The sequence below is a fragment of the Salvia splendens genome, chromosome 1 (genome assembly GCF_004379255.2).
Source record: "Salvia splendens isolate huo1 chromosome 1, SspV2, whole genome shotgun sequence".
NCBI lineage: Eukaryota > Viridiplantae > Streptophyta > Magnoliopsida > Lamiales > Lamiaceae > Salvia > Salvia splendens.
Window position 1 is genome coordinate 7,675,301 of NC_056032.1, and position 106,684 is coordinate 7,781,984.

At 37.3% G+C, this 106,684-nt stretch overlaps 11 protein-coding genes across 18 annotated transcripts; 2 read left to right on the top strand and 9 right to left on the bottom strand.

Moving 5' to 3' along the window:
- Positions 1 to 11,312: 11,312 nt before the first annotated feature.
- LOC121795106 (F-box protein 7-like) lies at positions 11,313 to 15,288 on the bottom strand. The gene is made up of 11 exons (XM_042193556.1): positions 15,148 to 15,288; positions 14,681 to 14,767; positions 14,413 to 14,522; positions 14,118 to 14,234; positions 13,943 to 14,039; positions 13,416 to 13,489; positions 13,019 to 13,072; positions 12,823 to 12,924; positions 12,583 to 12,641; positions 11,782 to 11,992; positions 11,313 to 11,700 (listed from the first exon to the last, which is right to left on the bottom strand). Exons 1-11 carry the CDS (start codon positions 15,155 to 15,157, stop codon positions 11,641 to 11,643), a joined length of 981 nt encoding a protein of 326 aa, XP_042049490.1. The 5' UTR covers positions 15,158 to 15,288; the 3' UTR covers positions 11,313 to 11,640.
- Positions 15,289 to 15,706: 418 nt separating this feature from the next.
- On the top strand, positions 15,707 to 18,754 carry LOC121795117 (uncharacterized protein At4g08330, chloroplastic-like). Its single transcript, XM_042193567.1, has 2 exons — positions 15,707 to 16,070; positions 18,055 to 18,754. Exons 1-2 carry the CDS (start codon positions 15,991 to 15,993, stop codon positions 18,452 to 18,454), a joined length of 480 nt encoding a protein of 159 aa, XP_042049501.1. The 5' UTR covers positions 15,707 to 15,990; the 3' UTR covers positions 18,455 to 18,754.
- A 2,109-nt stretch (positions 18,755 to 20,863) lies between these two features.
- Positions 20,864 to 22,141, bottom strand: LOC121797267. Its single transcript, XM_042196029.1, has 2 exons — positions 21,867 to 22,141; positions 20,864 to 21,400 (listed from the first exon to the last, which is right to left on the bottom strand). Exons 1-2 carry the CDS (start codon positions 22,039 to 22,041, stop codon positions 21,147 to 21,149), a joined length of 429 nt encoding a protein of 142 aa, XP_042051963.1. The 5' UTR covers positions 22,042 to 22,141; the 3' UTR covers positions 20,864 to 21,146.
- Positions 22,142 to 22,848: 707 nt separating this feature from the next.
- LOC121811175 (long chain acyl-CoA synthetase 9, chloroplastic-like) lies at positions 22,849 to 28,254 on the bottom strand. Of its 3 annotated transcripts, XM_042211993.1 has the most exons (13): positions 28,070 to 28,254; positions 27,809 to 27,846; positions 26,715 to 27,173; positions 26,448 to 26,528; positions 25,979 to 26,257; positions 25,343 to 25,474; positions 25,046 to 25,219; positions 24,710 to 24,939; positions 24,428 to 24,545; positions 24,121 to 24,252; positions 23,898 to 24,032; positions 23,526 to 23,732; positions 22,849 to 23,175 (listed from the first exon to the last, which is right to left on the bottom strand). In XM_042211993.1, the coding sequence occupies exons 3-13, from the start codon at positions 27,156 to 27,158 to the stop codon at positions 23,011 to 23,013; spliced, it is 2,097 nt and encodes a 698-aa protein (XP_042067927.1). In that variant the 5' UTR covers positions 27,159 to 27,173; positions 27,809 to 27,846; positions 28,070 to 28,254; the 3' UTR covers positions 22,849 to 23,010. The 3 variants fall into 3 exon arrangements, with proteins under 3 accessions (XP_042067927.1, XP_042067919.1, XP_042067912.1); XM_042211985.1 differs by lacking the exon at positions 27,809 to 27,846; XM_042211978.1 differs by lacking the exon at positions 27,809 to 27,846 and having other exon boundaries at positions 26,715 to 27,181; positions 28,070 to 28,253.
- A 7,891-nt stretch (positions 28,255 to 36,145) lies between these two features.
- On the bottom strand, positions 36,146 to 40,487 carry LOC121811195 (small glutamine-rich tetratricopeptide repeat-containing protein-like). Of its 2 annotated transcripts, none has more exons than XM_042212004.1 (10): positions 40,354 to 40,487; positions 40,011 to 40,240; positions 39,495 to 39,531; positions 38,855 to 38,985; positions 38,406 to 38,472; positions 37,812 to 37,911; positions 37,504 to 37,667; positions 37,130 to 37,176; positions 36,993 to 37,043; positions 36,146 to 36,798 (listed from the first exon to the last, which is right to left on the bottom strand). In XM_042212004.1, the coding sequence occupies exons 1-10, from the start codon at positions 40,424 to 40,426 to the stop codon at positions 36,439 to 36,441; spliced, it is 1,260 nt and encodes a 419-aa protein (XP_042067938.1). In that variant the 5' UTR covers positions 40,427 to 40,487; the 3' UTR covers positions 36,146 to 36,438. The 2 variants fall into 2 exon arrangements, with proteins under 2 accessions (XP_042067938.1, XP_042067946.1); XM_042212012.1 differs by having other exon boundaries at positions 40,023 to 40,240; positions 40,354 to 40,464.
- Positions 40,488 to 44,325: 3,838 nt separating this feature from the next.
- LOC121811210 (sister chromatid cohesion protein pds5-like) lies at positions 44,326 to 60,132 on the bottom strand. The gene is made up of 30 exons (XM_042212024.1): positions 59,943 to 60,132; positions 59,253 to 59,414; positions 58,974 to 59,155; positions 57,637 to 57,790; positions 57,213 to 57,434; positions 56,763 to 56,982; positions 56,529 to 56,674; positions 56,289 to 56,446; positions 56,063 to 56,209; positions 55,940 to 55,988; positions 54,719 to 54,904; positions 53,760 to 53,939; positions 53,511 to 53,653; positions 52,959 to 53,085; positions 52,637 to 52,786; positions 52,476 to 52,532; positions 51,792 to 51,931; positions 50,990 to 51,107; positions 48,092 to 48,226; positions 47,806 to 47,996; positions 47,588 to 47,705; positions 47,354 to 47,491; positions 47,186 to 47,272; positions 46,647 to 47,093; positions 46,493 to 46,569; positions 46,359 to 46,410; positions 45,458 to 45,486; positions 44,861 to 44,976; positions 44,679 to 44,752; positions 44,326 to 44,537 (listed from the first exon to the last, which is right to left on the bottom strand). The coding sequence occupies exons 1-30, from the start codon at positions 60,057 to 60,059 to the stop codon at positions 44,508 to 44,510; spliced, it is 4,152 nt and encodes a 1,383-aa protein (XP_042067958.1). The 5' UTR covers positions 60,060 to 60,132; the 3' UTR covers positions 44,326 to 44,507.
- Positions 60,133 to 65,925: 5,793 nt separating this feature from the next.
- On the top strand, positions 65,926 to 70,603 carry LOC121811220 (UDP-galactose transporter 1-like). Its single transcript, XM_042212035.1, has 5 exons — positions 65,926 to 67,525; positions 68,356 to 68,605; positions 68,761 to 68,968; positions 69,810 to 70,041; positions 70,232 to 70,603. The coding sequence occupies exons 1-5, from the start codon at positions 67,415 to 67,417 to the stop codon at positions 70,451 to 70,453; spliced, it is 1,023 nt and encodes a 340-aa protein (XP_042067969.1). The 5' UTR covers positions 65,926 to 67,414; the 3' UTR covers positions 70,454 to 70,603.
- Positions 70,604 to 70,614: 11 nt separating this feature from the next.
- LOC121811229 lies at positions 70,615 to 71,995 on the bottom strand. The gene is made up of 3 exons (XM_042212046.1): positions 71,453 to 71,995; positions 71,058 to 71,179; positions 70,615 to 70,963 (listed from the first exon to the last, which is right to left on the bottom strand). Exons 1-3 carry the CDS (start codon positions 71,774 to 71,776, stop codon positions 70,813 to 70,815), a joined length of 597 nt encoding a protein of 198 aa, XP_042067980.1. The 5' UTR covers positions 71,777 to 71,995; the 3' UTR covers positions 70,615 to 70,812.
- A 2,506-nt stretch (positions 71,996 to 74,501) lies between these two features.
- On the bottom strand, positions 74,502 to 81,125 carry LOC121811236. Its single transcript, XM_042212057.1, has 9 exons — positions 81,005 to 81,125; positions 79,106 to 80,876; positions 78,551 to 78,686; positions 78,394 to 78,476; positions 77,574 to 77,812; positions 76,708 to 76,794; positions 75,995 to 76,094; positions 75,404 to 75,614; positions 74,502 to 75,312 (listed from the first exon to the last, which is right to left on the bottom strand). Exons 2-9 carry the CDS (start codon positions 80,861 to 80,863, stop codon positions 74,780 to 74,782), a joined length of 3,147 nt encoding a protein of 1,048 aa, XP_042067991.1. The 5' UTR covers positions 80,864 to 80,876; positions 81,005 to 81,125; the 3' UTR covers positions 74,502 to 74,779.
- An 896-nt stretch (positions 81,126 to 82,021) lies between these two features.
- LOC121796174 (WAT1-related protein At4g08300-like) lies at positions 82,022 to 84,213 on the bottom strand. Of its 5 annotated transcripts, none has more exons than XM_042194962.1 (6): positions 84,053 to 84,213; positions 83,770 to 83,886; positions 83,345 to 83,656; positions 82,983 to 83,132; positions 82,837 to 82,884; positions 82,022 to 82,322 (listed from the first exon to the last, which is right to left on the bottom strand). In XM_042194962.1, the coding sequence occupies exons 2-6, from the start codon at positions 83,850 to 83,852 to the stop codon at positions 82,124 to 82,126; spliced, it is 792 nt and encodes a 263-aa protein (XP_042050896.1). In that variant the 5' UTR covers positions 83,853 to 83,886; positions 84,053 to 84,213; the 3' UTR covers positions 82,022 to 82,123. The 5 variants fall into 5 exon arrangements, 4 of the variants coding, with proteins under 4 accessions (XP_042050896.1, XP_042050888.1, XP_042050880.1 ...); XM_042194954.1 differs by having other exon boundaries at positions 84,025 to 84,213; XM_042194946.1 differs by having other exon boundaries at positions 83,978 to 84,213.
- A 7,488-nt stretch (positions 84,214 to 91,701) lies between these two features.
- On the bottom strand, positions 91,702 to 94,409 carry LOC121795125 (transmembrane emp24 domain-containing protein p24delta4-like). The gene is made up of 4 exons (XM_042193579.1): positions 94,063 to 94,409; positions 92,757 to 92,966; positions 92,544 to 92,620; positions 91,702 to 92,006 (listed from the first exon to the last, which is right to left on the bottom strand). Exons 1-4 carry the CDS (start codon positions 94,279 to 94,281, stop codon positions 91,862 to 91,864), a joined length of 651 nt encoding a protein of 216 aa, XP_042049513.1. The 5' UTR covers positions 94,282 to 94,409; the 3' UTR covers positions 91,702 to 91,861.
- Positions 94,410 to 106,684: the final 12,275 nt, after the last annotated feature.

The window sequence follows — 106,684 nt, forward strand, 5'->3', positions numbered from 1 at the left end:
CTAACAATAGTCTCGTCAATGACATAAATATTCATTTTACCTTTTTAAAAAAAAAATCCTATTAAAGATGCAATTTTTTTAATAAAAATAATATAAAAACTCATACAATAGTTTAATTTTTTTAGAGCATTCATAATGAGAGTCTATCTCTGGAGCCCATCTCAGAGTCTATCTTCATTTTTTTCCTGTCATGTCAGCAGGCTCATCCCAGAGCCTATCTCCATGCAATGAGAGCCAATCCCAAAGCCTATCTCATTTCCACATCATCACTATTTTATTTCACTCTTTTAATTTTTGTTGATGTAAATAAAGACAACGTAAAATATACGACAAAAAACATATTTCATTTTAAAAATTAAATAAAGCATAAATGTCTAAATAATATAAATAAAATTATATAATAAATTCATTCTTCGATGTATTACAATATTGGAAAACAGAATACAACAAGAAACGAATTTAAATAAAACATCAGCCCCTCCGTGACCAAAGTTCTTCAATCATATCACGTTGGAGTACACGATGGGCTTCGGCCTGGTGCATGTGAAATAGGGGGCGAAATTAAAAGACATTTCTAGTGACAAAAAAAATGTGAACTAGAGAAGGATGTAGGTGTGTGAAATGAAGGAGAGGAGATTGAGGTATTTATAATAGGAGAAGAAAATAAAAAATTAATTTAAAAAATAAATAATAATAAAAAAAGAAAATCGGCTCCGCCATCGCCTAAGCCTCCGCAATGGAGGCTCATGCAGGGCCGATGCGGAGCTGATGGGGATCGGCGCGGGGGCGGAGGCGATGGGGAGGGGGAATCGGCCCTCCCTCCGCAATGGTGACCGGTTGGAGGCGATGGGGAGGCCGATCACCTCCATTGTGAATGCTCTTGTGATATAAACTAATAATTAGGGGTGAGAAATTATACCGAAATACCGAAATACCGGACTTACCGTACCGGAAAATACCGAAAATACCGATTTTTCGGTATACCGCAGTTTCCGGTACGGTATGATACCGTACCGCATTGTTTCGGTAAGGTAACGGTATCAATTTTTCTATACCGCGGTATACCGGTATACCGTGGATTCGGTATACCGATACATTTATATATATATATATATATATATATATATAGGGTAGTGATCTATGGCAAACACTCCTTAAACAAATAACTAGAGAACAAATCATAGCCACAAGATCAAAAAAATCAAGGGCTAATATTAATTTTCGAATTTAATGAGATATTAGCTCCCTCAATCACAAATTTACTCCATAATAACAAGTCAGGGGTATTTTGGTCATTGCACAGCGAATTAAATCCAATTTTGAAAATTGAATTCAAACCGTGTCGCGTCTTCTTCTCTTCTTCTCTCTTCTCCTCTTCTCGTCGCAGTTGGCGGTGTCGCAGAAGAGAGTTTTGGTGGTGACAATGGCGGTTGCCGAAACCGTCTTCGCTCTCATCGGTAGCTCAGCCGCGCAGGAAGGTCCCGCACCGGCGCTGGCTTCCGTCGCTCGCCGTCGCCGTCACCGTAGCCGTAGCTTCGTTCGTCGTCGGCGCGGCGCTCAGGACCTGAGTTTTTATTTTCCTTTCTAGGCTATAGCGGAGTGTGTATGTAATATATATTGATTTGCGGTGTTTGGGGTTTGGATCAGTTGAATTGCTGTGTTTGGGGTTTTTGAAATTCTTTTTCGGTTTGTAATATTCATTCGACATTTTTATGTGTGACTTCTAACAGTGTGTATCACACTATTAGATATTCATACTGTGCATTTGATGTTAATTAGGATAAGTAGTATAAAATTGCCATTTTCTCCAAATCATATTGCCCGTAAGTTCTTACCAATTTTGATGTTATTATTATATTGATTTCATTACTTATTTTGTTGTTGTTGTTTATACTATAAGAGTGATGTGTTTTGTAAACAAGAGTGAAGTAAAATCACAATAAGAGTGATGTGTTTTGTAAACAAGAGTGAAGTAAAGTCATGCTACGAGTGATGTGTTTTGTGAACAAGAGTGAAGTAAAATCTGAGTAAGAGTGATGTGTTTTGTAAACAAGAGTGAAGTAAAATCTGAGTAAGAGTGATGTGTTTTGTGAACAAGAGTGAAGTAAATCTGAGTAAGAGTGATGTGTTTTGTGAACAAGAGTGAAGTAAAATCTGAGTAAGAGTGATGTGTTTTGTGAACAAGAGTGAAGTAAAATCTGAGTAAGAGTGATGTGTTTTGTGAACAAGAGTGAAGTAAAATCTGAGTAAGAGTGATGTGTTTTGTGAACAAGAGTGAAGTAAAATCTGAGTAAGAGTGATGTGTTTTGTGAACAAGAGTGAAGTAAAATCTGAGTAAGAGTGATGTGTTTTGTGAACAAGAGTGAAGTAAAATCTGAGTAAGAGTGATGTGTTTTGTGAACAAGAGTGAAGTAAAATCTGAGTAAGAGTGATGTGTTTTGTGAACAAGAGTGAAGTAAAATCTGAGTAAGAGTGATGTGTTTTGTGAACAAGAGTGAAGTAAAATCTGAGTAAGAGTGATGTGTTTTGTAAACAAGAGTGATTTGTTTTGTAAACAAGAGTGAAGTATTCAAAATCCACTTCAATTTGACAATTTCTCCATTGAGAAACACCACGGCTCTTTTAGCATGCACTTCTCTTATCAATGTTATGGATTCATCAACTCACACATACATCTAAGCATCCAATTTCTGATCAAGTTATAATTATTTTTGGAGAATTACACCAGCCATATACCTAATTCAACTAGTACATAGGAAGAAAATCCTAAAACTGATATTAGAATCCTTGAATAATTTTCAATCCCAATCCATTTCGGTAGAAATTACTAATTAATTTTTTTTACTTAAATCATTTTCGAGCTAAAGCCGAGCGAAAGCGGAAAAAAAAATGTTATCTCCACTTAGAAAATATATAATGCATAATTGCTCCAGCATACAGCGCCGGAGCCGAAGAAGTCGACGAGATCACCGACGGCGGCGGTGCAGCCGTCGGAGACGTCTGAGAAGGCGTCGGAGTGGGCGGAGCCTGCGGCAGCTCCGCCACAGAGACAGCTAGCGCGGCGCATGACTTTCGTAAGATTGGATTCACGGTGATTATATGTTATTCATGAATTCACATTGATGTATTGAATTCCCAAAATGCCCCTGGACAAGTTTTTTTTCATAAAAATCTGAAAGTTTGTTTAAGCCATAGGATTAATTTGGAGTATTAAAATGTGTGGCTGAGATTTGTTCTCTAATTATACACTTAAGATTAGTTATATATTGATCATTACCCTATATATATATATATATATATATATATATGAAAATGATCAATACAAAACTTGATCTCAATACAAAATCCAGACCAAATCCTGACCATGAGATTTGACAATCCAATGGTCAATAATTAAACAAAAACACTGAGGGTCATTGTAAAGCAGTTTTAGGTCATATTATAAACTTTGGGTTTGAGGTCATGTTAAGATCATTTCATGTCATTCTTACTATAATGACGTAAAAATAAGCTTACAATGACCTAAAAATGACTTTTGTATGCTTGGTTCTGCATTTTTGTATTAAGAATGGTTTTGCATGGATCAAAACCCTATATATATATATATATATAGTAGCGTTATTCTCTTATTCATCCCTTAGATCTTTTATTCTTCTTAATATGAGCCGTTAGATATCATTCATCAACGGTCCAGATGAAGTGCATTATTACACTATAATGATGCATTATTAGTCGGTGTGCATTATTCAACTGAAATTCTGCATTATTACACTATAATGGTGCATTATTAGTCGGTGTGCATTATTCAACTGAAAATCTGCATTATTAAATGACATGTGGCATCAATCTAACCGTCGAATGACAAAATCGTGGGGCTGAGATCAAGAAGGAAATAGGAGAAAATATGGAAAAAGGAAATGAATACATCCATATATATATATATATATATATATATATATATAAATATTAAATATGTTAATGGAATTAACTCTGTGGGGTTTATGGTGGGTTTTGAATTAGCAAATGAAAAAATGTCGGGACATGAAACATATTGTACAGATGTCTATTTCACATCTACTCTTGAAATATAACAAAAATACATAGGATTCATTTTACATTTATCTGACTAGTGCTTTGTTTCATGCAATATGCGAATTGCTAAATAACAATACGAAAAAATATAAAGATATTTTGAAACTTCTAATCATTATAATTATTTTAAATGTTTTTTCATAAATATAGTTCATTTTTCATAAATATGTTATAATATATATATATATATATATATATATATATATTACATTTATATATATATTATATTTAAAAAAAGTTTAAAAATAGAATTTTCTAATCCACGGTATACCGCGGTATACCGTTACCATACCGCATACCGTTATTACGGTATGGTAACGGTATCAAAAATTATCATACCGAATTTCCGGTATACCGGAAATTCGGTACGGTATCGGTATGGAATTTTGTCATACCGTAATTTCCGGTACGGTATGCGGTATGGCACGGTCGGTACGGTATACCGTACCGACCCAGCCCTACTAATAATCATGATAAACAGTGATACCGTCACCTTTTTCTTATTACCTTTTTTAAACTTTGGAATAATGGACCAAAAAAAGGTAGAGTTAAAAAGAAATAAATAAAGTTGTCCAAACGCTCCCCTATTTTGTTGGGCGGGAATAAGACAACAGTGATTTTAAACAAAAACAAAATTCAAAATAATTTTATTTATATACTACTCCCTTCGTTCTCTTATAGTTGAGGCGAAACTTTTCGGCACGGAGTTTAAGAAAGGAATATTTGAGTGTGTTAAATAAATAGATAAAAAAGTAAGAAAGAAAAAAAAGTAGAAAGAATAAGAGCATCAGCAATGACGCCCGTCCCGGCGGACGTCTGACCGGCGTGCCGGACTTCCGCCATTGTGCAAGGTCGCGACGGATACGGACGTCCGCTACGGACATCGGAGTTCCGCAGTGTTCCGCGGACGTCCGCCATTGCGGAGACACGACGGACGTCCGTGTGGACGTCCTGATTTTTAATTTTTTTTTGTTTAAAAGTCTATATATACGGCTCGTTGAACTTCATTTCATTCGCACCACTTGTTTTAACAAGTTTCTCTCTCTAAATTTATTTTATATATCCGTAATGACTGGTAGTGGTAGTGGTAGTGGTGGGCATTATGAACACATGATGCGGCTGATTCATGCACGTGTGTGAGAGGCCGCGGATAGGGAGGAACAAGCGGCCTTGGAGCCAGCGGTACCTCGACCCATCCATCATCGATCTATAGTACCTCGGGACCTCCTCGCTGCACATCGTCGGTTGTACGAGGATTACTTAGCTCCCGAGCCACGATATGGGGAGAACATGTTCCGGCGACGTTTTAGGATGCATCGTCCGCTCTTTCTGCGTATCGTGGGCGCTTTAGAGCGTCGATACGGGTATTTTATTGTGTGGGAGGATGCGGCTGGTAAACCCGGCTACACGCTGATTCAGAAGTGCACTGCCGCAATCAGGCAGTTGGCATACGGAGGCACAGCCGATATGTTCGACGAGTACCTCCACATCGGCGAGACGACTGCCCGCGAGTGCCTGAAGTATTTTTGTCAGGGCGTTAGGGAGATATTCGGGGATAGGTATCTTCGGAAGCCTACCCTCGAAGATTGTCAGGCTCTGCTGGATATGCACGAGAATCAGCATGGGTTTCCGGGAATGTTAGGCAGCATAGATTGTATGCACTGAATGTGGAAGAACTGCCCCGCTGTCTGGAAAGGGATATACACTACTGGTTTCAAGGGCAAGAATCTCACGATGATCCTTGAACCGGTAGCTGACTACCGGATGTGGATTTGGCATGGCTCAGGTGCATGGCTTGGAATCTGAAGTTATTACTGATTATCTTCTGATCTTTTCCAAGGTTCGTTTTTCCCTAAGATGAATATAAACCCAGAAAAAAGATGATGATTTTTGATGTGTGGAATTCGGGTTCTTTGTGAGCGAAGTTGAGTTTTTTCTTTCTTGTGGAATTGTTGTGTTCTTAATTCTTATTCCAGGTAATGTTCTCTCTCTCTCTGTAGATTACGTCGATTATATTATAATGTTTTATTCTTTCCTTGTATTCTCATGGATAATGTTTGTTTGATTTCATTTTCGCAAATGTTGAGAAGGAGTGAAGTCTTGAATTCATTTATATTGAAGTTTGAAGGGGAAAGTGAGTCAGATTGGAAGCAAAGGCTACAGCAATTTCAATCCGAATTCATTTTTTGAAGATTAAATCAATTAGTGTTGTTTTAGTTCATGGCTTTCAGTTTCACTTTGCATTCTGCTTATAACTTGTGTGGTTTTCTAATGACTGAGGATTTGAACTGGTGTTTCTTTAAAAATGAAGATGGAAGAGAGGAAATGGATGTGGAAGAGAAAACCTTCAGAAAGTGAGAGCTCAGGATCATTTTCTTCTACTTCTGAGAGATACTCGGACGAGCAGGTAGATATACGTTTGTCCTCAGCAGACATAGTTTAGCATACTTGTGTGTGTGTATTTTGAATCAATTGACAAAGTGTTTGGGAAGTACTATTAAAGTTTCTGTTTGCTTCTTGAAAAACTAATACATTGGTATTGAGTCGCAGTGGTGCTGTTGAAACTTGAATCCATCTGCTGTCTATGTGTTTTCGAGCAACATTGCTTGAGCTATGACTAATAGTGCGTGCTACATTCTCTGTTTTGTGGTGAGATGTTGTAGTGAACATGTGATAGAGGTTAAGTTCCCTATCGAGAGGTTTGTAGAGCACGTGAAGATTGAACGGAGCGAAAAAGATAATTCCCTAGTTGAAGTTCTAGGGTTTTCGGAACAAGAATGAGAATAGAAGCTTATTTCATATTTCTCAATAAATAAAATTCTATACCCTAAAATCTATCTTGCTAAGCAAGCAAAATAAATAAATAAAATAAAATCAAATACTATTAAAAGATACGTTGGAGATTGAGAGAGATTTGGACACGATCTTGAGCGTGATTTAGATGCTCGATGGCCCTATCAACTCTCCCCGGTCAAAATCCACCTTGTCCTTAAGGTGGGAAATCCGAATTGCAATAGTATGTCCACAGAAATTACCAAGCCGCTGCCGAAGTCTCCATAAGCTCCAATCAGCACCTGCACTAACTGAAAACAGAAATGCACCGTGATGCATTTTTCTTGGATTCATAGGAGCTTCAATATCGTCACACTCAAAAGCTCCTGGATCAAATATGCGAATTCCGTATAAATCCGAATTTGACCCCAGCTGTAGTTCTAAATATTATATGGGCCCCTCCAGTCTCGGAAATTGCAAGTCAACCCCTGTTTTGTGTGACTATATTTCTGAAAACCCGTTCTCACCGCTTGACAAAATTTCCGCTGCATTTCATGTTGATAATATGATTGATACACATGCGAAAGGGTGGATTTTTTACTGTGGGGCAACTGATACAATGACCCCCGAGAAAAATGATTTTGTTGATCTAAGTTGTGAAGTGAGTAAATCTTATATCAGAACGGCTAATGGGGAATTGGTTACTGTAGTGGGATCTGGAACTATTGAGATTTCCCCTACTCTTCGTCTAAAGAACTGCTTATATGTTCCTACACTGTCTCAGAGGCTGATGTTTATTAGTCATGTTACTAAGGAATTGAATTGCACTCTCCTGATGCACCCCGATTTTTGTATCTTGCAGGATATTTAGACGATGAGGATTCTTGGGCGTGGCACTGAGAAGCAATGACTCTACTATGAGAATGAGATAGCTCAACATGGTAGTGCAATGCTGGCTCACGGGTCCACGAAACAAGAAACTTGGCTTTGGCACCGAAGACTAGGACACCCTTCCCCGGGTTATTTTAAACTACTTTTTCCGAAACTCTCTATTCCTGTTGATTTTTCTTGTACAACTTGTGTTTTGGCTAAGAGCCACAAACAGTCTTTTAAACCTACGAATACTCGAATGAATTCCATGTTTTCCTTAGTGCATTCTGATGTGTGGGGTCCAGCACCAATTATTGGTGGAAATGGTTTTAAGTATTTTGTGATATTTGTCGATGATTGCACTAGAATGACGTGGGTTTATTTTCTGAAACATAAGTCTGAAGTATTCGATAGGTTCACATCTTTTTTTAAACTTATCTAAACACAGTTCCACACTACTATTAAAACTCTTAGATCTGACAATGGGAGGGAATTCGTAAATAGTGCTATGACCCAATTCTGCACAGAAAAAGGCATTATCCACCAAACCTCCTGTCCCTATACACCCGAACAAAATGGAGAAGCCGAAAGAAAAAACAGAACAATTCTTGAAATGACCCGAGCCCTGATGATAGAATCCAAAGTCCTGACCTCTTTCTGGCCCGAAGCAGTCTCCACTTCTGTTTACCTCATGAACCGACTCCCTACAAAAATCCTCCGAATGAAAACACCTTTTGATACCTTGTCCAAAGTTGCCAATATCCCAGAGCACCTAAACCTCACACCCAAAGTCTTCGGTTGTAGCGTTTACGTGCATATTCCAAAATATAAAAGAACTAAATTGTCCCCGTGTGCAACTAAATGTGTCTTCGTGGGATATGGGATAAACCAAAAGGGGTACCGATGTTTTGATCCCCACACCAAAAAGGTCATCACTTCTATGAATTGTAACTTCTTGGAGACCGAATTCTTTTACCAAACCCACCTTAGTAGCCAGGGGGAGAGTGATCCAGGTGGCAGTGACTACCTAAGTTGGGTTGTGCCATTGTCAAGCTCTTCGATTGAGGATCCAACAGAACCAGTTGACACTGCCGTCGAGCAGGTTTCACCGCAAGAGTCATCTCAACCACTAACTCAAGATCCTCCTCCGACGATATCCAAGGTAACACCCGACTCAGATCAGTCTTCTATACCTATTTCCACTGACCAAGTTGACACAGAAACCCAAGTGGAGGAGAATGTAATCGACGGGGACACTGGACGATATATACTTCCCCAACGGAGTACAAGGGGGATACCGCCGAAAAGATATTCCCCCGAGAAGATAGGGAAGAAAAGCCGATACGGAGTGGCGAATTTCGTACAAGAAAATCTGTCTAAAATGGCAAGGGCTTTTTCCGCTGCATTATATGAAGAGGAAGAGATTCCTAGAACGGCCGAAGAAGCAATGGAACATAAACATTGGAGAGAAGCAATGTTAACCGAAATGAAGGCTTTGATGAAGAATAACACGTGGGAAAAAGGTGAATTACCTGCAGGGGTAAGAACCGTTGGGTGCAGATGGGTGTTCACAATCAAGCGAAGGCCGGACGGCACGATAGAAAGGTACAAAGCTCGACTCGTGGCAAAGGGGTATACTCAGACGTATGGTGTAGATTATGCTGAAACGTTCTCTCCCGTAGCCAAAATCAACACCGTGAGAGTCCTGTTTTCCATTGCCGCTAACAAGGACTGGCCACTCCATCAGTTCGATGTAACTAATGCATTCCTCCATGGAGAATTGCCGAAGCATGTATTCATGGAACCTCCTCCAGGATTTGCTCAAGAATTCCAGAATGGTGAAGTTTGTCGGTTGAAGAAAACACTCTACGGATTGAAACAGTCTCCACGGGCTTGGTTTGGAAGATTCACAGAAGTAATGAAGAAATATGGGTACAAGCAGAGTAATTCGGACCACACTTTATTTCTCAAGAAGAAAGAAGGTAAGATCACATGTCTGATTATATATGTAGATGACATGATCATTACAGGAAATGATGAAGAAGTAATTGGTGAGCTGAGGAAGAACTTGTTCAAAGAGTTTGAGATGAAAGATTTGGGATTGCTCAAGTACTTCTTGGGAATAGAGGTGCTACGATCGAAGAAGGGAATCTTCATCAACCAAAGGAAGTACATATTAGACCTATTGGCGGAAATTGGGATGATAGATTGCAAGCCAGCAGATACCCCCATAATTCAGAATCACGGGCTACAGTTAAAGGAAGGAGCGAGACAGACGGACATGGGGAGATATTAGAGGTTAGTCGGAAAACTGATCTATCTTTCACACACAAGGCCAGATATAGCCTATGCAGTAGGAGTGGTAAGTCAATTCATGCATGCACCCCAAGAAGAGCATTGGGAGGCAGTGCTCCGAATAGTTCGATACTTGAAGGGGACAGCGGAGCACGGGATTATGTTCGAGAAACACGGTCACATGGAGGTCCATGGTTTCACTGATGCTGATTGGGCAGGGAATCCAAACGACAGAAAATCGACTGCATGCTATTTTACATTAGTAGGAGGAAATCTTGTGACATGGAGAAGTAAGAAGCAGAAGGTAGTGGCACTGTCCAGTGCAGAGGCAGAGTTCCGAGGAATCAAAAGTGGGTTGACAGAGATATTGTGGCTGAGAAGACTTATGACAGAATTGGACATGCGCCCGATACAGCTGTGTAGGCTATTTTGTGATAACAAGGCGACAATCAGTATATCCGAAAACCCGGTCCAACATGATCGAACCAAACATGTGGAAGTTGATAGACACTTCATCAAGGAGAACATTGAAGCTAAGGTGGTGGAAATGCCCTTTGTCAAATCTGAAGATCAGTTGGCAGACATTCTGACGAAGGCAGTGAACTCAAAGTCGTTCCGAGACGTATTATGCAAGTTGAGTATCGGGAATCCCGTTACTTAACTTGAGGGGGAGTGTTAGCAAGAAATCAGGAAGAAATCAAGAGGATATACGGTATTGATATGCAAGAATATTTACCAAAGATAGAATGCAATCAATGTAATTAGGTTTATCTTATTTGTGTATTTTGTAGCCTATATAAGTTGTACAATCTCTGGACATGAATGATTGAATAGAATGATCCTATTACCCAATTCTCTACATGAACGAGTCGGATCTTTTGTACGGGCTGCCTGGCCCGAAACTCTCGATTTTCCACTGCGCCAGCCTTGCTATCGTCTCCACCTTATTGCCCTCCATTGTTTTGTGAGTGTGTGAGATAAAAAGAAACAAATAGAGGAAGCTTGAGAGAGAAAGAAACAGAGGAAGCTTGATTTCCACTGTGTGTGTGTGAGGGGTACGTAAGGAAAGATTTTATAGTTAGCATTTGAGAAAAGTTTTAGCCAAACCAAATCCAAATGAGAAAATATAGGTTTGTTTTTCAGCTTTATTGCGGTTGATCTATTTTAAGCACGTACATTAGATCTATTTTTCAAAAAGTTTACCGGAATGCTAAATTGAAGTAAAATGACATCGTTTTGATTACGAAATGCATAAAACCCTTGATTGGAAAGGAACATATACGTTGATAGGCAGCCACATATCAAGTTCATTTGACAACTTGGACCTCGAAATAGTATTGTTTAAATGTCCACATTTTGGCATATGATATATCTTAATTGGGACTCTGTAGTAGATGGATGACCAAAGTAGGCTTCTTAACAAAATCTACTACAAATCTACAATTTATACATTATCTATCACATGATCAACCCTAGTTCTTGAATAGTTTTCGACCACCTTTGCATACAATCACACATTTCAGCAGAGTACATGCACGTAGCAATTCAACCAACGCCAACAATCCTTCCTATTTACACAAAAAGCTTCTCCGAAAATGGCACCGACGGCGATCAACCAGGTACAAAATAATCCATCTTATCCACAGACAGGTTCAATACAGAATTTTCAACCTACAACACATGCAAAAGATAGATGTCAATATACGAAGATGAAACGATCAATGGTGGAACGAGGAATAGATCACGATTTACTTCATCAAATGGGACAAAGACAAAGGGTGTGAGACCCCTCTTGTGTGAAACTGCAGGGACGTCAGGGTTGTGGGTTTCATCCTCCTGCCACCCTTCCACTACTCCGAGGATGTCATCGTCGGAACTACTAGCCTCTGCGTCATTCACGCCGCTTGTAACGAGTGATATCAGATCCATTCTATTGTTGGCGCCTTGTACAGTCCCCCTTAACCTATTTTTAAGGGCATGAATCACAAAGGTAGTAAACACAAAAGAAATATTTTTTTTGAGATATATGTGTGAACTAAATAATTGGCCAACACCTGAGGGCTGATCAGATGACACAATTCTCTAAACACAACATAAGATTGTTGCTTATAGAATTACATCGGGGTTATATTAAAATAGGACTTACAATAATCTACCATCTAGATATTAATCTTCTAGAGAAAAATCTAGTTAGAAGGAAAGGAAGGAATATACGAACAATCATCACAACACACAAGACAAACCTTAACTGTACACTCAAGACCTCTCATTTTTGTCGCCATAAATAACTACGAAGTAAGGTGCTAGACTCGTACTGCCTATGGCTCTAGTGGCAGTGATTCATATAACATGCAATGTTCCTTGTATGAGAAGATATATTCACGAAACACACCAGCAGTTATAAAATGACCATCACATAAAATATCAATTATAAAAGAAATAGTTTTCTCAAGAGTTGATAAAAATGGCCTCCATCTTCGTAAACTTAAAAGGGGGTGCGCTAAAGGACCTCATGGAAAAAGAAAACGAAAAACAGTGTAACTATGAAAATACCTCAAGCGGATTCTTAGAACAGTTGGGCGTAAGCCAGGATACAAAATAGCAGCTTCAACCTGTGAGGGGAACTACAAAATCAGTTATCCAGCAACGAAAAGTTTAACTTCACACACAAACAAATTGTAGCTCAGTGGATAGCCATATATCACATAATCGGCTAAAGATGAGAGCATGAACTCTCCTCGGGTTACAGCATTAGAATTTAGAAAAGAAGTGATGGAAAAAGTGGCAACTGACCTTATCTTCAGAAAGTGTGTACTGTCCGCTGAAAACACTATCAGATCTTGCTGAACGAACATTCATGTATTTTGCAACATCTTTTACTTTTTGTGATGAGTTCTATTAACAAAACTACAACGGTAAGCAGACTTGGCAATAATAAAGTAATTCCGAAATTGCTAAGGTTGGAAAACAACTATTCCTAGATTATGACCTTATATAGGAACCTCCCAGAAGGATAAAATCGCATGTACCGGTAATAGCAAACCTGCAGAATGAAACAAGAGTTTCATTACACAATTACAGCAATTACAAAAAATGTGAAAAAGGGGAGATCCAAAGCTCTAAACTTAGATTACTTAAGCTACTTCAGTGAAGAGCAGTATAGGACTGCTATCCACTACATCGTTGGAATGGGATAGAACAGCATGATCTTACATTTGATATTAGCATAAGATATATATTTATCATCCTTCTCCGACATTATCCTTCCTTTCATAATACTATTACAAATAATTTGATCAGAATCTCAAGGTATTGTTGGCCTTCTATTGAGCAGAAAAGAGAATAAAATGAGAAACTAAAGCAACTTAAATTAGAAAAAACCATACAATATGCACAGGATTGGTGGTTCTCCACTCTGCAACCCCAGCACGAATGTAGGTATTCCGACTGATATAAAGCCCTGGAAATTCAAAATCACAAATTTAAAACAAGACTCGATCTAAGACGAACAAGATATAGAAGGTTCATAACATTGGCATTCTTATAACACGTAAAAGAAACTCTAGAACTCGCTAGAGAAATTTTAATTGAACTCTGATTAGCGTCAGCCGAACCCGCACCGATCCAGATTCCAGATACCATTGATGCTAGCACATTAAAGGTTTGATCAGTTCTTATGCTTGAGGTATGATTGTAATCATTTTCTTTCTTCTTGTGGTAGTGATTTCTCGTCCCCCTAAGCCTAGAGTTTCTTACCTGAGGTTTAAGCTTAGGGGCAACCCTTAAATTTGGAAGCATTTCATTGAAAAGAATTAATTTTTTCCCAATCTTATGGTGCAGACTGCAGATTTGTGGGAAATTACAAACATGATGTAAAACGCAGCAACATAAAGTAACAAACAGAATACTTTACCATCAGTCCGAAGTCTTGGTCTTAAGAGCCACATTTTCCGCCATACGCCATGATACGTTGATTGGAGAATCTTATAATTTTCCACAATTCCATTTAGCTGAAGCGCAAAGACAAATATAAGAATAGAAAAAACACACATCAATAATGAAAAGATAGACAGTCATTATACAGTTACCTGCCAAGCCTTTAGGCATGCATGTCGCCAGAACACAGGGTTACGAATAGTATATCTCCACTTTCGACAGACGCAAGCTGCTCTCCCAAGGGTATAAGGACTCATCCTTGAAAATATCTGTAGGGGGGTATATTAATATTACAATGTCCTCATTTATTAATATCAGTCAATCACAATGTCCTCGTTTATTATGAAAAGGGCAAAAAATTTTAGAAACGATGACAAGGTACAAAAGATGATATCCATAATCATCATTACATAACAAAGACGGGTCTACTTCATAGCAGAGTAATACCTCAAAAAGCAACTCATCAGGCAAGCTGCGGTGTAGAAGTGCTGTATCAACAAACGGTTTGCTCAAGCTACGGAAAGGAGTAACAGGTCTGACATTAACCCCATAAAGATCTGCAGAGCAAGAACATATTGTTTCAGCTGAACTACCAAAGAATTGTCAATCGTGCAAAACAACACATAGCACAATTAGCATATGAAATTCATGAATTGTACTAATAAGTGGCATATTACAATTACAGAGAAACAAAACTTGAGAAAAAATTAATTACCAAGCCATGGCCTTTGCGTCACCAGGAATTGAGCAGCTCTCAAACGCGAAGCTGATTCAAGCTCCGCTGCAAGTTTAACCGCATAATCTGGTAACAAGGAAACTAGCTAACTCAGAATATGCATCCGTTGTGTACAGTTTAACAGAAACAAAAACCAGATAAACTAAAAAAATACACCGAATTTACAATTGCCGACATAATTCGTCTCAAATTCAAATATCATGAAATTGCTAAAACAAATTCGCACCGTAAGATTGGAGCTGCATCAATCAATATAAAAAATTGCTAATATAAAATTAACTCTCTCAATTTACACTGAGAAGATCAAACTCTCCATAAACCACAAATTACAGCGATCATATCAGAAACCAAAATAAATGGTATACGCGGTTATGTAAATTGAAAGTTTATTGAATTCAATTGATGCAAAGACATAAATTTTAGGAAATGAGATGGTGAGTTCTTACCTGAAGTCATTGATTGAATCAAAGAGAACCGGGAAAGTCGTGGTCCTCTGTTTCTGGAAGTGAGGAGAGAGAGAAGAGAGATAAATTACTGTAAACGAACCAATGAGCTCCGAATTCGTGGGTGATCCGACCCGATATTCCTGAGTCGGTATAATTATATTATTATTCATATTACTAAGATCGTTTTCTATAAATTTTTAGTATGCTACTCCCTCTCCCCTGTCCGTAAATAGGAGTCTCGTTTTGCCATTTTAGTTCGTCCATAAATAGGAGTCCCGATTCACTTTTACCATAAATGGTAATAGGGTCTCACCTTCCACTAACACGTTTCATTCTCATTTTATTTAAAACTAATATATATAAGTGTGACCTCTATTTCACTAATTTTTTTAACATTTCTTAAAACCCAATGACGAGTGAGTGAGAGATTATAAAAAAGAAAATGCGGTGATGTTTAAAGCTAATTTTTGTTAACTATATGGGTGAATTAATTTAATTATTTTCTATAAAGTGCTTGCTGAAATGATTTTGCAATAATTTTATTTAGGGGGAGTAATTATTACTCCCAAAGTTCCAGGCAAATCAAATAAATCAACCGAGATTGGGGCAGACCCAAACCCCTCTCCGGTTACTTATCCTGCAATAGCTCCAGTGGCCCCAACAATCGCCTTACCTAACCCAATTATCACATAATAATCACAGTAGAGAACCACTGGATTCTTACCGAGGTAACTGTCATCGGATCCTCTTTGATTTGATTGTTGCAGTAGACGCCTTGTTAATTAACTGTCGCTTTCAACCCCACTGCCGCATCGGTTCCTCCGCCGCCGCATATTACTTCTCATGGAGACTTCCGATGGTCATTCTTCGAATTATCAGTTTTCATCCTCGTTTGCAGGTTCGCGGCGAGATGTTACTTACAGGTGAGTCATGGCTGCAGTTAATTGCGTATTGTTGAGAATTGGGGGTACTGTCATTTGAAAAATCAGTAATTCGGTGGGGTTTTCGCTTTCGTAGTTGATTTTGAATGAATTAGACTCCTGATCGTTATCGCTGGATACATTATGACCGTGATTTTTGAGCAGTCGTTAACCTTAGCTTGCTTGTGTATGAATTATGAATGAGCTGGAGTGATGGATTTTAATTTTCTTTTCTGAGGTGTTAATCTGGTCGTTTTGCTAGGTTAATTGAGTGATTAGTTGCAATGAGATCAATTTAGCTGAATTGCATATGAAGAGATGATCATAGTGACGTTAGAATTTGTGCTTTAGTGCGGCAGGGATTTTCGTTCTCCTTAAGGCGTACTGTAGAGAAAATGCAGATGAAAACAGGCCAAATGAGTGTTGTGATTACATAGGAAAGATGCCTTGAGGCCAAATGAGTGTTGTGATTACATAGGAAAGGGCTATTATTATTGTTTCAAAGGATATCTGGTTTAACGGTTTTGGCCAATTTTCGACAGCCTAAGTGTACTACTCCATTTTTTAATGTTCTTGGTTGCTGCATGTAGATGGTGGACCATGGCCTGAACATTCAATTATGAACTTTTTCTCTGAATGGTCCATGTAATAAGCTTGGGGTGAGAAGTTATTTGATGGTTTGATGTGGGGTTCTTAAGCAACATGTAACTGGTGTTTCTCATTTTTACCAAAATGTTTTTATTTCTTAGCAAAATCTTGCAAGTATCTAGATTTATGCCACACTCTTTAAAAAGTGACCCATTCTTCAGATTGCGCTTCATCTTAAGGGTACAATTGGTGGTTTTGGCTTCAGCGTTAGGCAGCATGAGGTGTTGTTGAGTGTGTATGTTGGGAAGGGAGTGTGGAAAGTGGAGACCGTCAAGTTAAACACATTAGGTGTCAACTTTGAGGTTTTGTTGTGTCTTCTGGGAAGAACGTTGGCTTCTAATTTTCTTGGGGCCACTGTCCAAATTCTGGTGTTGGTGTAAATTGAGTAACTTGGATCTGAATAAGAGACAACTTATAATGTACCTTAAATATGGACGTCAGGGTTGTTTTGTGTGTCATATCCTAAAAACATTAAAAAGTGAGTCCATACCTTCAGATCTTTCTTGTGTCTGCATCTACTGTATGTATGTTTAAGCTTTTTTCCCACACTACTTGAAGGCGTGTACTTTGTAACCTTAATCATACTTTCCCAGAAGAACACTCTCATAGTACATCAGTTTCCATGTAGAAGCTTTAGAGGGTACTTATTCTGGTTGCACTTGCTATTTCAAGGTCAAATTTATGTTTTACAAGCTCCAAGTTATCTTAGATAATAACACACTAGTGAATCTAACATATCTTATGGCAAATTACTGATTCATTCATTTGAGAGCAAAGAACTTGTATCAAAATGCACTATCGGGATATTGCATATTAACTTGTGTTAGTAGAATACATCAATTTTTACAAATGTGGGAAACTCTGCAGTGGTCACAAAGGTCCACCACTGTAAGCTATGATGAACTATAAGGGGGGAGAGATTTCAAATGCCTTTTAATTGATATCTATATGGATGCAGAATATATGTCATGAAGTTTGGCCACTGGGCTCATATTAAGAATGATTTATGGCCCAACAAAGACAAGAATTGATCTTCTGGGCATCAGAAGTTGCAGTCTGCTGAGATTATAATGTTCCAGAAAACAGGAATGACCATTTTTCCAAAAAATATTATTTTCCTTTTTCCTATATTGATAATCTGGAACTTTTAGGATCATCTTTTGGATTGCACAAAATGCATAATTGTTGGTGATCTTTGTAGTTATAGAGACAACGTGCTTTGTTTTGAAAAGATTGTCTAAATGATATGTTCATAAACTCTTATCTCTATCCAGTTTTGTATTTGAGCATCATATGTGATGGCATTTAGTTGAGTGACAATACTGTTTTCTCTCTGCAGCTGTGGTTCCTGTGGCTATGATTTAAACCTGAACTCATCCAGTCGGAATACATCTACCATTGGGTCCAAATATGGTAAATCTATCAAGAAAGGGACTATATCATTTTTCTCAATTGATGAGAGCCGATTCAACCAGGTTGAAGAATTTAGCTGTATACCATACTTCATCTTCAAGCACTCTTGGGGTATTTTCCGTCGGAGAACAAAACTCCTATGCCGGAAATGTGGGAACCTTATTGGAATTGCTTCTGACCTGAACAATGCTTCTTCCATCCACCTCATAACAGACGGGTCAAACTCACCCTCTAGCAGTGAAATCTCCAGCAAGAGAAAGTACGACATCAGGATTCGCTCCTTGCAACCTAGTTCAGCTGGTTTTGGTACTCCTCTTGTCTCATGATGGTCATATGATGAACCAATACCACGTATGCATGGAACCAAATGCTTTACACGGGAAAGAAGTCATGCTGGCAGCCATTCTTTTCTGCGCAAGTAAGAAGCATAAGTTAAGTTGCTTGTATAGCATTTGTGTTTTTTTCCGAATTTCTATTTCCGGTTTCCTGCTTAATCATTGTTAGCAAATTCATATGTGGTCGAGCTGAACGAATGATAGCCGATATGTACAAAACTATGAAACCTGCATCAGATGTGGCGATTATGTTGGTGATTGGAATGCAGTGATTTGTTCATTGTTTGCTAATGATCTACATGTCCAGAACGTCGATTTGTGGCTTTCGTTCAATTTGTCCTTTATGTATCGATTACTGGCATGCTCAAGCCTCGTTCTCATTATGTTGTATGTTAATATATATGCCATTGATTTAGTGATGAGATAGTGAAACCTCCCTGACACTGTCTATTGCTTGTGTGTTACTTCACACTCAAATTGTATACAGTTCTACTAAGTCCCCACTTCTTTATCTTGTGTCCTACAAAATGTGAAAGAAGATATATGGACTAAAGTTTTGAAATAATTATTGTAAAGAAGGCTGTGAGACCTTAGCAGAGAGAGTTGTTGATTTAAATTATATGTACATATTATGATACTGAATTGAATAGTCCAAAGTGTAAATTACGTTAATTAGTCAGTCGAGGTGAAGTGTGTTTTTTAATTGACGCTTTATAGACATATGGATAGGGGTGGGTCGATACGATATATCGTATCGAAAACGTTGTATCGTATATCGTATCGAAAATATCGATATGAAAGAATTTCATATCGTTATCGTATCGAAAGTTTCGATATATCGAATTTTGATATATCGAACTTTCGATATGGAGGATATCTATATCGTTATCGTATCGATATTTCGATATATCGTACCGAAATTCGATATATCGAAAATATCGATATATATCGTATATTCGATATAAACGATATATCGTACCGAAATTCGATATATCGTACCGAAATTCGATTTATCGAAAATATCTATATATATCGTATATATTCGATATAAAACGATATATCGAAAATATCGATATATATCGTATATTCGATATATATCGTATATTCGATATAAAACGATATATCGCGGTATAAGGAAATTCATATCGTTATCGTATCGAAAACTTACGATACGGTATCGTTTCGTATCGAAAATTACGATATATCGAAAATCCGATAATTTTTCGATATTTTTCAATACGATACGAGCGATATATCATTTTTTCGATATTTTTCCCCAGCCCTATATATGGATAGCATGCACGAAAGTGTGACAAAATAATGTGGGCTCTAAAAGTTGTTTTGACTTGTGTAGCAAAGGGATCTCTTTAAGTATGAGATTTGAGATGAAAAGAATGTTAAAGGTGTTGCCTTTATTTTTTTTTCCACGAATTTTGTGGTAGATGATGATATATGGGAAGGGTCCCCTTTTTCACCAATTCTTTCCTCATATCTCACTATCTTTTTTTCTCTATGGAATTCTTTTGCACAAATACAAAGCATATGTAATTTAATATACATGCATGTGACATTGTGTGTGTGCAAGTGTGTGTGTGTTGCTCTACTATGGGACCCATACACCATTATTAACATTTTATGCATAGACAGGGTATACATTTATGAGTTAGTCCTGTGTAATTTTTAAAATAGTTGTAACTAAAATTACATTTTTGTGCTATTATTGATTGTTATTCTTTATTTCTCTAATTGATTTCTCCCCCCTCACAAAACCCGTTTGGGGGATTTATCTTTTAATGCATATATTTCAAACTGTATATATAATTGCAATTACCTATCTGAACTATATATTGACCTTCTAACAGGAATATCGAAACGACGTTGCTTTGAAACAAGCTCATTGTCAATTTGTAAATAGAAACATCACCTTATGGTATATGGCTAATTTGTCACAGTTCAGTTCCATCACTTCATTAAACTATAGTATGAATCAGAAAATTTAATAGGCCTCATATTATTAACTTAGGACAAATTTCATGTGGATGGATGCTCAAACAAGGTAGAATATATTCTAACAACAAAGATTCAACTAAATCAAGCTGTCTATTTAAATTTTGGTCAGAGAGAAACACACCTATATCAATAATGCCCAAAAATTGTGGTCCTGTCAGAATTGTGGCATACAAGCAATTTTGCACATGCATCCATCTATCCCATGTTATGATTCAAAATGTGTTATGAGTTAAGACATTAATAAAAAATCATAATTTCTTGTTTGTACAATCAACATGTTTCATCATCATGCATGGACTGAATTCTTGAAGATTAATCAGAAGAGGGCATAATTCAGCATAATATTGTTGTGGCCCTCTTGCTTCCTTGATTGATCATTTGAAGACCTAATAATTCAAAGTTTGTAACTTTCTTGAAGCTTCAAATTTTCACATACAAATGCACACATTAAACATAATACATCTATATGTATCACTTTTGCATGTTGTAGCTAGTAAAGACTAGAACTTTGCTCTTGTAATTAACCAAACTGACCTTTTTTTCTTGCAAGATGCAATTTTGACTAGATTGTCTCAATTATAAGTATGGTATGTAATCAATTCCTACATACAAATTTTATGGGTGTTATAGAGAAAAAAGGGAGGGTGTCTTTTTCTTTAATATTAAACCTCCTTTATTCTTTGGCCCTCTTCTTTGTCAGAATCCTTATCCACCCATATTTAACCTTCTCTCTTTCAAGATGCTTTGTGCCGACGTGGCCCTCGGCCGGTCTCTTCCGGTTGATGAGGTGGAGGAGGTTGCCAATCCGCCTCCGCCACCTCAACGAGCTGGTGTGCTCGATCACACTTTTGGTCTTTTCATCACTGGTTTTCCCTTTGTCCCATGAGGCAACACCATTTGCTTCGAACTTGATTGATATGAAAGAGTCTGAATTCATGAAGCATTATTCATTCTAAATTAACAAAGAACACTATATTGATTGCCAACCACATTAATGATATTTGTGACAAAAGGTGGTCTCGACTCTCAACATAGAATAAAGTTGGAATACTATAAAGATATTATTTGAAAATATTTAAATGAATAAAGAAAATGTATAGGGTTAAATTTTCATTATCTCATTCCCTAATAATAGTTATGTGTATTCATAAATTGGCTATAATTCATGAATACACATAACTATATCAAAAAAACATCACTAGTTTTTTCATGGAGCATGCATGGGATTAATTACACCAAACAACTCACCATCCAAAATATTTCACTAAAAAGTAAAAGTAATGCAACCATATTATTCATAAGTATTCAATTCTAATGATGCAATAGAATTGAATTTTAGTCAAGAAACAACCACCAAGAGAGACAGAGAGAGAGAGAGAGAGAGAGAGCTGACCTTGTGGGGTGTGGGATTTGTGGTGTCTAAGTATGTGGGATGAAGCAAAGATTTTAGGTAGGAAAATGTTAGTTTGTTTCTTAGAAGCAGCAGCCAATACTAAGAGCTTCTCATTCAAACACAAGGCACAAACTCCAACCACCATTTCTCTAGGATGAAAACAGCACTCCATCATTCTCTGTGTGTGTGTGTGTGTGATGAGGCAAGAATTCAAGAAATTAGTCTGGGATGCCTATATATTCAAGAATTAGTCTTGGATGCCTATATAGTGTGTGTGTGTGGGGGGGGGGGGGGGGAATTTGCATATATAAACAATTGAATGAGGAGTAAGTTGATACTTGATAGGAATGATTGGTCCTACAAATTTATAGTGATGTTACACTATTTAATTAGGTGGTGATTAAATAGGGTCATCATCCTTTTCAAACTACTTTGACTCATCCCATCCCAAAGTTGAATGTCACTACTTTTCTTCTCTAATTATTTATTGGTTAATTAGTAGCTTTTGGCTTTTTATATTTGTTCTTTAAATAGATTTTCTTTTGATTTTTTTAAGAAATTTTGTGTTCATTATCCACTTGTTAAAAAGAGAAGATAAGGTTTAGAATGAGTCCATTTTTGTATGTAAGTTCCAAGTGGCCATCACCCCATTCTCCATAACTGTAAAACCTCCGAATATAGTGAATTGTGGAAATAAATCGATGATTTTAATTATCATCATCATCATTGGCTTTAGTAGAAAAGAAAGATGAGATTTTTATGATAGAATCATACTCCATGAGACAAGCACATTGACAAGCAACGGAAGTGATGGAGAATATTACATTTGATTATTAAGAAGAAATAATTTTTATAGTGAATCACTAATTTTCATATTTTTGTTAGTTAAAAACTCAGTTATCACATATTGAAAATTCTGTAGCTATTTAATTTTCTTGAAATATTTAAGTTCTCACATGAAACCAAGAAAACACGCACAAGATTTTGGTGGTATGAAGAGAGCAAAGACCAGAAACAGTATTTTAGTACATGAAAGTGAGTTTTTTTTTCTGTTTGGAGAAATGAAGCAACAGAAAATTAAAGGATAAACACCTCTGCAAGATTGCTGTGAAATCTACAAAAAAGGGTATTTCTGAAAACTGGTTCATGAGTATAGCTTGGAAAGATCCTCAGAGAAGGTTTTCCTAATCACCTCTCTCTTGAGCTTCAGAGCAGCAGTGACGAGGCCCGATTCCGGCGTCCAAGCTTCAGACAGTACTTTGATCTTTGCAGGAACCTCAAACTTCTCCAATTTTGCTGCCTTTGCTTCCTGCATTCATTCACACCAATTTATATGGAACTGTTTCACTTAAAGGTGCTTACTCGTGGATAGAACAATTTTGAGCTTGTTTTTTTTCCATCTAGTCGTTCAAATATTCGACCATATGTTTTGTCAATCTAATCTATCAAAAACTCATGTGCCCTACATTGACTCGGGAAATGGTGTCACTTAGGGATGTGGTTGATAGAACAATTTTGACGTTGTTTGATCATCTAGTCCTTCAAATACTCGACCATATCATATATACCGCCAACCTAATCTATCACCTAAAGCGACGATCACTTGATAGACTCGATGGGAAATAGAGGATTCGTTCAAGACAAGAAATGGGGGAGTACCTTGAGGAATGAGTTGGAGATTTCCTTGAGAGTCTCTTCCTTTTGGCACAAGTCAGTAAAATCGGAATATTGAATTCCTTGTTTCGAAGCCCAAGCTTCCAATGCGTGTTGTGAAGCCACCACCAAAGCCACACAGTAATTGTATAAAGAATCAGCATGCACCATGATGTTTTCCACGTATGGGCAGACGATCAGAGCAGTCTCAACCTATGTTCCAAAGTCGTCAGTTGTCTGCCCCGACAAGGGATTGCATAGTCAATTGGGCAGAATAACACAAACATTTTAAAAAATCATGTGGAAGTTGGAAATTATGGGCAGACATTGTGTTATTTTTGGCAATTAACCCTTTCGAACGTTTAGTTTGTGCAGTACCTTCCCCAGGGATACGTATTCTCCATGTTGAAGTTTAACGATGTCCTTCTTACGATCAATTATCTCGAGGCAACCATCGGCATGGAACTGCCCAATGTCACCAGTGTAGAACCATCTTGTTCCTCTCTCATCCACCTTTAGGCATCAGATGAACAATCAGAGGCTATGAACAATCAGAGGCTTCTATTGGCACAGATGAAAGGTTAAACCACAAATATATTACCTTGTAAACTTCTGTTGTTTTCTCATCATTCTTAAAGTATCCAAGAGTAACATTAGGTCCACCGATGACAATCTCACCACGTGGCTTTGGAGTGTCGCTAATTAAATATCCACCTTCAGGCCAATCAATCAACTGAAAATTTGTTCAGATAATATCATTGAAAACATAGAAAGAATAACAGAAATTTCAAAAGAAAAAAGTAAATGCAAAGTATTTTTTATCCTTAATGTATTAGTCTTTACACAAGGATGACAAATCTCGTTTCATGCGGGTATCATCAAAGTGGATTAAGACTAGACGCAGTTACCTTAACAACTGAGCAAGGCAGAGGAGCACCAACACGACCAACAGATGGATCGTCGTATTCACTAAAAGTCCCACCAGCACAGGTCTCAGTAAGACCGTACCCTTGACCAATTGCAGCACTGAAGATAACAAACAAGTCGAAGTAGAGTGAATTAGTACATCAGATCAGCGAAAAAGGAAGACAAACTCTCATAGTCCAAATGAAGGATTAAAAACAATAATTCATTTCTGAGGGCTAATACATAAAATATTTTAATTCTTTCAAGCTTATAGAAATACTAACCCAAGACATATATTAATAAATCTTTGGGTGTCAGCAGATAGAGGGGCTCCTCCAGATAGTATGAAGCGAATACGACCACCCAAAATAGCTCGAACTTTTCTGAACACCAGAAGGTCCCATAGAAACCTCTCCAATCCCCAAGCCCCAAACCAACTTCCATTTATTGCAGACAATCGGCGAGAATATGCCAAATCGAATAGTGTCTTTGGGAGTCCACCAGTAGCATCTATCTGAAGTTTTACCAGTGGGTTTTAGTGCACACAAATTTACTCACAAAACTCATTAGAAACAAAAATGAAAGCACTTAATTTCCAGTTTGTATGAAATATTGCATACCTTTTTACGCACACCATCTCTAACACGATCAAGAATGGCAGGTACTGCTGCCAGAAGTGTTGGCATTAGCACCGACGCATCCCCTTTTGTACCCTTCTTTATCTTGTTTGAAGTATCGGTGAGAGTTAAAGGAGACCCATATCCTATCGAACTTCCAATGGCAGGCATAATATTCTACAGCAAAATGGTATTACGGAAAAAAATCATCAAGCAACAGACAAGCATATATGAGGTAAAAGTTAAAGGTGGGCAATTTGACTTTCAAAAATTAGTCAAGTACTTCAGAGAAGGCCATACCTCAGCTGCTAGTTCCAGAATATGGGCCAGTGGCAGGTATGCCAGATAAACATCATCTTGTCCTAGTCCGGGAACAATAGTCATCACAGCAGATAATGTAGCTAAAATATTACCATGTGTCATCATCACACCCTATTTGAACAGAAATGGAGATGGTGAAAGGAAAGAAGAGTCGGTTATATAAACGTAGGCATCTTCCAGATTGCATGAACAAGTATAATGTGTAATCATCACACCCTATTTGAACAGAAAAGGAAGGGGTGAAAGGAAAGGTAAGAGTTGGTTATATGAATGTAGGCATCTTCACAACAAACATATTAGAATTTTAAACTACAGTTGTGAATTATGAACTTCCTCAGAATGTCATATCTTCCTAACAAGTACAAATATAGAAACATGAGATGATACTTCCATAGGAATTACACATTAAATTTTTCTTTCTTCACCTGCGAAAACTGAGTCAAATACAAAATTAAAAAAAATACAGAATTCCAACGTCGTGATAATCATGATTCACAGGTGAGGCTCATGGAAACATATCACAGGAGGGTGAGCAATTACGAAAGCTCTGAACCAATAACATACGCCAACCTGATTGTGTTGCTCAAATAGCAAAAGTTGTATTCTCGTACTAACCTTGGGCATACCAGTACTACCACTCGTGTACATTATCACAGCAATATCAGCTGAAAGAGGTAACTCTGGATCAACTGGATTTTCGCGGCCCAGCTTCTCTACATCCAAGAATGAATTGACAGTCCACCCGCTGCTTCCAGACACCAGACTAACCAGTGAAGCATCTGACTGGAATTCATCATCCATGCATATAATACGCTTGACGGTGTCAAGTTGTCCACTAACGTTTGCTATTTTTTTCAGTTCCTTGTGTCCGCAGATCACAGTCGTGACTTCTGTCTAAAGAACACAATGCAAAATATAAGTGTCATGTCACCGACTCACCACAAAGGAAATTAACTAATAAAGTGAACAGACTAAAGCTGAATGTATTCAGCAATTTAGCTAGTACAAACATTATGGAAAAGGAGTTGCACATGCCCGTGCACATGTGTGTGTGTGTGTGAGAGAGAGAGAGAGAGAGAGAGACCTCATTAAATGAGTGACATAGTGCCTCTTCACCTAGAGATGCATAGATGGTCACAACTGTTATATTGCGCCTGAAACAAGCCTGATCGAAGAAAAATACAAATTATTAATTCGTTGTTTCGAATTATATTGTGATCAGTTATGTCAAGTTTAAAGCATACACAACCCACCAAATAGATAAATATAGAAGTAGTAATGGTGATATTAGTTGACATTCATGTCTTCACTTGATACAAGGGTTCAAACCCGAAAACAGGACACAACATACCTGCAGCGCAATGAACCATTCCTCACGTGTATCAGCAAAGATTGCCGCGCGTTCTCCCCTTTGATGTCCAAGTTGCACTAAACCAGAGGAGAAATGGCATACGGATTCAAAAGCTTGCCCATAACTTATCCACTCATATTCACCCAAATGGAGCTTCTCAAAAGACTTCCCACCAGATATCTCAACTGATCTTGCAATCAATTTCCGTGTCCCTAGCAATCTCCTGTTAGAATATTTTTGGCATGACTGCTCAAACAGCTCAGCAAGGGTCGTAATCCCGTCCCAGGCTGATTCGATGGGTGAAGTGAACCGGTAGTTTCTGATTGCATAACCATTATCTCCACCAACATCCGCAGGCAGACCCCTTTTTTTCTCCTTCTTCGTGCTACGCACCAGGAGCGTTAGCAGAAGTGGAATGATGGCACCGACATAATAAGGACCCATTCTTCAAAATGCTGCCTGAAAGCCTAAGGACATAGAATCAGAAACCTTTAAAGCCAAACAAGACTTTGTCAAGAAAACCTTTAATGATGGATTATCACAGAATGACAGGAAGCCTATCTAACAAGTAAAAATGCACCTGCAGCTGACTATTTCAAATGCTCGAGGAACGTTTACTTTTCATGATTGAGTATTTTTATCCTCATTACTAGCATTTCCTCAATCCTTCCCTTTCAATCCATCTTAGTAAATAATGGATTAAACTATGCTATTTTTATCAGTAGATGCTAATCCTCAAAAAGTAAACGCCCCCTGAATAGATTAGGTGTCGAAATAAAAAAGTCCAATGAAGTTACCCTCACATAAAGCAATTCTTACTATCCTGAGCAAGTAGCCTAATTTCCCAGATAAAAGTAATTTTCAGCATCACATCGTCTCATCTGTAAGGTCGGTTTCATTATAGATCAATAAGCCCTCAGCATTTATTAAAAAACCCATTCTTCCACAAATAGAAATCAATAACAAAAAAACCATCCAATAAAAAACGCCAGATCAAACACACAATTAAAAGAATCCAAAACCAGTGAAGTATACATCCCCAAAAAGTCAAATAAAAACGCTTCCATATCCAAATTGCTCGAGCATTCTCTCACCATTGAAGGATACAAATTTGAAAACTCCATTAGCTCCCCTAACCCTCCCGAGAGGATGAAACAAAACAAAAGGAAACAATCCCATATCAAGAAACTGAAAAACAAGGCATAAGCATTCGAAAAACACAAACTTTAGCAATCAAGATCATAACTTTTTACAAAATGCAATACAATCCATACAAATTCGAGTAACAAATGATCCCCATTAAGTGAAATCAATCTGAATTGGATGGCACAACAGGGGTAAAGAAACATCCTCACCTTCTAAACTGGGTTGGCGGAAAGAACAATGAATAGAGAGTGTCAAGAGGAGTGAGAGCGGTGGCAGTGCATGTTAGCGTGGATTCATCTTATTGCTGTGGGCTTTTTGGAAATTAGGGGGGTTTTGCGAGGTTTTATTTAGACCACACGCATTGAAATTTCAGTAGTTTTTTTTTTCTTGGCTGGATTTTTACTGAAATCAGCTGGATTTTGTGGATGGCATTTTATGGACTCGAAAGAATTGAATGCTACTAATCTGGACTAATTATTTTTAATTTACCTAGTATTACAATGACATGTTTCATTTTCCTAAGTTGATTGATAAATGCCTCAAAAAATACTCAATTCTCCAAGTTAGGTCATTTTTGTTCAAGTTAGAAATTTTCGGCTCTGACTCTTTTGATACATTTGGAGTCATTTCATTTGATTTAGAAATGAATTGATATGTATAAAAATAGTATGGCTATGAAGTGTAATTGCTGAGACATTTATTGATGATGATATCAAGTGTGTTTTTTTTATTGTAGTACTATTATTTTATTTTCGGAAAACACTACAGGTGTTTTAATTTAGATGTAATTACTAGTATTTGATGTATATATCACACATATTTGAAATAATAGTTGAGAAATCTAGAAGGTTGTGTACTGAAAACATAATTTGATACACGCGTTACTTGTAACATGTGGTTATAAATAGTACAGTACATTATAAAAATTATACTAGTTTTTTTATAAGATATAATTATTGTTACTATATGTTTTTTAAATTTAGTTTCCGTGGGTCAGCAGTGAACAGCTCATTCTTGAATTTAGGACATCTCCGGTGGCTTTCGCCCAGCAATAGCACAACCACAAACTCCTCCTGGCACATCATCAGCACTAAAAATTATCCTGCCACATCATTAGGACAAGCAAATAGTCCGGTAATAGCCTAGTCACATCACCCCTAATTATATAAAACAAATAATTGACAATCACATAAAATACGGAATTAAATGTACGACACAGATACGGGAAAATTCAATAATATTATTTAAATTAAAAAAAAGTACAATAAAAAATACATTAATTTAAAAAAAATTACATTAAAAAATACATTAATTTAAAAAATTACATTATTTAAAAAAAACAAGACCTCCGCCTCACTCCTCGTCTCCGTCGCCCCCCTTGCCACCGTCACCGTCGCCGCCGCCTCCGTATCTGCCGGAACCCCCCGGTGCCCCCCGGTCTTCAAATCGTCACGCATGCTCACGAGCATTGCGTGAAGAAAACTCTTCTCATCGGGGTCCGTCGTCGTCCGCCATTCGGCTAACGTCTTGGCCATCTGAGCGCGCGTTTGTTGACACGTGAAGAATTTGAGATCCTCTGTCGACTGGCCAAGGGGGATGCCGACTGTACCTCCTGGGACCCCCCGGCGCCTCCCTCCCTCGCCTCCCGTTGCGCCCGCCTTTGACCAACCGGACGAGTTTGGCGAGCGAACGATGGCGGGGACGGGAGCTCCTAAGCACCCTCGGGGAGGTCGTGGGAACCGCCGGTGCTGCCGCTGTAATCACCGGTATAGTTCAGTCGTTGCTTCTTCGGCCAGCCAGCATCAACACCTGCTCGGAACTTCTCGGAGTCGTTCAGCACCTCGTAGCAGTTCCAGTAGGTGAACTTCTTATACAACCCGGGTTGGGGGAAGGCTTTCTCCGCTATCCTCCTGCAGTCATCCTCCGTTTGACCACTGCTCTGCATGCGAAGGGCGTTGGCGTACAAGCCCGAAAATCGGGAGACCTCAGCCCTGATTCGGTCCCACCCCTTCCGGCACTCCTCCCCGGTGCACGGCCTCCCCTCCGGGCAAAATCTCATGTAGGCTGCAGCAATTTTGGTCCACATGTTGATGATCCTTTGATTGTTCGAAGTCAGAGGATCATCACAGACACTCACCCACGCCTTGGAAAGCGCGATGTTCTCCGCGTCCGTCCACTTCATCCGCACCGAGGGGTCGTCCTCAACCGACTGCGACGACTGGCCGACCCTCTTGTCCTTCCCCCTGCCCTTCTTCTTTGCGGGGCCCCAACCCCGCCCTACTCCCTCCGTTTGAACGGGAGTTTCCGGAACACCGAGAAGATCAAACCCCAACTCCTCTAAGGAGAAAGTCTCATATTGCGTGAACTGCGCCTCCGTTGGGGTTGATGTGTGCGAAGAGTCAGTCGAAAAATAAAACTGGGGCGATAGACGTTTCCCCTCCCCCCCGGCGTCCCCTGCATCCCGGGTGTCCACCCCGGCATAGCCAGTACACCCCCGGCATACTCCCCCCGGGTGCCATCTCGGGCATCATCTGCTGCCACGGGTACATGTTGTAGTACCCGGGCATCGGACCCCATCCACCTCCCACGGGTACCGGGGGAGTTTGAGACCCGCTCGTCACTGGAATACCTTCGTTGTTGTTCTCCATTTCGCGTTATTGATCTTTTACAGAAATTAAGATAGAGGGAGTACTCGTTAAAACAAGTGGTGTGAATGAAAATGACGTGCAAATCGCGTATATATAGTGTTTCGAAAATTTTAAAAAAAAATTAAATTCGCTCGCCGAACGCTCGCCTGCAATGGCGCTCGCCGGTTCCAATGGTTCGGCGAGCGGACCGGCGAGCGCTAGCCGATTTTTTTGCCGAAATGGCGCTCGCCGGTTCCAATGGTTCGGCGAGCGGACCGGCGAGCGCCGAAAATCGGCTAGTCGGCCCGCTCACCGCCATTGGAGATGCTCTTATGGGGTAAAAGCATGGACAAAAATAGTTAACTGGAACTTTGTACAAAAAGGTACCACGGTAAATCATGTATAGACCAGTGGCGGACGCAGGATTTTGATGTTGGGGGTCCAATATATTAATAATAATTGTTCGTTTTTTTTATGTCGGCATAGCCAAAAGTTACGACAATGATGCGAATGAGATGTGTTATGAAATAGAAATAATTAAATGATATGAAAACTTAAGATATGTATATATTTAACTTTTTTTTTAATTATGAGTAACTTTTGAAATAAGTTAAATAGTGAAGTATTAATATGAGATTTTTTTGTGTATAATAGTGGTAGAAAAATAGAAAAAATATGACAAAAATAGCAAAAAAATGAAATTATCAATTATGAATAAATTTTGAAATATGTTAATTAATGAATTACTATAAAACATAAAATATTTTTATGAATAATAGCTATGAGAACAATGCAAAATATTGTAAAAAGACAAATTTAAAAATATAAAATAACTCAGGTTGATGGAATCGAACAAGGGTGGTAAAACTTGGTAGACCTTGCACCTTACCACTTGCACTACTAAGCGAACATATAGGTCTGATGATTAAATAATATATAGAGTCATCTACAATTGTTGGAACCCCAAGACCCTTCTTAGGTCCGCCAGTGGTATAGACCAATGAATAGCCAAATTTTGTAACTTAGTCAATTCTAATAGTATTTTGCTAGTACTAGAGCATCCATTGCAAGTACTAGAGCATCCACGATGGATGCCCTAGTGAAATCCCTAGTGGTTGCCACATCAGCATGCCCCTTTTTCTGCAATGGTGGAGCCCCAGTGATGACCTATCTATTATCCTTTTTTTTCAATTTTAATATTATTGTTTTTTAATTTTATTTTTAATTACTAAAATACCAAAATATATTATATTAAACACCACAAATGCAAAAAAACTACATTACTTAATTAAAAAAACTACATTACATCATACTTAGCTAAAAAAACTACATTAAACTAAATTACTAAATTAAAAAAACCTAACTAGTCATCTAAATTTAACTTCTTGCTCAAATTCTTGATCATCCTCTCAGTCCTCTGTCTTTTTTCCGAATCGGTTTCCTGATGAAGGCTGTTTTGGGCGTCAAGTATAAACCTATACTCAACCACCTCGCAAAAACCTCCGAACTCCTCAATCGCTGAGGCCATGAGCTGAGCTGACGGAGGAGGCGCAGCTTGCGGGGGAGCCGATCCAGACGCCACCGTCTTCGCCTTCCCTTTGTCCTGGGCTTTGGCAGCCTTGGTGCCAATGGGACGTCTAAAAGTAGACGTAGGCATGTCGGAACTCCCTTCCGGCTCAGCGTTCAAATCCACAGGAGATGGGCCGCTGCTCGTGTAACCGTCAGTGGCGGTGTTCTTCGTCCGCTTCGCAGCCGAGGATCCAACCGGTATCCTTCCGTTGAACTTCGCCTTGTCCTTCAAGATCAGCCAAACATTGTACATCTTGAACTGTCCGAACTGCGAATGGTACCCGGACATCGACTTCTTGAGAACATCATCCATGTTCTCACCGCTGCCCCTTGCGTCCCTGTTCCTGTTGTTAGGACTGGCAAATCGTGCGGATTTGGTCGTTATCGGGTCAACCTTATAACGACCCAACCCAATAAGGCCTAACCTGAACCCGACCTATTAAGGAAACCGTAAATCCGAACACGAACCCGACCTACTACCTTCAAATCCGAACAAAACCGGCACCTGACACGAACCCGTTATCGACACGATATAATATGGGTTGACGCAACACGATAACGACCCGAACATGATATTACACGATCAAACCTTAATTTTTAACCTAATTTACACAATTAAAATTCATTTTATACTATTTAAACCTAATTTATAAGAAATTAAAAAATTAAAGTAATATATTTTTTAAAAATAATAATATTATTTCTTAACAGGTTACCCGTATCCGACCCGCATCCGACCCGAACCCAACCTGAAATTATCAGGTTCTTAATGGGTCAACCCGATAAGGACACGGACCCAATAAGACTTAACTCCAACCCAATAATTTCGTGCAGATTCGTGTCGGATTATCGTGTCGTGTCGAAAATTGCCAGCCCTACCTGTTGTAGATATAGCAGAAGTTGTTGGCTTGGAGCTTGATCCGATCCCAACACTTGTGCAGCTGAACCTTGGTCCGCTTGTACGCCCAAATCGGTTTCACCTCGTTGTATCTGGCCTCAATGCTATCCCACATCCTGGACGAAGTATGGTTGTTGGCGCATATCGAATCCTCCGATATATCGACCCAACACTGAGCCACCTTCACGTATTCCTCCAACTCGTAGTCAGTACGCCCTATTGCGTACTCTTCGTTGGGCGCGTTGGATGGGAGTGGGACTGGGACGGATGGCGCATTTTCCTTCCCCGCCATTTTCTTCTTCCTCCTCGGCGGCTCAGGGGTAGGAGGTTGCCCACAACTAGGCTCCATGTCCTCAACCCGATACGCGTCAGTGTTGAAGAACGGATCGAACTCAGAGTCTGAAACGTAAGTGGACCCTATAGATCCAGGCGTCTCGACCCGGTAGTCTTCGTGGCCGGGCCACCGGGCGCCGACGCCACCTCCGCTGCCAAACATCGACATATCGTCGTCGACACAATAGGAGTTTGGGAATTGACTCGGATCCATTCTTAAAAGTGTGAAAATGAGAAAATAGAAGATAAATTGAGTGGAGTAAAGAGTATTGGTCTGTGAAAAGTGAATGAGGATTGGGTATTTATAGCGTTTAATTAGGGTTTAAAGAATTAAAAAAATTTAAAATTAAAAACGCAAAAAATGAACAGATCGGGCTCAGGCGCGGGGCTGCAATGGATGCCTGATCGGGACGACCGATCTTTCAGTCGTGCAGCTCGGGCTCGGGCTCTTGCAGTGGATGCCCAGCGACACCCGAGCCCGATCTCAGGCGATCGGGCGTGAGATCAAGCATCCACTATGGATGCTCTTAGTAGAATAAACCTTGAAATTTAAATGTTTTTGCAAGTAACTTACGGCCAAAAATTTTGGTGAAATTATATAAGCCCCTTTCGGCTAGACATCACCAAACCGAACCGGCCTGGCTGAACCGGCCCGGAACCGTCACCGGCGGTTCCGAACCGGCCCGGAACCGTCACCGGCGGTTCCGAACCGGAACCGGAACCGTCGGCGGCGGTTCGAACCGTGACCGGAACCGGCGGTTCCGACGGGCCGGTTCAGGTTCAAGAAATTTGCGAACCGTAACCGGCGGTTCCGAACCGCCGGTTCGCCGGTTCCGACACCTTTTCAGGCTACCACCGGCCTGTACGTAGCCTTTTCAGAAATCGCCGGTTTTCGTCAGAAAACCGTTGACGAAACCGGCGGTTTCTGACCAAAAACTGGCGGTTCCGCCGGATTTCAAAATTTTGAAATTTGAAATTTGAATTTTTTTTCTTTTTTCTTCTTTTTTTTAATCACATTTTTCCCCTATAAATACCCCCTCCTCTTCATTTTCTACTTATCTCATTCTTGTGTTGATAAGAATTTCTCTCTCAATCTCAATTTCTCTATTCTCCATCCTCATTCTCTCAAGTTGTTTACGTTATTTGCGCTCATAATTTACTCACGTTGTTCTTGTTCATGTTATCATATTCACATAAACACTACTCTCTATTCTCTACTTCCAATTTTCATAATATCATGTCTTCATATCGTCGTGGTGGTGATCGGGGCAACGGTAAAATTGCAAATTACAACGGTAAAATTGCAAAATACAACTTTAAAATTACAAATTACAACTTAAAATTTACAAATTACAACTTAAAATTACAAATTACAACTTCAAAATTGCAAATTACAACTTATTACTTAACATTACAAATTACAACTTTAAAATTACAAATTACAACAATTACAAATCGAAAAATTTAAATACAAGTTACTTACAACAATTACAAGTTACAACAATTATAAATCGAAAATTTTTAATATAAGTTACAACAATTACAAGTTACAACAATTACAAATTTACAACTTACGAGTCTGACGATGAAACGAACTCCCGCCATCAGGGTGGTATATTCATCCGAGTCTGACGATGAAATGAACTCCCGCCATTTTAAACTATAATCTGATCCTCATTCATCCAGATTCCATATATAAATTTGTGTTCCAGTACTATCTGCCCCAAAGATACCCATTACCCACTTTTTCACCAATAAGATACTTATCAAATGAGGATTATCTTTTAATGATCTTCTAAGTCTTTTTTGTCAACACTTGTCAGTTGTAAATTTGTAATTATTGTAACTTGTAATTGTTGTAACTTATATTTAAATTTTTCGATTTGTAATTGTTGTAACTTGTAATTGTTGTAAGTAACTTGTATTTAAATTTTTCGATTTGTAATTGTTGTAATTTTAAAGTTGTAATTTGTAATGTTAAGTAATAAGTTGTAATTTGCAATTTTGAAGTTGTAATTTGTAATTTTAAGTTGTAATTTGTAAATTTTAAGTTGTAATTTGTAATTTTAAAGTTGTAATTTGCAATTTTACCGTTGTAATTTGTAATTTGAAGTTAGTAATTTGTATCAATAAAATTGTATTTGTAATTTAAATCTCTAAAATTGCTTTATTCTAATTTTATTTATGCAAATATATTTACATTTTTTACTTGAATTACATATTTATAATGAAAAAAAATCAAAACGAACCGCCGAACCGACCGAACCGGCCCGGAACCGGCCAATCACAGGCGGTTCCACGGCTCACTTGAACCGGCGGTTCCACGGTTCACGAACCGGAACCGCCACACCTTGGCCGGGCCGGTTCAGGTTCATCAATTTATTGAACCGGAACCGACGGTTCCGAACCGTGAACCGCCGGTTCCAGAACCGTGGTGACGTCTACTTTCGGCTAGTGGGATAATTGTGACCAAATTCAAATTTTATGATTTTCCATGTTATTTTCAAACTTGTGAAGAATTTGACCAAGTTTGTAACTTTCAAACAATTTATTTTTTTACAAAATAAACCAAAATCATAAGCTTTCGCCCATTACAATCCTGAAACGGCATTTAGAAAATAATCTCTTTTTTCGAGAAAAGTTAGTTTCGTAAATGACATGATGGAAACACATTTGAAGGTTTGAGGAAATTAAAATAAAGCTCTATTTTTATAATGTTATTTACAACTTAATTTAATACAATCAACAAAGAGAGACAACTCACAAGATGAAACACATTTAAAGGTTTGAGAAAATTAAAATAAGGCTCTATTATTATGTTTTTACAACTTAATTTAATATAATCAACAAATAGAGACTAAGTAGAAGTGAGGGCTTGTCAGAGCCACAACTTAATTCAATTATTGTTGGATTTATAATTCGTTTGTTAATTAATACATTTCCCTCGAACAAACTGAAAACATTTGCCCATATAAACAGATAATTCAAAATTTCAAATTTACCTGAATTTGCATTATACATCCAGCAACCAAGATTCTGCTCCTGCGCAAATCTATTGAGTAGAGCTGCAGTAGGGTTCTCAAAATAAGTCAAAAGTAGAGATCGAGTTTGAGGACTGTACAAGCGTTTGTTCGAGCAGTAAATTGTTGTCTTAGCTCGGGGCTGGTCTTCCATTGTTGTTATCTTGTTGATTCCCATTGGGTGATGCTCCAGAGAACATCCCCATCATAGACCTGAAAGCACCAGATATTTCCTCGGGCAGTTCATTGACGTCGAAATTTACATTGCCATCAACTCTGACTCCTGGCTCGTTGTGTGGACCAGCTTGACTCGCTCCCTCAGGCCCATCTTGGAACATGTTGCCAGTAATATTCATCACCATGCTAGTGATATCAGGGGGAAAACCGTTCATGTTGAAAGGCATGGAAAACGGAGGTGCTGATGTGGAACTACTTCTTGGTCGACCTTCATGTTGGTGGCTCGACTGTCCATGACTCGTTGAGGTAGAACTCTGTGAAAGGGAGATAAGCTATAAATGAAGTTTGGAACTATTGCTCATATTTAAAAAAGTAAGTTGAAACTGTCAATATGTTGTTTGATGTTTTATTCCCAGCGAGTTTTGCTCTGTAAGAACCATCTTTCAGAAATATCAAACAACCGTCGCAAATATGAAATTTTATATCTCGCTTCACTAGTATTAAGTACCTGATCAGAGCCTGCCCTGTGTTGCTCGTCTTTCAGCTTCATTTCGGCAACCTTAAGAGTAAGAAAATAAGAATGATATTATAACCATATTTAAACACTGATAAGTCCTACAATATCAATAGCATATGTCAACTAACCCGGATATTTTCTTTCACTGAATCATTATTAGGTTCCAGCTGCAAGGCTGCCAACAAGACAATAATTCTATAAGATTCCACTTTTGCATGCCATACATCTTCACAAGGTCAACTTATATGATCTCAACTAACATATTCACAGAACAATTACATAACGGCAGGTACATAACATCATTTGATGTCTGAAACAATATTAAAGGTTTTGTAAGAGTTAGTTCCATACTATTCCATCTAAAGCTTATGTAAGAAAAGTATGTCACCTATTGAAACTGACAGAAGAGTCTAGAGCAACTGAGATGTAACTGATCTGATAAAAATCACAGTTTACTTATTCAACTTGAAAGGAAAAGTTTTCTTCAATTAAAACCGCCAACCTTTTGAAAATCCTTTATCAATAGCATCCCTGTACTTCCCTTGAGCATAGTAAACAAATCCTAGGCGACTATAAGCCTTGCTATAATTTGGATTGATCTCTATGGATTTCAAACAATCTCGAACTGCTTCATCATATCGCTGAATCTGGGTATATGCAGCTGCCCTGAAAAATATTAGGTAAGCGCTAAGGACTTGAAAAACCCAACAATACATGTGACATATTGACAAAATTAGGACGTCATTTAATGGTATGAAGGCTGAAGACATAGAATAGATAACTTCTAATCTACATAAATATGATACTGACCTGTTGCAGTAGTAAACAGCATTGCCTTCACATAAAGCAATAGCAAAAGTATATAATTCAATTGCTTCTGTGTAGAGTTTAGACTGCATGGCCTTGTTACCTAAGAAGACATCCCAAACAAAGATAACACTAAAATCTCTGGAAACAAAAAAAACAGTATTTTTTATGATTACCAAAAACAATTATTTTCCTGAAATACAATAGTTGTTTCCATATGTTGTCATTGATAAAGATTTTTCTTATTTTCCCTAATCAATTTTACAACTCCATTATGTATTTTAAAGTGGAACATCTAGTAACCTAGCAGTTGCTAGAGCATCTAAGTCATAGTTTTTATGTACTAACTACTAACACTAGAGGGGGTCAAGGGGTTCCCACCCAATGGCACTCCGAAATATTTGATTGCCTTAACTTTTTCCAGAATTCTCACACATGTATCCTTTTGACTTTGATCAACATATGTTTTCTTTACAATTACATTATTGCAGAATCATGTAGTTAAGAAACATGGGACCATGGCATATTCGTTTCATTTTACATTGTTGACAATTGTGTATCAAAGCCTTTTGCTTGAAAAATATCAAGTGTAGGTACCTTGTGTTTTGAAGGTCTCTGCCAGCATTTTCTGATCAAAAGTTTGACGCCCTGTTGTCTGCATTTCCTGCTAACACCAAGAAACTAATATGCTATCAAATGAATCACCAAAACCTATATAACTATATTGGCTCACTCATCTGATGTTGTCGATAAGACGGCGCGACAGTGAAGAAATGTCTAGTACATGCCTCATATAAGTACTATATAAGCGGACAAGATTCCCACTTGATAAGTTGACATCAACAAAATAAACGAACTTGGTCAAGTGACATCACTGACATGCATGACAAAAAAAAACTCGGCCAAGAAAAGGCTAGTGAAGCATTAAATGGGAGCTATCAGCTATCTACGCTTCCCACATCACTAATTCTGAATCAACACACCATGTACAATGATGCAAACTTAAAACTATAAATAGTTTCCCTATCAAGTTAAGCACCTCATACCTGCACAGCATTATGAAACAGGTATGTTGCTCTATCAAGCTCGATCTGATCATCATTCCCATCAGGCATTCTTCTGAAATAGTGGATGTTTTCAAGAGCACCAAAAAACTGACCAAAAAGTTCATCTTTTCCTGTTAATTTAAAATAGAGTGTTATCCTTTATCGGAAGAAATCATTTTTAACTTATAAGGGAAAATAGACAACTGATCCCTGCTATTTCCATTCTCAAGCACCAACCAACTTAAGGACAACTAGGTGAAAAAAACATCCTTGCATAGATGGCAAACATAAAGATATATCTGGTATTCTATCCTTGTCTCCACACCTTCATTGAATCGACTTAGTCAAGTCTAAAGGCTAAAGCAGCATAACTAATATTCAGAATGCTGAAATATACACGTAGTGTGACACTTATGCCACAGGTCTCATTTCATCAAAAGCAATTGGTTCCCAATAGGACTGAAAATTTATTACACCCCCAATGTACGAGTACCAGTAGTCAGTACTAACGGAAAGGTGGATAAGGAGATAAAATCTTTATCACACTCCAATAACAAGGGTATTTCCTATATTGCTCATACGAAATACATCCATAAAAACCATATAATCAATCTACATAGGAAAAAGTGTTACAGCCTACCAAGTGAATGTGGTGGCTCTCTTGTTCTGTCCTTATCCTGAAATAGAACATCATAGAATTAGAGCCAGCCATTACATAAAATAGCACAAGAAGATCAAATGAAAATACCTATTACCTAACTCCCGCTCCAACGGCCCCACCAACCAGGATAATTAACAACGTAAAACTAACACTTAGAAGATAATTGTTGAGCACTGAGAACATCAAGGAAATATCAAGTCTCTGCTAATTGCCAAACTTAACAGAGGCTTTTCCCAAAAAAGGCAAACACATAGATTTCTACCTTCCAACAGGTTGTGTTTTGATTATCTAGATCAGTACAATGGATTTAGGAGACTCTAATCAAATGACTTAACATCATACCTATCCAATTTTTAACCTTATCAAATAAGGTAACTAGTTGTGTCGTGCAAAAAAACGTGTGGATAGATAAAATGTACAGTTGCAATTCAGTCAAAACCTAAACACGAACAATCACAATTCCAAATATCACAAGCAATAAAGTAAGAAGAGGACCGATGATTGTACTCTCGCATCCTTCCCACTAGACGAAGTCGGCGCCTCGGAATCAGAAACACCATTATTACCGATACACCTCCCAGATTCTTCTCTAGAGCTGAAAATGTCGACTAACGAATCACAATTCGACTGACTATCGATTGAAGACTGATCAATCTTAAAAACCTCCGCCAAGCATTCCTTTGCAACTTGAAGAACTTCATCGTCAGCTCCGTCCGACAGCTCAACTGTGTATATTCAACAAATAATGTTATAAAACCTTGTTCAGCTCAACACAATTATTGATTATTGATCGAGAAGTGAAACGCAAGCACGTGTAAGCGGCGGCGGAGAGAATTACCGGAGTTGAGGAAGTGGAGGAAGGAACGGGCGATGCGGGTGGAGAGAGGGGAATCGGTTTTCAGATTCGCCATTGGTAGACAGTGCAAACCTTAGCGCAAGTTTGTTTTCACTTTTTATAAAGGCTTGTTTGTAAATTATTCACACGCTAGGAATAATACTATTAATACTAATATAAAAATTATAGTGTTTTAATTTAGGAATAGCAATTTTTAAAAAAAATTACTAATTTTTTTCATACTTCAAATTTGACAAATAATATTATAAACTTTGATCGGGATGTCAATTTCCTACCGACTATAGATTTAGGGTTCTGGCTTGTTAAAATGACATGGAAGACAGGTAATAATTTAATTAACGACGTGGAACATCACTTAGAGCATTCGCAATGGTGCTCGGCCGGGGGAGACCACTCACCCCAGCCGGACGAGACCACAACGAGTCGTTGTTGCGAGTGACTCACCAACCACCATAAAGAGCATCTCATCGCGGAGGCCACTACTCGGTCTGTAGAGCCGACGTGCCCGTGTGGAACTATTGAACACAATATAAAGATGCTTCGCATGCATTTCAGACGTGCAAACGAAGATATCCAAAAGTTAAGCGGTCTCTTCAACAATGAAATGAGGCAGATCGGTAGATCGAGCGAAGCCAACGTTTTGGCGGTGGCCATGCTTCTCTCCAAACTGACACCCATAGAGCCATTAAAGCATATCAGTACTTGGAAAAAGGTTTGCCATGATAAATGGACGGGTGGAATCGAATCCTCCTCGGGCCCCACCTCCATACAATCGATGTCGCGCACCAATCTCGACGAGGATGAGGTCGCAAGCCAGTTCGCAGGAGCTCATTTACATGGTTTTGACGCTAGTGCAAGCGGTTCCGAAATCGGTTCGCGGCGTCGTCCACTTGGGACGAAGGCGGCAAAAGCTAGCCGCAGACGAGGACAAGCCCAAACGGCCCCCAAGCTCCACCCCTCCCCCACCTCCTTATCCGAGTATTTTATGCGGATATTTTGAACCAAGTACTCCACATGGAAACTAGACGAATGAATCCGCAACAAACAAGTTGTGCATGGCCAGATGATTGAAGCCTTCCAATGTCAATGGGGTATCATACTAGTACAATAGTTTTCAATTTTTAAGATTTAAATTTTATAATTTTTAATTATTAGAATTTAAATTATGCAATTTTAAATTTATATTAAATTATGTAAGTTTTAATATTTAGGAATTTGTAATGACATTTTCAGATTTTTAATGAAGTTTTATTATTAATGAAATGTTTTTATTAATTGTATTTTTTAAATTAAAGAATAGAATAGTGGGATAAATTATTGTACGTATTCTCTCTTAGTCAAGAGATAGAATAAAAAAATGTTTAAAGTGGCGTGGGGTCTATAAATATTTAAGACTACTTCCATCGGTGACTATGTCACCAATGTCACCCATATAAGACAAAAAAGCCATAAATAAAAATAATTATAAATGAAATTCAATGGCCCAACCCTCCCATTTCAATGTCACATGGCCTTGGCAAAAAGTGGGAGTCAAGGACACATGTCATCTTCTTGTTGGATGTGGGATATTTAATTAATTTTAATTTTCTTTTACTACTTTAATTTGTTAGTATTATTTTATTCAATTACTTATATATATTTTATTGTACTTCTTTTATTTTAATTACTTATATTTTTTTATTATTTTATTGCTAGCTTTTTTTTCACTCTTCATTTGTATTTTGGTTTGTTTATTTCTATTATCGCCTTGTATATTTTAATGTGTGTAATTTATTATTATATTGTGCTTTAATTATTTGAATATCTAATATTTTCTGTTTTAAATTTGAATCATATACTTTTTTATTATAATTTTTAGAAATTATTTAATATATCTAAATTAATTATAAATCAAAATATTAATATAAAATATATGAAAAAGAAAATATTTAATTGGGTTGGGTTGGGGTCACTGATGGAAGTAAAAAAGTTGATGTGGGTTGAATTAAGAGCATCCACAATAGCGCCTAGCGCACCGCCTAGCCGAGCGTCGGCGCTAGGCGGTCTATTGCAGCCGCCCAACGATTTTCGCGAAAAAAAACCACCTAGCGCTCGGCGGTTCCGTGGCGCTAGGCGGTGCGCTAGGCGATCCGCTAGGCGCTATTGCAGCGTCCGGATCGCCTAGCGCACCGCCTAGCGCGAATTTTTATTTTTTTTTTGTTTCCGGCAGGAGTCGGCGCGCAAGGACGTGGAGCGCGCATTTGGTGTGCTCCAGTCTCGATGGGCGGCAGTTAAGGGGCCAACGCGTTTGTGGCATGTCGACTGCATTGCAGATATAATGTACGCCTGTATTATCATGCACAACATGATTGTCGAAGATGAAGGTGGACAACTGACTGATTGGGCCAACGATGATAATGAAGCCGGTCCAAGCCACGGCGTGGCTGCCCCCAACGTACGGAGTGGGGTACCTCACGATGAAGACGGCCGCCTCCAAGCACATGCCGACATGCGCCAAACGGAGGCTCATATTCGACTCCAAAAGGATTTAATTGAAGAGTTATGGGCGCGGAGGACTGCACGGCAGTAGTTTTTTTTGTTAATTATGTATTTTTTTAAATTAATGTACTTTTTAAATTTTAATAATATTATTGAATTTTCTCGTATATGTATCGTAAATTAAATTGCGTATTTTGCGTGATTGTTAATTATTTGTTTTATATAATTTTGAGTGATGTGGCTATTGATGTGGCTGGGCTATTTATGATGTGACTAGGCTATGGCTGAGCTATTTATGATGTGGCAGGAGGATTTTTAGTGTTGATGATGTGGCAGGAGGAGTTTGTGGCTAGGCTATGGCTGGGCTATTGCTGGGCTATTCCTATTGTGGATGGCCTAAGGGATGGTTGTGTATGTGGAGGATAGAGAAATGAATATTTTATTAAAAGGTTGATTGGGGTTGGGTTGGGTGAGTGGAGATAGTCTAAGAGATGGCTTTTCATAGTGGCCACTATTGTGGATGCTCTTAATATTTGTTTTAAAAAACAAATGACATATTATTACTAATTTAAATTTTTCTCTACCATTTTATTTTATCTATATCTCCATCTTACTCTCGCTATTCTCTTTCTCTCTCTTCAACATAATTTTTCATTGCCAGTGGCAATTTCGCGATTAGTCTTAATAAGCCACCTATGCACAATTTTGCTAAATTAGCTAACATGTGGGAAATTGACACCTTAATCAAAGTTCGTAATATTATTTATCAAGTTTGAAATTCATGAAAAAATTAAATATTTTGAAAGTACCATAATATTATGTGCCAATAGCCCTTTAATTTATTATGAATTATACGTACATTTTTATAATAGTATGAACAACATAAGCAAATAAAAATGTAAATGTAATACTATCTCCGTTAATATAAAAGAGATTGTTTTTTCTGACATTGAGATTAAAACAATTAGTAAATGTTATTAAGTGATATGAGCATAAAATAAAAGTAAAATTAAAGTAAAAAGGTGAAAAGAAGCAAAATTATAGAGAAAATTTGAAAAGACAGTAAAGTAATTAAGTGAAGAGAGATTGAATGTGTCAAATTTTGCTACGATAAAAATGATTCTTGAAATGTTCCAAACAGAAAGACTTAATAAAGGGAGTACTATATTATCACAACATTCTTTTGCAAATGTGTTGCATAGTTCTTTCTGTATAGGTATCATTATATATCCAACTCATTTTGAACTATATTTAATAAATGAATCTCATATTTTATTAACCATTTCACTTATATTTTTAAATGAAATTTTTTCTTTATTTTTTACAATTTCAAACCAAATTAAATAATGTACAATGATTATAATTTATAGACGTCAATAAATCATCAGACCGCCGTATGAGTCCATCATAGAAAAGCAACGAATTCAGATGAAGGGATAAATTAAATTCGAGCACGAGATTTAAGAAAGTAGGGAGTGTTCAACAACGATATATATTAACATTGCACTCACCGTGAATCTAACGTTGAAAGAGAGAAGCATTGTGGAAGGTACCTTTTGAAAATTCTCAAAACTCAAAAGAGAAGATCAACATATAAACAGCCTATATATATAACTCTATCGCATTAGTTTCTCACCAAACTAAGCTGTTCTTGGAGATCAAACTTTCTGTCTTCGGCTCCTCCTTAGCTAAATAGTGGAGAAAATACCAAAGGTAAGTATGTTTGAATTGGCTTCTTATCAGTGTACCAAATAAAATCAGAGTTATATATTCAGTTGTAGTTTCGTTTTTATTCAAAAGCCAATTTAAAGAACTGAAACTAATGTTACCTGGTTGCCATTTAAATCGATGACTTCAGAGCTCGCTGTTCCAATGGGGTCGTGAAATTGCTTAGTTTTTTTCGCTGTGAGCAAAGAGATGTGGGATTGAGTGAACTTTTGGTTTGAATACAATGTAGTAGTATGCACTAAGTAATGAGTTCTAGGCATAAAATATAAGAGTATATTATTACCAGCCTGAGAAGCCTTTCTGATGCGGAGGTCTCTTTTCTTTGGCAAGTTTGCTTCATGTGCGTGTGAATCAAGGTTTTCTGCTTCAGCGTTAGCAGTAGAACTGCTGCTTTGAACACTGTATAGTAGAGGAGAAGCTAGTAGTTAATCTTCTTTTTTAGTTATGAGCAGTTTTCACTATCTCAAGAAAATTGAACGCCACAACATGTAAAATGGCTAGTTATAACTTTAAAAATCACTGTGCCCCCATAAAAATAGCTACTATACATTTTAAGTGAAAGATGAACCAGCATAAGGAACAGTGCCCTGAATTGCTGTCCTACAAGAGTCTGATAAGTGCAAGTTGGACCTGAAAACTCTTGACGTACCAGTTTTGGATTTGACTTGAGGATAAAAAGAAATGTCATCAATCGAAATGCAGCACATTATTACACATTTTCTACATATCTTTGGGGCTTTATTCCATTCAGCAGAAAAGGGAATGATGATTTAAAATATAAGAAACTATATAACAGAGAGAAACATTATACCAATCAGAAATGGAAAGACAAATAGACAACCATATTGTTGAAAATAAAGTTTCATGGTTAAGACCTCACCAGTTTTGTGTTAGGGGATCATCCAAATCCTGTACCAATAAGTCGTTATTAAGCAGTATTCTTGTCGAAAAGCAAGGCACATGATAATGCACAATAGCATACGGATGTAACAGGTTTTCACAGAAACAACACGGTACTATAGTCAGAGAAAGCTAGTAATTTAGATGAAATCGGAAAATCCCTACTTCAATAATATTAATGGAAAAACGTTTATTATATATAAAAAATTGTATTAAATCCCCTAATATTTATTTGTAAAGGGGTGCATGTGAACAAAAAGTTAGCTAAGGCTAGAAAGGCAGTTGAATTAACTTGTTTGGACCCATGGCTACAGACCAGCTTTACAGATCTGATGATTAATGCACCATATATTACCTAACTATGAGTACTAGCTAACCACTTTAAGTACCATAAACTCAAGGCATATCACTTATATCAATTATCAAGTTATTCCTTAATGCTAATAAATAAACTTTAAGAGTTTACACAGAGACAATTTTGTTGTCCTAGCAGCTAGAGCTTGTTTCTGTTGGGGTTGAGGCCCATCTAGGAGCCAGTTGTTCTCTATAACTTGACTACCGGCACTGGATGAGGAAAAACACAATTGACTTTGATATATGAGAGTATCTCCACCGTGTTCACATGATGACATGTATTTAGAAGGTGCTTAACTAGAAAAGGCAATTCAGAAAGGGAATGATAATAATCGCAAGTGGGCGACTTCCAATCGCCTCCATATTCAAGAGTGTGGCAGAAATGGATAAATCAAAACATTAGTTAAATATAGACATTTCTAGTTACTAAACATTTTCCATTCCAAAACCATCAACCAAGCACCCCTTTAAAAAACATGTGAAGTTTTTCAACTTATAGAAAGAGGCACGAGGAAGTGTTTATTTACCTGTTGAGTGCTCTTGGTGGAATCAAAACTGTCCTCAATAATAGAAAAGCAGCTGCATCAAAATTTGAAGTCAGTTTTTAATGCACAAACCATATGCTCCATAACTAAGATTATTTAACCACAGAAATTCTCACCATTCTTCAGTGGGAGTGCAAGTATTAGTATGTTTCCTGGCTAATCCTCCACCATTGCTTTCAATATTCTCTATAATCTAATGAAAGACAAAAGACCAATGACGAGCAAAACATTTGAAAGCATTTTTCTCGTGATTCATGAAGTTAAATTCACCTTAGACATAACATGATCCACTTGATCACTGACTGTTGATCCAGATGGCTCAGCAGGAATGCTGTCTGTTTTATTAATAAAATCTTTGTTTCTAGGACAACTTGCAACAAATTCATCACCAGGCAATGAAGTTTTTGACATAGAATCACAATAGTCTGAGGGAGTGGCATCCAGTTCTCTGCAAGCATCTGTTTTGCTGTCCAGTACAACAGTTCCAAGAAGGGAGGGCATGGTTAGGTTTTGCTGTCCTCTTGTATCAGCTTCACAATTGGAAGTATCAGACTGTTCCTTTCCTATTTCGAGCTCAACAACCTGCGCTTTAGTTTTTTCCATCAACAATACCTCTTTGTTACTATATGCAGGACTCGGTTTGATGTGTCTAGTGCCACTTGGTTGTAAAGAATTCTCAGTAAACTGATGGTTGTGCTTGGTGCCAGTGGTACCAATCTAAGGAAAGGAAACCATTATTAGTAATATTCAAAAGCACCGCGATACAGATGAAGTAAGAAATGGTAGGGACTAATTTTTCATATGCGTACCAGAAAAACCTCAGTTTTGAGGCTCGAAACCAAATTCTTAGCAAAGCTTGGATTAGCTTTGCAGAAAACCGAAGAGTAGGGATTAGCCTGCAGACGTAAGATCATTAAAATGGCATCAGGAGAAAACAGGTCTTTAAATGCCATACAGAAGCATCAGTAGGAACTTGCCTCTCTCATATTAGAAGTACCATTTTTATATAGTGATGATGGAAGTAGAACAACGGCATGAGTATGGCCGAGAGGCGTGATTTTGGTATTCAGAGAATCAAAAATAGAGAGTCCCACGTCTGCTAAAAGACGCAGCTTCTACAGTGAAGACAGACATGAAGACAACATAAGAACAGTGAGGAGTTATTTATACAATACCATGGTAAATCAATTACTATATAGTAGAGTAATTACCGGAGTCATTTGAGTATCAATAGCATCCTCCGCCTTCTTCAATGCGCTAAAAATATTTCGCAAGTTGTGATCAACTAAATTTCCATTCACTAGTGACTGCATAGTGACAAAGAGTGGACTGCCCAAAGAGGTATAGAGGAAATTAGGGGAAATAAACAGAAAATTCTGTAGACGTTTATTGTCGTGGCCTACATTACCAGATAAGAAGCTAATGGTACCTCATAAACTCAGCATATATCTTTGCATCTTCACAGTCAGGAGCAGGGAAATTACAGTCATGCGCAAGAATATGTATCAAAAACATAATTAGGCATGAAGAGTGAGTAGCTGCTCCTTCCTTAGTCATGGTTTCATGGATTTCAACTCGTTTACCATATTCACGAATAAATTCTTCCATATATTTTAGGGCCTGAAGAATATGATCAAGCAGAGAAGCCACATATTTAGTCTATAGGTTAATAAGAGCGTGTCAAGTTAACCATAGGGCAAATAACAAGAACTTACGTTGCAGCGCAAATCTTCAAGAGGATCTAAAGCAACAAAAGATAAGGCACACGCATATCTGATGGGCACAGCGTGACATAGCAACAACTTGTGTAGCTTGCTAGTAAACGATCTGCGAACAATTGGAGAAGGATCCTATCCAAAATAAACAGTTACTGAAATCAAACCAGTTGTAAGCATACATCAGAAGCTAGGACATATTTGGTAAGGATCCTATCCAAAATAAACAGTTACTGAAATTAAACCAGTTGTAGCTTGTAAGCTAACATCAGAAGCTTGAACATGTTTCATATTTGGTACTGTATAAATCTTTTTTATGATTCAGAAACTAATAAACCCCGTATCATTGCTATGGTATATCCAACATCTAAGCAAAGGTCCCTAAACAATCACTTAGTGGAAAAGAAAGCAATTAAGCGATCACAACTAGGAGGCTCCAGAAGAGGGCAAATAGTTAGGAGAATGTCCCACTTTGTTGGTCTAATTGGATGGAGATATAGGATAAATTTGGACAAGGTTCAAGAACCAGTGATGATGTTGGTAGAGACTGAAGATTAGAGAAGCAATGCGGATTTCAACTGCAGGAGGATCTAAGGATTTTCTGTGAATGGCATCACAAGAAATTGAAGCTTAATGTTTCAGAATAAAGGTTCTCTCTTTTGTGAATGGACGATTCTATTTTGTTAATGAAAAAATGTGCTTATGATAAAGAAAAAATCAAAATGTGCTTATGATAAAGAAAAAATCAAAATGTGCTTCCAAATCATGAAACAGACTCTATAGCAGCTACTATTCTTTTGAGGATGCAACCAAGACTAGTAAAATAATCATCAACATTCAGTTTACATAACTACAAAGAAACTTTTGAGTAATTTACTGAGCTACTTTAGACCTACGAGAAAAGGATGAGAACCCAAGGAGCAGAAATAATACATGAAAGACTCAAGACTGCATTGTGGGACTTATATAATAAAGTTGACAGATATGTTGGTGATGTGGGGATATGTGGCCACTGTATTTCCTGGCACATAGAGAGTGACAAAATCTTGTTAGGAATCAGAAAGGCATTTGCTAGTTTATAACCGAAGATTCATTCTTGCATATAACCAGCATTCTAAACTAACTTGGAGAAGTTTTACTGAGAATAATCCCATGCACAACTGCATAAAGGAGGATGTGATCATGAGAAATCATTCTCTCAACTCCTTCATTAGTTATTCTATATCCACAAGTCATAAATAAGCTTCTGAAAGATGATACGTTAAAGAGAAATCAGTGTTATTAATAGTATGGCGGCTTATGGCGGTTGGTCAAAAAACCGCCATAGGGATATGGCGGTCGGCATGGCGGTATTATGGCGTAAATGGCGGTTGATAAATTAACAAATAAATAAAATATAATACATAACATAAGACGCAAAAAAATTAGAATAGTTATAGGAAAATTAGAAAATTAAATGGTGGAAGACAATAATTATGGAGACGCTTTCATCGAGTAGAATAGTTATAGGAAATGAGAGAGAATTATACAGTGGAATTAATCCATGCATCGAGTAGAACAGTTATAAGAAAAGAGAGAGAATTAAATAGTGGAATTAATACAAACTGAGCATCCACAATAGTGGATTAGTGCCCGCCCTAGCCACAGGCTAGCGGCTAGGGCGCGCGTCTAGTTCACTATTGCAATCGGCTAACGGTAAGGACGGGCGCAGAGCGGACGAGAGGTTGGGCATGGACTAACCGGCTAGCCGATCGCTGGCCGCCTATTTTGCGGCGAGCAATAGGCTACCCGATTAATTTTTTTATTTATACTCTATATTTACAACTCATTCCACTTCATTTTTTTAATATTTGATAAACACCAATAATTAAAATGAATTAAATCGTATTTGTCAATTTATTTATTGGGCTAGGGCATTGGCTAGGCTATTGTTAGCCTATTGCTAGGCTGTTACTTGGCTAGGACAGTGGCTAGGCTGTAGGAAGGGCATGATGATGTGGCAAGAAGAGTTTTTGGCTAGACTATGCTAGTCTGATGCTATTGTGGATGGTCCAAGTAGTAGTACATAAAAATTTTCAGTTATCTTGAATCGTGAATGAAAATCTAGAATCTGGAGCCTTGTGCGTGTGGAGACTGGAGAGACGATAACTTGGATTGACAGCAGCGGTTATGGTTTTGAAGCCAGAAACTCCCATAAACCCTATAAATAGATTGTTTATAATGGCCAATGGGCTAGGTTACATGTCACGTTGGCCGGGTAGTGGGGTAAGTGGGGTCGTTTTACAAGGCAAAAAGGCATCTCGACCGCCATTAAAGCCATATCCTGCCACGGCGCTTCGCGAATGGCGGCCGCCATTCAAAAAAGGGAGTAAACTGCCATATCACATGGTGGCGGTGGCATTGAGCCTAGAAACTGCCACCGCCATCCGCCACGGCGCCGCCATCTCCGCTTTTTAATAACACTGAGAGAAATCAACTATTTTGTCTTCCTGTATTGAACGAAGCAAGACAGCATGCTGGACATTCACTAGAAGAAAGAAAACAAGGAAAAGAATTGAGCAATTGAAAAGCAGGATGCTAAAAAAACTCAGTATCATAACTGATGATTCACTTGGTTAATACTCCCTCCGTCCCACTCTAATGGTTGTTTTGTGAGTTAAGTGGAGAGAAAATAAATCAGAAAGAATGATGTTTCTATTATAAAAAATGTGTCATGTAGAGTTGGACATCTCAAAAAGGAAAATGTGTCACTAGTGGGATGGAGGGAGTAGTAGACAATTTGAACAGATGCTATAGCTGCAGTGACTTGTATCCTCAGTCCACATCCTAGCATTTATTATGATTATTATTATTATTATTATTATTATTATTAAGTTGTATATTATCTCAAGTACTGACCTTGGCCAATAATACTGTTAAGCGGAATATCTCTGGAGAAATATGCAAATCCCATTTCCTTGAAAGTCGAAGAACACACTTGGCTGCTGCTAATCGGATAAAAGCCTCATCTCTTCCACTGAAAACCAAATAGATAAATGATGATTATTGCAAAGCACAAGGTAAGAGATATGGCTGAGAAAGGCCACATTAATGACTTTCACTAATGTTTATGTACTTAAATAATCCCTGAAAATCAGAAATTCACCGGGATAATGAAAGGTAATAATAGGTAAGTGGTTGCCCTAATAATATGCAAGTGATAAAATATAGTGTACAATGTTACCCTAATGAAATAAAGCAGCCTAACAAAACCAACCAGAGCCCTGACAGATAAAATTAAAAAGCATAGTAAAGCTGAGGATACCATCAGTACATCCTACAATTAAGTTTTGGTACCGAAAGTCCACCAAATTTATCTCTCTACTTTGACCAACAACATGATAATTTCAATAAACACATTTCGCTGTATTGAAGGAAAATAATGTCAGAGACAGCCATTTACTTTCACAAAAGATTAAAATTATTCAAATTTATTAAGAAAACTAATGCATGCACATCTGTAAAATGAAGAAAAGAACATGAATGAGGATCCAGCCCAGACCCCAAGTGAGTGAAAAACTAGAGACCAAATGAAGCTTTCTTAAATCTTTTTTGATATGTTTAGTAGTGTGGCCTGAATCAGAATAAATGATTTTTAATCAGAGATTGTTAACTGAGGCCATATACACTTTGACATCATATACGAGGTTAATGCCCTCACCATTGGATGCAGCCAGCAGACAACTGATGATTTTGTAGCATCTGCTTGATAATCTCAAGCAAAAAACTGAATGGACGACGACCATGACATGCATTTTTATGTGGTAAAAAGCTCCTCACAATTGTTTTAAGCCCATAAACCTGCGAAAGAAGATTTGTGTTATATGTATAAATAATAAATCATTGGAATATGAGAAGAAAGGTCCTCAATTTTTCCATCTTTTGGGGGGTCACAGAAATTGATAGTGGGACTGAGGGCTCCATCGTAATTTCATAATGGGACAGATTAGTAACAATATCAATAACGATTAGTTTGTGGTATGAATTAAACAAATATTGAGCAAATATCATAGACTTATCACGATTAAATAAAACTGAAAATGTCAGTAAACTGTAGTGGAAACTATTTTTTTCAAGATCATAATATCCATCTATAATTTTTAAAAATTATGATCGAAAGTTCCACACACTCCAATGATTTCAACCTTGAAACATGACATCAAGTCGCCACCTGAAAAGAAACCGTTGTGGGTGAAGTTTTGAAAGTGGTAAAGCTAGATGAAACTCTGCTTCTTCTTCTAATTTCTAAATACCGTAAAGATACACTTACTGTTATAACTAACGCTAACATGAATCTGTTATTGAGAACATTTTGCACACACTGATTTTTCATAGAAGAGCTTACCTTTAATTCACAAACACTGCAACAAGTTGAAGTCGCAAGATCCTTTGAAGCAAGAGCCTAATCACAAGGAGACCCAAAAGACAAGTAGTCAGCATGGATTTTTCATACAAGTTCATAAAGAATTGAGTGAGAACATTTAAAGCAATCAAGGAGAGGTTTACATCCTTTTGTTGAAATATTTTCTCAAGGATGTAATTTGTAATCACTTTTTCTTGAGATTCAAATGTTGAAATGGAATATTGTGCCAGACAGCCCAAGGACTGCAAAACAGTAGGAGCATTCTTTCCACTGTGTAGAGAATCCACTAATATCTAGTACCAAAAAAAAGAACATTCAGTCCAATGGTATCAGCAGAATCGAGCATTCGGAAAACATTTCTGACATAAGAACCACATAGGATAATGAAGCCCCACACGCATATTACAGAAATTTTAGCATCAAGCAATACTTATCAGCAACAGGCAAGAACACCGGGTGTTTAACCTTGCACAGTTGAGGGTAAATGAATTGCTCAGAGGTATCAACTAAAGCACATATTGCAGTGACAGCAAGTTTAGACTGTGAACGAGTTCCCTCTATACATACTTTCTCCAGGGAAGGGTATATATCACTGCACAGAAAGGAAACAAATTCAAACTGATGAGATGATCACATTCATAAAAGTAAAGAAAAAAATTAACTTATGTGTCTTGAAAGTTGAAAGTACATGTGGACGGGATAATAGGGAAGTTCTTCGACAACTAGTTGTCTATTACTTTAGCTATGTCTTATCTTTAATAAATATCAATACAGATGAACTATTTATACTTGAAAAGCATTATGCAAATTTTACTTTAAAATAAAATTTACATCAGTTTGTGTACCAAGATGCAAAAGGAGGTAATTGCATAGCAAGATCCTCAAAAATGTCCTACTGCAGTTCACACAATTGTTTGTAGAAAATAGTAGAGATAACCAAACAGCATGCCGCTGATCCTCTTCAAATCCTTGTTCAAGAAACAATTGTTTAGACAGTAGTTTATTTGAAAGCTTTACCTGAGCTTAACAGGCATATGACACCCCTCTCTAGCTAATATCTCAATCAATTGTTCATTAAAAGGAATCTCCCTTTCTAGTATCAATTGCTGGAACTTTGTCTCTGATCCTTTAAGTAGCGAGGGGAAGGCACTGATGATTGTCTAAGCAAAAGAAAACATGATGCCTTAATCACCTCTGCAGAAAACTATATAAAAAACATTTAAAATATGATTCATTTAGGCTAATTCGTAGATAAGATAATCTTACCAGAAGAAGCTGTGTGTGGTAATTTTTTAAGTGCTGTTCTTCTGCATCTTCACTTGATAGACAATCTAAAATATAGTCGACGTGCTCAAATCCAAATATATTATAGGCACATTTTCTAAAAAGTAGATGAAAGAATTCAGAAAGTGCTTTCTGTCCCTCAAGCTCTTTCAAATATACATCCTGCAAATAGGATTTTACAGCAGCTTAGATATTGTTAAACTGTGTAGACAACAAATAAAGGAAGTGAGAGAGGTCAATGAAGTGAAGTAATTTTGATATGATAGCATAAGATGGAACAATCTCACAAATAAAAGCCATTCTGAGAAGTTAAGATCCAATATCTACAAGTTGTTCACAAAGTAATCCGTAAACTCTCCCACTTTGAATGTCCACGCTGACACTTCGATCTTCAACCCCCCAGAAATAATCTAAAAAATCCCTCAACATCTTTAAATATTGACAAGAAAATCTGCATCTTTTTCTTTAGTTGGAAACAAGAAGTTGTGCTGGTTTAACTAACAGGTCATTTCCAAACAAAAGTGATAACCTTCTAGCTAAAAGTACCAACTTCATCTCTAGCAGTCTAGCTGCATCTGAAACCAAAGAAAAAAGCCTTAAAACATTCATTGGAAGCCCCACAAAGGAACCTCAAACTTAATCTTATCCCAAATCCTCTTATAAAGATACTCATAATCCTCAAAATCTTGTATGTTCCTTTAAAGGCACAGTGACTAGCGGAGAGCTAGAAATGACCCAGCATAACACTTTACTCCTTTTGCATACAGCAAATAGTCATGTAATTGCCGAGTCTGATATCATAAGATAGACAAAACCATTTAAGATGAGAGGCTTCTTAACTGCACAAGGATGAAATGAATTGATATCACACAACAACTGAGAATCCAAATTAGTTTGTGAAAACATTTACATAACTAAGGTAATCAATGTATTGGACCAACCTTTATAGTGTCAAAGTCAGCTGAATTTTCTTTTAGAAACTCTTCTACCACTCTAAAAACTCGATTATCTCTGAGTTCCTTAAGTTTCTGAAAACAATCTTTTGCCTTGGCAGGATACTGAAAGCATGAGGACATTTTGACAACCAGTGCCTCTATATCTCTTTCAGTTTCTCCGGGACCAGTATCCTACAAGACAACACCTATGTCAATTGTCAATATATTTGAAAACTACATATAAAATATGTATCTGTGTATGTGTATGCGGAACAATGTTGCAAATGGTTCTACCTACTAGTAATCCTGTCCAAAAACACTACAATTTCATAAATCAATAATAAAGAATTCGATGCATTCAAAATAATAAAGAATTAGAGTGGTAATAGCTGTCCTGGCCTGTTTGATGTATATAGATTAGAGATTTAATTGAAGAAATCCATCACAAGATGCTACAAGTAACTTATCACACATGCATGATGGCAACCTAGAAGAGTAAAATATAAGTTTCAGCATTAAATCAATCCGGACAATGTAGGCAAATTGAAAGCTTTCCTAATGGGCATTGGGAATACAGGAAAGGATATCATAACTTCAAGGTCAGATACTGATATTCAACTTGAAACTACAATAAACACATAGCATATATATGCTTTGCCTGGAAGTACAACTTCAAGGCCCAATCATCCACTTCTCCATCTCTGAATCAGATCATCTCAACATCCCAGTAAAAGAAAGAAAACCATAAATTAAGATGATGATCCTCATCATAAATACGTAAAAATCACTGTCAATGTTATCAGCTCCAAAAAATTATCCAGAATATGCAAGAATCAGATCCTTCTCACAAATCTGATTCAACTGACATAATATTTAACTTTTATTGTGCTAACACTAGCAATTATTAGAATTTCAGTGTACATTGATGCCATTTACAGGCGTTACCACCACAAGGATAATATGCATACAAACTTTTGGGAAAACTTAACTTGCTGAGAGAAATGTTGGAGAAAGGTTATGAATTACATTTTGGAATCGACCATAACAATTTGACTTTACAAATGCATGTTCTGTCTGAGATTTCAAGTCATGCAGTCACTAAGGATTGGCCGGAGACATCAGACCTTGAGGCCATCTCTCCAAATGAAAGACAATTGTTTTTTAACTAAGAAACAAGTATATTGAACAAAGTTAAGGAAAATCACTATGGTCAACTTCGTTTTATACCTCTGTTCTTCTGCATAGGTCAAAATAATGCTTCAGTCCATCCCTTAACCTGAAATACAATAGATTTTGAAACATATAGTTGAAAACTTCAAGAAAAAGTATGAAATTGATTTAATAAGACACCTCCGTTTTTGTGAAAGAATCGTTTTCAGTGCCCTGAGATGAGGAGGCTTGAAGTGCGAAAATATAGATATCCAATGCTTGGCCTTTTCCTCAATTGAAAGACATGCAGGAAACAAATCCACTAGCACAAGATCCATTGCCTGGGGCCTGGTATTTAATTGAAAACCTTTTCATTGTGGGAAATGAACAAAGTGATTGGCTTATTTTAATATGAATATGTACGAACCTGAACTCCTGGCAGTCTTTCTCATAACAAAGCATCAATAATTTGCAAGGAATTTCTTCAATTTTTTCATTGAAAGAGGTGATGTGTGCAGCAAGCCTTGTGCAGTATTCCTGATATAGTTCTACCAACTTTTCAAAGGCTTTACTTCTGACTGAAACCTTGAAGTTGAAGTGAAAAATTAAAAAAACGGGAAGACGCAACAAAAGCTTATAGCTAAACACCCTTAGAAGAAAAAGAAACCTTCTTGTCCCGAAGTCTTTCAGAAGCTTGAGCTATTAAATCTGAGGATATGTGATTCAAGTTAGTCTTGGCTAGTTCGCACACCATGTTCACTGCTTCCATTCTCACTTTGTCATCGTGATCTAACAGCCGACACCCAATGGCATCTTGCAATTCATTTAAGGATTAAAGATCAGAGAGTGGGAAAATTAGCAGCAACATGCAAGCACCTACGATCGGTTTATGATAGCTTACTGAAGAGCATCTCAAGTGAATCCCTCCCAGATAGATTAGTGACGTACAAAGCTTTAGCAGAAGAAAGAGCAGTGAGCCTCACTTCTGCAGACTTGTCTGAGAATCTATTCAGCAACTCAGCCAAGACACATGGATATTCCCGTGCAATGTTTTTCCCTTGCAACATCAGGAGCTTTTTTATTAGATTAAGAACCTTAATCCGGACATCAACCTGATCAGTCTGCAAGTTACATTGACCCCAATGAGATTATAAGGTAAACAGAATTAAATATAGAAAAATGGCAGTCATGATAATAAAAATAATAAAATAATAATGGCAAGAGCAACATCAGGACTGAAGTTCAAGCTCACTGTCTTGTACAAGGAAAAAATCAGCAAAATATAAAATTCAAGCAGTGAACAATAATACAGCACTACTGAGATAGAATGAGCAGTGAAAGAACTACAAACCAGTAATTCATGGGTCAAATGAGGTATGACAGAGAGAAGCAACTCTGGAGCAACTTGGTAGATTTCAAGTATAATTTCATGGTAAGCTTCTTTAATTGGACTCCCAACTGCATCTCTATCCAATATGCACGATGTCAAGAACTGACATACATAGCACTTCAACTTTTCACTAGAATTTTGTACAGCAGAAGCAGCTAGCCGATAAGGAGCAGATGATGCAGCCTAAGGAGCATAAGAGCAAAGAAAAAAACTAAATATCAATAAAAGTTCCATTTCGGAAGAAAATGCAGTAGTAATGACTAATGACAAAAAATTAGTAACCAAATAGAATATCAGCATGTAGTACAGAAAATTACTTTTTTTAGGGGGGGGGGGCGCTTTTGCTAAAAGTAAGACAAACGGAATCTTGGAACTTTAAGATTACCTTCTTCTCCTTAATAATATTCCGTAAAATCACATCTAACAGTGGTTGAAATGTGTTCCTTTCAAGAGGATTAGGATCTGTCTCCACATTCTCTGCCAAGATGCTTGTGATGATTGATGAAACTGAATCAATCAAACTTTGAGGATGATCCTCCCTACAAGTAAAGTATAATGCAGCATAAATTTTTCAAAATATCTTAGCTTCCATGCTTGCTATAATCTTAAGAATGCTAGACCATGATGAACAAAAATGGATTTTCAAGAGGACTGCCTCACATGAAAGTATGGAAAAGTTTCTGCGTGAAAGTCTGCAAATAGAGCATTTGCGGAAAAGAAATATACAATTTGTTGATTTAGGATTGAAAGCATTAGACAGATATATGTTAAAATATATAATAGTCAAATCATCCCACTGCAGTGATCAATAAAGTTAGCAGATTCGAGTTTAATATTTTTGGGTGACATTATAACTAAGGGCGTGTCATTGGCAACAATAGTCAAATCCATGATAAGGCTTAAAGTGGCAGATGCTAAAAAAGTGTAGTCATTCATTTTGATTTTGGCTTAAATTTGATGGTGAAAGTAATTATCTGAACTGAAGAAGAGCCTTGTTTCGAATATATGCGTAAAGCAGATATGTGAGACATTTTGAAAAGAATGCTGATAGAATTTAGATCATTCATGTTCACAGATCTGCAATTAAAAGAGCGAAATTCCCCTGCTATTTATGCTCAACCTTAGGCTTCCTCTTCAATGTGGAAAAATAGTTTATGAAAGTTTCACCACGCCTCAAATAGTAAAGTGCCGACAAGAACAACAATAATAAGTGTAACACTGAAACCATTTTGTATCTACAAGAGCAATAGAAAGTCACAACTGAAGGTGATATATGGAAGATGTATTAACTATTTGCATTATTCTAAAATGTTAACTTCTTTTTCCTTTCTTTTTTGGATATGAAACATTTTATTGTAAGTGCACTTAAAAACAAACTTGAAAAGAAAATCACATAATATAGAAAGAATCCCACATATACTGGAACTGAACTCATTAGTGGTGCTGTAACTCAAATATCACAAATATAACTCCTTAACAAAGTTATAGCAATTCACACATCATGCTTCAGATGCTATATTATAAGTTCATAGTCTGGGTTTGATTTCCTAATCCATATTTTGATAATGGTACATGCACGAATCAGATAATTATGAATTTGATTACTCGAGTTGTGTATATATTATATCCTTTAATCATAAACAAACATTAAGAAATATGCATAACATCAACAAGCATCAGCACAGTGTAAAGAATGGTGGATCCAAGAGGAGGAAAGCAAACCTTATGACACTGAAGAAGCTTTTGAACATTTTGACAACCAAATCTTCGCAGCCAGTATCAAGCATTACCAAACAAAACTGCAGTTTATCAACTGTCTCTAATATTTTGGCCCGTGTCCGGAAATATTTGCTGGAGGTGTCATGAAGCTCCTCAAACATGCGTAAGAGAAATCTAAAAATCTTCTGGAGAAAGATGAGACCAACCAAACATATAAGTCTCATGAGGTCATATAACTGATAATATCCATCACAATTTGAAAAAGGCACAACAATATTTTACCGAAGAAACTGCATGGCTAAAAGCAGGATCTGGTGGGAGAACAGGAGCATCTCCATCTCTTCGGTCAAGTAGGCCTTGCCTCGTTCGAGAATTACTAGGTGGGTTGGCTGAATGTTTTTCTGAATCTGACTGCTTTAACTCCATGAATGCACTTGCAGCTTTCTGCATAAAGAATAACACGACATCCTCAACATTCAAGGAAACTGAAAAACAATTTCAACAACATATAGCGGGGAAAGCCAATCACCATGGGTTACAAATGCTAACTCAAAACGTGTTTAAAGGGTAACCGTAGAATATTCATCATATATATCCAACCGCTTAGGTCGACGAATATGCAAAGAACAACAGGCTCGTAATGACAAAATTTAAAAAAAAAAACGAACCTAAGACAGAATCGTGAGACATAAAACAATTTCCCAAGACGCGCCCAGACTTAAATCAAATGGAATCGCATTACTATCATAATGCTGATGAGAGATTACAACGCTCACAAACTAAAGCAAACAAGCCAACAGTTACCTATTGCATCCCCTTTTCTAAATTCTCTGTTCAAACATATGCAATTCCGAAATTATCAAAACATACAAAGAGGAGAAGGGGCGAAACCAGCAAAATGAGTTGGAATACAGTAGAAAAGTACTTTTACAGGCGTATGGAAGGAAATGGAGTTGCGTATTTCTGTTTTACCTTCAGTAGTTTGACGATGACGCTCTCGTCTGGGCAAGCTTCGCCAGCGACGAGTTGGTCGCCGATTTGCTTTAGTAGTTGCTTGGCCGCCTGCTGCTTCTTACGCACCTCCGCCATTTCCACTGCGTGATTCTCTGTGTGCACTTTTTGGTTGTTAGTTAGAGAGAGAAATAGTGCTCTGCGTATTACACTGAAAACTCCCGCCTCTGCAATCGATTGAAAATGACGCTAAGGGTGTCCACTGTAAGGCGGACACGCCCAATAGCCCCGCCCCAGTTTTTGTCCATAGCCCCAAAATTCTATTTCCGCCACTATAGTTGACAACTCCAATAGCCCCCAAATTTTATAATCAATTTTCATTTTTAAATATTTTTTAGTTTCATTCAAGTGTAATTTAAATAATCGCAGTATAAATAACTAGAATACGAGGTAATTAGGCCCGAATATTCGTTGTATTGCAAACCGGTAAAATTATACAACAAATAATTAAAATAAAATACAACTACAAAACTCTGGCACCGTCTACTCGGTGTCGGAGTCGGCTTCCTCGTCTTCCTCTTCTTCTTCTTCTCCTCCTCCTCCTCTCTCGCTACTGCCGGCCTCGGTATCCCCAGGCGCATTATCAACCAACCCCAGTCGACTCTCAAGCCGATTGATGAGCCTCTTGTAGACGTTCCTGACGTACGGGTCAGTTTCACCTGCGTATGACCTGCATACGTCTTGCAGTTGTTGCATCAACGCTACGTCTATGCTATTGGCCAATACCTCGTGGGGTTGCACCGTGGGCTGTGGGATTGGGGCAGACTGGGGGATGCGCGATCCGGACGCGGCCGCCGTTTGGCGTGAGGCACTTCTACCCCCTCTGGCTTTGCGGATAGCGGCCTGTTGCCCCATGGGCCATCGTCGCCTAATGTGAGTCGCGGCTGGCTCTTCGACTTGCTCGTCGGACTGCTCGAACTCGTGCGAGCCGCTCCCACTGCTGTATTCCCGGGCAAGGTTGTGCCTTGTGCGCTTCGGGCCAGGAGCTGTTTCCACCTCGTTCGCCACGATCGACCTGAATTTCGGACAATCCGCGAGGACAAGATACTCCTCCCACAAGGTGAACTTCGGCTGGCCCGTCTTGTGGTATTGGCCCTCCGACAGGGTCTTAACATCTGCTACGCTTTGGCCGCTCTCGGCGTGGCGAAGGTTGTTCTCGTATATGGACGCGAACAGCTTGGTAGCCCGCAGTATCCTACCGAACTTTTTTCGGATCTGCTCTGGGTCGCGCTTCTCGGCGCCGTCGAGCTTCAATTCCTCGTATGCCAACTTGACGCGCCTCCAAAAACTCCCCGACTCCTGATCGGTACCCACCACGGGGTCCGAAGTGATAGAATCTCACGCCTTCGCCACGGCAATGCTCTCGTCTTTGCTGTATGGCTTGCCGCGGCTGGACCGCTCGGGCTGATCACTGCTACCGCCGGCGCCACTGCCCTCGCTACTCGCAATGCCGGGGCAGCTGCCCGAGTGTCCACCGACGTTGCCGGTGCCACCACTGCCGCCTCCGCCCCTAGGGCCTCTGCCCCTACCGCCACCAGAGCCCCGACTGCCGCTACCTCCTCGGGTCGGAACGGGTGTTTCCACACTCGCTGCCGGCGTATCTGGGATGCCGGAACTGAGCAGACCCAGCATAGTATCAAATGCGTCTTGATCTGCTTCGGTGATCGGAGATTGGCTGGCTTGGAAAGGGGAACCCGGCCGCGGCAGGTGAAGCGCGTCTAGGTTGGGTCGGTAATCTCCAAAAGCGGAACGACTCAGATTCCGATGTAAAGCGGGCGGCGTTGGTGAGGATCTCCACGAATGAGATGGAGGAAGGGGTGGACTCGATGCCCACGGTGGTGGAGATTGATTCCAACTCCAAGGCTGTGACGGAGCCGCATATCCGCCAAATCCCGACGGCTGAGAAACATATCCGCCAATACCCGATGGCGGCGAATGATGGGCCGACGGCTGAGATGGATTGCTGTCATATCCCGATTCCTCAGTGTCGGGTGATTCGTCGTCTCCTCGGTGCATTTTGTAGAGAGTGTTTTTGTAGAAAGTGGGTGTATGGATTTTATAAAAATGGGAGTGGTATTTATAGATGAAAAAATGAAAAAAAAAATTAAAAAAATGCGGCTATAGCCGCGGCGGATATCTGCCACTATAATAGCCGCGGCTATAGCCGCGCCTATACACCCACCGTCGCGTCCTCGCCCCACTCGCGGCGAAGCCTCGTCCGCGGCCCTCCCCCCCACCAGCCGCGTCCACCCTCGCGGCGGACACCCCCTCCACTATAATAGCCGCGCCTACCGCCCCGCTTCCGCCCCGCTCGCGGCTATAGCCGCGTCCACCTTATAGTGGACGCTCTAAGGCCCTGTTTGGTTTGGTTTGGTGCTGCAAAAATTGGGGAACCGGATGTAAACTTTCTAAAAATGGAATATGGCTGGTTTTTATGGAAGACTCAAAATAAAAATTACTTCTCCCATTATAAATTAGTACTGTTTGGTACGTTTTCTTTGGATATGAAAATGTGTTAAATAAATAAAAAATTAAATACGCATAATAAATATAAACTAAACACATAGCCCAAAGCTATTTTTAATAGATTTAATTGGATATGACAAAAAAAGAAGAGATATATAGAAATAAGATAAGAATCTGATTTCCTTTAAGTAGTAAGTGGAGTATAACTGTTAAGTAACGCAGAGTAAAATTTTTATAGTGATTATTAAATTTTGATTAGTAAAGCTAATTCAATGATTGAGACTTGAGAGGCCCAAACAGATTAAAATGAAAATCAATTAATTGAATAGTGGAGTATAACTGATATGGGAGTAGAAGAAGACGCTCTATTGATTAATTGATAGTGGAGAGTATGAATCATTTGTTGTCACTCCGGTCACCGTACTGGTTATTTCAGTCTCCGAATTTGATTTGCACCTATATTTTTGTTATAGTTCTGCATTGATGTGTTGTGAGTTGTGCAAAACGTTTGTTGAAATGCGAGTGCTATTGATTTTGTTTAATGAGCTCAAAATGGATGATATGATGATTGGGTTTCCATTGTTTTTAATTCGATGTAATATGGTGTATATTCTATACGAAATAGTAAATGCTTGTATCTCTGGGAATCCGTGTTAATTTGGGGCCCGATTTGCTTGGAATTTAGATAATTCAAAATCAATGGGATGATAGTATTACTAGTGGAGTTTCAACTGGGGAAGGGGCTAGAATGGTGATAGTGTAGTAGAAGTAGACACTGGAAGCTACTAATACAAATAGAAACAGATCTGATCATGCTAATGCTAGATTTGAAGGTGACCAACTGCAGTTGGATGACCGGGATAGGTTTGGTTTATAAAAACAGGAAGAACTAAGCAGAAAACATTGCCTTTGTGCATTTGCAGCTTCAAGGTTCAAACTCAGAACACAAGTGTTCATTATTTTATGAAAAGTTGAAAACAAGTAGCGGCAATTGTGAATCTGTGATAGGAGTTGTGGCCAAGGTAGTACTAGTTCTTAGCTATGGCTTTTTGGTACACATGATGATGCCTTCTATAACTAGTAAATTGACTCGTGACATTACCAACTTCTCGTATGTCCAAGGTTGTTGACGTCATATAATTATGCCATTTTACACTATGAAACGACTGAGAAGCCTGCTGCTCTTTTAATCAACTATCTTGCTGAGTGACCAATCTACCGAGGCCTGACTTACAAAAAGATTAATATGGGACGGGAAAAGCATGGAATATTGAAATTGCTACGGATTATGCACGATAGCTCAATAAAAGTTTGGATAGGCCTATCTACCAAATTTTTATAATGGACTAGGCTTCTAGAATCAATTCTTAAGAATATTTATCAGATTGTGAAGTTTTCCAACTCTGATTTGCCTATCTAACAATGCTTTGGATTTGACTTCAACTTAGATCTGGTACTTGTCCAGTTCTTCGGTTCACTTTTCTTCCTGGGCATCGACTTTTGATGCACTCGTTTCTAGGTTTCATTATATGACAAGTTTCACGTATCATGCTTACTTCTAACTTGTAGATTGTTGATTTTATGTGCAGGTAATAAGGATAGAAAGAGTGGCATTTTCTAGGTATGCACTTTCATCCTTATATTCTTGAATCTTTTGTGGATGAAAAATTGAAAAGCCCTTTCATCTTTGAATCTTTTTGCTGATGAGAATCGAAAGCAAATCTTATTTTGGAAGGAGCCTTGATCCTGGCCATGTGCAGTGTTTTCCTTGTTTGCCTTTATTGAATTGACACTGCAAGTTTGTGAAGAATTGATTCTCTTACATGCTTGGTTCTTTACTATCATTGTTACATGTGCACACCTCTTTTTTTCATTTAGTTAAATGTAGTTTATTTATTTTTTAAGTGTTTGAACCTTTGTTTGCTGCTTCATCAACGGCCATCATTTTAGGTGGTGTTCGATTGCCAAGATAAAATAATACCAAGATATAATTTAGGATTGAGTTGTGAGATTATTTTAGTCATAGGGGGTTAGCTATGGCTAATTATCCTATGATTATCCATCTAGGATTGAGTTATAGGTTTGAATCTCATGAACCAAACACAATACAAATTTAATCTCGAATACAATCTTGCAAACCGAACACCCATTTACTGTACATAAATAGTCCTAGATTTTTTGGGAATGAACATGGATAGCTCTAAAGAATTCTTAAAGCTAATTTAGTACATGGAAATTACATTTTTAGTACATGAGACTAGTTTTCAGTTCAAAATGTATTTTCCACCCAAGTACTCCATCCATCGCACCATAAGCGAATCACTTCCTTTTTTGGATGTCCTATCACATGTGAGCCATTTTTATTTTAAGCAAAAAAATCCCTCTTACGTTATTTTTCCTTCTATTTTATTCTTTTCACTCCTCTACTTTTCCATCTCTCATATTTTACTCTCTCCACTTCAACTCTTTAAATATCAATTTTTTAAATATTGTGCCAAAAGAAGTGGCTTGCTTATGGCGGGATGGAGGAAGTACTAAATATGATATTGTGCCTAAAGAAGTGACTCGCTTATATCCTCATATTTGGATACTTGAAATGATTTTCATATTGATATTGTAAATTTTACCAAAATAAATAAATAATCCCTCAGTCCAAAAAAATAAGGACATTTGGGATGACACGAGAATTAATATATAAGTAATTTATAAAGTAAAAGAGATGAAGAGAAATGTAGTTAAAATAGTGTAAGTGGATAGTGAGGTCCATATTACTGTTAGTGTTTAAATGGTGTGTCATAATGGTATAAATTGTAAATAAATTGATGTATATGAGTAATGAGTTTGTGAGAACTTTTCCATAAATGGAAATGAAATACTCCCTCATTCCCAAAATAAGCGATTCACATTCCTTTTTGGGACGTCCCAAGATAAGTGAGTCATTTTTTTTGGCATTCTCTCTATTACTTTTTCTCTCTACTTTATTAACTCTCTTAGGCCATTAGCAATGGGGTGCCCTAAGGCTCGCCCTATGGCACGCCACGTCATCAGTTTTATCCTCCTACCCCCCAACCTGCAATGTGGCACCCTATGGTGCGCCCTATGAATTTTCATTTTATTTGAGGTGGCCGAGGTAGAACTACCCGACTCCGAGGAGCTAGAACTAGTGGCGTCATCGTCGTGGTTCATTTTGGTATTTGAGAGAGGTAGAAATGTGACAGATGAGCGAAATGAGAGAGGTGCGATGTTCGTACGAACAAGTGAATGAGAAACGAGGTTTAAATAGCCATCGAAAACGCGTGCCATCGTCCGCCGATCCCGCAATGGGGCGCCCGATGTCGTGGACGATGGCCTATCGTCCGCCCCATCGTCCGCCGATCCCACAATGGCGCGGACGATGGTGCAGACGATAGGCCATCGTCCGCGACGTAGGGCGCGCCCTATGCATCGGCCGCGGACGTAGGGCGCGCCCTATGTATCGGCCGCGGACGTAGGCCCAAGGACGATGGATGCCATCGGACGCCCCATTGTGGGTGGCCTTACTTTATTCATTTTCCATTCTACTAACAAAACCTCATTTTCTTAAATCTCGTGCCGAAAAGTTTTGGCTCACTTATCTTGGGACATAAGGAGTATTTTTACGGATGAACGGAAAATGAAAGTGTCCTTAATTTTGTTTAGGACGGATGAAAAAGAAAACGGTTGAATTAGATAGTATTATAAAAATTATTTTTATTCCATGAAGATACTATTCAATGGTCGGAATTGGCTTTTTTTTCTCTTAATATTTTGTCCTTTTACTTTTCGGATTGGGTTGAATTTTATTTAATTAAATGAAAGATATCGAGCAATGATTTATTTGACATCGTTCTTTAGTCTATTTATATATGAATTTTGGAAATATCGAATGCATCTTCCATGAATATTCATTGTACCTTTTGCCCTACATTAATTGGATTTGGAAGTTTGGAACTTTTTTTGTATCTCTTTCTAAAACAGGAGTATGTATTTTGTGTTGAATATTGAATTAAATTCATATGCATTAAATTTAAAATCACCACTTGAACAAAAATCTCTATTTATATATAAGTATAATAAAGAATAATTATAATTGAAAGTTTCATGTAGAAATTGCTAACCTTTCTTTTTTATAATAATTATGTTGATTTTTTTTCACAAATAATATTTATAGTTTTTTATAATAATCATAAACTATAGTACTATAAACGAGTTTTTATTCTTATACTCTTCGTATGATTATATAATTAAATTAAAATTAATACCAAAACAATCCATTTTCATCACGTGTCCGTTGTTACAAGTAAAGGCGACACAATTTTGGACACGTTATTTCAGTGCACTTTTTTGTTATAAGTTGTTGTGAAATGATATTAGACACGTCATATTACTAAAAATATGAACACAAGAAAATGTAGAAATTATAATACAAATATTATTTTTGTAACACGCCATAGACTAGTACTTAGATATGAATTAGAAATTCAATGCATTGACTCCAAGACTTAAAGAAAACCGCCCAATTCTTAGAAATTCAATGCATTGACTCCAAGACTTAAAGAAAACCGCCCAATTCTTGACTTATCATCTTATAATATTTTTTATTTTGATACTTCGAAGCCCATCATATAAAGTCTCGTTGCATTTAAAACCATAATTACCGGCCAGATTTTCTCTATTTCATCAGGCAACTTTCAAGGGAATACATAACTTCCTTTTTTTAATATTCGTATTACTTTTAAAATAAATTCTAACAAGCAAAATATTTGACCATAGAGCCTTGCCCCTTCCTCCGCCGTCCGCTGCTGGAATTCTATTCGTTTTCACTGAATTTTAATCTGGGGTTTCTGTTTTTAGCTTGTTGGGCCTCTTTTCTTGAATCTTGAATATCCCTTTTGGGGTAAAGATCGAACTTTTATTCGAAAATTTGATCTGGGGTGGCGGAAAGAATCATGGAGGATAGCAGGTTGTGCCAGTGGAGCGTAATTCGATCTATATTGGCTATTGTTCAATGGTGGGGTTTCAATGTCACTGTTATCATCATGAACAAATGGATCTTTCAGGTTGGTGTTTAGAAATTTCTTCAAGTTGACATGCATTACTTTTTGCTGGATTAGTTTTTGTTTAGTTTTGCTCTGCAACTGCATCATACTAGGTAATATCCACTTTTTCAAAATTTGGAATTTATTGATATCTACTTTAAAATTGTGATTACTGGTTATGTGATTAGCTTTCCTAGGCTTGAACAGAGGTTACTCCAAATGGTGGTTAATTGGTAAAACTCTTGACTTGTGATGCAAATCAAACTCAGTTATGTTGTGTTTTTGGCATCTTGAATAATGTATACCAATTGCAATGCTTCCCTTTTTGATAATTATGAAATATCTTTGTTTGCTTCTTGCAAAATGTTTATGATACTGTAGCGTCTAAGTTGGATTGTTTGACCTGGTAGACTGAAGGATGTTTATATATCTATATGTCGGAGTTGCTAATATGCACACGTGTTCTATTCCTAATTTCCTATACATATGTAGTTCTATCGTTTGAGCGTGCAACAGGTAAGTGGTTTGTCTAGGTACTTCCGCTGCAATTTGTTTCAATGTTACTAACATATATGTAGATTTTGTGATTGTGTGATAGCCGGCTGTTTTGGGCGCTTCTCAAATAAATGATTATCATGCTGTAATTAGTACTATAATATTTGCTCGAATCAATGTGGATGACTTTTTCAGCAGTCTAGTTACATGTCGTATTCATTACAATATCTGTATGTTTTTCGAGTTTGATTGTATATATAATGAGATATTGATTGATGTGTCAATCTGCTAAATCTTTGAGTAAGTTATTTGTCTCATGTTTTATTGCTTACATATACCTTCTTTTTTCTTTGCAGAAGCTGGACTTCAAGTTTCCATTAACTGTATCGTGCATTCATTTTATTTATTCAGCAATTGGCGCATATTTGGTAATTAAAGTGCTAAAACTTAAGCCTCTTATTCAAGTTGATCCCGAAGATCGCTGGAGGAGAATTTTTCCAATGTCGTTTATATTTTGCATAAACATAGTTTTGGGAAATGTGAGCCTTCGGTATATTCCTGTTTCCTTCATGCAAACGATCAAGTCTTTCACCCCTGCCACCACAGGTGAGCGTTGAATGAAATTACAATCTGAATATGTCTAGAACTGTTACCCAGGAGCCTATCTTGAAAAACTGAGATAACACATACAAAGGCTTTGTGAACAATTTGGCGTGACATTTCTGAGAACATGCTGAATTTCTTTTTTGGCTTTTGAACAGTCATCTTGCAGTGGCTAATCTGGAAAAAGTACTTTGACTGGCGAATTTGGGCCTCTCTGGTCCCGATTGTTGGAGGGATTCTTCTCTCGTCAGTCACGGAGCTGAGTTTTAACACGCTAGGATTTTTTGCTGCTTTATTTGGTTGCGTTGCTACGTCTACAAAAACCATTCTTGCCGAGTCTCTATTACATGGGTACAAATTTGACAGGTAACAGTCATCCTCCTTCCTCTTCACCTCTACATGTCCATCTTAAAATGTTAACTGACCAAGAATAACAGCATTGAGATAGCATTATTCATGATTTATTCTTCATCGACATCCATTTTGCTCTGCAAAACTAGATATCTACTGTCCTTCTGATAATGCTGAATAAAGAAGAAAAATGTGATAGTTTTCAGTCACTCGTTATACTAGATAAAATGTCTGTGTACAATGGTTACTTCCAAACAGTCCATAGTTATTTTTAATCAGACTTCGGAAATAATTTAAATTCATCTATGATCAACATACTCAAATGGAATGAACTGATTATAGTTGTAATTCCATGCATGATTCTTCGAAGTGATTAATTGTCTTTTTGTTTCGTAACCAATTAATAGTCATGACAGGTTGATTTTAGCAAATATACAAGTTTATATTTGACTCAAAATGATAGTTTCTTGATCAGTTTCTTTAGGTTTTCTACTCGTGTTGTTATAGAAGGGTATTCATTTCCAATCAGTGCATCATATGCCCTTCCAAGAAACATCGGAAACATCATTTTGGTTCATTGTGTTCTGCTGGATAAGAGATTCATTTCTGGAGTTATTTATGTATTGTCACTGCCGTTGATACCCTTACGTAGGGCTTGCTAGTTTTAGCTTAGTATTTGTGAATTGTGATGAATAAATGAATGAATAAGCCCGTCGTAGGTGATGCTTCCTTACTTTTGATTCTTCTTGATGGGCATTATCACTGACATTAGTTCATTTTGTCGTCTTGCTTTAAGAACTTCCATTTCCTTCGATTTTACTGATTAATAACTTGATTGTTTTTGAGCCCGTTGCAGCATAAACACAGTATACTACATGGCTCCTTTTGCAACTATGATATTGGCTGTGCCAGCCATGGTGCTCGAAGGGCCAGGGGTTACGGAGTGGCTTCTCACGTGCCCCTCTCTCTTTTCGTCCCTCTTCATCATTTTTGGGTCTGGAGTGACGGCCTTTTGCCTCAACTTCTCGATTTTTTATGTCATTCACTCCACGACTGCTGTGACCTTCAACGTTGCAGGAAATCTTAAGGTGTGCCTAACTCACTCTCTAGACATCACGCTAACACTCTACAATGCCACAATCTCGAAATGTATTAAACGTGTCTATCTTGCTACAAATCGAACAATGGAGTTATTCTCGCAATACGATCAAAGATTATGAATTTTTAGCAATAACTCTAATATTCTTGAAATCTGATTTCCCTTGTCAATACAATCAGGTTGCAGTTGCGTTTACATGCTCCTGGCTCATCTTCCGGAATCCAATCTCTGTCATGAACGCCATCGGATGTGGGGTGACACTCGTCGGGTGCACCTTCTACGGGTACGTGAGGCAGATGCTCGCAAACCAAGCCCCTGGAGTACCAGCTGCCCCTCGTACTCCACGAAGCAAAGCAGAGTTGCTCCCATTGGTAAGCGACAAACTGGACGACAAAGTATAACTCTTGCTCATACCTCCTATTTTAACCGAGCATATATACATATTACAGCCTTATTTATTTTAACCAATTCTGATAGATGAATTTTAGTCTTGTACGAAAAAGGCTAATGTAAGAAAACCACAATGCTAATAGCACACATGTTTTTGGTAATGAGTAGAGCCTATTTGTTTTGTTGCAAATGCTCACTGTGAGCATATTTTGATGCTTTTTTCTAGGGTGGGCTGAAGCCCCCACCAACATGTAGTAGGATTAGAGAGATAAGTAGAAGTGTTTTTACAAGATTATTTGCTAGTGAATACTAATACTAATGCTAATATAATAAAAGAGGAGATTAAGAGTGTGATTAATTTAGAGGTAGTCTAAGCCAAGAGCCAAAAGTTCTTGTGCCATCTGGTGCTGATGAGATAGCCACTGACTCCATTGCTCTGCTTCTTGACTCCAATTGTTAGGCATTCCAAACTGTTGATGCATTTCTCCACAAATTCATCTGCACTGCTCCTCACAAACAGGCTGCATAACACACACACATTTTGCAATAAATCATCAACAACATTTTCATCTCTCTCTCCAGTTTCTCTCTCATATGGAGTATCATTATACATACCAGTTGAGGAATGGAGAGGAGTGCTTGTGTCCTAATACAAGAACAGAGACCTCAAGCTTCTTCACTTGGCTCATCACTGTGTCCATCTTTGGTCCTTGAATGGCTAGTGCTTCTACTTCTACCTACAAAACACCCATCAAAACTTGCATCTCACTCTCACATTTACAAATCGGAATTTGACCAAATTTCATGGGTTTTTCCGGTAATTTGCTCCTATGATTCACTTAAAAACATAATTGGCTCCTTAAAAACACTGAAGAAAACACATACAGATCGCACACACACACACACAGAAAAATGCACACTAAATCAAGAAGCTAAAACCTGAAGAGAAGCAAATGAAGAATGTGAACAGCAAATGAAGAATAAAAAAAGGGGGAGTTCCAAAAAGTGACCTCAGGCTTGCAAGCCTTGCAAAGGGAGGCAAGGGAGGAAGCAAGGTAGGAAGAGGAAGCAGTGTCAGAAGAGGAAGAAACAATGTGGAGAAGAGTGAGAATATCAGACTTGTTAGTGACATGAGTGAGAGCCCACATCATTGCATGCTTTGAGTGTGAGGACTGATCCACCACCACCATCACTCTCTTCTTCATCATCATCTCACCCCCATACATACCCTCCATCCCCTTCCCCCACCCCCCTCCACCACCCCATCTCTTTGATGCTGATTTCCACCCTTCCTTGCTGCTCAGCTGCCTCAGAAATGAATCTGACCTCCCCATCTCTCAACTACTTTCTTCAACTATGTGTGTCTGTTTGTCAAATGTCAATGCATGAAGTAATACTATGCTCTCACAGTGTGTTTGTGTGTTTGGTGGAGGGGAGAAGGGACTACGGGGAGAAGAGATGGGAGTGAGGGTGTGATTGAAAGTGTTATGTTATGGTTTGTTTTGTAGTAGGTTTTATATATGTATAAATATATATTAAGGACACAAAAATCTATGGCTGCTTGTGGGCTCACACTATGTGGCAGGAAAATGGTAAATAGTTCAATGAAGAGGTCAGGTTTTTGGTGGATTATTTTATTGCTAACTTTAATGGCAATTTTTTTTCCTTTTTTTTTGTTTTGGTGAATTACCAGTTGTACTGTACTATTGCCTATTGGCTGGATTGCAGATAAATGGGATTTTTTTTATAGCATCTCTTTAAACAATTTCCTTTTTTTTAATATGCAGATCTCAAATGCTGGGTATATAGTATTATACTTAGGTTATTCTGGATCAGTATGAAAAATATATTTTACTATATTAAATTCGAATCTTATGTCTAGATCTTTTACAATATACTAATACTAATGCTACAACTCATTTCCCATTTCTAAGTCACTTCCTAAATTACTAGTGCTTAGCACAATCCATGAAATTTGTTAATGAATTGAAATATGAATATACTACTAGTAAATAGTACGAGTATTTGATAGTGAGAATAAAAAGGTGGCAATTTTTTGGTTTATCATCGTTTCCATTTACGGAATTTCTTTCTGTCCATTTTTACTGTTGCAATTGAATGCCAATTTTACAACTGGTCTAATCAATTCAACTTTCATATATTGGACAAAACTTTTAGCATCTCCAAAACTTTATGGTCCAGTACTTGGGGGGTAACCAGGTAAATATAGGCTACAAATTTATTTTTAAAATATATCAATCTTTCTAATTTATATACTATTATTAACTGAGTTCGTATTATCTAAAAATAAATAAAGAAAAGAGTTGGCAACATCAAAAGGATATTGAGATACTCCATACTACATAAGTTTTTTTTTGTAAATAAGAAAGAATTATTAATTGTTTTAAAAAAAACTCAACTATATTATTCCTCGTCATTAAAAATTTTTATGCATTAGGTAAAAGTCAATGCTGAGTGCTGACAGTAGGAGTACTAAATTAATGACACAAAAAATAAATGAATATATAAAAACAAACCGGAAAATGAATATAAATAGGAGTAGTAATCACATAGCAAACTGTAAAAATTAAATTCTGAGTCGCTTTTATTTTTACCCAATGTGAAAAGGGTGTCATTGTAATTTAGTCATTCAGCCAAATTATTGCTCCCGTTTAATTCGCCGGATTCGCTGTCCCTTTCTTCTAACCTTATTTACTATTCTGCCCTTCAATTATTCAAAGTCTTATTTTTTTCATTTATTTATATTTTCATCACTTTTTTTGAGTTCAAGATTTATTACTACTATTTTAATCCCGAGCTAATGTCTTAATTAAGAAGTAGTACTCCATAAACTTGAGAAGATATATTTGTATACTACTGTTAACAAGAAACTATGAAATATAGATAATGTATTCTATACTACTGTGTGCGTTGGAAGAAATAGGTTTGTAATACAAAGAAACAGGATGGGGATCCCCTGCTGTGGTGGGAGCACAGCAGGGGCTGCTGCCCTCACACAACCAAATTTTTTAATAATAAATTTATATTATAAAAAAAAAAAAAAATTAATATAAAAAATTTGTTTGGGTGAGGGCAGCAGCCCCTGCTGTGCTCCCACCACAGCAGGGGATCCCATCCAACATAGTAGTATTATATAGATAGATGAATAAAACAAATAAAATACTAAAAACATAGCAAAAAACAAGATTTGCGTTTGCAGCATAGTGATGTGTGCTTTTGTGATTGAACACATAGTCAAAGTTGATTATGTTGGTAAACTAAAAAACCAATTCTTCAATATTAAGGTCTCAAATGACCCCCCACATTATTGAATACTGAGTTAATAATTATAGTCCCACCAAATTGTGGCAGTTTTCAGTTTTCATTTCCTTGGAATTTCATTTGCTGAAGAAGCCAGAAATTCAGAGGCTGAAACATTATAATATAGGAGTAATATTTTTTCCAATTATAATTGGCCTAAACTTTCAAATTTCTGAATCTTATCGTTGAGTCACAAGTAAAGACGAATTAGTGTTCCAGCACAGACTTCGATGCACCCAATAATAACAATCATTTTATTACTAATAGTACATTGTACTTTATACAAAAATATTTTGTATTTTAGTCTCAAAATATATGGATATTGTCCAATAGGCAAAGGATGCTCATTAATGAGGATTGAGTAGTCATAACATTAAATCAATTTACTCACATACCACAAAATTGGATTATTAAAAGTACTAAGCAGTGGTAATAACTAAAAATCAATATTAGTTTCATGTTACATACTATTATACTTACTCATTTCACAACAATAGGCATGCTTTTCGTTTTGGATACTCTATAAATTAATCCTTAGTAAATTTCTATATAAAACTCAATAACTACTTTAACATCTTTTTTTCTTTAACCCTTCCTAATTTACTAATTTTGCGTAAAATATGTGTAGTCCATTACCAAAGACTATTGTTAGTAAACAGAGGAAGTATTTCAAATTTGACATTATGAGCAACATGGAAGCATGCACAATGTTGCCCCTATCCAAAAATGCACAACTCGTTTGATATCCCACCCACCCCTTGAAAACTTTCATTAGCATGAAATTAAGCTACTAACTTCAAAAGATGTACATTCATAAAGGGAGGTGATTAATATTCTATACAAGTTTAAACTCGACATCTCATCCAAAATGTAGAGAAAAATTAACCCCTATTTACTCAGGGTTATATTAATCAAAGGAAATATCATTAGTAAGTTCCAGCTTCACTTTCCACAGCCTCATTTGACAGTCATTCCCATTTGACAAAACTCCCCTCAGCATCACAGCCATTCATTCCTCAGCTAATTCCGCTGCTTTGGCTATGAAGGCAGGCTCTCTCCTCTTCAGGCACATCAGTGTTGTCGAGACAAACCCCATTTTGAGAAGGTTCGCCATCAATAGACTCAACATTGATGTCTTCCTGATATGCATCTTCATTTGATGCAGCAGCTTCCCCTCCGGTGTCATCACCTTGCTTCTCTTGAGCCGCTGCATATTCCATGATAGTAGCATTTTTGTCGCTATAATGGATTTCAGCAGCGTGAAATGCATCTTCGTTTGATGCAGCAGCTTCACCTCCGGTGCCATCAACTTGCTTCTCTTGAGCTGCAGTGGACTCCGTAGCTGCTGATTCCATGATAGCATCTTTTTCACTATCATGGATTTCAGCATCCTGAGATGCATCTTCGTTTGATGCAGCAGTTTCCCCTCCGGTGTCATCACCTTGCTTCTCTTGAGCTGCAGCTTCAGCATGATTGTTTGAATCAGATGCAGTGTTTTCTTTGACGTCAACTTCATGCTCAGGGGGTCTGATTTCAGCGCATCCAGTGGCTACAATTACAGAGCAAACTCTATTGGAAATTGTGCTAAAACACACACCAGATATGCACAGACATGCACACGTATGCACAAGGATCAATACCTGCACAGTCATTTTCTGCTCTAACGGACTGTTGGCCTGATACAGATTTCTGCAACATGTCCACCCCAGGGAACGCGATCATGCTCATATAATTCATTTTTTGCCTCATTGATTCTTCAAGGGGAAGAAAGCCAAATACTTTTGTCCATGTCTCGTTAAGTTCAGATATAGCGGGTATTACCAGTTTCTCAACACCAAGAGTGGACAGAATCTGATAAGAGATTATACATGATAATAGCAAAACAACATATATCAGGAAAATAGATTTTCATAGCAGACCAACAAGAAAAGCAGACCTCGAATTTGCGCACAAGAATACAAAATGATAGATGAAAATTGCCAGATGGAAACACTGGTGGATTGGGATATATCCATAGCAGTAGAAATTTGAAGCAAAAAGCAGCACTATATATTCCGGACAATTTTTAAAGAAATTGCAAGATTTACATATCCCAGAATATGTATAAAAAACAAACGCTATTGAAATTTACCCACAAAAAGGAAATAATGAGGGAGCTTTGGATATTTAACTACAGCATATAATAGATTACATGAGATCAAACCCACATCTTCTAAACAAAGAAAGCATACCTTTTCAACTGCATGTAAGAGCCGGCCGCACATCCCTTGACGCCGGTACACGAATCGAGTTCCAATAAAAGGCATTTCTGCTAATTGTTTCCCATGGATTCTTGTTTTCAGCAATAACATAATGGAATTTGTCAGTATATAAATATGTTAAGGATATAAAACAGTCAAACAGGTACCAGAAAATTAAAATTAAAAATTAAAAACTAAAATCTGACAATTTAAAGAAAATAGAATGTACATCGGAGGAATAATTTAAAACAGGTATGCAGTTATCATTGACATGAAATTAAAGGAACATTTCCTTTTTTAACTTAGGTCCTCATCATTTTACCTTAATTATCCTTATACCATAGCAGCTTTTAGAAAATAATAAAGGTGAACATAACATCAAATTGACAAACAAGATAAATCCATGCTAATTGGTGAAAGACATTAAACACTACAGAAAATCTCGCAAGAAACTGCAGATGAAAGAAATCAGATTATTACTGAAAGTCTGAAATTGCAATCTCTTCAAGTAATAATCTCATTGGCTTTGCTGGAACAATCTTGGATAACATAAATTATCACAAGGCTAACTCCTTCATGAATTGGTCTGTTAATACTAGACACTGCTTCACAAGGTACACATAAAGTACTATCAAACATAAAAGCATATAAGGTAAAGAAAACAAGCAAGTCCATACAGAATAGTAGCAACTCAAAATGACTACCTTATTGATGCTGCCGCGACAAGTTCATCACCCTTCTCTAGGACGAAGGTATAAAATCCATCATAATTCAACCGTCTAATATTGGACCTACGGAAAATAGAATACAGATTGAAGAATGAAATATCCAGTTTATCTAAAATTTAGTTAAAATAGTGCAGTGTCTGCTTTCATCATTAACTGGAACAAGCAAAAAAAACTGCAAATTAGATTTGATATACCAAAGAATGTTAACATGTAAAGGTCAATGCCAAGGCCCAAGAGACAGACTCTGTACAGCAAAGGAAAGGCTAAAACTATCCTCACAAGTCAAACTGCATGGGCTTCAATGTATACTCTTGTAGGTAACAATTTCATGCATAACCTAGTTAAAACTCAGACCCTTCATTCAAACAATACATCATAAGGCACTAAAACTCTGATTAGCTCCTCTCTTTTTGAGTCTTTTTCTTTTTTTATCTACTTTCAATGTAAGCTCCTTTTGTTTTAATAGCTATAAGCTCCTTTTTCTTTTGTTTCAATGTAAGGTCAAGATTATATTGTTTATGTGGAAGACTGAAAGTGAAGAAAGCTCAGGAAGTGGGTTTCCATCAAAAGTATATCAATTACCATTTTACATATATTCCTATTTAAAGACCTAGATACTCCCCCCGTCCACCAAAATATGTCCCATTTGGTTTTGGCACAGTTCGAGTGTGTCATGAGTGAATAGTGTTAGTGGAAGACAGGGTCCCACCTTTTTACTTATTATAAGTTGGGTGTTAGATAACTTACCAGTGGACACCCCTTATTGCAAATAGGGACATTTATTGGTGGACAGAGGGAGTATAAGATAGCATAGAAGAAGCAATTAGGTAGGAAAAGCTTACCCGCAGCTGTAGACAACATTATGAACCATATTGGTTCCACTTCGCTCATCTATGATAGGTTCAAAACATTCATCCATAACAGAGAAAGCAACAGCTAACTTGGAATTGCTTTCTATCTTCAAGGAATTACCAAAAAGTGATGCATCATCATTAATAACACGATGCTGAAGAATAGTATAGGAAAATTCTTCTCCCATTTCATGTCTAACACCAAGAAAATCCTGTAACTGATCCAAGATCTGTATATGAACATTACTAGATGTATTAGTGCCAAACTATTAAATGTATCATAAATTATTATATTCACTATTTTTTATGACCTCATTTTAATTGGGTGTTTTGGAACTGTGACGATTCAAGTAGGAAAAAAAAACAAATATCCGACGTGAGGTGCACGTGTCCTGAGTGAGTTTTTACAAATGAAACCCACTCGATGGAAATTTATTTTGACTGTGGGGAAGTCCATAAAACTAAAAAGCAAAAGGCCTATGCATTTTAAAGAATATAAATGCTTGACAGTGTATAAAAGGCATTGACCTAGAGATAGAACCAATAAAAGGGTCTGCTAAGTGCTAAGTCACGTAAAATAGTAACCGAACACCTTTAGTATCCTTTTTGATGTATTACACATACAAATTACCAAAATTACCAGTGAGACACATGCACTACGTAAAGGAATGTCAGCATTCCCAGATGTACCCTGCTTTATAAGCAGCAATCCGTGTGGGGTAAATATTCTTGGAATTAAAATTACAAGGGAAATATTCACTGAATGTCGAAAGACGAAAGTACTAAAATTGCGAAAGCAAGCGGTAAATACCATTAAGCATTGTTTCCCACAAAAGGAATTACTTTCATCACTAAAATCTTCAGCTATCGTCTCGTTGGTGCAATGCAAGTGAACTGCAGAAAGTTAGAAGTTGCAAATACGCAGTTCAGAAACCATTTGGCAACATGAAGGCATGTATTAAACTTACATTTTTCCTCGCATAAACGGCATGCCAACAATTCAGAAGATAAATTCTGTTCGTCGTCACTGGTTGCGGTACTTTCACACGCAGTTCCACAAAACTTGCATGAACAGTAAACACAGTACCAATCTCCAGAAGGAATCTGTAGAAACTGAACTTATGAGTGCTACACCACTTGAACCAGGAAACAAAAAAGTCATAATATCCAATAATGGGTGAAATTAAAGAGAAACCCCATTTCAAAGTTTGTTGTTAGAGTAAACTATATTAAAATAAATATCACAGCCAATTCATCATTTCAACACAAATGAATGATACAGTACCTAGCAAGAATGGAGAAGATTTACATTATTTAACAATCATGTGATGTTTATGATTATAAGGAAATATTAGGAATGTAACAAACTCAACAACGTTAGAGTGTACAATCATGTAGAAGGCACATACAAAATCAAGTTTGGTTGGCCATGCAAATATTGTAAACTGCATTTATTAGTTGAGGGCAAAGAACAAAGACTTTGGGAAAACAATAGCTGAGAAGAGGGTGCCATGCATTCATACTTCAATATGCAGACAGCTGTTATGGAAAGTCGATGGACAACTATCGCAGCAGATCAAGTCACCACCATCGCCACACACATTACATCTGTCATCATTTGGATCATCCCCTTCCACATCCACACAAACAAATCCAATCTTATCAGTTTCCACATGTTTTCCCCAGGAATCTAGTAAGCATTGAAGAAGAGAGTTCCCTGAATCCAAATATATATTCCGAAATGATTTTCCAGGTGTCTTTTCAGCATGAGACTCAAAGCCCCGTATTGTATGAGTTATATTACAGCAATCACAACAGATTCCATCCATCGTGATCTTCCCTTCGATTAGCATTCTTTTACTCCTTCCTCTCTTATACTCCACCTTCCCGCCAAGAGGAACAGTTCCGTAGTCAATCATCCAAGCAAGCAAAGTGCGTTTTCCTTCATATAACTCATAATCATCCGAATCAGATCCATTCCTAGGTTTTCGAGCCTGCAAAGTCCGTCTTGATTTAATCTTCCCATCTGATGATGACTCCTTCTTAGTAGCTCTTTTGATAGTCCTTCCTGTGGCATTCATCTTTTTTTTGTTACCTTTTTTCTTGCCTGGCTCAGTCATTCTGAATAGTATCCTAAGTGTCTCTTCTGGGATAGGAGTAAATGCCAAAAATTCAGTATCATCTGCAGTTCCCTTATCAATCTTCTCCTCAAGCTTTTTGTAAGCCTTTGTCACTGACCAGTGAGTTCTTCCTTCCCGGTCAACATAGACTGCATCATAGTAGTCTCTGGTAAGTCTCTGCCTGTATTCAACAGACCATCCAGCTTTCTGAAGCATAGCAACTATTTGATCCCTAATTAATTGCTTTTGATACCTTAACCCTGTTTCCTTACCTTCATCACCTTCTTTTATCACTTTTTTCTTGTTCTGCTGCACAACACCATTCCCCATATTACTCATACCAATCTTTATCCTCTTTGACTGAACCCTAACTCCAGGTTCTTTACGGTCTCTACCTCTTTTGACAATTTTCTTCTTGATTGCCAACCCTACATCCTCATTCTCACCCTTTGGACACCTTTTACCCTTTTGCGCAATACTTGGCCTTCCTCTACCTCTACCCACCTCGGTACTACTATTACCAACCTTCTTCTGTTGCAAATGTTTCTTATCCAATGAGGAGGCCAGCCATTCACTTTCTACTTTCGGAGGCCTTCCTCGACCTCTACCACCCCCATCACTACCATCATCAACCTTCTTCTGTTGCATATTTTCCTCAACCAATGAAGAAGCCACACATTCACTTTCTACTTTTGGAGGCCTCCCGCGCCTAGCCTTCTCTGGGGTATCTGAAGGCAAAACACCTTTCTCTTTGGGTAGCCTCCTGGTCCCAGACCTTTTCTTCTGTTTACTCAACGAGGAAACCTCATCTTTACCCTCTGTTTTGGGAGGTCTGCCCCGTCTACCCTTCTTTTTACCCTTTTTCTTCACAACGGTCACCTTTCTTTTATCCACGCACGCCATCTCCAGCACTTGTGCTCTCTCCTTGTCCTCCATCTTAACTATTTCCATCTTAATCACTTGTTTTTCACCATCGCTCATGGCAACTGTTCTTGACCTCAAAACCCTACCATTTTTCGGTAGACCATCAGCCTCCTTATGATCCGGATTACTCTTCTCACTAATTTTCCTTTTCCTTTTCCTCTCAACTGGCGGCTCTTTGTTCAGATCAATCAGCTCATCTTCAACTTCTCCGCTCATTTCTCCAACCTCAATCGACATTTTTCACTATTTCCTGCCAGCGGAAAAACACAAACACACCCGAACAAAAAAAAAACAAAGCACTTTAATCATCACACAATTGGACCAAACAGGTACAGCCAAAACACCGAAAATCGAGGGAAAAAACAACGATAATCTTACCAATGGCGCAGCTGAAGTGTGCGGAGAGAAATGTAACCGAGGCGATACGTGCAGATTAGCTGTGACTATATGTTGTAGCTTCTGTAGAGTGAGAGAAATGGGGAGAGGGTTTAGTATTTTCAAAAATGTGAAATGTGGGAAATTGGGGGATTTTGATTTATAGGTCTGGGATCATATTTTCCCTCCATTATTGATACTTTCCTCCATTTAAATATGGGTAATTGACTTTGGTCAAATTTTGATTTTATATATCACTTTTAAAATATTTGTAAATTATCAAATTATTATATCTTCTGAATTTGCAACTAAGTTATAATATTATTTTGTTCTGATTTTGCATCTAATTAAGTTTTCACCGCTTACACAGTTTGATGACTTACTTACGTGATATCATCGGAAGTCAACCAAAATGAGAGTATCATGTTTTGCACAACAAAACAACTTCACGTTTTACTAAAGTAAATAGTTTCATTTGTTGAATTTGAATTAGTATGACTTTTATACATGAATATGATGGTTGAAAAAAGTTAAAACTTTAAGATTATGATAATTCAAACTTTATAAAACTAAGCAAAATTAGAGATGGCGTTTTGTACATGAATATGATGCTTGAAAAAAGTTAAAACTTTATGATTATGATAATTCAAACTTTATAAAACTAAGCAAAATTAACTCAAATTTTGCAATTTACATCATTTTCTGATAAATTATCATCCAAAAGGACATAATGGGCCGGATTTGACTCGCTATCATCTATCAACTCATCGCAACTCTTAGGAATTAAATAAATGTACAGCTTCGATGCAGCGTAAAATGGGCTCACAATAAAGCTAGCCCAATTATCATATTTGAAATTTGCTTCCCATTTTATCCTTTATCCCTAAATTCACTTAGCCAAATTAAATAAAACACTTATTTTTATCTTTGATCCACTCCACGTAATATTTTTTAAATATTGTCATTACACTTAAACCAGTTAAAATTGTATAGTAATAGCAGTACTCAAAATTGCAGATCATAAGGTATATATTCCCTTAATACAATAACATTGAGATTGTAAGATATTCACATACTGCCTTCATCTCCCATACACATATATATGTATATTCTGCATGGCTTTCATGGCTCTGCTACGTGCAAGGATTTTGGAGTAGTTTGATGATCAATTTGGTCTGATGTTTTCATGTCTGAGACAGGCAATTGATCATCATTGATGTAGCTATGTTTGTTGTCTGAATTATGAGCAGCCGATCTCTCTCTACTTTTACCCCAAACCACCGAGTAAAGCCCAACCACAATGATGCCTGCTCCAATCAAGCTGCATGGTTTATCATGTTAGAGCTAATATTTTACTGGACTTGTCAAATATATTGGTCCAACCCACCATAGAAAAAGAACGGAACGGGCTTGGACTGGGCTTATCGGTTACGGTGTGATAAAATTGTGTTTTTTTTGTAAACACACACCAGCCCAATGTAGGCCCAATTGAGTAATTAGCCTCATCGAGTCCTTTTAAATTTTTTTAAATCACTTTGAATATTTTTGCTAGTAATCAAGTTATTTAAAAACAGTTTAAAATTTTGTGTGTAGAAATAGTCCTTCCAAGATGAACTTGCTCGGAGAGAACAATGGCTCCGAGCACAGCAGTGATGATCATGCTCAAGGGACTAAAGGCAGTGACGAAAACGGGCCCTCGGGACTAAAGGATGAAATATAAGAGGGAGAATTACGGAATAGGCAGCCTAGAATCGAAGCCAATTAGCCCAAGCACTCTTACGACGTTCCATAATTAGAGCCACAATTCCACCCTCAACAACTCCCATCACACATACCAGAGATGACAATGACAGCTCAACCGGATACTCCTCCAACGTTTTGTTCTGTAATATATATGTTCAATATAATAATCAAATAAATCATTTTGAAATACTCTAATTAATAGTAGTACTAGTAAATTAGAGTTTAATTTGAGACATACTTGTACGATAAAGAAGGCAGCCCATCCCACAATACATGAAAGCAGCATGATGGTGCCGGTGACCCAGTGCTGGTCGCTGTCGACTGCGGCTGCTTTGTGGCCGCTTCCGTGAGAGTATGTCGACTACGGGGCCCTTGTACAACGTCATCACTGAAAGGAAACAGAGAGAAAACATATCTGGAAAGCAGAATACATTGTAGCTTAAAGAGGAATATTGAAAAGCTACTGTCTCATTGCCTTGAAAGTTCGATACACCTTACACATATATAGCCTTATCAAGAAGCACCTAGAACTTTTACTAAATCAGAATGATAATCATCAATTTATCTGACTAATCATAACAGAAACTTGACTAATTCTACCTTGCAATCACTTGTACAGCCATGTCCCTATATGAGAGCTTGTGGTCCTTCACATTAGCTGGATTCTTTCCAGCTATGCATCCAAGTGATACGAATCCAGTACATCTGGTCTTGCGTGGATCTTGAGCACCAATGGAATGCATCGATTCATCACTTTTAGTACCAGCTTTCTGATCCTCCATCACTGCAACTTTAGCTTGAGGTTGTGCCTCTTCACATCCTTCAACAATCACCATCGCTCCCATCACCGTTATTAGTCTGCCTATCACTTTTGCCAAACTATGCACTTTTTTCAACTTCACCTTCTCCAACCTGCATCATGTCAAATATGAATTTGTCATATTTTTATATATTAATTTAATAATAGAGATTATATAAGTAGAGAAACATAGTAAATTGAAATAAAAATGATAGGTGATTTATACCTGAAAACAACAGCCATGATGAAAGTGATGGCAGGCAAGACGTTGACTGTGGCTGATGCAAATGTTGCAAATGTATACTCCATGCCAAAGTAGTACAAGTTTTGGTCCAGCACAGGCCTAATTAATATCATATGCAAATTATATTTATTACTTACAACTACTAAAACGAAAAATCAGACATGAAAATAACATGAGTATAAGTGATTACGAGGATTCCTCCACAAAAATATTATTGTGTTTCAAGTTTCAACTTACTACTTTGCATGTACATGCACGCATATACCTACGTATATAGAGATAGATTCAACAAAATCCCAGGAGAAGTGAAAACTTCATTTTTTTTAATCGAGTTAGTTAATTTCACTGTAAATATACAGTATCAATTCCGTGCATTTAATATTTGAGTAACTCTTGTTTATAGTAATTTTATGTATATGGAGTGTTTAAGGGCATTACTCTAGAAAAAATTAATAATGGAAAATGAAGAAGCCCATTTTATAGGTTTAATTAGCGGATTTAATTATCAAGGTGTAGTGCTCTTTGATTGAGGTAATGTGTGGATGATGAGTGGACACTTAGGATTATATAATTGTTTGTTAATTATTTATTGTTCATTCATTGGATGAATGTTAATAATTGTGGGGGATGTTTGGTTTCATTAATTATTTGTGTGCATGCAATTTATTTGCAATTATTGAAGCTAACGGACTTGAAGAAAGAGTTAAATTGCTTAAGGTATTTTGAATAGAATCCACTTTGATCTTATACTAATAATTATTTAATATTAAAGACGTGCATGGATGGGTCTAAAAGGTGGCTATAGTTTAGTTAATTCTTAATGCTCAATGTTTTTTCAATTTGATATCTTGATTCGATCACTATATATGTCTCCAATTTTGAGAGATCAATCTTACCATTGGTCAAGATTTTCATGTCGTTTCTTTTCTTAGTTTCTTTTTATGAATATTTTTATTTTAATTTTTAGATAACGTATTAGTACTAGTACAATATATTGAAATGTATCGAACCGTAATCGATGATGTATGTATATATTTGATCAATTCTTTTATTGTTTATTTTAAGAAAATAAATTATTTTAATGAGGTTAAAGTTGAGGCGCCGATGCAATATATAGCCGATATATATTAAAACGTACTGTACCTAAAATTATACTAGTATTTATATGAGTTTTATGAGCCTCTTTTGAAAAAGTTGGGGATTTGATTTTATTTTTTTGCTCATCTTTTTGTTGCATGGAGGAAGGCTAATTTATCTCTATATGCTTTATGGTCCTTAATATGTTGAAAAGAGATTTCGAAGAAAGGTGATGTAGTTAATTAATTAATAAATCATGCACCAATAATTTGAAAAGGGAAACATAATTGTGTTTGCAAGCCCCGTCGACAATTAAAATTGTTACAATGAGCTTTTATTTCGATACAATTTGTAAAATTAAAAATGTTAATAATGAATTTTCAAATATTAAAATTAAACTAAATGTATAAGTTAAAACAAATAACGCTACACATACATTAATACTCACAATATTACATACTCGCACAAAATGTGTAACATAACATTTCTCATACATATTTACATAGAGTATAATTTATAAATCTGTGCACATGCATTATTATAAAGCATTAATTGTGTAGTTCACTATAAAGCCAAAAAAGTTCAATCATTATTATACATATATATGGAATTCTATATATCAATACAAAATATAGATATATACATATACCATTAAGCATATTGGTGTAGTTTACTATAAAGCCAAAAAAGTTCAATCATTATATATTATACATATATGTGGAATTCTATATACCGATCAATACAAAATATAAATAGATACACATACCAATATGCTCCTATTACTTAATTAATACACAACTTAACAGTAGTAGACTAATTATATAATTTCACACCTATCCCAACGAAAGATAATATATAAGATAATTTGATACTGTTGATACTTATAAAAGGCGCACATCAGTTCTAAATAATTGCTAAGATTAATACTAGTAGCATTTGACCATGACGAAAGATACTTAGTTTTAGTATCTTTGAAATAGTTTATATGAATAAAGAAATTATTACTCCGAAGAAGAATCAACTGGAATATCATGATGCAATAATTCTCATGTTCTGAATATATATATATATATATATATATATTAATTAAATAATAAAAAAATACGTAATTAATCAAGGAAAAGATTGGAAGTAGATGTAGAATTTGCAGCAATTGGGAGACAAATGAAGAAGGATCCCAACTTTGAGATTGATGTTGGGTGGTTTCGTTGTAAGATCCCAACTTTGAGATTTGGTGGATTCCTACCTCATATTTCGAAAAAATTAAAAAGCCCCACTTTGATGAAATTATCACTCTCTAGTTTAATTCTATCTTGTTTCACTTAATTCAGATACTAAATATTCAGATCAAGATCAAGTTATAACATTTTTATGGTTTGGATATCTAATTTAACTAAATTCAAATATTAAACATATTCAGATGACGATCAATTTTATGGTTTGATTAGAACTTCTGTTTCGATTTAAACTTCACTTGAGATTATTGATGAAGATTGATGGATAGTTTATTACTCTCTGGTAGATGAAGATCGACTGATAGTGCCTCAACGTGTGTTTTTTTTTAATGATTTTAAATAGAACGCCTGCATTATTATTTTTTATTGTTATTTTTATTCTGAATTGTGTATACACTTTAGGTTGTCATCTTTTGGTTTGAGAGCATTTTCGTAGCATATTAAAAGTATATGCATGGTGTTATATCTAAATATGTTACTATACTCCTACTTATTATCGATCATTCATTATATTCACGTAGAAATTAGATGATACTGTACATATTATATTATACGGAGCCGTTGAGATACTATGTTTACTTGTTACTAAAGTTAAGTTTAATGTTATTTCTTATTTGGTTGTTTTTTTTCTAATAATTTTTTTACCATAACAATATATTTTGACATATCACTACAGTGCAATTACATTGTATCTCATGACTAATAGTCTCGCTTCCTCTCATATAACTAGTTTAATTCTAGACAAATTAATCTCATTTTAGCTCATATTGTATATTATTATAATCTTGTCTAATAAATCAAATGCGGCTTAAATCTATATATATAGTACTATTGTCCACTATCAATACCTTTGGTGGTAAATGACACCAAAATTAATAAAGTACTGAAAAATAGAAAAAAAGAGAATATGTTTATAATATTAGCAGCTAAGAATGAAATCTACTTCCTCCGTCCCCCAAATATTATCCCACTTTGATCCGGCACGGGCTTTAAGAAATATAATGTAAAGTGAGTTGAAAAAGTTAGTCGAATATGAGGCCTACTTTTACGTATTAGTTTTATAATAAAATGTGAATAAGAATGAGTTAGTGGAATATGAGGTTCACTGTAAAAAATGGTAAAAAGTGAAACGAGATAAATTTTATGGGACGAAAAGAAATAGAAAAATGGGACACACTTTCAGGGACGGAGGGAGTAGAAAATTATAAAAAATAGAAGATAGACTAATTTTTATGGACTTGTCATGGTAGAAAAATATACTCCTTCCGTTCCTAAAAATTTGTCACATATTCCATTTTCGTCCGTCCCACAAAATTTGTCATATTTCACATTTTACCATTTTTGGTAGTAGATTACACATTTCACTAACTCATTTTCACTCACATTTTATGTATAAATTAGAAATATTTAAAAGTTTGATTTACATCAACTAACTTTTTCAATCAACTTTCTATTATATTTTCAGTCAAATTCTGACAATATATAAGGGACGGAGGAACCGAGGAAGTAACTTTTAATTGTGGACGAACGAAATATTAGTCAACATCGTCGAGAATAATTTGATTTAACTTGCATCGTTGTGTGTGGCGCATAGTTTTGTCCTTCTTTTAGCAAAACATTATGCTAAAATAGCAGCTTTATCGAAGGTAAATTCTTTGGTTGCGATAACTATATACGATAGAATTCTGTTCTTTGCAAAACGGAACCTGATTTGGACAGAATATTATCCATTTCTCAACTCTGTACACGTTTCTTAACTTCTTCTTAAACGATTCTTTATTTACAATTTCATTATAAAATTAGTACTCCTCTTTTGCTGAATCGTAACAATCAATTTCAGCTGTCATATTACAAGAGAATATCAATATTTTTTTCAAGCCGTACAGAATTTTCGGATCTTCTAGCATAAATTACTCCCTCCGTCCCTCCATTAATTGTCCATTTTTGTCATTTTCGTTCGTCCCCTATTAATTGTCCACTTTTACTTTTTAGCATAAACAATAAGAGTTCTCACATTCCACTCATATTTTATTATAAAACTAATATGCATATAAAGTGAGATCCATATTCCACTAACTTTTTCAACTCACATTTCTTTAAATTTTTTAAAACTCGTGCCAGAACCAAAAGTGGACAATTATTGGGAGATGGAGGGAGTAGTTTTGAAGAGGTTGAAATTAATTTGCTTTTCAAGATTATCTTTCAACCTTATTTTATTTGCTTTTCAATATTATCTTTCAACCTTATTACTACTGCCCCTTACAGTTTATAAAGTAATGCAAATAATTAACTTATTGTTGATTAGTTATGTTTTGATCTTCTATCTAAATTTAATAATCATCAATAAACTAGTCTTAGGGTATCCACAATCGTGCTCTTGCCAGCGGCACGGTTGTGGGTTCGGCCCCACTTTTTCTGCCTGCTCTCTGGCAAGAGCACAACACCCACAGCTGTGCTCTTCCACAAGGACGAGCACAATTAATTTAAAATTCAATTAAATAAAAACATTTCCATAATACTAAAATTCATTAAAAAAACCTAAATAATATAACAAAAGACAAATAAAATAAAAACGACATAATTAAAATCCTAAAAAATAAAAATTACATAATTAAAATACTAAAAATTAAAAAAAACCACTACTCGTTGCCGAATTTCGCCCACATGTGTTTGATTAAGTCTTCTTGTAGTTGAATGTGAGTTCGGGTATCGCGCATTGTGTGCCTTGTCTCGATCCTCTGGCCAACCGCCGTATGCTCACCTCGGCTTGGGGGAGACCTGGCTGTTGAGCTTCCGGCTTCATCCTCGTCGTAGAAGCTAACCGCTCTCGGCCCTTCGTCGGCTATAATCATGTTGTGTAAGATAATACACGTGAACATGATGTCGGCGATATTATTCACGTACCACACCCGAGCCGGGGCCTTCACAATGTTGAATCGGGCTTGAAGGACTCCGAAGGCTCTTTCGACGTCTTTCCGCGCGGACTCTTGACGCTGCGCAAAAAGAACTCGTCTCGGGTCGTGCGGGTTGCTGAGCGTCTTCACGAAAGTCGACCACCTTGGGTAGATACCATCGGCGAGATAGTAACCCATGTGGTATGTAGTTCCGTTGACGGTGATATGCAAATACTCGTCGAAGATGTCGGCCGTTTGCCCAGTAGCGAGTTGTCGGATGGCACACGTACACTTCTGCAAAGGCGTGATACTTTGCCGGCCGGCTGCATCTGGACCTGTTTGGAAGAATTCAACACGTGCGGACAATGTGTTGACAATTCGCATAAACAAGCGCTTTGACATGCGAAAACGGCGCCTGAAGTAATCTGCCGGAAACAGCGGCTGGTCGGCAAAGTAGTCGGCAACGAGCCTTTCGTGGGCTCCCTCTCGGTCCCGATGGATGTAGCGGCGAGTTGATCTAGTTCGTTGAGGAGGAGGAGCGGGGGTATTAGCCGCGACATATGCTTCGTAAGCGGAACGATGTTGTTCGTAGTATTCTTGTTCTTCGCGCTCCGCTTCCGCCATGAGATGGGTGAAATCCATTTGAGGTTTTGAGTAAGGGATGAATGTGTTGATAGTTTGTATGAGAATTATGAATGAGAGATGAATGAGAGGTGATTTGATGTGATAAATGGATGATGAATGTGTGTATTTATAAATGATTTTGGGGGGAAAAAATAAAAAATTCCAAAAAATTCAGAAAAACTGGCAAAAAAAACGGCAATATTTTTGGGATTTGGAAAATAATTTTTTTATTTTTTATCATTATTTATAATTAAATAACGAATTTTAAATAAAAAATATATTCAAAGGCAACGGCTATGCCGTTGCCCAATCGCGTGCCGCCACGTCACCTGCTCGCTGGCACGGCGCTGCTCGATGCGAGCAGCGCCGTGCCAGCGGCGCGAGCGCAGCGGCGGCGAGACACGTCAGTGCCAGCGGTGTGGACGGACGCGGGTTACGGCGCCACCGTTGCGAATGCTCTTACACAATTTTACGTCATTTTTTCTTTACTCGTATCAAAGCTGGACCTATTTTTTAAGTTTTACTAATATCTTATGTAGAATAGCTAAATACGTTCAAACATATTATTTGATTTTAACCGAGATAAAGTAGTGTACTTAAACAAATGTATAAACTTGGTATGCATTCACTTGGTGAATCCATTATCCAATGGAGATAAGATCAACAGCTCAAATTTTACAATGGATTGAAATAGGTGACAGCTTTTCTTAGTTAATTTGGAAGTGGATATGGTGAAAGAAGTCAGGCAAAAGTTAATAATTTGAAAGTGGTTGCCGAATTTAGTACCGTTTTAGGCGGCCTAATTAATTATTAATTAATCTCCAGGTTCCAAATAATTATGTAAAATTTGGATATAAGGGTATCAGTAATGGGCACCCTAAAGCTTGCCCTATGCACCGCCACGTCAGCATTTTATCCTCCTATCCTTTCACCTGCAGTGGGGCACGTGCGCCCTATAAGTTTTACTAATGTTTTGTTAATTAGTTTAAATGTTTTCAAATATATAAATGCAAACTAATTAAAAAACACAACGATTAACTAAAAAACGACAAATACTACATTGATTAAAAAAAATTACACGAGTTAGAAATAAAAAAAAAGTTGACTACTCTACAAAAGCCCCAACTTCCGGCGCAGCTCATCAAATCCGTACTGAGTTGGAGACGGCTCCATGTCAGACAGACCGTACGAATCCGTACTGAATTCGGGATCGTACTGCGTGTCGGGGTACGACCGATATTCGTCAGGTTGTGTACCCGGCCAACGTGCACCACCTCCAAACATCGGACTATTGGGACTTGAGTAATCACCGGAATCCATTTTCTAATGTAAATTTAGAGTGAAAATGCGAATGAAAATGTTACAAATGAAGGTAGGGTAGGGGGTATTTATATAAATGAATTTTTCGAATTTAAAAAAAAAACAAAAATGTGTTGCATCGTCCGCGTCGCCCACAGTGAGTGGACGATGGCGCGGACGATGCCCTATCGTCTGCGCTTCCTCCGCGGACTATCTATCGGACGAGGACGACGCATCGTCCATCGTCCGCGCACCCACAGGGGAGGACAATGGCGCACCCAGGCCTATCGTCCGCCCCACTGTGGGTGCCCTAAAATAATTTTTTACATTTGAGCCTTTTAGAATATAATATATTTAGACTTTCAGTTTTAGCAATTTCACCAATGAATTTTTTGTTAAAAAAAAAAGATGAAAAGCAGAAAAAAAAGTGACAACACTAAAAATGGCTTAAATAATTGGTACGGAGTACTAATATTTTTATAGAATCTGTTGTAAAATTGTTTTGTTAGCTAGAGCGGTAGTACTTTTGTAAATTCTTTAATTTGAAACTCGATATATATAAGTTTGATATATATAAAAAAGAGAGTTAATTGGCATGTTTGAATGGACTAAGTTGATTGGTTCATCAGATTGTGTACTGCAAAATCTAAATATTCGAAATTCGAGAATGAGCACGTTTTTTAAATACAAAAAGAATCATAGTTCATAGTATATATTTTTTTCGATTTTATGCCAAGAAAATGCGACAGAGTATAATGAAAATTGAACACGAATAACGAATCAAATGAAAGGATAAACAATAGAGAAATATACACGATAAAATTGATAAGTGTATTTACGAATTAGTTCTACTACATATCGATTGATATAATTGCCTGATTTCTTCAAAAAGTTGTAATGGGATTTGGTTTCTGTAAGAAGAAAAAACCTAGTGCTGTAAAGGGTCTAGATGAGCTTCTTCTTCCTGAAATATCGCCTTAAATACAAGATCTGGAGAGTCGAAGTCACGATGCAGATGGCGAGGGCCATCAAACTAAACCACGCAACTCTAGCATTAGTGCTCTCGCTAACCTCTCTCATCTCCTCTTCCCTGCATCCATCAGACACAAGTATCAGTTAATCGGACATTGAATGATTCGATCATGTATGCAAGTTTATTATAGCGCAGCAGCTCAAGGCAAAATGTGATGATTCAACTGAGATACGTGTATAGGAGTAACTAGTTTTTACTTCCCAAGTAGACCATAAGTTTATTCACTATAAAATGGTTAAGAAATAGTGATAAACAAGTAGATAAATCTTAGAGATTGCACGGCATCTTGAGCAGAAAAGTAGGAAAACAACAATTTTCCTCGATTACATTACAAAGCACCAAACACTTATCATGAGCTCTCCATCTTCAATTATTTGAGAGGGTTATTATTTTTGCAGCCTTATCCCAGTCTAATAGAACTAACAGATCCTATGAAAATTTACTATGAATGTATATTAAATGACCTTTATATTAAAAAATGAGGGGTCGCGATGATTTTTCAAGTGGAATGACTGGAAAAGACAGGAATAGATATAGCAAGTTAAGGCATTACAGAGAAAAGTGCATATATAGGGTAATCAGATTTTGACATACCTGTTTACCAGATGATACAAATTATTATGGATACTTTCCACTGCTTCTTCTAGTTTTTTCAACTCAAGTTCAAGCCCCTGCATCATATATAATTAACAAACCATAATTGTATTTATGATAAGGTAAAGAGATGTGCTGAAAGAGAGGAGCGATATTAATGAGATCATCAGCATATAGCATAAAAAACACAGGTTTGAAACATAATTCGTTTACCTCAATCTTTTCCTTTCTTGCAACCGTATCCCAATCTTTTGCAGCAATTCCAGTTTTCCAGTCAATACCAACTGTCACCTTTTTACCTCCTTGATCACCATCAAGTGAAAAGCATGCCATGTAGTTCCCAGCCTCAGTTGCCGTAAAGGCAAACTGACCGTGAGCGACTTTCTCCTTGTGATGGATCTCGTTTCCATATGGTGATGTAACCTAAAAAGCCATGTTCAAATATAAAATCTCACATAAGAAAATTTCTTTTTTTTTTATTATTATTAGAATGTCAATATCCTCCTAAATTTAAAGACAATGGAATGATAACTTTCACACAACTGAGCTTTTTCTACACAATATTGAGTTCTAAAATACGCTTATACTACATCACATAGAGCCAAGAAGTCGCTTCAAAATTCTAATTGCAGAAAATGTGTTCCCTTACAGCAAAGGGTGCCACATTCAAGTTACTAATGTTATCATTTTGTATAAGCCGCTTGCTATCATAAGACAGGAGATGAAATCTAACTGCTTTGGTAAAAAATGCATTCCACAAATACAGGCATGGATGAAGTTTAGTGATTTCATTGAATTACAATTTACATAGGCTGAGAGTCCCTTTGCCATATGATTCATCCTAGCTAGACATGACAGTAGTTCGAGGCATCAGTAGCTATTCTAAGTACTAACTTAGATTACTCAAACATATGCAGAATAAAATACCAGTGTCTCTGCTCTGACAAGGGAATTTGAAATGGAATTTTTTGAAACCGTGAATTCGTTGTTTTGATTTAAGGTAAAATTATATAAGGAATTTGAAATCCACTATTCAAATTCTTCAGACCAAACAACGGGAAAAGGATCGATGCACATCAAAATTCATTCAATTGGTCCTTCTACTAAAACTCATTTCAATGGCATAGTAAATAATCACACTCACACCTAAACTATAAAGCAGCAGCCTCAAGCAAAGAAGTAAGTCAGTAACTACATCCTTCTTTAATAGAAAAGATCAAGCAGAGATGAAGGAGAAAAGACACTGTTTACAGATCAAAATGTTGATATTAAACTCACAACAATCAAACAATTGACCTTACCATTCACTAAAACAAACAATAAACAAAAACAAATTCAATTTTAAAACTAAACTTAATCCAAAACATTTCCTGATTGGATGAACAAAAACTTCACAACATTTTTCAATCTTCTTTTACTTTAACCTTTTTTATTCTAAACAATAGCAGAATACAACAAAAATCGAGACCGATCATTAGATCCAAAACAATAAATTCAAAGGCAAGCAAATTAAATTTACCCTAACGGTGATGGTCGGAGCCAAGGTAGCATTGACATCGTAGTCCTCTCCGATGAAGGCGTAGTAATCAGCCAAAACAACGGCGTTGTTGTGCAACTCCTCGGAGATGCATTTCTGTCCCGAGGTCGGCAAGTCCAACCACAATCCACTTGTCGCTGGAACCGTCGCCGCCGCCGCTATGAGCAGCGTCCACAGCCAGCGCGCTTCCCCTAACTTCATAATCGATCCTCTCAACTACTGGGAACGGAATGGGCAGGGTTTGGAGATTTCTGAGAGAATTACTTGGAAAATAGAAGTTATGATGATTGAATTGAATTACTATTTCAGTTGGGGCTTCGTTGAAAACAGGAGAGTAGATATCACGCGCAGAGACTGCGTGACTGAAATTGTAAATAGAGAGAGCTAGATCCACTCTACGTAGACCAATGATATTTTGACACGTGTCAATAATAAGGCAGTAGATTGGAGACACCGCATTGGTACTTACTGGTCACGCCCTTACGTGGACTGTTTTACTCGTGTTACCTTCTACGTTGACTTTTTAAAATAATTTTATTTTTGAGCAAAATAGATACTCAAGTATACTCCTGCCGTCCTCGTTTACCTGATATCGGTTGATTTGACACGAGTTTTAAGAATATAGTAGAAATTTGATGAAAAAAAGTTAGAGCATCTTCAATAGCGGCGAGCGCACCGGCTAGCCGATTCTTGGCGCTCGCCGGTCCGCTCGCCGAACCATTACAGCCGGCGAGCGCCAAATCGGCGAGCGCACGCCGATTCCCGAACGCTCGGCGATGCGCTCACCGATCTCCTGGCCGCCATTGCAGGCTCCAATCGGCGAGCGATCGGCGAGCGGAATTATTTATTTATTTATTTTTTGAAACACTATATATACGCAATCTGCACGTAATTTTCATTTGCACCACTTGTTTGAACGAGTTTTCTCTCTATCTTAATTTCTGTACAAGATCAACAACACGAAATGAGTAACGCGGGTTGTAGTACTGGTGGTAGTGGTGGGGATGCTGAGGAGTTCGAACGACGTTTGAACGAACAGTTGGAGGCCTATGCGTCCCGAGAGATCGACCGGCTGATACAACGGGCCTTGCAGCCGGCGGTACCTCGGCCTCGACCCGTTGTCCACCGCCGAGCAGTGATTGATCGGGATCACGTAGCTGCACATCAGCGGCTATTTGGCGACTACTTCGCACCGGAGCCGCGGTTTAATGCTAACATTTTCAGGCGTCGTTTCAGGATGAGCAGGGCCCTGTTTATGCGTATTGTTGACGCTTTGGAGCGTCGATATATGTGATTCCGCTTCAGGCACGATGCGGCTGGCAGACCCGGCCACACACCTATTCAAAAGTGCACTGCGGCAATCATGCAGTTGGCCTACGGAGGCGCGACAGACATGTGGGACGAGTACCTCCACATCGGCGAGTCGACTGCCTTGAATGTATGAAGTATTTCTGTCAGGGCGTGGTTGAAATATTCGGTGATCAGTATCTTCGAAGCCCTACCCCCGAAGACTGCCAGGAGCTGATGCAGATGCACGGGGCGAAACATGGGTTCCCGGGTATGTTAGGCAGCATAGATTGTATGCATTGGGAGTGGAAGAATTGCCCCGCTGCCTGGAAAGGGTTCTACACGACCGGCAACAAGGGAAAGAATCCCACGATGATCCTCGAGGCCATAGCTGATTACCGGCTGTGGATTTGACATGCATATTTTGGGGTAGCCGGGTCGAACAATGACCTCAACGTCCTCAACTCGTCGCCCCTTTTCAACGAACAGTGCCAGGGCGTCAGTCCGGCCATCAGTTTTGTCGCCAACGAGAACCAGCATGATATATAGGTTACTACTTGGCGGATGAGATATATCCTAGGTGGCCCGTCTTTGTGAAGACGATCAGATGAGAGGAAGGCTAAATTTGCGGAACGGCAGGAGTTGGCGCGCAAGGACGTGGAGCGCGCATTTGATGTGCTCCAGTCTCGATGGGCGGCAATTAGGGGTCCAACGCGTTTGTGGCATGTCGACTGCATTGCTGATATAATGTACGTCTGTATTATCATGCACAACATGATTGTCGAAGATGAAGGTGTACAACTGACTAGTTGGGCCAACGACGATAATGAAGCCGGTCCAAGCCACGGCGTGGCCACCCCCAGCGTATGAAGTGGGGGTACCTCACGATGAAGTCGGCCGCCTCCAAGCACATGCCGACATGCGCCAAGTGGAAGCTCATATTCGACTCCAAAAGGATTTAATTGAAGAGTTGTGGGCGTGGAGGACTGCACGGCGTTAGTTTTTTTTTTGTAATTTTGTAATTTTTTTAATGTACCTTTTTTTTAATTTAAATGAAATTATTGCATTTTCCCGTATCTGTGTCGTAAGTTGAATTCCGTATTTTGTGTGATTGTTATTTTTATAATTTTGTTTATTATGGCTGGGCTATGGCTGAGCTATTGCTTGTCTAGTTGCTTGTCCGGATGATGTGGCAGGATGAGTTTTAGTGCTGATGATGTGGCAGGAGGAGTTTGTGGCTGGGCTATTGCTATTGGAGATGCTCTTAGTGAAATATGAATCCTCCCTTTATATATCAATAATCATCAATTTTATTATAAATTGTAAACGAAATGAGCTAGTGGAATATAAGGTCTATTACCAAAAGTAATAAAAAGTAAGAGTGTCAATTAATTGAGAAAAGAAAATTGATGTCAATTAACGAGACACGGATAGAGTCCTATACTCGTGCTCCGGCTGATACTCCTACTCCTACTCCTACTCCTACTCCTACTCCTACTCCTTAATGGTGGAAATCTATTTAACTCAAACTCATTTTATTTTTCTATAGTTTTGGATTGACCGAGCATTTATCATTCAATCATGAAGCATCATTTACGCAAACACAAGTAAAATTAAATGAACACTTGATAAAATGAATACGGAGTGCAACCATTCAAAATTTGTTGATTCGTAGTTTAAATCAATAATTTACATTTAACAAATGTTCAATTTGGGCTTTGAGGTGAATGAACAAAAATATAAGAAGGGGCGTATTTTTTGTCTTTCATTCTTATATGTACCGAATTTATTTAGGTTTAGTTAGGCCTACAAACTAATGAATTTATTTGGAGTATTTTATCATTTATCTTCGAAATAAATACGGAGTATTAATTTTTCCATGGAGATGAAGTAATTTGTCAATTTTTTAATGAACACTTGAGACGGTTGTAAGTATCCTTCTATAAGTTTTAAATTTTTTCAGTAGATACGTAAAATTTATAAAATCGCTAAACATGTATGCAAAAAAATTAATAATAAACCATTTCTATAGAAGAGATCGAAATCAGTTTGCATTTGCTTATGTTATCATTGGGCCTGTGAGCTCTTGCTTGGGCCATAATACTTAACAGCCCACCCATAGTAATTATTTCCTCATATTTCAATAAGTACTATATTTTCGTTAAATAAATACTACTAGTACTCACTATTTTATGAAAATATTAATTACGTTCAAAGAAAACGATATCATTACTAATATTCCACGAGATTTTATATCACACACAAGGTGGACGTAGTAATTTAGCATGACGACATATACTCAAGTTCGTGCGTTGCTCGTTTGGTACGTTGTTTTGATTGTCACCATTTTTATGGACTCATCGAAGAAAATGTATACTTCCTAGAGAATCAGACCATCCACAACGCGTCTCGCGCCGGGCTCGCGTCTCGTCTCGGAGAGACGAGACCCCCGCGAGACGCATTGCAGCGCCCATCTCGTCTCCAGCTCGCGACCGTCTCGTCGCGTAGCTCGTCTCGGAGAGACACGAGACGAGCTGTCTCGCCACGCGCCAGGGACACGTGGCACGTCCCCATGCGTGCGTGACGCCCACTCGCTGGCCCGCGAGTGGGCGTCGTCACTGATGACGCAATAATTCATTTTTTTTTAAAAAAAATCGATTTTTAATAAAATTTTTTTTTTTTTCAAACGGTAATATTACCGTTAAATATTTATTTTCATTTTTTAAATTTTTAATTTTTTTACTCTATAAATAATTCTATTCCATACTCATTTCAAACACAAACACACATCTATTCCTCTCAAATCCTCTCTATCACTCCAATTTCCATCTTCAATCAACTCAAACAAATGGATCCTTTTGAGCAAATGCGCCAATTAATGGAACAATCACTCGAAGAAGATCGACGACGAGAGGCGGAGGAAGCCGCACCACCCCCACGACGCTCCCGGAAGTACATCAATCGGAACCGGGAGGAAGCCGCCGCACGGTTAGTACGCGACTACTTCTGCGATAACCCGATTTGGGGAGATACCTATTTCCGTCGCCGTTTCCGCATGCGGAAACCGCTATTTCTCCACATAGCGAATACTTTGGCGGCCAGGGAGGAGTTCTTCCGAGAAGGGTTCGACGCGGTCGGTCGTCCCAGCCACACGACGCTGCAGAAATGTACTGCAGCCATCCGGCAGCTTGCGACTGGACAAACGGCCGACATATTCGACGAATACCTGCACATCGGAGACAGCACTGGGCGCTTGTGCTTGCTCAACTTCTGCAGAGGCGTCCGGGCAGCCTTCAGTGACGAATTTCTCCGGAGGCCAACCACGGAGGATTGTCAGTTCCTCCTCAACCTGCACGAACAAGTGCACGGATTCCCCGGGATGCTTGGCAGTGTCGATTGCATGCACTGGCAATGGAAGAATTGCCCGGTGGCTTGGAGGGGTTCCTACACGAGCGGCCACAAAGGCACCCACCCAACCGTTGTACTCGAGGCCGTTGCCGACTACCGACTTTGGATCTGGCATGCGTACTTCGGGGTCCCTGGCTCGAACAACGACGTAAACGTGCTCCAACAGTCCGACCTCTTTACCGAAGTTTTGGATGGTAAAGCGCCGGCCATCAACTTCGTCGCCAACAACCGGCGGTATAAAATGGGGTACTATCTCGCCGACGGCATCTACCCGAAGTGGCCGACCTTCGTGAAGACGTGCGGCAGGCCAGCGAACCCAAAGCAGGCTCTTTTTGCGCAGAAGCAGGAGGCTGCGCGCAAGGATGTGGAGAGGGCGTTCGGGGTTCTCCAAGCGCGCTTCAACATCATCAAAGCCCCGGCTCGTTCGTGGTTCATGGAGAGCATGGTCGACATCATGTATACGTGCATAATCTTGCACAACATGATTGTCCGAGACGAAGGACCCGATGCCGGAAATTGGTTCGACCCCGAATCCCCCGGAAGCTCAACCGCAAGTAGTCCGCCGCGAAGTAGAGCGCATCCATCTATACAAGAACGGTTGGCTATTCGGGCAAGGACACGCGACTCTAGCGCCCACACCCAACTCCAAGAGGATCTAATTGAGCACATTTGGGAAAACTTTGGCGGAGAAGATTAAATTATGTCATTTTTATTTTTTTAGAATTTTAATTATGTCTTCGTTTTTTTTTAATGTTAAGTTGTAATATTGTTTTAATTTTAATAAAGTGTGTTTGTTTAAATTGAATTGGGTTTTAAAAAAAATTATAAATTAAATTGAATGAATAGTAATTAAGAGACGGTATAGAGACGGTTAAGAGACGGAGCGTTGCAGGTTCCGTCTCTTAGTTAAGAGATGGAGGAAAAAAGGACAGTGGGGCCCTCAAATAGTGCTCAAATAGTAGTTAAGAGACGGTTTAAGAGACGGTATAGAGACAGCGTTGTGGATGGCCTCACTACAAGAACACATGGGTGGATGGAACTCCCTATCAACTCCAAGACTCAAAACCCTAAATTTAAGAAAAGAAAACTCAGAGATTGGACATTTATGGGGCAAATGCAGTTGCTACAACATGTATATATATTTGGTCCAAAAAAAAAACTCTCTCCGTCCCACTCTAAGTTGAACATTTGCTTTTCGGCACGAGATTTTATGTAATTTTATTTTGTGAGTTAAGTGAAGAGAATAAATTAGTTGGAGAGAAAAAAATAGAGAAAATGATATTTCTAATTTTAGAAATATTTCATTTAGTGGGATGGAGGTAGTAGTTGGCTTTGACTTTGAATCTTTATCGTTTAAAACATCTCTCCTTTTCATTAATAAATGCTACCTAAGGTATGGTAGGGCGTGTCAGTGTTGTCCTGTCCTTCCACACGAGTTCATACTACTACAAGTCTACAAACTTCCTATTCGAGGGATTCTTGGGTCATTGATAGTATATAACGAAATAAATTTATTCAGAGATTTAGTGAATTGTTGGATTACAAAAAAAAAACTTGGACGTATATAATAAGTCTATGTTTTTATTTTAAATTTTGAGTATGAGATTTCGATAATGTGAGTTTTGTACGATATTATTTGGTCATGAGGCTTTTATGCGTATTGATTCAAAAAATGACATAGTTTTCGTGGTTATATAAAATATTGTGCTTGGTGGGGCTTAACACCCATGGAGCTTGCTCTTTGTGGATCCTCACCTGCGTTTGGTTAGATTAAACATGGAGTATCAGTTTTCGGGGTAGCAAATATGAGAACATATCTAAAAATGCTAGTCTCGATGAGCAAGATCACATTTGATTTATAATCCTAATTCCCACATCAATTGCCATAAAACCAATGAAGGACATTACACTTTGTAACAATCAACCCCTCTTCAGGACCAACGTCCTCGTTGGTCATGGCTAGTTCTTTGTCAGACAATCACTCTGAATTTTGTTGGTTGCAACTGGTTTTTAGTCAGGCCATCTCTCTGAGTTTCGCGTTGCTTCCGGTTGATTTTATTGTCAGACTACAACTCTTTGGACTTTAATTAGATCCAATATGCTATAAGTTTGTGAGTCACCAAAATTATTACGGACAAAATATAAGAACTCATATTAAAGGATTAGATTTAACGTGAGAGATTCCATTTGCTCTTTAAACCTTGCATTGATTGCCTACTTTACAACAAACATGGGACAGTAGAATTCACAACAATTGACTCCGTCCTTATTAGTCACAGTTAATTATTTGTCAACCATCATTCTGAGGTATCATTTGTTGTGGCCACTACTATATGGGTCCCCACTCCGAGTCGACTATCAAGAGTCCTAGTTGGTCACAAATACGTTACTAACTCATGTCTTCCAAAAATTAGCACGCCAAATTGTTCGAGCTTTCAATAAAAAGCACCAATGTTATCAATCAAATATAAAACTCATCTAAATAAAATAGAACTCGTTTAGTTTTATAAACTACATATTAATTGTTTTTCATTAGCGCCATAAATGATTAAAGTTCGTAACAAAAACTTTGTGACGTTTAGTTCAATCCAAATTTAGCTTTTAATGTTAAATTCAAATCATTGTGAATGTAAATTGGCTAGGTATAACGTCATTTCATGTATCAACATTGTATTTGGACTATACCTCATCGGCTTATTCAATTATAATGATGAAATGAAATAAAGATCACGTTTAATTACAAATACTACTATTATAAGCCACCAAATGAAATAAAGAACAAGTTTAATTACTAAATACTATTCATAATGTATAAGCCACCATCGGTCAATTATTCACTATTTTATTCTACATAATTTGCCTTGGAAACTGAACATTAATGTTATCTAGTACTAATAGCTTGCTTTCCCATTGGAGGGAGGGAGAGAGAGAGAGAGAGAGAGAGAGAGAGAGAGAGAGAGAGAGAGAGAGAGAGAGAGAGAGAGAGAGAGAGAGAGAGAGAGAGAGAGAGAGAGAGAGAGAGAGAGAGAGAGAGAGAGAGAGCTATCGCTCTCCTCTCTCTCTCTCTTCTCTCTCTCCTCCTCTCTCTCTCTCTCTCTCTCTCTCTCTCTCTCTCTTCTCTCTCTCTCTCCTCTCTACTCGCGCTCTCTCTGCTCTCTCTCTCTCTCTCTCTCTCTCCTCTCTCTTCTCTCTCTCTCTCCTCTCTTCTCTCTTCTTCTCTCTCTCTCTCTTCTCTCTCTCTCTCTCTCTCTCTCTCTCTCTCTCCTCTCTCTCTCTCGTCTCTCTCTCTCTCTCTCTCTCTCTCTCTCTCCTCTCTATCTCTCTTCTCTTCCCCTCATTTTATTTTCAACCCCATAAAAGAAAAGTATACTTAACCTTAACTAAGTTTTTGAATATCCAATATGATAAACAAGAAAAAGAATAACTAAACCTGGCTAGGTATTTAGTATGAACATAACATGCTTTGTACACACATAATTATGAGTTCATTTGATAATTTAGTAGTAATTCATAATTAATGTTTGGACATTTTCATTTTTCATTTTAAATTAAAGGTATAATTCAACCGCATATATACACCACGGTGATTAATTAATTGAATAGTTGAATATCTTCCAATCATAACAATTAACATTAAATATTTTCATATACACGGGCAAAATATCCAATAAAATGCTCTTATATATGGCTAAATCACTTTATTAATAGTACATAATAATATAGATATCATAATTTGGAAACTATAAATTTCATATGTTATATATACTATGTTATGAGTAGTGATAAAATGCAAACCCTAAATATTTTACAAACTCCAAGCTTTTCAACACAGTGTCAACACAAAATCAACACAACGTCAACACAATGTCAACATAGTGTAAAATTTCAAGATTTTGATGTCAACACATTGTCAATACAATGTCGACACAATATCAATACAATGTCAACAGTTGACATTGTGTTGATATTTTCTATTACTATTTTTTATAATTTGTTGACATTTTTTAACAATTCAGATTATAGTTTGGAGTTTGTACAATATTTATAGTTTGCATTTGATTACATTCCTACATGTTATATTAGTACTTATTTCTTTTTCTTATATTTTGACTTGTGAGAGTAAGGGTGTCTAAACGGGTACCTGCAGGTATCCGAACCCGATTTTGTGGGTACCCAAACCGAAAAGTTCAATATTATACTACCGAATCCCGACCCGTATTAGTTATATGTGTATCCCGTACCCGCAATTGCGGGTACCCAAACCCGTTCGCAGTAATTTTACATGTTTGTAATTCCAAAATGAATTTTGGGATTGTTGCTACACTATGATTTCATATTTGTGTGTTTTATACTTTGCTATGTTCAACTATTAACTATGCACAAATGTGGTGATTTCTAATATCTCAGGAGTACTTACTGATAATATGATTAGAATAAGAAAAATAAAAGAAATATTCACTTAAACAAAAGAAATACCCGCCTTAATTAAAAGACAAGTCAGAGAGGAGATACACTAAGGAATAAAGTGTATCTGGCGTTATATATTTGAAACTAATTAACTAAAATAAAAAATTTGAAAATCCTACCATAAAAATACCGGGTATTATCGGGATTATTGGGTATACCCGTGGGTATCGGGTATACCCATACAATACCTGATCCCGCCCCGTTTCCCGTTGTCACCGGGTAGCGGGTATCCGATACCCACCGAGTATCAGGTCGGGATAGGAATTACCCGTTACCTACTACCCATTTCTAACACCCCTATGTGAAAGAATGATTTTCGTGTGAGTTAATGTAATTCATTCTCATTCTTTAATTTCCCGCATTGTACAGATTTTAAAAAATATATATAAAAAAACCTATCGACCTTATAACGTTTTTTTGTGCGTAGTTTATTTTGCAGGGAAAAAGGGTTTCATCGACTCTACTAATTTGTTATTTTTATTCATTTAACTTCAATACGGCTACATAGAAGTTTAAAATGCATTAGTATTTTGATTCTTATAATTTATTCTTATAACTTGTTTTTTAATGCATTCGTATTTTGATTTATAATTTTGATTGTTAACAAGTAGGACCTGGCTAAATTTCCAACAATTCTACAATTTAGCCGCAATATTAAAAATCAAGATATACCCAAATCCACATATGTTTTCGTTTTTAATCGAAAGAGAAAAAACATCAAACATACAATAGGAATGTATGATATAGTAGTTTAAAATGTGTACACCTATATAAATTACGTAATCCAAAAATTGTCTTCAATGTGATTTATGATAATGATGACATGAAAAATACTTGTCACGTCTCATTCACAAAGACTATAGTGCAATATTTTCGAAGAGGGATTTCCGGCAACTTGATTGACAAATCTTCAATTCACGCGGCATTAACACTTCATATCCTACTCAATCCCCATTAACCAAAATAATATTTATGATAGTGATGATGGTAAAAGAAAATAGATTAATTGAAAATATTTTTGGTCGTATGCTTTGTATTTTTCATATTTTCAGTCTGAATCTGATTACTGAATTCTTTTTATCTGTATAAAAGTAGATTTGAATTCGTTTTCTATGATTACAAATTAACATACACATTTTGTTTATGTATGTTATCTTTTGTAACTATTTTAATCAACTATTTTTTATTATCTTAAGAATATAATGGCTGATCCTAGTTTACTTATTTTATGTTTAATAGTATAAAAAACTATTAGGCCATGTTTGGTTGGCGATAAAGTAAAGTTGGCAAGGAAAATGATTCCTAAGAAAATGAATCTCGGGAATATGATTTATAATAATTTTACTTTCCCGTGTTTGGAAAATATCAAGATTTGAAAGTATATATTTGATTTAAACACTAACCTAAAAATATACTTATCATTTTTTATTTATAAAAAATAATAATACATATTATTTAATAAATTATTAATTACAAATGATAATAATTATATTATTTTATTTATTATTACGATGGATAGTTTAAATATGGATTATACATCATAATATATAATAATAAAATAATAAATAAGATTATTATTATTATCATCATTATATTTACTTAATTTTTAATTGAATAAATTTTATAATTTAAAATTTCACCACAATTTTATTGTTACTTACTAATTTATAAATTAATAATGATTATATTATTATATAATTATAATTATATTTAATTATTTAATAAATTATTATTATTATTATAATAAAAATAAATGTTAATAGTATAGTTATAATTATGATAATTTGAATTATAGTTATCTATTATCCTGAAATTAAGTATGGTTTATACTTTTAAATTATTTTTAAAACATTGTAATAAATAATAACAATGATGATGATGATGATGATGATAATAATAATAATAATAATAATAATAATAATAATAATAATAATAATAATAAATTGTATTATATTGCATTAAATATGTAAGAATCCTAAAACTGGGAAAAAGAATACCTAAGAAAAGTTAGGATTCAGAATCCTAGAAAGTTGTACTAACTTTCCTTGTTTCAGGATTTTGATTACTTTCCCAGTTTGATTACAAACGGAAACAAACACATGAATTTAAAATTTAAGGAATCAGATTACTTTCCCAGACAGAATCCTGACAACCAAACATGGTCTTAGGGTAACTTTATAATTAAATTACTCCACTTTTCGAAATTAAATTATTAATGAAGGAACTAAATACAGTTTGTATTCTAATAAAATAGTAATAAAAAGATAAATAACTAGTATGTAGTAACAATTATGAAATTAGGAAAGAATACCTAAAAAGAACTTAAGAATAAGAGTGCTAGAAACTTACTTTGTCATATATTAGTAAGTATATTAATAAACATGCCTATAGGCTATAAGAGACTTTAAAATCTTGATAGAAACACAAATTACATCATCTCGACTTATAGGGCATATGTAGTTGTGCAATTGATTAATTTGTTGATCCATCGTTGTATATGTAACTTTTGTGTTTGATTGAAACATAGATTATGATATATACATGATATATAGGAGATTACTAAGTTATTTCTGGGCTGGCTGTATTATAGGTAATAATTTATCATACAAATAAATAAATTGCAATTAAACACATGCCACAAAATTCAACAGTAATGGAAGTGATTATACCCAATATTTTTTACATTGTTAGTAGTTCGAAAGCACCTTTTAATAATATATAAAGTATTTTCTATCCATGCATGAAAAAAATGATCATATTTATCTAAAAATGCTACAATTTCAGTTCGCGAAATTTCAAGTAAATCGAGCCTCATAATATTAATTTTATTTGCATCAAATTTTTTTTTTAAAAGATGAAACCCTGACCACAATTCCCGAAGCTGCTTCTGTCATGAATCACACGTAATTTCATGTGTCTAATCGCTTTTCCCAAAGCAAAAAAGCCGTTTTCTTTTTCCACTTTTTTATTGAATAAGTCATAAACCGTACCTCAATAGAATCGATTCAGATTCCATAAGAGCATCCACGGTGATGCGGAATTTCCGGCGAAATTTCCCGTAGAATTCCCAAAAACACATTCTGCCACTTCATAAGAATTCTCACTGCACTGTCACGTCATAAGGAATTCCTACTGCATAGTGGCGGAATTCCCACAATTAAAAAAAATCACAAATTCACAAATTAAACAATTTTCGGAAGTAAACAATTTACGGAATTAAAATTTCGAAGCGAATACGGAGAAAATGCAACCACTTTATTTAAAAAAAATATACTTCATTCAAAAAAAATACATAATTACTAAAAAAAAGTACATAAAAATAAAAACCGGCTTCTCACTCATCGGATTCCTCGTCGCCTTCCCCACCGCCACCCCCTCGCCGTCACCGCCGCCACCCCCCTCGCCGTCATCGTCCGACAGCCCGTTGAGCCCCAAATCGCGG

Bases quoted from the DNA above. Each gene is read 5' to 3' on its own strand.
- LOC121795106 (XM_042193556.1), bottom strand. The intron at 14,235-14,412 runs GTATTACTCTGC...ACCCCCCTACAG, and splicing joins CTGATGAGTTGCTTTTTGAG to ATATTTTCAAGGATGAGTCC. The intron at 11,701-11,781 runs GTAAATCGTGAT...CATGTGTTGTAG, and splicing joins TCTTTGTCCCATTTGATGAA to GTTGAAAATTCTGTATTGAA.
- LOC121811236 (XM_042212057.1), bottom strand. From the start codon at position 80,863: ATGTCGATTGAGGTTGGAGAAATGAGCGGAGAAGTTGAAGATGAGCTG. The intron at 77,813-78,393 runs GTATTTACCGCT...GTTCATATACAG, and splicing joins GTGGGAAACAATGCTTAATG to ATCTTGGATCAGTTACAGGA. The intron at 75,615-75,994 runs GTATGCTTTCTT...ATCTCTTATCAG, and splicing joins TCTTACATGCAGTTGAAAAG to ATTCTGTCCACTCTTGGTGT.
- LOC121811229 (XM_042212046.1), bottom strand. From the start codon at position 71,776: ATGGGGAGGTCAGATTCATTTCTGAGGCAGCTGAGCAGCAAGGAAGGG. The intron at 71,180-71,452 runs GTCACTTTTTGG...GGTGTTTTGTAG, and splicing joins GCAAGGCTTGCAAGCCTGAG to GTAGAAGTAGAAGCACTAGC. The intron at 70,964-71,057 runs GTATGTATAATG...TGTGTTATGCAG, and splicing joins TCCTCTCCATTCCTCAACTG to CCTGTTTGTGAGGAGCAGTG.
- LOC121795125 (XM_042193579.1), bottom strand. From the start codon at position 94,281: ATGAAGTTAGGGGAAGCGCGCTGGCTGTGGACGCTGCTCATAGCGGCG. The intron at 92,967-94,062 runs GTAAATTTAATT...ATGGCTTTTTAG, and splicing joins CTCCGACCATCACCGTTAGG to GTTACATCACCATATGGAAA. The intron at 92,007-92,543 runs GTATGTCAAAAT...TGATGGATGCAG, and splicing joins TTGTATCATCTGGTAAACAG to GGAAGAGGAGATGAGAGAGG.
- LOC121811195 (XM_042212004.1), bottom strand. From the start codon at position 40,426: ATGGCGAATCTGAAAACCGATTCCCCTCTCTCCACCCGCATCGCCCGT. The intron at 40,241-40,353 runs GTAATTCTCTCC...GAATATACACAG, and splicing joins CCTCCACTTCCTCAACTCCG to TTGAGCTGTCGGACGGAGCT. The intron at 39,532-40,010 runs GTCCTCTTCTTA...GTTCTATTTCAG, and splicing joins ATGCGAGAGTACAATCATCG to GATAAGGACAGAACAAGAGA.
- LOC121795117 (XM_042193567.1), top strand. From the start codon at position 15,991: ATGGAGACTTCCGATGGTCATTCTTCGAATTATCAGTTTTCATCCTCG. The intron at 16,071-18,054 runs GTGAGTCATGGC...TTCTCTCTGCAG, and splicing joins CGGCGAGATGTTACTTACAG to CTGTGGTTCCTGTGGCTATG.
- LOC121811175 (XM_042211985.1), bottom strand. From the start codon at position 27,158: ATGGGTCCTTATTATGTCGGTGCCATCATTCCACTTCTGCTAACGCTC. The intron at 24,253-24,427 runs GTAACTGCGTCT...ACAAATTTTCAG, and splicing joins TGCCTTGCTCAGTTGTTAAG to TTGATTGATTGGCCTGAAGG. The intron at 23,733-23,897 runs GTACTGCACAAA...TTTGGAACATAG, and splicing joins AATACGTATCCCTGGGGAAG to GTTGAGACTGCTCTGATCGT.
- LOC121797267 (XM_042196029.1), bottom strand. From the start codon at position 22,041: ATGATGGAGTGCTGTTTTCATCCTAGAGAAATGGTGGTTGGAGTTTGT. The intron at 21,401-21,866 runs GTCAGCTCTCTC...TCATGAATTCAG, and splicing joins CAAATCCCACACCCCACAAG to ACTCTTTCATATCAATCAAG.
- LOC121796174 (XM_042194938.1), bottom strand. From the start codon at position 83,900: ATGATATTAATTAGGCCTGTGCTGGACCAAAACTTGTACTACTTTGGC. The intron at 83,657-83,769 runs GTATAAATCACC...GACATGATGCAG, and splicing joins ATCATGGCTGTTGTTTTCAG to GTTGGAGAAGGTGAAGTTGA. The intron at 82,885-82,982 runs GTATGTCTCAAA...TATATATTACAG, and splicing joins CTGCCTTCTTTATCGTACAA to AACAAAACGTTGGAGGAGTA.
- LOC121811210 (XM_042212024.1), bottom strand. From the start codon at position 60,059: ATGGCGGAGGTGCGTAAGAAGCAGCAGGCGGCCAAGCAACTACTAAAG. The intron at 52,533-52,636 runs GTAAACCTCTCC...CCTTGTGATTAG, and splicing joins AAATATTTCAACAAAAGGAT to GCTCTTGCTTCAAAGGATCT. The intron at 44,977-45,457 runs GTGAGGTCTTAA...TCTACTATACAG, and splicing joins GATCCCCTAACACAAAACTG to TGTTCAAAGCAGCAGTTCTA.
- LOC121811220 (XM_042212035.1), top strand. From the start codon at position 67,415: ATGGAGGATAGCAGGTTGTGCCAGTGGAGCGTAATTCGATCTATATTG. The intron at 67,526-68,355 runs GTTGGTGTTTAG...TTTTCTTTGCAG, and splicing joins TGAACAAATGGATCTTTCAG to AAGCTGGACTTCAAGTTTCC. The intron at 68,606-68,760 runs GTGAGCGTTGAA...GCTTTTGAACAG, and splicing joins TTTCACCCCTGCCACCACAG to TCATCTTGCAGTGGCTAATC.